This window comes from Dermochelys coriacea, chromosome 4 (assembly GCF_009764565.3).
Source record: "Dermochelys coriacea isolate rDerCor1 chromosome 4, rDerCor1.pri.v4, whole genome shotgun sequence".
Lineage (NCBI taxonomy): Eukaryota > Metazoa > Chordata > Testudines > Dermochelyidae > Dermochelys > Dermochelys coriacea.
Genome location: NC_050071.1, coordinates 26,266,389 through 26,410,567, shown reverse-complemented (window position 1 = coordinate 26,410,567; position 144,179 = coordinate 26,266,389).

Below are 144,179 nucleotides of genomic sequence, written 5' to 3'. Positions count from 1 at the left end.
TGGCAATCAGCTAAACCCTGAGCACATGGGCAAGATTCACCGGCCAGATACCCAGGAAAGAATTTTCTATAGTAAATCAGATCCCATCCATCTAATATCCCATCTCAGGGGATTTGGCCTATTTACCCTGAATATTTAAAGATCAATTACTTACCAAAATCCCATTATCCCATCATACCATCTCCTCCATAAACTTATCGAGTAGAATCTTAAAACCAGATAGATCTTTTGCCCCCACTGCTTCCCTTGGAAGGTTATTCCAAAACTTCACTCCTTTGATGGTTAAAAACCTTCGTCTGATTTCAAGTCTAAACTTCCTGGTGGCCAGTTTATACCCATTTGTTCTTGTGTCTACATTGGTGCTGAGCTTAAATAATTCCTCTCCCTCTCCTATATTTATCCCTCTGATATATTTATAGAGAGCAATCATATCTCCCCTCAACCTTCTTTTAGTTAGGCTAAACAAGCCCAGCTCCTTAAGTCTCCTTTCATAAGACAAGTTTTCCATTCCTCGGATCATCCTAGTAGCCCTTCTCTGTACCTGCTCCAGTTTGAATTCATCCTTTTTAAACATGGGAGACCAGAACTGCACACAGTATTCTAGGTGAGGTCTCACCAGTGCCTTGTATAACGGTACTAAAACCTCCTTATCCCTACTGGAAATGCCTCTCCTCATGCATCCCAAAACCGCATTACCTTTTTTCACAGCCATATCACATTGGCAGCTCATAGTCATCCTATGATCAACCAATACTCCAAGGTCCTTCTCCTCTTCCGTTACTTCTAATTGATGCGTCCCCAACTTATAACTAAAATTCTTGTTATTAATCCCTAAATGCATAACCTTACACTTCTCACTATTAAATTTCATCCTATTACTATTACTCCAGTTTACAAGGTAATCCAGATCCTACTGTATAATATCCCGATCCTTCTCCGAATTGGCAATACCTCCCAGCTTTGTATCATCTGCAAACTTTATTAGCACACTCCCACTTTTTGTGCCAAGGTCAGTAACAAAAAGATTAAATAAGATTGGTCCCAAAACCGATCCCTGAGGAACTCCACTGGTAACCTCCCTCCAACCTGACAGTTCGCCTTTCAGTAGGACCCGTTGCAGTCTCCCCTTTAACCAATTCCTTATCCACCTTCTGATGTTCATATTGATCCCCATCTTCTCCAATTTAACTAATAATTCCCGATGTGGCACGGTATCAAATTCAGTTGCTTTAATTTTGCTTGTTTACACAAGTTATAGGCTTGATCCAAATCCTACTTTCTACTGATTTCAGTGGAGGTATGACTGAGGCTCAAAGTCAATTGTATTTTGGGGGCTTAGAATCAAGCAACTAGGGGTCTGATTCCACTCCCATTGAAGTTAATGGCAAAAGTACCCTTGACTTCCATGTACAGTAAAAGACCCGAAGGCCCAAACCCAGCTGCCAGAACTTGGCTGATTTTGGAGGATGTATGGAGTGAGGGCAGGGGTGAGAAATCCTCCCAGCCCAGATCACGGAGTGACTACAGAACCACTACACAGAGCCTGTTTTAGCCAAATGACTGAATTAGCCTATGTGGGATATTCTCCTGTGGAGGGGAATGGGAGGATCCATGTAGAGAGACCCACCCCTGCTTTATCCATTTTTGCTCCCTGCAACCTATCATATAGAGGTTCACATGGAGCAAAACTCCAGTAGGCAGTGCATACCTTTGGACTAGCTGGCCACAAGATGCCTTCCCTTGAGTTGTACAACTGCATGAGTTCGACTGTCCCAAGTCCTTCTATAGCTACAGAGGTGGAGACTGGATTTGCCACTTAGTGAATTATATTAATATTGTTTCATCTTTACCAAGTGCCATGCATCCATGCATCACAAAGCACTTTTACGTAACTCACACAACAACACTTGGAGAGATGGGTAAACTGAGGCACATAGAGGTTAAACTGACTGTCCCTTGTCACCAAGTTAGTGTGTTGATGTGGGGTGAGTATCTGTACTTGAGACCAGATTTTTTTTATTCCCTATCTCAGGGACAATTTGCTGAAGTCCCTTTCTGTAATACAGAGAAATTAAGCAAGAATCTATGTTGCTATGGGACAGAGGACATTGATTTTATTTGTACTGCAATGTGAGACTGCATTAGATGCAAAGAAAACCAGTATGAGAACACAAAGTAAATGAGAAATACAATTTGGTGTGGCTGAATACTGAATAAAGTAAATATTTGGACTGTTATCTGACCTCATTAGAACCAGTATAAATCACACTACACAGAGTATAGCTCCCTAAATACTCCCTAAAAATGCTTTGCTTTCCACTGTGTACTTTACATTGCAAAGCTCTTGTTTACAAAGGAAATCTGATTTGACCTAGTCCTTCAAATGATTCAGTTAAAATGACTCACATCTTCTGTGGGAATGAAGAGTTGTGTTATCTTTTCATCCAGCTAGTTTTCCAGTCCCCAGCCCCATTACATTTGAGCACTTCACAGATATCGATGCCTTTACTCACAATATGCCATTGATGCACAGTGATGCTATTTGTCAAATTTTCCAACATGCACTTTTGTGCTTTCCCCCAGGTCTCATCTTATATATGGAAAAAGCTCCCTATGACACCTGCAAAGTCAACACCTAGTCCTACTTCAAAACCCTCCTTAAAACTAATCTCTGCCATGATGTCTACTTAAAAAAAAATCAACAACGGATAGGCATCTAGTGTGCAGTGACCACTACTTATCACACTGATGTGAAATGCCTGACTATTACCTTCTGCTCATCCCTTCTGTCTGTTGTATTCACCTGTTTTTCTTTCTCTTATAAATACTGGTAGATTGTTAACTGTTCAGAGAAGGGACTCTCAAAAGACAGTACTGTCACATTAGGCTATGGTATCCATCTATTGTGCAGTTGGAATATAACACATGGCCGGAGGCTCAGCAAGGTTTATGTGGTAATCACTGGGTAACAAGGTTGGGCGAGTATAGCACGTCCACCACAGAAGATGCATTATGCCTGCTCAGAAGAGACAATGGAGAAATCTTGTAGAGAAGGAATGCAAACCAAATAAGGCACTGTTATATCATGTTTTTATCCCAAATGGCTACATTTCAAATACAAGTGCAAGAACATAACAGGAAGATCTGTTGGCAACAATATAGAATTAGAAATGTAGAGTTGGAAGGGACCTCAAGAAGTCATCTAGTCCATACCTTGCCCCCCTATGGTGAGGCAAAACTAAGCATTATCTAGACCATCTCCGATAACCACTATAACCCCCAATTCCTTTTCTGTGGTACAACTTCTTAGCCAGTTATTCCCCATTTGGCATTTGATTTTTCCTTGCCTCTGAGACTATTGATAATTTGGAGTGCAAAGCAGGTCACTTCTTCCCAAACAAGCGTTTGAAAATTCACACATAAATAAGCTATCCCAAGATACACAGGGAGTCTGTGAGAGTTGGGAATTGGACCTAGATATCCTGACTCTCAGTTCAGTGACTTAACCACTAGACAATTAATTTCTTTTGGTCCTTTGCATGCCATACAGTTTGCAGAATGAAAGGCCAGTGCTTATATCATGAGTTAAACAAATAAAATGAAAGCAGAATTTGACCCTAAGTCAGGAATATTGTAGTTCACTTGAATTCAGTGGGGTTACTCCAGTTTTAGATAGGGGAAACCAATTGTATCTTTTAGCCCAACGTGTGAAATGCCCTCTAGTGCAAAGAGCTCAGACACGCTTTTCCAGACCACGTAAACTCTAAGTAAGATACAGGTTTAAGGTGAGGGTTCAGTAGTGCAGATGGCTTGTACAAATACTGTTCATTTGAGTAAATTTTACTCACACAGTACTATATTGAAATATTCTAGTACAAAATATATTGTCTCATTTTTCTATCCATTGGCCAACATTTAGGACAGGAGTATTTGATGTATAATCTTCATATAAATATAGCTACAATACATCAGCCTTCACGCCAAATCCCTGCTACTATACCTGTGACCTGGCCAGATTTCTGATTGGTGAGTGTAAGATCTAGAAGCTGCTTGTTTTTAGGCCTCCCGCATGGCATTCCTATGAACTGCTGCCCTGTTACCAGGTTGCTTCCATGCAGAAAACCATGCTTCCTTGTGATTTAAAAGCTTAAATGGCTCTTATGGTTAAAGCACACAGCAGAATTATCTTTATAAAGCTGTTGGATGCTTCATCCAAATGTCTGAGTCACTGGCAAAATAGCTGGAGGCTAGACAGGTATATTACTCTTTAAAAACAGATGGTGATACACACAAGAGATTTGCGAAACACACAAATCCTCAACCCAGTAACAGATTTCTCAGAAATGAGCTGTCCAATTTATTATCATTTATACAAAATCTCCACTATTACCCTCTATTACCCTGCCATTAAATATACAGTATTTGGGAATAGACGTCAACACAAAGGAGCTTTATTTTCTGGGACTCAATGTCAACACAAAGAGCTCTATATTCTTTCTTGTAGACTATGTAGTTGGGAATAGACCACACATTTAGACAATTAATGTTGAAGATTCGCTTTGGAAAAGGAGGTTTTTGTTACAAGTTCCTGAAACTCTATAGTACTCTGAAGATGCGGTAGCTTGATATTATTTTAGGCATTTATAATTTAAAGAAAAAAATTAAAATGCTACTGTACTGGTTTGGGGTTTGTTTGTACTGTATCTTGTTGTTTAATCATTTCAATTATCCGTCTACACTTTCCTAATGAAAACAACAGAGAAGGTGGCCTGCTAGCAATCCTTCGGTATTTCTCTGCCATTTATCTTATTCAAAAATACACAAAGGATGATAACATTGATGTCACAGCTGTTACAAAGCTAGTATCCATAAGTCTGAATATCAGTCGTATGATGGTAACTCTGCATTGTCCTAGAGTAACTGAATTTAGTATACACAATGACTAGTGTGATTTCAAGTGTGTAATGTAGACAATAAACAGCACCTATATCTCCATTGTTTGCATTTGGATTTACACAGTAGTCCTTTATATCTGGTGCGAATGTTGGAGTAAAGTCTGGAAAATGAATATTGATTTCTTGTGGAAGAGGTTTCAAGGTAGAGAAGTGTAGGACTATGATGAAATCTGACTCCTGATTTAGGTGAGAAAACAAGCATTTAGATTTTAAAACTGGAAAACCCAATAGCATGATACCCACCATCCAAATCCAGCAATGTTCCCACTGCATCCAGTAGTCAACAGTTACCAAATAATAGTAGCTGAGGTACTGCAGTATTTTTCTAAACATAACTGGAAATATTAGTGGTGTCTCTGGTACAGTGACATAGTGAATGCTGACATTTTAATACAGCCTACGGTATTTCTCTGCCTTAAACATTCATTTAATTCACGAGTCTGAGATCAGCTTGGTCAGTGAATTGCTTTCATGAATATATACTGCAGTATTCTAAAGCACTGCAGCTTACAACATTGATACTACTAGAGCTGATCAGGAATAAAAAATAGCAAAAAATTGCAAAGCAAAGCTTTTGTTTTGATTTTTCATGGGAAGGTTTTGGGGTTTTTTGGTCCAAAATTTTCTAACATCTCTAGTTTTACAGTGTTTGGGGCTATTTCTGTAAAATACAGTCATATTTTTATAAGATTTTCTATCATTGTGAATGTAATGTGACTCCTTTTAGACTCATGTCCATTAACTTTCTTCCAGCAAAGGAAAGTCATAGTGAATATGTGACAACATACAACTCATACTTCTCACTGTTAATCAAACATTTGGACAGCTGAAACAAATGGGGAGTGCTCATTAACATGGGTGCTTAGATGGAAGAGAAGACAATATCAAATTTTCCAACACAGCCATATTGGCAGTTTTTAGTGCCACAGTAGCCTCTCAGCCACGTAGGATCTGAAATTCTGAGAGGATGAAACCTTCCACTGCTACTATAATCTTCCTGAAGCTCAATCAGGCTTATTGGGAGAGGGGATAGCTCAGTAGTTTGAGCATTGGCCTGCTAAACCCAGGGTTGAGAGCTCAATCCTTGAGGGAGCCATTTAGGGATCTGGGGCAAAAATTGCAGATTGGCCCTGCTTTGAGCAGGGGGTTGGACTAGATGACCTCGTGAGGTCCCTTCCAACCCTGATATTCTATGATTATTTTTTTCTGGCCTTCACAGACTAGGCAGAGTATTCACATGTTATACTGGAAACTGATCATAAGGCATTTTAAGTACTACAGTTAAGTATATATTTAATCATCTTTTTCCTTCTCAGAGTATGGGTGACATCATCCCCTCAGCTGCACATCATGGCACAAATCCAATCCAAATGTGTCCAGCAAGCACCGACGGGGAGAGAAGCTTGTGTGTCATCATAATCATCTTCCCTTTGAGATGGTGGGACCTCTTTTACATGAACAGAACATAGTTTGGGGCTTAACATAATTTCAGGAAATGTGTCTGTCATTCTAGGTGGCATTGTTCCATGGAAAACTGGTAGATAATCCTCCAGAAAATTGATTGGAAGCTAATCGGAGTAGCATTACCTCTAGCTTCTTGGCTTCGCTCACCTTAGTGTATGTTCATTGTGTGTGTCCACAGTGAGGGAAAGCGTATGCAGTGGGAGCTGGCCCCACTAATGCCAACATGGCTCATGGCTGAACTCTAGAGCAGGAGAAAGGGGCCAGAGAGTAGCACAGAGTGTCCAGAATTTTGTGCTGAAGATCTGAAATTCAGGGAGGTTGCAACCAGGATTCACCACAGTCTGTTAGGCTGCTTAGTTAGGTGGCCATGTAGCCCCTAACCTTTTCTTTGTTGTGAATAGCTTTCTCCCCATCCTGCATTTTTGTGTTGAAGGGGATATTATTCTAAGTTACTATCATTGAAGTATGGCAGAGATATGGGCACAAGTCATACTCCAAACTGTAGCTAGGAGTTTATATTCGTAGTGATGCTGTCCTTGGAGGACATGGTTAGGGAGAGTGGACCAAACCTTGCTATGGCTTACAAGTGTAACCCCAATAAAATCACAGTGGTTACTCGGGGGCTATGTCGGGGCAAGATTTAGCTCACTCTCTCACTGTTCATCATACTGAAATTGTCAGGTAGTCCACTGTTCGACTGATGGACCATTAGATAACACATTGCATTTAGTGGAAACAGGTGCATGAGCAACTACACTTTATAAGATTGTTCATGCATGTGTTTCTGGACCAGTTAGTACAGGTCTGATAAGAAGCCTATGGAAGTTAACGAGAATCCTTTCATTCACTCCAGTGGGCTGTGGATTAGGACTTTAAATTTTAAGCAATGGACAATTCAATGGCAGAATTTGTTTTTTTAAGACTTCCCTTTCATACCCTTTGACTTGTTATGGACCAGCCACACATGCCCATTTCATAGCTAATGAATACGATTTTATAGTTCAGGAATATGGCTAACCCAGGGGTAGAGATGAGGGTACAACAGAGGGAAAAAAGTCAGTAACATTTTAAATTACAGCCAACAAATATTATGCAAGTACTCTCTACTTAAACAGTTGATCATTTAATTTCACCATAATTACCATTTAGCTGAAGGATAATTGTACATATACCAGCTCATCATTATATGATAAATGCATGATTAGTCCCTCTCTTCTAATCCACAGAGCAGATTACATGCTAATTACCTTTATGTTAACTCAGTAATTTCAGAATAGTCTGAAGGAACATGCATATAATTACTACTCTGTGCAAGCCTACAGCCAGCTAAGGCAAAATGTAATGCTATCAAGTGGCAGGAAAAAAGAACTAGGCCTTCTCCAGAGAATGTTGATGAGCCAGGTAGAATTTCCATCAAGCTGGAGGACTGTAAAACATTTAAAAATAAAAGGTTTATGACAAAAAACAGACAATGCCCACCTAGGATTTCTCTGGAATTCATGAAAGACTATCATACTAGTGAGATAAGTTGGTATTCTAGCAGAATCTGAAATAAAAGCACCAGTCTCACTGAAACCACTGCCTGCCTCCTTCTCCAATCCCAAATGCTCTTGTGGGTCTTCAGTCCAATGCATCTGCAATCTTATAGAGCTGTATACTGCCACCTTTATTCATGCTGAGTAATATGCAGTAGTATTAAAAAACAGAATAAATAAAAAAAAACCTACATCAAGATATTCCCTATTAAGAATAGGTTTCCCTGCTCATCTCTTATTGACAACTAAGAACAGCATCTTCCCTTTCCATGGTCCTATAGAACCACGCAACCTGATGTCTTCATTAAAGCTGGTCAAATAAGTAAAGATTTAGGAATGATTTATTTGCCAGTTGACAGAAAAAAATTATAAACAAAACTACTGGGTATTATCTGGCCACCTGCTATATGGAAATCAAAAAATACTGTATGTGTATGTTTGTAATTTTTTGGCAGCTCATTTTCTACAAAACAATAGTTTTTAAAATTATTTGCAGCCAGTTTTTGAGGCAGAATTTACAGGGTATATTTCAGAGCAGATATACACAGAGAGCACTGTGTATACTTGACTATTTTCTTGCACTTCCTTTTCCCTTTAGTCTAAAATAAAAGGAATCCATATTGAAAAGCATATGAATGATTTTTGGATAGGGAAATTATTACAATAATTAGATTCTGCCTCCTAAAATCCCCCCCCTTCCGTTTCAAAAGGAAAAAATATTTTTCATTGCCTGTCCTAAATTGTAGCTGCTCTGCATATTTCACCCCCAAGTTGGCTGTATTTACTTGTGGATGAAATAATTCCAATATATAGTTTGTAAAGTGCTTAGGATCCTCTGTGAAGAATAATGCTTAACAAATCATTATCAGATTAGCATTTTTGCAGTGACGTCAGCACCTTTCTTCCGCCTCTCAAATGAAACTTGTCCAGGAGAGGACACAAAAGGCCTTGGTATATTGTACAGTATCTAGTATTTGACAAATCAGTGTAGAAAGATTGAGACAACTCATTTCATTGACACTGCACTTTCTGACAATGGACAAAGGTGGGAGAGGTAATAATTATTGGACCAGCTTCTGTTGGTGAGAGAGATAAGCTTTCAAGCTACACAGAGCTCTTCAAAAGAGGAAGCGATCGAAAGCTGGGTTCTCTCTCTCACCAACAGAAGTTGGACCAATAAAAGACATTACCTCTCCCGCCTTGTCTCTCTAATATCCTAGGACCAACACGACTACATCTCTACTGCAAATTGTCAGTGGCAGTTAGACTGAATCTGCTTGACGTAAAAAAAATAATGAAAATTGACTGTTCTGCGTGTGTGTGGGGGTGTTAATTAGAAGGTGGGGAGAGAATGAATTGGATGGTAGCTTGTCCTGTGTTGTTTTCCTTTTGGTGCCTTGCCATTGCTCCCTGACCTAGACTCCTGTTCAGCACAGGTGTTTTCAGAATCAGATTTCTCAGTCATTGCTTCCTCCGTCTGTTGCTTTCCAATAAATCCAATGACTCACTCCTTCCGCTCACTTTCCCTTGTTGACTCTGAGCCATTAATTGATTTTTCAACACTTGGCAACTGAAAGGACACTATCAAAGTACTTATGCCACAAAATATACCTTCCTTTAGAAAAAGTAAATTTCATATTTGGAGGAGGAAATACATGACTTAAAAAACAGTCACAAACAAAGCTGGACTTGTGCTCCTGCCCTCTTTGGTGGTAGTCTACATCTGACACCAGCACACATTGGAAAAGGATGCTTTCAAATCACTGGGTTCCCCTGAATCACCAGCAATAGAACCAGGCCATTTCTGATAATGGTTACCACTCAAGAGAACCATGGATATGTGCTGATGTCCCTGTACACACAAGGGCTTAAGTGAATAATGTTTTCCATGTCAAAGTCTTAGGCATAGTTCTTGTCCTCCACATCAGTCACTATTAATATAAAATTAATAATACACACACAAAGATTTGTTTAATATGTTACATTTATCATGCACCTTCAATCACCTCATTTGCACTCTGCTGAGTAATGCAATTCCACTGGGATCACTCAATGATCATATTCCAAATTTCGGAGATCGTCCAATACCTGCAGTTTTAAAATAAAAACTGCCAAAAATATTTCCTTCTCTACTTCATAAATGAGGGCTTTCCCTATAAAATTACATTGGCCTGTGGCTAAGGATAGGCAATAATTGGAACTAGACCAGTGATAGATTTAAGCTCCAATATTTCACAAAATATCTTGGCTAGAAATAGATACTATATACACAAAGATGTACATGATTCCCACCTTTGCAATGGGATACACTGCACTTACTTTTGGACCTGCTAGGTTACCTGACAAATCACAACTGATATATAATGTAAACTTTTTCACATAATATTGGAAGTTTTTAAAATTTATTTTTTTCCGGTCTCCCTTGGAGGCCTGTAAATTTGGACTTGTGACAGCAAGGGAACCTGACTTTACCCGTGGAAATATAAGAAAAAATAGTCCCACTAAACTTCATAATACTCTCCAAAACATTCCTAAAATAGCTGATCTGTAAATGATACAGTGCATACAGAATACAGTACATGATGATATAGTGTGGTACTAGGAATTAATTGCCACTTCTTTAGGATGACCTGCATAGCACAAACACGACCTTGCTACTAGTGAGAAATATGGCCATCCCAAATTCATGCCCATAAAACCTTTATGCTACACCTTAACTACATAAACTTGTTTACTAAAGAGGCAAACCATTATTTTAAGTCTTTAAAATATTATTAAAATATTAACATATGTAAGAGTTCCTACAAGGATGCTACATGAGATTAAGTAACCTTTGTGGAAAGAAGACATCACAGCCTAAACAGATCAATGGCATCTTTTTAAATGGTAACGTGTTTTGGCTGTAATTAGAGCAGTATGCATATATGTTTGCAATTTGCAAACACCTTGATGATAATAAGGTGATAAATAACAGTCAGCATGGATGACTTTGTCAAGAACAAATCATATCAAACCAACCTGATCACTTTCTTTGACAGGGTAACAAGCCTTGTAGATAAGGGGGAAAGCAGTAGATATGGTATATATTGACTTTAGTAAGGCTTTTGATACTGTCTCGTGTGAGGTTCTCATAAACAAACTAGGAAAATACAACCTACATGGAACTACTATAAGGGGGAGGGGGGAAACTGGTTGGAAAATCATTCCCAGAGAGTAGTTAACAGTGGTTCACAGTCATGCCGGAAGATCATAATGAGTGGGGTCCTGCAGGAATCAGTTCTGGGTCCAGTTTTTTCAATATCTTCATCAATTATTTAGATAATGGCATAGAAAGTACACTTGTAAAGTTTGTGGATGATCCCAAGCTGGGAGGGATTGCAAGTGCTTTGCAAGGTAGGATTAAAATTCAAAATTATCTGGACAAACTGGATAAATGGTCTCTGAAGTAAATAGGATGAAATTCAATAAGGACAAATGCAAAGTACTCCACTTAGGAAGGAACAATCCATTGCCCACATACAAAATAGGAAATGACTGCCTAGGAAGGAGTACTGCAAAAAGAGATCTGGGGGTCATAGTGGATCACAAGCTAAATATGAGGCAACAGTGTAACACCCTTTCAAAACAAGCAAACATTTTTCTGGGATGTATTTAAGCACAGACACAAGTAATACTCCACACTGATACAGCCTGTTGCAAAAAAAAAGCAAACATCATTCTGGGATGTATTAGCAGGAGTATTGTAAGCAAGACATGAAAAGTAATTCTTCTGCTCTATTCCATGCTGATTAGGCCTCAACTGGAGTATTGTGTCCAGTTCTGGGTGCTACATTTCAGGAACGGTGTGGACAAATTGGAGAAAGTCAAGACAAGAGCAACAAAAATGATTAAAGGTTTAGAAAACATGACCTATGAGGGAAGATTGAAAAAAATGGGTTTGTTTAGTCTAAAGAAGAGAAGGCTGAGAGGGGACATGATAACAGTTTTCAAGTACATAAAAGATTGTTACAAAGAGGAGGGAGAAAAATTGTTCTTCTTAAGCTCTGAGGATAGGACAAGAAGCAATGGGCTTAGATTGCAGCAGAGGCGGTTTAGGTTGGACATTAGGAAAAACTTCCTAACTGTCAGGGTGGTTAAGCACTGGAATAAATTGCCTAGGAAGGTTGTGGAATCTCCATCACTGGGGATTTTTAAGAGCAGGCTGGACAAACACCTGTCAGGGATGGTCTAGATAATACTTTGTCCTGCCTTGAGTTCAGGGGACTGGACTAGATGACCTCTCGAGGTCCCTTCTAGTTCTATGATTCTATGTGCCATAACTCAGTACTGTCAAGTGGACGATTATTTAACTCTTGGTACAGTAAGTAGGGTTGGTTGGAAATTTGGGAGTGGTTCCCACAGAAAATATTCACATTTTTGAAAAATGTGAATACCAGAATTTTCTGGCTGAAAACCAAAATATTTTATTTTGGAAGTACTGCCATGGTGCTTCACCGGAGTAGTAGTTCAGGTATCTTGTGCTCCCATTCTCTTCTAAAGAGCAGACTCCTTTTTTAAACTGCTTCTCACATGTTGTACCATGCTCTCCCTTCTTGGAGAGGGGAAGCAGTCAACTTGGCCATTATGCATCATGGGAGATGTAGTCCATCACTATAGCCTAGCCCATAGAGGAGAATGGGGACATGAGGCAATTTAACTACAACTCCCAGGAGGCACTACGGCAGGATAGCCAACTAAAAATACTTCAGCTTTCAGGTGTTTGGTTTTTCAATGAAAAAATGAAATTTTCAACAGAAAGTACACACTTCATGACAAAAAAATTGATCAGCAAAAAACCGCAAATGTTCCTTTAATAAAAAAAGAGTTTTGATGGAAAATTTTCAACTGGCACTAACAATTAGCAGTCTTTGTAATTTTTCATCTTATTCTGTGGTGGATGAAAGGAATCAAAGTAAAAAAGCTTGTTGTTCAATAGCAAAGCTATTTTCTCAAGTTATCAGAAGGCAGTAATTCTAGCTATTTCTGCAAGAGATGTTATTTTAATGGAAAGTATGCCATCACCTCTTGACAGTGCCACAAGAGTAATAGAGGAATGGTAGGATAACCTTGTAACTATGGTGTGACTGATGAACCAGAAGACCATGCAGATTGTTTCTGAGAGTGGAATGCACAGGAACAACTTCCTCTTTTGTGTTTTTGCCTTTTTTCATTATGTTTGACATTTCTGGGACTTACGTAGTTTTCTTACTAAGCTATAGCCGATAGCAGTGAGTTGTGGAAGAAGAGATTTCACTGGATTATATTATATAGACAAACAGAAAAAAGAAAATATATGAAAAACTGGACAGACAAGGCACTGGCTTGGAGTCTGAGGTAATGTTCTGTGATACAGTTAAATAAAATATGTGCTCTCTTCACCAATCACAGAAGTTTCAAGCATTAAAATAAAAATCTTATTTCTTCTTTACTCTGAGTTAAAGAGATCTATGACTTTGCCATTGATGCAGATTATCGTGTTGTAGTGAAAATCAGGCTGTAATCTGTGCTAGATATTCCCAACATTAAGAGTAAAAGCAAAGCCAAGAGTGTTAATTCTAGTTAGGGACCTCTGATTACCTCAAGTCAGAGATACACAGCATATAGTGGAACAGTTTCATTGATTGCAAAACAGTGCACAGAACATAAATCAAGGCAAAATGTGGCCTTATATTGGCAAGATCCTGAAAATCATATGTAAAAGTTGTGTAGGTTAAGAAGATGCATGTAAATTAGGCATTCCCCACTTCACTCCCTCACATAAAAAAGTACACAACCCCGTCCCCACAAGGACATTTAGGCTCCTTTCTGACAAGATAGGATGCATACGCATCTCAGATTATGTATTTCACCCATTCATAGAATTTTGGCGCCTAAGGTGCACCAGCCCTGCTGGCTAAGTTCCTCTTCACGAGATTTGGCATTTGGGCCTATGTCTGCTTTGGGTAAATTTCAGCCTCAGTGTAACTATAGGATCTTCAGGACACATGTCTTGGGATACATCAGTATTGACACTTTGCAGCTTGTTTTGTATTCTTGGAGAACTATAGTTTGGAAACTATACTATAACACTATAAACTTGTGTGACGGGGCAAGGCCAGATGGCTATGGAAGAGTAATGAGAGATAAATATATTAGCTCCAGGCTAAACAAATCCCTGGTACCAGGATAAGAGCCCCGGTGGGCCAGCCTATATTCCATCTTAGTCCCAAAGCCCGCCGGGGATGTCAGTTGGCGGCTCCTTCACGGAGCCGTGAGCACGGGCGTGTACTTGGCGCGGTTCACCACAATCCCAGACACCTGCCCCTTTTGCGGCATGAGGAATACCCTGGCACATGTCTACTTGGAGTGTGCCAGGCTGCAGCCCCTATTCCGGCTCCTCACCAATATCTTATTACGTTTTTGGTTGCACTTCTCCCCTCACCTTCTCATTTATGCACTCCCTATCCGTGGCCCCACAAAGTCCCGGGATCTCCTGGTCAACCTCCTCCTGGCCCTAGCTAAAATGGCCATCTACAAAACCAGAGTGAGGAGGTTGGCCGATGGAGTCTCCTGTGACTGTAGGGCCTATTTCCGATCCTCGGTCCGTTCACGTATCCGGGCAGAGTTCCTCTGGGCGGCGTCCTCTGACTCCCTTGACGCCTTTGAGGAGCAGTGGGCTCTGTCCGGGGTTCTCTGCTCGGTGTCCCCGTCCGGTTCCCTTCTTTTGACCCTTTGACCGCACTCCTGTCCCTGTTATTTTATTAGTTGTCCCCCGGAATTTTTTGGGTATCTAGGTCCTGTGGATCCCCCTTTTAGGCTGGGGGGGACCCTTTAGCAGTGGACGGGCTTTGCCCGCCCACTTCCCGGATCCCAATAAGACCAGGATAAGTGAAATGGCAGCTGCTCCAGATCAATTAAGACACCTGGGGCCAATTGAGAAATTTCTAGAAGGCAGGGAGAAGGCTAGGATGATTGGGACACCTGAAACCAATCAGGGGCTGGCTGAAACTAGTTAAAAGCCTCCCAGTCAGTCAGGTGGGAGTGCATGTCAGGAGCTGTGGGAGGAAGTTGTGCTGTTGGAGAGGCTGAGAAGTACACACCATATCAGGCACAAGGAAGGAGGCCCTGAGGTAAGAGTGAAGTGGAGCTTGAGGAAGTGAGGGCTGCTGTGGGGGAAGTAACCCAGGGAATTGTACATGTCATGTTTCTAAAAGGTCAGCTACCATAACTGATACTATTAGGGTCCCTGGGCTGGAGCCCAGAGTAGAGGGTGGGCCCGGGCTCCCCTCCCTACCCATCTTTGCCCCTGATTAATCACTGAGACTGGGAGACAACAGAGACTGTGCAAGGAAGGATAACTTCTCACCTCCCTCGCTGGCTTATGATGAAAATGGCTCAGTAGACTGTGACCCTTGTCTCTAGAGAGAGAAGGGTTACGTGGAGGGTCACAGTGAGCCTCTGAGGCTAGTGAAATCTGCCAGGAAATGCGGGACCCATGGAGGCAAGGACAGAGCTTTGTCACACTTGTTAAAGACTTCAATGAACCTGCCCCTTTTCTGGTTGCACAGAAGCTTTTCCCTCAAGTGTGAAACCTGCCTTCTCCACAAGGAATGCCTCTTACTGGCAAACCCTTTAACCTCTGTTTTTCCTCCTCCTTTTTTTCAGATCCCAGTAGTAAACCCCTTCTTTGGTTAAGTTCACACATTACTTATAGATTTCTCTGTAGGCTAGGGAAAGGAGTCTTATCACATCTCTTCTTTTTTAAAGCCGCCTGGAGTCTGAAATGGTGAAATCCAGTCTGATTGCCTGTCTCATCTCAAGTTGTCCTTCTCTGATTTGAGCTTTCCACAGTTGACTATTGATTTGCTGTTTGCAAAAGCATAAATCCTCCACTTTACATGTATTACATAATACTAAAGAACTTTGTATTGGCCTTATGATTGAGCCTGACATTTCTCATATACACTGTGTCTTTACGGTTTGTTTTTTCAGCAACTGTAGTGCCCAAATTTGTCTGAAACTCAGTTTTGCGCTGTTTATGTCTGTGATTATCATTAAAAGATGGACTAAAGCATTCAGATAAAATAAAAACTAGCCCAACACCTTTGACCTAAATTCAAAATGTTTCTTTCTATCCTTTCTAAATTGTCATTCACTTTAGCTTCCATATTTGTACTTTTAAAATGGGGTTATCCTTGATCTTGTATGTATGAACAAAATTTCAATTCCCAAAATTCAAAAAGACATCAACAGAAGTGTGTGAATCCCATTAGCTTGCCCTTAAAGCTCTCTCTCCATCCCCACATGATTTAACCTGCTAAAAAAGTCAGAAAGAATAAATGGGCTTTGCAACATGATCAGAAGATCAGTAGATTGAGGTTGTGGGGAACCTACCCAGGAAGTGAATTTCACAGGTAGGGACACTTCTTTGAGGCATGTCCTGCCCCAACTCCCTCATGATTTAACTCTAGGTTGTTAGCATGAGAGTCCTGGATTATCTTAATGCTTGCACTATCACACTGGAAGAAACACATTTTCAGCGGTAACCAGGACTGAACCTATTCAAGACTTTATGGGTTAGAACTATCACCTTACAATAGACTTTTGCACTCCCTGGTTTTGACTGGGACCAGAAGACCTGACCAAAATCAGGAAGTACTAGAAATTCTCATGAAAAAGCCTATTATTGTAAGATTACTAATTCTGTACTTAAAACACAGTTTGGGGTAAAAAACATATCCAATCGTTTGGGAGCGTTTCTCAACAAAAGCGTTAAACTTTTTGAGGTTCACCACTACTAAACTATTACATCATACAGAAAGATGCATAGCATAGTGGCCTGACCACAGGATTGGGAAAAGCAAACTCCATCTTGAGTTTTAATCCTGGTTTTGCTAAAGACTTCCTCTTTGATTGTAAGCAAATCATGTAAACTCTCTTCCTCAGTCTCCCCATTGGAGGAGGATGATATCAATAGTGGCTTACACTATGCCCAGAAATTCCACAAATTCTTGCCTCTGAATTCTTCCTTCATAGAAATGGGGGTTGATTTTCCTGTCTACACAGAAATAAAAGGGTCTGGCCCACAAAGACCTCCTGGCTCTCCCAGGCACACAGGGCCATCTGCATAGGAGCTCTGTACCTCCATGTTAGAGGGCTTTCCTTTCACCCTCTCCCGATTCTTGTCACGCAGACAGAAAGCAGAGACCAGAAGTCCGAAGTGCAGGCAATGCAATGTTTATTGGGGTTAGTTTCCAAGCAAGCATATCCATAGCTCTACACAATGGAAGAGTCTGTTTTCCAGTATTCTTTTCCCAGCTCTGACACCACAGAGCATTTACCCCGTGTCTCCCTTCTCAGCTCTGATGCCACAGAGTGTTGCCTGTGTCTCCATTCCCATTTTCCCCTGTTCCCCATTCCCCCTTCCCACCTCCTCCTCCTTAGCAGGCCCAAATATACCTGCAATGCATACCCACAGTACCATCCCTTTCATACACCATGGGAGGGGTGCGGCATGAGGGTGTGCTATGGTCAGGGACAGGCATTCCTTTGGTCTTTTACTGTTTTATACCTTCCTCCCAATCCTCCTCCCTTTACCCCTCCCATCTGGTTGTTTGACCTTGCCTTGAAATAGGGGTTAAGGCAATCTTACCAAGTAACACTTTAACTGCTCTTATCTGTTCCCGTTCTACTAACAAATCCATCTGACTAGGAGAAGCAACATACATAGTCTTTGTCCTTTGTTCACATATATTAGTATAAGATACAAGAGTATCAAAAAGTCAAACCCAAAATTCTATCCCAGGCTAACAAACAGACCTATATACTAACACTCAACATTAGATTTGGACCCCCTGGAGCTCTGCTTTGGTTTCCTATCAGTAGGGGCTTCACTGGATTCACACTGTTGAGGGCTCTCCAGCCTATACCTGCCCTTGGGGACAATTGTTTAAAGGAATTTTAACAGGATCTTTGCTCAGCCTCTAGCTTTATCAACTTCTTTTTGTTTTTTCTGCTAGGTACATGGGGGAAAAGGAGAGGGATATACACATCTTCCACAGCTCCAGCTCACCCCTCCTAACCACTCTCATCACCCTTCTCTCACAAATCCCTGGACTTGCAAAAAGCCCTCCACGGGGCTTAGGAAAACAGAAGGACAGTGCCACAAAGGTGGTTGATGCCATCCCCTTCCAGCTGGGGTCAAAGAAATCTACACACAGATCCTGGGGGCACAGAGAGTGTTCTGATGTTGTGAGTATTAATTAGTTAATGTGAACAAATCACTGTCTAAGTGGCAAGTATGACTACTGTGAGTGTAAACTCCCATTCAGAGCTATTGAACAGCCTTTCAAATCTAAATTTAGTTTCACACAGAACTTGCATTTCCTTTTGTTTTACATATGCTGGACTGAATTCTTAGTGGCCACTGAGCTGAGGACAGTACAGCTGAAGAGGAGTAGGCAAGGATCGTTTTTATATCGCAGCCTTACAGCCCTATGCCCTTGTGGACCCATAAGAAATCATTTCAGTAGATGGGAATTGTTGAGGGACAGCAGTGCTCCAACCACAGCCCCCTTCCCCAGCTCTGTTCCTGAAGTGTCCCCTTCACCCAGGCTTGGAGGTAGGTAGCTTTGAGCTGGTTACAATATCTAAGGATTCTCCTGACTGCTTGTGCTAGCTTGCCACCAGCTTTGACTCACAAAGTAGTCAGAACTGGCACCTGGATCTGTCCTTGTACATAACTAATGCTGCCTACTCTGTTAAGTACAATTTCCTAGGATGGTTTCTTCCATTATTTCTTTCTTCCTTTTCAGTTATGTTTTAAGAGTATCAAAGTTATGGTCTCAATATATTATAAGCCCATCAGATAATGTCTTCAGGATTATGAAGAGTAGTTGAATGACTACCCATCTTAATGACAGGTTTCAGAGTAGCAGCTGTGTTAGCCTGTATTTGCAAAAAGAAAAGGAATACTTGTGGCACCTTAGAGACTAACAAATTTATTTGAGCATAAGCTTTCGTGAGCTACAGCTCACTTCATCGAATGCATTTGGTGGAAAAAACAGAGGGGAGATTGATATACACACACAGAGAACATGAAACAATAGGTTTTATCATACACACTGTAAAGAGAGTGATCACTTAAGATGAGCCATCACCAGCAGCGGGGGAGGGGGAGGAAAACCTTTCATGGTGACAAACAAGGTAGGCTATTTCCAGCAGTTAACAAAAACATCTGAGGAACAGTGGGGGGTGGGATGGGGGGGAGAAATAACATGGGGAAATAGTTTTACTTTGTGTAATGACTCATCCATTCCCGGTCTCTATTCAAGCCTAAGTTAATTCTATCCAGTTTGCAAATTAATTCCAATTCAGCAGTCTCTCGTTGGAGTCTGTTTTTGAAGTTTTTTCGTTGAAGGATAGCCACCCTCAGGTCTGTAATCGAGTGACCGGAGAGATTGAAGTGTTCTCCAACTAGTTTTTGAATGTTATAATTCTTGACGTCTGATTTGTGTCTATTTATTCTTTTACGTAGAGACTGTCCAGTTTGACCAATGTACATGGCAGAGGGGCATTGCTGGCACATGATGGCATATATCACATTGGTAAATGTGCAGGTGAACGAGCCTCTGATAGTGTGGCTGATGTGATTAGGCCCTATGATGGTGTCCCCTGAATAGATATGTGGACAGAGTTGGCAATGGGCTTTGTTGCAAGGATAGGTTCCTGGGTTAGTGGTTCTGTTGTGTGGTTTGTGGTTGCTGGTGAGTATTTGCTTCAGATTGGGGGGCTGTCTGTAAGCAAGGACTGGCCTGTCTCCCAAGATCTGTGAGAGTGATGGGTCGTCCTTCAGGATAGGTTGTAGATACTTGATGATGCGTTGGAGAGGTTTTAGTTGGGGGCTGAAGGTGATGGCTAGTGGCATTCTGTTATTTTCTTTGTTGGGCCTGTCCTGTAGTAGGTGACTTCTGGGTACTCTTCTGGCTCTGTCAATCTGTTTCTTCACTTCAGCAGGTGGGTATTGTAGTTGTAAGAATGCATGATAGAGACCTTGTAGGTGTTTGTCTCTGTCTGAGGGGTTGGAGCAAATGCGGTTATATCGTAGAGCTTGGCTGTAGACAATGGATCGTGTGGTATGATCTGGATGAAAGTTAGAGGCATGTAGGTAGGAATAGCGGTCAGTAGGTTTCCGATATAGGGTGGTGTTTATGTGACCATCGGGTATTAGCACCGTAGTGTCCAGGAAGTGGATCTCTTGTGTGGACTGGTCAAGGCTGAGGTTGATGGTGGGATGGAAATTGTTGAAATCCTGGTGGAATTCCTCAAGGGCTTCTTTTCCATGGGTCCAGATGATGAAGATGTCATCAATGTAGTGCAAGTAGAGTAGGGGCATTAGGAGACGAGAGCTGAGGAAGCGTTTTTCTAAGTCAGCCATAAAAATGTTGGCATACTGTGGGGCCATGCGGGTACCCATCGCAGTGCCGCTGATTTGAAGGTATACATTGTCCCCAAATGTGAAATAGTTATGGGTGAGGACAATGTCACAAAGTTCAGCCACCAGGTTAGCCGTGACATTATCGGGGATACTGTTCCTGACAGCTTGTAGTCCATCTTTGTGTGGAATGTTGGTGTAGAGGTCTTCTACATCCATATTGGCTAGGACGGTGTTTTTAGGAAGATCACCAATGGATTGTAGTTTCCTCAGGAAGTCAGTGGTGTCTCGAAGATAGCTGGGAGTGCCGGTAACGTAGGGCCTGAGGAGGGAGTCTACATAGCCAGACAATCCTGCTGTCAGGGTGCCAATGCTTGAGATGATGGGGCATCCAGGATTTCCAGGTTTATGGATCTTGGGTAGCAGATAGAATACCCCAGGTCGGGGTTCTAGGGGTGTGTCTGTGCGGATTTGTTCTTGTGCTTTTTCAGGGAGTTTCTTGAGCAAATGCTGTAGTTTCTTTTGGTAACTCTCAGTGGGATCAGAGGGTAATGGCTTGTAGAAAGTGGTGTTGGAGAGCTGCCTAGTAGCCTCTTGTTCATACTCCGACCTATTCATGAAACGGTACATACTGGAGTGATGCAGGAAAAAAGAGAAACATAATACAATATTTTATTGGTGATGGGGAGAGAAAATATCAGAGCACTACTCTGTTGCTGTTGATGATCTGGCTCTGTGTGAGTTCACTAGAAAAGAGAACATATAGAAAGGAGACTCACAATTGGTAAATGAGAATAGAAGAGGAGAAGAGATTGTTGGAGATGAAAGAAGCGATCAAAGGAATATGAGGAAAAACTCACTCAGTGAATGAGAGAGAGAAAGAGGAATGACAAACATTGAAAGAGGGTGGAAGTGATGCAGAGTATTGTAGGCTGGGAATGACCTAGGGCATCAAGTGTTCCTATCACAAATAAGTTTATTTTGTAGATGGCTACTTAGACTTAATTAAGAAAATGAAGTTGGGGAAGCACACACACACAAAAAAAACTTTATGAGCTTTAGTTAATACAGTAAAATATAACTGAAATCATAGGAAGAGTCAATAAACAGAATAAGGTAAGTACAGTAAAGAGGTGTCCTGTATTGTTCATATTTACAGTCTTACATTGTGCATAATCACATTATTATGGAGACCATTAAATAAGGATGGGAGGAAAAGTAAGTGGAGATCCTCCAAGAGGAAGGCAGTGGGCCAGGCTTCCTATCTGGTTATCACATACCATTGTCCCAGTGTCCCAACAACAGGTTGAATAACCACATTTTCTATGCACTTTTTCCCATTCCACTCACACACGTTCAGGACCATGTATGATAAGTTGTCGATCCTTGCCCATATGTGGTATGCCAGCTAACCATAATTAAATTTCTGTCTGGCAACACCACACTGGTGTCATTTAATATTCCAATAGTTTTGATATGTTAATTGCAGTTAGCTCCATGGTTACCATATTGCAAAAATACCCTAAGATGCTACCATATGTTGGTTTGGGGTTTACTTATTTATCACACAATGCATTGCTAAAATGTCACAAGATATATATTGCTCAATTTTATAACCTTAGGCCAAGCACATAATACTTATGCTATCTTATGCCAACTGCCAACTTCTGCTTGGCCACACTCTTGGCTATATGTCTTGAGCATTGTTAAGGGCTTAGTCTGTATTTAATACATATATTTTGGTTCTTCCACTTGCTGTTACTACTGCAATAACTTCCATTATTATATGTACAAGCGTGCTTAGCAGATAGATTACATTTTACCCAAAAATATACACCTTCCTAGATCAGGTCAGGATCAACAGTGGTCAACAGCACACAATTGTAGTCTATTGATATAAGGGATAGGTATAAGACAGTAATGCAAGAAACCTACAGGCCCAAAACTTGAAAGACATTAGCTTAGCACTTTGCATAAGGGCATGAGGTCTATAGGCCTTAGCATAAGGCAGTTAACCTGAAGTCACAAGACAGCAGAAGAGGCATTGCTATAATAAACAAGTATGCTTAACCACTGACAAGTAACTGCAAGAAGTCAGTTGATGCTAGTTGTGGGTATTTTAAGATAGGAACATCAGCAGATGTTCAACCTCAAGATTGCTATAGAAATCTATTGACTAACATGTTAATAGGTTTGAGATCATTAATACCCTAACCTGGAGGATAAGGACACCCCAACATTATTAAGATGAGGAAGTTTAGTTATGGACAAAGGAAGCCGGACATTCTTATGAATATTGATGGCAGTCACCAGACCCTATAACAGGGCTAACGATAGTCTAGACTTTTGAGACTTCGACAGTTGGGATCTCTTGGCATGGCAGAGATGGGATAGGACCTTCATGGATCATCACCTGTCTCATCACTCCTAGATCTCCACAAGGATGGTATGAGCATGTGTTTGTTATGACACTGGGTATTAAAACAATTCTGGATTTTTGTTACCAATTTGTTTGGGTTGAAGTGTGTGTGTGTGTGCTTATTAATTGTGTTAATAAAGCTCTTGCAAATTCAAAAGGTTTTTCCTAAGGGCATGTTTACACTACAGAAGGGATCTATGCTCTGAGATCGATCCACCGGCGGTTGATTTAGTGGGTCTGGTAAAGACCTGCAAAATCAACTGCAGATCGCTCTCCAGTCGACCCCTGAACTCTACCCCAGACAGGAAGAGTAAGGTACGTTGACAGGAGCTTTTCTCCCGTTGACCTCCCATGGTGTGGACCACGTGGGAAGTCAACCTAAAGCTATTCACGTAGCTGGAGTTGCATAGCATAGGTCGACTTACCGCGGTAGTGTAGACATAGCCTAAGTATTGCCACAGTGCACAGCAGGGTTCCCAAATTAATAATAATTCTAATAACCCTGGGCCTGATCTTGGGATTACAACCTACAAAACCTCAGTTTCAAAGTGAATTACGCTAAACCAAATTAAGGTCACTTTAATTCTGAATGAAAGTGTCCACAGTGGTGTACCGCGGTTTAACTAATCCACTTTAATAGATTATTCAGATTAATTTTACCTGAGTGTTCCCATGTAGGCAAGCCATAAATCTCACTCTAAACAAAACTAGTCTGACATTAGTAAAGTCCATTCTAAATAGTTTCAACCAGTTCCAGAGTGAGATGCTGCCAGATTGCATGCTAATCATCTCTGTAGAATTATAACAAAGAATGGATCTCATTCAAGGATGTAAATCATACATTTCCCTGGCCAAATACAACACACAGTGCTCCCATCCTCTGCTGGCATGGGGAGTGAGGGAGTTGTACACCTTTGTAATACTGTCCTCGGTTTCATGTTCACTGAAATAAGAGAGACTCAGACTTCAAGACTTTTTATGGCTCTCCATCACTTATGTGACTCTTCATAGCCTTTGACAATCTCATAACACCCAATACATAGCTTGGTGATTTTCCCCTGAGTATTGCAATTAAATAGGCCTACCAGTTTATTAATTCAAAGTGAGCACTTTTTTCCCCACATGGTTCATTTCAGATATATCCCCTCCTGTTTCAGCAATGTAAGCAAATTAACACCACAGAAACTTGAAAACCATGAAAATGCATCTTCTGAGCATCTGTTAAGTGGATTTTTATTATGCCATTTAAATGAGGATCAGACCTAGGTCAGGTCAAGAAGTGTGATACTAAACATATCAAATTGCTGCATTCACTCATCTGTGTGGTATACAATTTTAAGACGGAGAGAATAATAGCTCCTTCTTCTCAACATGCAAAATTATTAATAGAATTAGCTTTTACAATGGCAAAAATAAGAAGCCTTCAGCTCTATTTGATGTTTAATTTTCTTTAGTCTCAGCTGAAATCTATGGAGATTTTAATGGCAAAGAACAGAGGTTCCAAAATTTGGAAAATACTGTAGGAATATTCTGAGCACATCCCATTAAGGGACACAAGCCTGAAAATCTTTCAAAACCCAGAAGGTTCTACTTAAATACATTAGATTTTTACTTTCTAACATCAGCAGGCATGTTAGACTCTATAGCGATAAGATTAGATTGATTGATAGTTTAGATGATAGTATCTATATATGGTAAATATATCTTTAGCCTCTTATGTTAGTTGATAGTCTCTAATTGCGAGGAACCCACTTTAACGTATAGTGGTGAACTGCTTCACATACATTAGACAGACTATGCACTTAACACCACTGGAGAAAACAAAAAGACTGGGTGAGTTTGTGTTACCATTACCAGAGCAAATCCAGATAATTTAGTCAATAGCTTGTGTTACTGCTATATAGATATTGCTTCAGAAGCAAATGGCAAAGGATGGATATGGAGAGTAACTTTCTCTGTAAAGGAAATTTGCAAGGATTTTACAGAAGGTGGGAAGTCACTTTTAATATTCTTAAGCATTAGTCTCATACATAAAATGGAAGCATTGACGTCCCTCAATAAGAGCAATTCAATACAAAAGCTATTACATTTGGACTAAACTGTGTAAAATGGTTTTATGGCATAGACAACTGTCCACTGGGACTTAGACCAAGACAAAAAAAATTCATTTCATCCTCCTGCTACCATCAGATTTAACTTGAAGTCCAAAGATGAGAGGTTATTTTGCATTATGCACTTAACTCCATCTCTGAGTCTTCCATTTTGAAGTGAAATGGCAGCATCATATTCTGTAGCTATAGTATGCAGAAAATTGCATGAAGAAAACCTAAGACATCCACACTATGAAATAGCATCTCCATATGCTTCAGCTCACTATCACTTTGCTTATAGGTCATTAGGGTTCTAATGCAGAACAACTTTATTTTTGTGGAGGTTTGCTCCATTGACAGGTATAAAATTGGAAATTATGCTACAGATAAACAAGCCTGAATTTAAAATACAAAAAGAACTCCACAGTTACCCATGTGCCAGGAAAGGAAATTATTATTGTATTTATTATTAACTTATTGATGCAATTTTGCATTGGGTTCATATTTCTCTCCAAAGTGTTTATAAAAGTTGCAAGAGTGGCAAAATGTAGAGTTTCACATATGCATATAGACTCTCAGATGAACAAGGGAGTTTGAGAGGGGGGAGAAGGAGATCCCCCTGTTGGACGAACAAGGTGTGAATACTAATCTTGGAGTGAGGGAGTTTGTTTGGCTATTTGTTTTTTGGCTGTTTGTGTTTTTCCTCTCTCCTTCAGGTTATTTAAAGTTACAGAGTCAGTTCGGATTGTGTGTTCGGGGACTGTTTGAGCCTTTGTTCCCTGAATCATCTTTGATCAGCCTCAAATCAGCCTTGTGATCACCCTCCCCCATGTGATTAACGAGGGGGTAGGGCTGACATGGAAGAGCAGGCCTTAGGGTATGTCTATACTACACACCTTATAGTGGCATAGCTGTACCTCCTCAGCTGCGCCACTGTAAGGTCCCTCGTGTAACTGCTCTAGCTGATGGGAGAGAGCTCTCCCATCAGCATAATTAAACTATCCCCAACGAGTGGCGGTAGCTATGTTAATGAGAGAGCGTCTCCTGCCGACATAGCGCTGTCCACACCAGCGCTTTTATTGGTGAAACTTATGTCACTGGGGTGTGTTTTTTTCACACTCTGACTGACAAAAGTTTTACTGACCAAAATGCTAATGTAGACGAAGCCTTAAATGCCAGAGGCTAAGTGACCAAGAGGAGCTGACAAACGGAACCACAAACAGGAGAGTTTGGAAGGAAACTATAATATAATCAATATGGTTAGGAATGGCTGCATCACCATGGCCAACACTGCTCCTGTATCCTCCACCTGCATCTGTACCCAGACAGAGAACCCGACCATGGATGCCTCTATCTAGATCCTGGTGTGGCTTTGCAGACTGTTGCCTCCATTTCCCACTTTCAGAAAGCCAGGCTAGGGGGAACATCCATCGTGAAAGGTGCCTGCTAGTGGACTCTCTCAGGAAGCAGGTGGGAGATCTACAGGAGGAAGTGGCTAGGCTGAGGAGCATCCGGGTCCACGTGGAATTCATTGAGAGTATTCATATGGAGACGTCCTAGGCTGAGGAAGCTACCCAGCTAGAGAGGATTGCTGCCACCGGGGGAGGAGGATATGCTCAGTCACAGGGAGGACACTGTCTGCTGGTTATTTCTGGTAGCAGGCAGTGCTCCACCCCTGCTCCCAACCCACCCACCGTACTGATGAAGAACTATTATGCTGTCTGAGAACTAGTGGTGAGGAATCACCCCCAAAGGTGGAGGAGAAGCCATGTACCCCTAAGACTGGGAGGATCACAGCCACCACTCCCAGGAGGAAATGTAGAGTAGAGGTGGTTGGTGATGCTCTTCTGAGGGGAACGGAGATACCCATCTGTTGGCCCGACATGGCATCCCAGGAGGTATGCTGCATGCTAGGGGCCCATATCCAAGACATTATGGAGGGACTTTTGAGGAGCATCTGGCCCTCTGACAACTACCCCATATTACTTGTCCATATGGGCACTAATGATTCCGCAAGATATGTCCCTGAGCAGATCAGAAGTGATAACAGGGCTCTGGGAGTAAGGGTGAAGGAGTTGGGGGCACAGGTGGTGTTCTCTTCAATCCTTCCTATCAAGGGTAGGAGCCAAGGCAGAGACAGATGCATCCTGGAGAAGAATGCCCGACTGTGAGGATGGTGTCACCAGGAGGGCTTCAACTTCCTTAATCATGCGATGCTGTTACAGGAACAAGGACTGTTAAGCAGAGATGGGGTCCACCTATCAAGGAAGGAAAAGAGTATATTTGGATACAGACTGGCTAATCTAGAGAGGAGGGCTTTAAAATAGGTTTGAAAGGGGTAGGTGACAAAAGCCCTCAGGTGAGTCCAAAATATGGAGACCTGGGAGAAGGGTCAGAATTGGGGAACGGGGAGAGACGAGAGAACACAGGGAGAAATAAAATCAGTATCTTGGATGTCTGTATACTAATGCGAGAAGTATGGGGAATAAGCAGGAAGAAATTGAAATGCTAGTTAATAAACACAACTATGATAGTTGGCATCAGAGACTTGGTGTGATAACATTCATAACTAGAATACTCGTATAGAAGGGTACAGCTTGGTCAGGAAGGATAGGCAGAGGAAAAAGGGAGGCCTTATATATTAAAAATGTATACACTTGGATGGAGGTTGAGATTGAAATAGTAAACAGACTTGTCAAAAGTCTCTGGGTCAGGACAAAAGGGGTAAAAACAATGGTGATGTCATGGTAGAGGTCTATTACAGACCACCTAACCAGGAAGGCAGCTTTTTTTAAACAACTAACAAAATCATCCAAAGCACAGCTCCATCACTGGATGGTGATGGAGGACTTCAGCTACCCAGATGTCCATTGGGAAAATAATGCAGCAGGCCACAAGTTCTTGGAATATATTGGAGACATTTTTTTAGTTCAGAAGGTGGAGAAATCTAATAGGGGAGAGACTGTTCTCGATTTCGATTTTGATAAATAGGGAGGCACTGGTTAAGAATTTGAAAGTGGAAGGCAGCTTGGGTGAAAGTGATCATGAAATGGTAGAGGTCATGATTTTAAGAATCATGATTTTAAGAATCCTCCTTTCGGTAGGAGGAAAAACAGCAGAACAAAGATAAAGGATTTCAGGGTGGTGGACTTTAGCAAACTCAGGGAGTTGGTAGGTAAGATCCCATAAGAAGCAAGTCAAGGGGGAAAACGTTTCAAGAGAGTTGGCAGTTTTTCAAAGAGATATTATTATTATTTCAAAGAGATATCCCACTGCATAGGAAAGATAGGAAATATGCCAACAGACTGCCGTGGGTTAATCAGGAGATTTTCAATTATCTAAAACAAAAAAAAAGAATCCTACAAAAAGTGAAAACAAGGTCAAATTTGACAAAGGATGAATATAAACAAACAACACAAGGTAGAGACAAAATTAGAAAAGCCAAGGTACAAAACGAGATTAAACTAGCTACAGACAAAAAGGGTAACATGAAAACATTCTACAAATACATTAGAATCAAGAGGAAGACCAAGGACAGGATAGGCCGGTTACTCAATGCGGGAGGGACAATAACTGAAAATGTGGAAATGGCATAAGTGCTAAATGCCTTTCCCCCTTCCCCCCTCAGTTTTCACCAAAAAGGTTAGTAGTGAATGCCAGCGAAAATGAAATAGGATCAGAGGCTAAAATCGGGAAAGAACAAGTAAAAAATTACTTAGACAAGCTAGATGTCTTCAAATCATCAGGACCTGATGATATACATCCTAGAATATGCAAGGAGTTGACTGAGGCGATAGCTAATGGCTCAGATATTATCTTCGAAAAGTCATGGAAAACATGACATTCCAGAGGACAGGAAAAGGGAAATATAGTGCCAATCTATAAAAAGAGAAATAGCGATAACCTGGGGAATTACAGACCAGTTCACCTAACTTCAGTACCCAGCAAGATAATGGGGCAAATAAATAAGCAATCAATTTGCAAACACCTAGAAGATAAAAAGGTGATAAGTAACAGTCAGCATGGATTTGTCAAGAACAAATCATATCAAACCAACCTAACAGCTTTCTTTGGCAGGGCAACAAGCCTTGTGGATAGGAGGGAAGCAGTAGATGTGGTATATGTTGACTTTAGTAAGGCTTTTGATACTGTTTTGCATGACCCTCTTATAAATAAACTAGGGAAATACAATCTAGATAGAGCTACGAAAAGTGCATAACTGGTTGGAAAACATTACCAGAGAGTAGTTATCAGTGGTTCACAATCAAGCTGAAATGGCATATGGAGTGTAGTTCCACAGGGATCAGTTCTGGGTACAATTCTGCTCAATATCTTCATCAGTGATTTAGATAAAGGCATAGAGTACACTCAAAGTTTGCGGACTATACCAATCTGGGAAGGTTGCAAGTGCTTTGGATGACAGAATTAAAATTCAAAATGACCTGGACAAACTGGAGAAATGATCTGAAGTAAATAGGATGAAATTCAATAAAGGACAAACACAAAGTATTCCACTTAGGAAGAAGCAATTGGTTACACGCTGTGACAGAGCAAGGCCAGATGGCTATGGAAGAGTAGTGGGAGATAGATATATTAGCTCCAGGCTAAACAAATCCCTGGTACCAGGATAAGTGAAATGGCAGCTGCTCCAGGTCAATTAAGATACCTGGGGCCATTAAGAAATTTCCAGAAGGCAGGGAGAAGGCTAGGTTGATTGGGACACCTGAAACCAATCAGGGGCTGGCTGAAACTAGTTAAAAGCCTCCCAGTTAGTCAGGTGGGGGTGCATGTCAGGAGCTGTGGGAAGAAGTTGCGCTGTTGGAGAGACTGAGTAGTACACACCATATCAGGCACAAGGAAGGAGGCCCTGAGGTAAGAGTGAAGTGGAGCTTGAGGAAGTGAGGGCTGCTGTGGGGGAAGTAGCCCAGGGAAATGTACATGTCATGTTTCTAAAAGGTCAGCTACCATAGCTGATACTATTAGGGTGCCTGGGCTGGAGCCCGGAGTAGAGGGTGGGCCCGGGCTCTTCTCCCCGCCCCCACGTTTGCCCCCTGATTAATCACTGAGACTGGGAGACAAGAGAGACTGTGCAAGGAAGGATAACTTCTCCTCACCTCCCTCGCTAGCTTATGATGAAAATGGCTAAGTACACTGTGACCCTTGTCTCTAGAGAGAGAAGGGTTACGTGGAGGGTCACAGTGAGCCTCTGAGGCTAGCGAAATCCACCAGGAAACGCGGGACCCATGGAGGCAAGGACAGAGCTTTGTCACAACTGGTGTGAAAAGTGGGATTTCGTTCACAGCGTGGCGGAAGAAAGAGGGTTTATTTTGTTTTTTTTTTAAAAAGTGCATTGGGGGTTTGGATTTTTTTTGTTTTTGTTTTTGTTCGTTTGCTTTGTACCACAATGGAGAAGGTGGTAAGAGCTCTGGTACAAGCCACGGCAGCCCAGCAGGAGGCCACCTGGGTTCAGGCAATGGCACAACAGGAGTCTATGCAGCTACAGCAGGAAACCAATCAATTATTGATGACCCAAGTGACCCAAGATTGTGCTCTCTTGAGAGAGGTGGTGGACCAGCTGAAGATCCTCACCACCCAGGCCCGGGGTCCGACGGGACGCAAAGTCTGAGGACCACTGGTTGTCTGCCAAAGATGACGTCAAGAGATGACGTAGAGGCATATCTCCTCTCATTCGAAAGGACTGCTTAGCGTGAGGTATGGCTCCAGGAGCAGTGGGCCAGCATCCTCGCACCTTTTTTGTGTGGAGAGGCCCAGAAGGCCTACTTTGACTTGCCTGCCACAGATGCCACTGACTATACCTGTCTGAAGGCAGAGATCCTAGCATGAGCAGGGGTAATGGCAGCGGTAAGGGCCAGAGGTTCCATGAGTGGAAATAACAGGAGAACAAACCCCCGAGGTCCCAGCTATTCAACTTCATACACCTCGCACGGAAGTGGTTACAGCCCAAGATGTGCAGGCCAGAGGAGGTTTTGGAAACTCTGGTCATAGACCATTACATGCGGGAACTGCTGCCAGATCTCCACAAATGGGTAGGCCAGAACGATCCGTCCACGTACGATGAGATAACAACACCGGTAGAAAGATGGATGACAGCCAGGGGACTGACCTGACTACCCAAGGAAGGCCCCTTTCAAAGCAAGCACCCGACCCCAACCCTGGAAGGTTGGGCAGCCAAACCCCTGGGGAGTCCTAGGTGGAAGAAGGGGGGGGCCGAAAACCAGTGGGGATCCCAGATGGAAGGGATTGGCCTGAGTGGGGGGAGCCCCGGGACTAAACCCCCTAGCCCCCGGGATAGGGGAGTGATTAAAAGCAATTATAGATGTTATGCATGTGGGGAGTGGGGACACATAGCAGCACAGTGTCCCAGCACCAAGGAGCCTATGCAATGTAATTTGGGGGATTGGGAGGTCCCATGCTCCCTTATCAACCTCGTGGGGGGTCACATTAGCCCCGCATAATTACACCAGGCCAGTGAGGATAAATGGAGCAGAGACTTGTGGACTCTGGGAGTGCTATCACCACTTGTGGAGAGCTTGTGGACTCTAGGAGTGCTATTACCCTCATATCAGGTAAGCCGGTAAAAAATAATCGGCTGCTACAAGCCAAACGTGTAGCAGTGACGTGCATGCATGGGGCCGTGAACCATTACCCCACCATCCCAGTGGAGATACAGGTTCAGGAAAACCTCATTGAGGTGACCATGGGCATAGTTCCTAAACTCCCATATCCTGTAGTTATTGGGAGGGACTATCCAAGGTTTGATAATTTACTCCCCCTGGAGAGGCTGGAAGGAGGTGGGGTCCCTGAGGACAGCGACTCATCACCGGGGGAATGTCAATCCCCAATGTTCGCTGAGATTTCTCAGAATCTGTTCTCAGCCCCCCAAAAGACCTGGAAGACAAAAAAGGAGAGGAAGGCCGCGAAGGCCTTGGGAACCCGGATCCTGACCCAGGGCCAGAAAACCTCCCTAGTAGGCAGATGGATGTGAGCAGCCAACAGAGAAACTTCCACCACAGAAGGTGAGCCAGAAGCTGCCCCCAGCCATGATGGTGGCGAGCCGTTGGAAGAAGCAGAAGCCGGCCCCTAGGAGCTTGGGCAGGTTAGTCCCAGGAGAGAGACTTTTGGGCGGGACCAGGTGGAGGACCCCAGATACGATAACACCAGGAAAGAGGTGGCCAAGATTGATGGGATACCCATGGATGGGAAGGTCTGGGGTCCCAGACCTTATTTTATAGTGAAGAAAGATCTCCTGTACCGTGTGGTGCAAATGCAGGAGCAAGAGATACAACAACTTCTGGTGCTACAAAAACATCAAAAAGCCATATTGAGTCTTGCCCACAGTCACCTGTATGGAGGACACCTAGGGGTAGACAAAATCCAGGCATGGATCCTGTGGAGGTTCTTCTGGCCAGGAGTACATGAAGATGTCCAGCGATACTGCACCTCTTGTCCGGAGTGTCAGTTACATAGCCCTCGCCCACACTTGCGGGCTCCTTTGATACCTCTTCCAATAATAGAGGTTCCTTTTGAACGGATAACCATGGATCTGGTACAGCCCCTAGAGAAGATAGCTCGGGGCCACCAACATGTGTTTGTTGTACTGGACTATGCAACCCAGTACCAGGAAGCTGTTCCCCTGCACAACACAGCTTCCAAGACAATAGCTAAGGAGCTATGATCTGGGGGTCATAGTGGATCAGAGGCTAAATATGAAATAATAGTGTAACACTGTTACACACAAAAAAAATTCTTAGATATATTAGCAGGAATGTTGTAAGCTTGACATGAGAAATAATTATTCCGCTCTACACCATGCTGATTAGGACTCAGCTGAAGTATTGTATCCAATTCTGGGTGCTCCATTTCAGGAAAGATGGGGACAAATTACAGAAAGTCCAAACAAGAGCAACAAAAATAATTAAAGGTCTAGAAAACATGACCTATGAGTTTTAGTCTGGAGAAGAGAAGACTGTGAAGGGACACGATAACAGTTTTCGAGAACATAAATGGTTGTTATAAGGCTGAGGGAGAAAAATTGTTCTTGTTAAACTCTGAGGCTAAGACAAGAAATAATGGGCTTAAATTGCAGCAGAGGTGGTTTAGACTAGATATTAGGAAAAACTTCCTAACCGTCAGCATGGTTAAGCACTGGAGTAAATTACCTATGCAGGTTGTGGAATCTCTGCCAGTGGAGGTTTTTAAGAGCAGGTTAGACAAACACCTGTCAGAGATAAGGTACTAATACTTAGTCCTACCATGAGTGCAGGCAACTGGACTAGATGACCTCTCGAGGTCCCTTCCAGTCCTACTATTCTATGATTCTATAATAATATATAGTGACGTAAGGAAAATGTGTCAAATCTACAATTAATTGGAGAAGAAGGCAAGAATGAGGGCATCTAGAAAATATATCCAGTGTGATCGGTGCTTTAATTCTCAAATTCTTATTGACTTCAGTGAGTTTTGGACAAGGTCCTACTACTACAATTGCAATTTGCAGCTGGTAAAATCATGATGCCTAAAACACAATTGTTCATTAAGAATGGCCTCATTGCTGAGAGAAGGTTGTTTGTTGTCATTTGTTATTTTAAAGGAAACAGTTATAAATGTAAAGGCGCAATAATTTTAACAATGCATTTCAATTCCATTTTACTCAAATTATAAAACTGCAAGGACCACTTTTCAGCACAGAGCTGAAGTAAGTTCCTACCAAATCACTCAATCAGCATTTTACAAGGCATTATCCTCAATTAACTAAATTGTTGTCTGACAGGAGTTTTGTTCAAGGAAATATACAGTGTGTGAAGGCCTTGCCAGGAGTTTAAGTCCAGTCAAACTAAGAGAGCCTTTAAGAAACAGAAATACTAAACCTATTGAAAGGAATTCATCGGTGTTAATGCTCTCCACTATCAGCAAAAGAAACTGCAATAAAAATGCTATGATTAATATGTCACCAAATCAGCACTTCTTTTATAGCAGCCGTTGAGAGAGACTCAAATAAATCAGATTTGTCTAAATACTATTAGAAATGTCAGCTGAGATTCTGAACTCAGTGTACTACAGCAATGTGTTTGTAAGCCTTGATTGAACTTTGCAAGGAGGTGGTTGTTTTCAGCAAGCAAGAAACCATTTTCTGGTGAGAAATCTTTCAGTGTTCCTACCATCTTTCTTCTGTCCTTTTCATAGCAGGTAAAGATGCTCATTTTCTTCTTCTTCCTTAATGTGCACTTTCTTAACAAATGAACTGTCACACATGTAAAAATTGCTCTCGGAGAAGCTCTTTTAAACAAAGATGGCTTTCCCCTGTTCATTTTCATAATACGTAGCAGACAGCAGTCATGTTGCCCGTACTTATAGAAAGCCTATTTACCTATAGTGTTTTAAAACATTTCTATTCCTTATAAAGTGATTCTCTTCTTCAAAAGCTCTGTATTGTAGAACCGGCCACTTTAACATTCAAGAAGGGAGGGGGGGAAACACACAGGCTTCTAGGTAACTTTTGGGGTTCTTTGAGACAAACTAAATGCTTCACATAAAATAGGCCATTGGCTCGTTAAAGAGCATTCAGTAGAAATAAGTCAAAGTAAGAGTGTAAAAACCTCTTGGGCCTGATTCTGATGTGACACCTCTTTTATGGTTCTGTAACTACACAGGGACTTGTTTGCCAATGTAAAGAACTACACTGGGCTAAGTTGCCCATGTCCTTGGCTCCAGCAAAGCTGTGGTTGGTCCCCAGACATAAATTAGAGGGCTACTCTAAGTTACACTGAGGGCCAGTGGTTTCAAATAGGACACTTGACATTATGATAGTTGACAACACTAAGGCACAAAGAAACATTGAGTGCCCCACCTTTTCTTCCCAGTCATGCCTCCTTTGAACACTACGTGGAGGATGGGTAGTAAATAAGCAGCTATACTGGCTTTATGCAACTAGAAGATCCTCCTATAAATTAGTTTACCTTTCTGTAGCGGCTATACCAGCTTTAGAGTTGCTTTGCACCAGTACTATGGCACAAAGTGGCCTGAATGCAAAGGGGAATCTGGACATTGGGCTAGATCCTTGGCCCAAGTCTGGCCCTTTTGTGTTGCTCTTCTGGTGCAGAGGGGCCACAAAACTGTTTGAAAGAGCAGTGTGGGAATCCGTAAGTGGCATCCAGTTATCACAGCCATGTTTTAATTGCAAACATCACAGGTATTTTTAAAACTCATTTCCAGTGCATTTATCAAAGACTATTCCCAGAAATATTTCTATTGGTTTGGGAAAAGTTTCTATTTATAAAACCTAAGTTTGAGGCTTAATCTGATTTATAAAATAGATTGGCATATCAAATGAAAAAAAAATAAATTCCATTTGGAGCCGACCCTCCCTCCATCCACAAAGAAACACAGACCAGCATTACTGAGATTAAATCAGCTCTCTTTTTCCTCTCCTTTGAAGATCAGAAAATATTTCTTCCCTGAAACATTTATCTACAGCTTATGGATAAGTAGCAAAGTCTAATCGGTACCCACAAGTGTAATCATTTCTGGGTAATATCTACTTTTATAGTAATGTAAATCCAAGAGTTAATTTTAAAACAAAAGGCTTTGTCCTTTATACAGAAACACAGCAAGAAAACAAAGCATCCCTCCTTTGGTCAATCTTGTAATTTTTATAACAATCAGAAAGTCACTCAATGAGAAGAGGTCTTGGTCTCCCCTCAGTAACCAACCATTCTGAGGATAGACTTGCTCCTTATTAATTATTACTCATTTATATTACAATAGTGTCTATGACACACAGTCATGGACTGGGTCCCCATTTTGCTTGACCCAATACAAACACAGAACAAAAAAAAAAGGTACTCACGCCAAACAGCTTAGAATCTAAGTAATTGCTTACAGAGAAAGATGTTAGCACCTTTGGCTGGATCCACAAACAGATGTAGGCATTGTGACACTGAACATCATAGCGCCTAACATCTATGTAGTGAGAAAAATCATAGAACACTGCGATCCACAAAGCCTGAGTTAGGCACCTACCATCCCTATACAATGAATGGGGAGAGATGGGCCTTAAAATGCAATCCACCAAAAGCCAGCATGCCAGGCAGTGAGTTGTCTAAGATAACCAAGAAGAAGGGTGTGTCCTAAGCCCTGCACCTCTGATCAAGTTAGATGCCTAAGTGCTGGCTGCAGGGAGGTGCCTATCTCTGCTAATGTTTCACAACTGGAAACCCCTCTCTTGGAGTTAAATGGCTTAGGCATCTAAGGCTTTATTTGTGAGAATGAATTAGGCACCTGCCTCACTCCACACAACACTATTTGGGGTGTTGAGGAGATATTCTTTCCTCGGTCTTTCCTGTTCAAGCTGTTCCATCATATATAAATATTTTTTTAAAAAAGCCATTTGGCCAGAGATTGAGAGCGAGTGAGTGAAAATGATTCTGTAGCCTGGTTGTTAGGTCACACCCAGGGGAGGTGACCCAGGGCCCAGGCCCCCTGTCCCAAAGACTATTTATACACATTGGGAAAAGTTCAACAGGAAAGACTGAAGGAGCCTCACATCAGATTATCCCATAGCTCAGTGATTTGAGCACCCTCCTGAGAAGTGTGGGAGACCCCTCTTCAAATCCTGTTACCCTCACGCAAATAAGGAAATTGAACCTGGGTCTCCCATATCCCAGGTGAGCATTCTACTCATCAGAATAAAAGTTACAAGGCACCACTACCATCTTTTCCTCCGGCAGCCAGATTTTGAATGGTAATTGATTCAGTAGGCAGTCTCTGAGCTTACCTACTAGATTGCGCCTCAAATGTGAGATACAAGGGAAAATAAGCATTTGCCTGCCCATGTGATTCGCTCTGGGGCTTTGGCGGGATATAGACATCTAGAATCATAGAAGATTAGGGTTGGAAGAGACCTCAGGAGGTCATCTAGTCTAACCCCCTGCTCAAAGCAGGACCAACACCAACTAAATCATCCCAGCCAAGGCTTTGTCAAGCCGGGCCTTAAAAACCCCCAAGGATGGAGATTCCACCACCTCCCTAGGTAACCCATTCCAGTGGTTCACCACCCTCCTAGTGAAATAGTGTTTCCTAATATCTAACCTAGACCTCCCCCACTGCAACCTTGAGACCATTGCTCCTTGTTCTGTCATCTGCCACCACTGAGAACAGCGGAGCTCCATCTTCTGTGGAACCCTCCTTCAGGTAGTTGAAAGCTGCTGTCAAATCCTCCCTCACTCTTTTCTTCTGCAGACTAAATAAGCCCAGTTCCCTCAGCCTCTCCTCATAAGTCATATGCCCCAGCCCCCTGACCATTTTCGTTGCCCTCCACTGGACTGTCTCCAATTTGTCCACATCCTTTCTGTAGTGGGGAACCCAAACCTGGATACAATACTCCAGATGTAGCCTCACCAGTGCCAAATAGAGGGAAATAATCATTTCCCTTGATATGCGGGCAATGCTCCTACTAATGCAGCCCAATATGCCAATAGACTTCCTGGCAACAAGGGCACACTGCTGACTCATATCCAGCTTCTCATCCACTGTAATCCCCAGATCCTTTTCTGCAGAACTGCTGCGTAGCCAGTCGATCCCCAGCCTGTAGCAGTACATGGGATTCTTCCATCCTAAGTGCAGGACTGTGCACTTGTCTTTGTTGAACTTCATCAGATTTATTTTGGCCCAATCCTCCAATTTGTCTAGGTCACTCTGGACCCTATCCCTACCCTCCAGTGTATCTACTGCTCCCCGCAATGTAGTGTCATCTGCAAACTTGCTGAGAGTGCAATCCATCCCATCACCCAGATCATTAATGAAGATGTTGAACAAAACCAACCCCAGGACTGACCACTGGGGCACTCTGGATGTCTAGAGTGAAGCACCAGTGCACATGCCCACAGGCAGAAGCTTCGATACCTAGGAAACTTTAACCCTGAAAAAAATAGGCACCAAGTGAGGTTAGTTGTCTTACAGGGTTTGGCGGGAGTTTTGTGGATTGCAATGAAGCCTAAAACAGGGATTTAAGCACCTGAATGTGGGGGTTAAGTGCCTAAATATCATGATTAGACACCTAAGAACCTTTGTGAATTCCACCCTTGCTACCTCTCCATCCCCATGTCACTTAGAGCAAGATAATCTTAATATTTGTTTTTATATTACTGTAACATCATTGGCTTCAATGAAGTTACTCCCTATTTACATCTGAGTAAGGGCCCGAGCTGGAGCCCTCTAAAGTCTATTGAGTTTTTCCATTGTCTGTAATGGACCTTGGATCAGCCTCTAAATGATGCTGGATTCAGAACCTTTGCCTATAAATAACAGATAAAAAAATCAATTTAGAATAATGTAGTAAAGTCAGTAGAAAAAAATCCAGCTTCTGTTTGTAAAACAAATGCATGTGCATCTACTATTTCACAGTTTAATGTTTTACTTCTGTATTTCTGTTGAGGGCTTGAATTCTTAGGTCTTCATGAAGGATATATTCAGAGAGGTTGTTTTTCACCACGGGATGTCATATTACTCTTCATTTTCATTAAGCGGCATTCTCCCTAATCTATACAAATGACATTTCCATTTGTCCCTGATCTCGAAAAAGATTTCTCAAAAAGGAGTAAGATAGAAATGCTTTCCACTCAAACTCACATCAATTTCTGCAAATGTCCTAACAATAATATTTTGAATTCACATTGGCGGATGTATTGTATTTTCTAAAAAAAACCTCCAAAAAACAAAACAAAAAAAAAGTCAACATTTTTCAGAAAGCATTTAAGTGTCATAACCTTTACTAGATTCACACAGGCAGTGTTACATAGCAACAGGAAAAATTGCTCTCAGTTCTATCTATTCAAAAACAGACAACAGATTTTTTGAATATAACTAGAAACATACGCTACACACTCCTTAAAAGCTTGCATACTGCACTTTGCCGTTTACTACATTATTCTGTCAAATAATTGCAAAGCAAAAAGCAACAATTCATTTCTCTGCAAATGTATATTTCTGTAAATGTATGTCAGTATATCTGTTATGATCTACTATAGGCTTATAACTTTGTAAACTGTAGACACGTGTCTACATCAGGCTGAATAATAAAATATTATATTTATATTTTTTTTAAAGTTGAAGTAAAAATATCAGTCATCCATTTCTGAGAATGAGAGTAGGGGAAAATACATTCTTTTGCCTAAATTAAAAAAATTCTGGTGACTTTTTTGTTGAGAAGTTCTGCTGCCTCTATGCTTTAGAACAGGGACTTGAAATTTGGCAGAGGGGTTACTGTGAGGTTAGGGATGTGCCTTTGGCTATCCGCCCTGAAAACCACCCAGATTTGTCCAAGTTAAGAACCTTTGAAAAACTATTATTTTTTTCAATAGAGACATTTTAGAATTTGCCAGCTAAATTCTCCAAAGATTCCATCTGCACTGAGCATGCTCCATCCCCTCACAGCTGCTAGTGCCAACCAGACTGTGCACATGCTATCTTTAAAGAGCAATTAGGCATGTTCCAGGCCGGAACCTCAGGGGCTGAGCTGGACTTCCCCTGCAACTGCTCTTCCTGTCTGCTACAGGCTGCTGTAGTGATGAGCACAGCAACTGAAAGCAGGAGGATTGTGTTTAATGTGATTGCAACTCCCCCTGCTGGCACTCAGCCACATGGAGGAGGAAGCCACCTGACTCAAATGCAAAGGAGTGAGGATTGGCAGTGGCTTGCAAGAGCCAGAGGGTACGGGGAAGCAGACAACAAGGGGGCTGGAGGGGTTATAAGCAAGGAGAAGGAGGGTGGCAGCAGCCAGGAGCTGCAGAGTAGTGAAAAGGAGCAGAGGGACAGGAGCAAGTTATGGGCAGAGGAGTTAAAGTGAAGTGGAAGGGGAGGAGTGCAGGAGCCAGGGGTGGGGTGTAGATGGGAAAAGAGAGGAATGGGGAAAGGCTGTGGGCACAAGAGCAGAAGGGTCTACAACACTAGAGCACACTCCATTCAAAACTTGGAATTGAACCAAGGAGTCCTGAGTCTCTGCTGTCAGTGAATGCTGTAAAACCTACTGGTAAAGTGTGTTCGCATCCCTTTCCTGTGACTGGTCCAAGTGGTGAAACATGTCCTGCCCCAACGCCAAGCAACAGGACTTGCTGCCGTGTGTGGAGTGTGGGGAGCCCCAGTGGACCAGCTTGTATATCTCCTTGGCCCCATGGCCTGCCAAGAATATTAGTGGCTTCTTCATGGAGCCATAAGCACCTCTGTGCATCTCGCATGGTCCATGGACACCTGACACCCATCCCTTCTGCAGCAAGAGGGAAACCCTGGAGCATGTATCTGTAGAATGTGTTAGGCTGTAGCCCCTCTTCCAGCTCCTCAAAAACCTTGTATTGATGTTCTTGCTGCAATTTTCCCTGCACCTCCTCATTTATGCACACCCCACCCATCGTCCCACAATGTCCCAAGACCTTCTACTGGCTCTGCCCACAATGGCTATCCACCATACCAAGAGGAGGAAGCTGGACAGGGCGTTGCTCTGCCTATTTTTGGTCCCTCATTAAATCACACCTCTGAGCAGAGTTCCTCTAGGTGGTGTCCCCTGTCTTCTTAGACACCTTCCAGGAGCACTGAGTGATGTTGCAGCTTCTCTGCCCCATGCCCCCTTGTGATTGCATGAATTTTACCCTTTAACCCTCACTCCCATTCCTGTGTTGTTTTTTCATTCGTTGTTCCAAGAAGTCATTTGTGGCCTGGGGTCAGTGGTTCCTCCCCCGCATTTGAGGGGGCAGACCTTTAGCTCTGGGTTGGCCTAGGGCCCCCGTCCCAGTACCCGCAATAGGGGCAAATGAATGGGCAGGGATGGGAATTGGGTGGAGTCTGAATCCTGCCTCTACCCCATACACCAACTAGTGTAGCTGACCCAAGTAAAATTGTGCCGGGACTGGAACAGATGAAAGGAAGAGGCTGCAGCAGGAATAGTGGCTAACAGGTGGGTACAAGATGATGTAAAATAAAGCTCCGGGGAGCCTGGTCAAAGCAGAGTTGAGAACAGGAAATGATTTGACGGCAGAGTGAAAGCAGCTGGGAAGTGGCCAGCAGTTGCCCAAATAAGGATGCAGTGCTAGCGAGAAAGCCATAGGCTGTGCTGGGCAGGGATATGGGACTTGGATTCATATATATATAAAACAAGAAAACAGAGTTATGAGCCTATAATTCTCTCTCATCTAGTGGCAATATAAAGCACTCAGTCCTCACTCTTGTGGTTTGTCACCAGAGTCCCACAGTGGAATTACAGATTTATAATTTACACTTGCCTGTTCTTTCCCCAATATGTACTTTGATCAAAAATCTTATAAAAAGTTAATATTGTGACTGGTCCGAGTATCAGGGTATGGAGTCAAAAATTAACTGGTGATTAGTACATCAAGATGAGGTGCAAAATATTAATGGCATCTTTATATGAAAAAAATGGTGCAGGAATCCTGAGTTTTATACAAATTCAATGGTTTCTACCTACCCCCACCCCAAATTTACCAGTATTATTCCCGGGTAAACTCTATTTTGAACAATATACTTGAAATTTTTTATTAATCCTGTCAAATTTAGTTCATATACAGGATTTCTTATGATGGATAATAGAAGATGCATTTTATATTTAAACTATCAGTGAAATAGCTTTAACTGAAAAAATTAAGTCATTTTAATGGCATTTCAATATCTATCCCCATTTTCGGGGTACAATACTGAATTGCAGATTCCCTCCTAACAATGTTTAGTTCATTTTCTGATCCAATTCTGTCATACGATATAAAGCTTCCAGCCATCCATTGTTACATTTGATTTGTATAGAGTAAGGTTAAATGTATGCGAGCGTGGATGCGTGCACGCACACACATACTCACTCACACACACACAAGTCAGCTACCTTCACCCACCATTACATTTCTCCAACTCTTTAATGTAACAGACATTATTTAAAAGGCTGAATCTTTTGCTTCATCTGTCCTGAGCTTCCATTAGTAAAATATATATAACAGGAGATCATTTCCCTCTCCCCATAGTCAATTAATAGGTTAGAACTGCAGTCAAGTGCTGAAAGTGTGGAATGTATTTTTCTTTAACTGGGACAGCAGTTGACACTATTCACAGAGATGCAGAGTGACACCAACATACCTAATTTTCTTCTACTCTCAAACTCAGAGAGAACATTAAAGAGCAAAGGGAGCTAGATGATGCCCTTGGACAGCTAGCCTAGTTCCAGTGGTGTCTGGATGCATATTTAGTATCTTAAGGAGTAATCCAAATACACCTGACAAAAGTAAATAAGATTTTTTTAAGCCCACAATTTAAACACTCTCTTATCCTCTCAACCATCAACTTCTAAGAAAAGCACATTACATGGGCAGATATTCACTCCATACTTTATAATGCTCTGAATTAAGAATTTTAAGATTTAATAGAATGAGCCAGTGTGTATTAAATAAATACCAACTAATTACTACATTTAAAATGATATTAGAGGAAGTTTTCAGACCATATAGTATACAAAAAGTTGGGCAAAGTTAAAAAACATTCAAAACTTGCCTATTTTTCAGCAGTGTAGATTTTCACACAAGTGAAAGTCTCACTGAAGTTCAGCAGAATATTTTGTCCAGTACCAGTATATCTGCGAACTTTCTTAGTTGCCGATATTGTTGTGACTGTATTGATCCCAGGATATTAGAGAGACAAGGTGGGTGAGGTAATATCTTTTATTGAACCAGCTTCTAATGGTGAGAGATCCAAGCTTTCAGGCTATATATAGGAAACCCACTGATCACCATGCTACCTTCAGAGATCTGGTAATCACCCCAAACACATGAAGAAATCTGTTATTCACAGCCAAGCACTCAGATACCACAGAACATGCTCCAAGGAGAAAGTTCAGATATATATTTTAACATACTTAAAACTGCCTTCACTGAACAAAGACACTTCACCAGAGAAGTAAACCATATCATGGAACAAGACACCCAAATACTCAAAGACAATTTGCTTCAATATGGAAATAAAACCCTCTCTGACCACACACTCCTAAATTTCACCTACCTCCCAACACTGAAACCCATACGGAGTATTAGTAAACAACTACAACCCATAGTTAATGGAGACCACATCCTGAAAGAAAAATTTTCCTGAACCCCCTCTTCTGGCCTCCAAGCAACCTCCCAACCTCTCTAAGCTTATCATCAGAAGCAAGGTCCCCAAATACCAGCACATTCCAACTCCAAGTGGCACCAGACCCTGCAAGAAGGCATATCTCCACTTCTACAATGATGGACCCCCAGAGCCACAAACAGATCTTTCAAGCCCAATTGGTCCCACTCGTGCCTATCCACAACCTGTAGCGTACCTTATTCAATGCACTAAATGCCTCAATAGCAACTATGTGGGTGAAATGAAATTATCACCATACCTTCAAAAGAACTCACACAGAAAAATAAAAGACAAAAACACCATATGACCTGAGAGTCAACATTCTTCACAAAGCGATCACTGTATAGTTGACCTCTAGTCCCCACCCTGAAAAGAAATTTACACACCACCTTCAAAAGATATCAGCATAAATTCATAAATTTGCTAGACACTAAAAATCATTGACTGAATAGAGACACTAGATTTATGGTTTATTACAACAATCTATAACCCACAAAGAGCCCCCAATCTTTTTCCTCCCCCTCCTTTCCCACCCATAACTGGGGAGATAACTGGCCACTTCAGCTTGAATAGTCCCTTGAAATGTGTTAACTACTTTTGCTGAACAATCTGTTCCACTTTCTATATAGCTGTAACACTCAGAGTACTTCCCAGGTCTGAAGAAGAGCTCTGTATGGCTCAAAAACTTGCTTCTCTCACTAACAGAAATTGGTCCAATAAACGATATTACCTCAACTGCCTTGTGTCTCTAGCCTTCTTAAATTGTCTTTTTTTCAATTTTGAGTTTGAGCTGTGACTGATTACATGCTTGAAGCCACATGGCTTTTTTTCTGGTTCCCTCGCTAAATGAACTTACCCCGTGTACACTAGAAGCCATTTTGACACATGTTCTGAGCAGATACAGCTCTATTGTGTGTGCCCTCTGAACCAAGCACAAACATTAGTTTCTCTTAATATTAAAGAATTCTTGCTGTTTCCCTAATGAATATTCACCAGGTCTGAGGGGCATGTATTTTCGGAGCGGCACATCCGAGTACTGAAGGATGGTTTTTATTTCTCCATCCAAAACCATCTTGTGTTGAGGGAGTAGCAGTGTCCCTGCCTGGAAGCTACATCCCATCTCTGAAGACAGAGACTGAGTAGCAGGCCTGCCAGCCAATACCACAATGGGTAAAGTGGGGGTAACAGGCTGCTGGTCCTTCACACCAAGGCAACCATTCCAAGTAGTGGTGTGAGAGGTTTTTAAAGGGAAAATCTGTTGAGAAGAAGTTTTCAAGATGAAGAAAGGGTTTTGGGGCCTGGGGCCTGGTTCAGACAGTTGGGATACTTATTCACACTGAACTCCATACGTTGAGGTTCCCACAACATTAGGTTTATATAGTTTTGTTTTGTTGAACTCAGGCTTGTATATGATTTTTTCCTGTATGCTTTCACACATACAGTAGTTTTGCTATGATTACTTTAATCTGCCCATGTGAAAAGAGGAAGATCTGTGTGCACAAGGTCCAATCTGTATGCAGATTCCATGGGCATCTTATAGGTCTCATTAAATGCATATTAGGAAACATAATGAAAATAATTGCCTAATATTGTATGGCAGGTGTATATTACATACTTTAGAAGGAAATCCTTTGAAATTGATATTCTCTTCAATTCTCTGTTCAGATCCACTACAAGAGGATTCGTCCCCAAATCATGACTATTTATATTACATCTTTATCTATGCAGGTTGGGGTTTTTGAAGCCCTTATTCAGGAAAACCTCCTATTGACTTCACTTAATTTGTGTGAATAAGGAATGCATAAGAATTCCAAGATTTGGACCAAAAGCATTAAGGTTATCATCCAAATAGATGCAAGATCTGCTGGGCCTCAGGGAATAAGAAAAGTAAGATCAAACAAATTAAATATTTATATTTGTATAAAAATATTTCTTATTTTTAAAAATAAGTAAAAGTGAATTATTTATTTCTTTATCATGCGTATACATAATTTATCTACTCCATTACTAAATATATAAACTAATCAACTATTCACCCAGTCTTTTCATGATTCTATCCAACTAACTATCTTGTGTATTTTTGTCTCTCCTTGTATGTATATTATGGATTCTCTTTTTGCTTTCGGAATCAAATCCTAGTTCAGTCATATTTGTTCCAATAGATGGATTGTAACAGTCCTCTCTTGAGGAGCATGGCCTAGGGGTTACATTTACAATCTCTGACTGCCAAGGGCTTGTGGGGAGGGGAACCTGGGCCCTCCCACTCCACCCGTCTCCAACCAGGGCCCTTTGGGCTACCAGTAGTCTGGCAACCAAGGCTGCTGAAGACTGTCCTCCCTGGGCCTCTTCCTCTCGTCCACCCCCATAGGGTCAGCCTAGCCCAAGACTTTCCCCTAGTGGGGAAACCCAAACCACAGTAAGTAAAGGGGGTTACCAAACTCCAAGGTTCACAAGATACTTCCCTTTCTGTTGTCTCTAGGGTGGCTCCTCCTCCTCCTTCCCCCGAGAGGGCCCCTTTGAGCAGCTGGGTCAGAGTCTTAGGCTTCCCTCTGCTTTGAAGTGGTGGGCTGCAGGTCTGCTCACCGCCAGCTCTGCCACTCAAATGCGCTAATTCCCAGCAGCTGAAACATTTTCTGCAGGTGTGGTGGGGCAGATCTGGCTGAGCCCAAAATAATCCCCTAACCCCTCGTTGCCCAGTGTGGGGTTTGTACACCCCATCACAGGGATACATTTGAAATTCTTCTTATAAGTCATACTGTAATTATTGTTTTATCAGTTTGGAAATAGTTTGGGATCTTTGACCATATTGGCTGATATTCTCCTATGTATATTCTTCTCAAGTAGATGATACCTTTTCAATAGGGCCCCGATTTGTCAGAACAGTTAAATATGTGCTTAACTAAGTGAGCAGGAAGTCTCATTGAAGTTATTTAGTTTATTCAAGTTATGCATAGATGCTTTGTTGAATTGGGGGCGTAGATGCTCCAACAAATGCTAAAACCAAGTAATCACAGTTTCTCTTGTGAAATTTCTTCTCATCTGATTCATGAAAATTCTTTGTTTAGCAATTAACAAAGATACGACCACAAAAAGATCTTACTTCTGTACATTTTCACATCCATTATAGTCAACATACAGAAGAATTCCAGTGTGGCTGATATTTCAATTCCTGCTATTTCTGGGCCTAGATGTAGCCTGCTTACTGCAGGGATACCGGTCTAAGGAGGTGCAAGGTTTCCCTTTACATCCCACATCATGGGTAGCAGCACAGGAGAGGAAATAGGGTTCAGCTCATACAGTTGGGCAGGAAGGGGCAGAACAGGACAGGGACCCTCAACACACTATGTGTCATAGCTATGCTAGTGCTTTGGGCAGCATATGCTGCCCTGGGTCTAGACCTGGCACAGTATATCCATCTCCAGAGCAGCAATGAAAGCAGAGGGGAAATAGTGACTCTCAGAGGTCGCCCTGTCTGCTCCTTGCACAGCACAGCTATTCACTACCCCTTACTCAGGGCACAGTGGCCTTCATGTGCTTCTTGAGCAAGCCAAAGAGAAAACTCCACTTTCAGAATATGGAAACAACCATTTAATAAAGAAATATTTATTAGAGCTGGTTGAGTAATTCCTTGTTGGTAATATTTGGGCCATTTGTATCATCACACATTTATTCCCCTATAAAAGTTGCTATGATTCGACAAGCCATAAAATTTATGATGTCGCTACCACCACCAAAGAAACATTTTATTACAGTTAAGTAGATACCAGTATATTCTGCCACTTGCAGTTGCATATCTTTCCCAAAGAAATATATAGAAATAATAAATACTTCCAGTGGCAGTATTCTGAACATTTGCCCAGAGGTAACTCAATTAACAACTGAACTGCAGTAATAACATGTCATGTTTAGAAAGGAGTACTGCTAATCCTTCCTTTTCAGTGAGTAAAATTCACGTCAGCCAAAATTCATTGCATATACTTATAGATGAGCTCCTCCCATCAGCCCTCCCTCACCACACACTTAACTCCATGTCCAAATGAATGCAAAGTATTATTTATTATCATTATTGCCCCAATAAGATTAGACTGGTTATTGTTGTGATTCTAACCAAAAAAACATAAATATTTCCTCTCCTTTCCCCTTTATTTTCCCTGTCACTAGTCCAAGGCTGCACTGCTAGAATGGGACTGCACAGCTGGCTGCTCTCTACTCCAAATGCCCAGTGGCAGCGGACATGCTTAGTTGCTAAAGCAGACCGACAGCCTGAGCTACTAGTGCTGCTGCTACTCAACAGTTAGGTCCAGAATTACCCTCAGCCTCACCTGTTCAACCCACTTCTGCCAAATCCAGATAGTTTTTCTTGCCTTTAAAAACAAAACAAAAAATAACCCACACATTCCATTTTGTTGACTAGTCTTTATGTAATGAAATGCTCAAAGGACCTGATCCTCTGGTCCAACGAAACAGTGCTCAGAACTAGAACTGGGCAAACAACAGATTTTTTGGTTTCCTGGTAATTTTGAAGAGTGGGGAAAAGTCATTTTGGGTCAGGCGATGAAAGATTTTTTTAAAAAAATTTTCAGCAAATCAAAGAGTCAAAAACATTTTCATTTCCAGAAGAAATAAAATTGTGTTTCAACAAAAATGAAAATCTTCTGTTGACCATTTTAAAATTAAAAAATGAAGGAGATTTTGAAACGAAACATCATTTCAAACTGAAAAAAAATCTAAGTATTTTGTTTTGAAAGTGTCACAGTGAACTATTATGGGTTTTTCTTCCCAAATTTCTTTTTCAAAACCATTCAGTGAAATCAACATGAATTCACAAAATGTGCCCAAATTTGCATTTTTTACCAAAAAGACTTTTGGCCAAAAAGTTTTGCCCAGCTGTACTCAGAGCAGAACCTGAGGAGGTGGGAGACCTGTCTTGTGCTCTCCTTATCCTTATGTTATTTGTTCCCACATACAATGGCCCCAAATGAATCATTCTGGTGGGAAGGGACTGCAGGAGTACAGCAGATTACACCTCCTAACCTCAGCCACACCCTTTTTCTCTGGGACATCTCTATTCACTTGAGTATTCCCTTGCAGTCTTGGAGTCCACAGTAGCTGTTTAATCCAGCATTACAGTCCCTGTTGTGCCTCCAGAGAAGTACAAAGGTGATGGAGCAGGGCCAAGGATTGGCCCTTAACGTTTAACATTGATACAGCACCTTTTCCTCACAAAATACCTCTCAAGTATAGATGTATGGTATCATTGAAATGCAACCAACTCTGATTGGGGAAGACAGCTGCCAATGAAAGCACAACACGGGGAAGGGGAGGAGCAGCAATTCTGGCCAGCACTAGGAAAAATCCTTCCCCTTTTACAAAAGCTACTGGTGCTTTTTTTTTAAAAAAAAAATATTATTATTAAATTAAAACAGCATGACTTTTACATTTAAATGACAATGCCTAATAAAAGCTCACCACTTCTGCTCGTCAAGCATTCCAGACTATTTGTAAGACAGCTAAAGATGGAAAGAGTTGTTGGAAGTAGGAGATTGGCACTAGCCACGGTGTCTGTGATTGCTGACATACATGGCCCTAGTTCAAAAAGAAATTAAACTTGTGTGTAGTTCACATGAGAAGCAGAAAAAATGCCTAGCAAATAAAAATGTCAATGAAAAAAGTGAAATCTAAACAATTTCTGATGAGCTCATGAACTCAAATGATTTTCTCAGGATCTTTTTTTTCTGGCTAGGATAGCAAAGGCTTTTACAAGTAGTCATCACCTAATCATTTTATTTATCATACAGGCCTCAAAGTTAAATCATGTCCTGCTCTGATGATTGACAGTATGATGTATTGTAAATAAGTAGGATATGAAACAGTAGTCTGCTTGCACAATACATACTGCAAAGCCACATACTTCTCACTTCACTGACCTCTGTATTTACCCTGACTAAGTTTATGGATGTGCATGCAACTTGTCAGAAAAGTTACCAGGCTCACAGGTCAATCAATCCATCCAGACAGCAGTTTGTTCTGAAGTTCAGGGCAGATGATTTTTGTAGAAGAGCTATAGATCCTTGAAATAATTAGAGATGTAAATAAATTCAGTATATCATCTCTGCATGTTGCTATGAATAAAATTTAAGATACATCAGGGTTGTTTGGCATAGAAATTATTAGGCACAAAATTTAAAAACAAACAAAGCCCACACATAACTTACTATGCAACCCCATATACACCTCTGCCAGCTATTGTTTGATGATGGTTGTTTTTTCTTTTAATATGTGCCCTTGAAAAAAATGGCTTTATAAATGAATATATCACTGAAATCAGGAAACAAATATATATTTGTTTTATGTATACAAAATGGGAAAAAATTGCAGGTCATTTTGTGCTTTGGTTTATTAATTTTAAGTAATAAAATTACTTGTTAATTGTTAATTACTTGAGAATTGTTATCTCTTCTCTTAACAAGTATAAAAACATGCCACTGTATGGATACAGACCTCAGATAGAAGGTATATTGGGTATAAACTGATAATATCCTGAAAGTAAAATACCTACCAAGTATCCCCTTTAAAAACATTTCATATTTGCACTGAATAAAAAAAGGTTAAAATTCATCTGAAGTGTGTCATACGTCAGGTCCCAAAGGCTTAATATACTAAAAGATGCATCTTGAATGCACAAGGACACAGAAGACTGTTAAAAAAATTAAAATAAATTTAAAAAAAAGCAAGCTTTCACAAAGTGCATACAATTTTGTATAACAATGAAAGATGTGGCAACTGGATTTCTATTTACATATCCAATACTAAGCAACACCTTTAACGATATCAGAAGAGTAACATTAAGTAGCAGAAAATAGGAACATCATTTCAACTGATGGCCAGTTGAAACGTACCACCGGGAGACAGCTACAGTAATGGTATCTCTATATTTATTTTGACAAATCTATGAAAGGACCATTCTGTTTCCTGATAGACAGACATAACCCATGAAATGTGCTGAGATTTCTTCTGCTGTTTTTTCCCCGCAATGATGTCTTTTCATCACAAACAGAATCCAACCAAATGGAAAACAAATTGTTTTCCTTTTAACATGCATTTTATTTTTTTTTCCAAGTGGGGACTTTCAATCCTGAGTTTGGTTTTGTGTTAATTAGCTTCAATATCAGTACGTGAACATTTCTTTTTTAAACTAATCTCACAAATATTGTTTCTTTTCTCTTGTGTGAGACACCAATTATTATAGAGCAATTAAGAAAATCCATATAGGCTATATTTAATGCATGCACATATTTTACACACAGTGGGTTTCTCTGTGCCTAGATGCTGTTTAAATGTCTACAAGTGTTCAATTTTGCAGAAATTTTTCATGTGAAGGCAAGGATTCAGAGTACACAAAATGAAATATGTACATTATCAATCTCCGTTTATATAAAGCTTGTAGATAATATAAGTTTAACTTAAAAATATTCAAGGTTTTATAAGTTCAGAGAAATGACTCGGATAGCCTTGCAGTGCTATTTCATAATTGAAAATTATTGCACTTCTTCTGCTATCAAGGTTAATAGCCAAGCAAGTTTTGTCCCTACCTACCTAAAATAAAAATCAGCATAAGTAACTCAATATGCAGTGACTGATATCTACTTGTTCTAAAAATGTTTTGCTTCAGTTAATATTCCCAAATGTTGCTGTCAGGCACACCTTCAGAGAGGGACCAGGTAAAGACACTCCTTTATCATATTAGATGATTCTTTTGCTAGAATCCAAATGAATGGCAGTTGTACTGAAGAGACCATGAAAACCACATAGGAAGGGGGAAGGTAGACAGAGAAAAAAGACAGTGAGGTTGTGGGTGGGGAAGATGGTGTGAAATCCCATTTCCAACATGATTTATGATAAATTATACAGCACAGATCACTCCCAAAAGGAGTTACTTTGCCTGGAAAGTTAAGGTGACGCTGGCCTGGAGGATTACATTCAGTAGATAAGAGGAAATATTAAACAAATTAAGTATCAAAACCACAATGTACTCAGGGCAGAAGCAGATATAGGTTGTGAATAAAGTTTTTGGAAATAAGTTTAGGAAGAGATCAAACAAGTTCAAAATTCTATCTTCCCCAAGCATGAAATTCACTTCTGATGCACAGAACCAGCATGGGGCCCTGCACAGGAGGTACGTGAAGGGAGAACAGGGAGAGTGGCTGTGTAGATGTACCAACCTATCCCCAAGGCATCACACACATGTTCTCTGCAGTGGCACTGCATAGAGTGGTGCCATGAGCACAAGCCAAGGGAAAGACCATAGGTGCTTCATTTATATGAATCCAGCAACCCCAGTACCTTGTACAACTGGTGCAGATGGGCCACAATTGCTATTCAGCAGCTGTGGGTGGGCTGCAAGGCAGCTCAGCTCATTGACTCAAGGGTTTGGATTTAATCTCTTCTGCCCTCCACCTGCATGGAACGCTTTTACTCAGACTGTATGCAGGTGGAGTAGAATTGACCTAAAGTGACAATTGAAGCAACTTTGCTTCTTCTGCTAGGTATTAAAATCATTCTAGAATGACTAAATGATGCAAGGAAGAATAGCAATAGAAGATGACAAGGACTTGTATGGTACAGAATCTGTTGTATACTGGTGATGGATGTTTGTTTTGGTTTGGATAAGAAGGCTTAAGTTTGATTCTCCGTTAAGATGATACTCTATTCAACTACTTGGTTGCTCTCTAGAATTACAATTTTGGAAAAGGCCAAACTTTATGTTTAGAAAAAGTGCATATTTTAAAAACATAAATGCAGTGCAGATGACAAGGTGAAAGGGAGATAAACAGGTTTTAGAAACTTGCCTAGACTGACCTCAGCCTTATGTGTTATCAATAAAGCTAAAAGCACATCACTGAGAGGAGGAAGTCCTTACAAGTCAACTCATTTCTGGGGTGGAACTTGCTCTCTCTCTTTAACTTAGCTATAAATGACAGACTTATTTCTTAACCCTAGCGCCTCACGGTGGCAACTAGGATCACACATACCAATGTGCAAGTGACTTCCCTGCTCTTTCACCAAGAGCTAACAACCTTCACTATCCAGCCAATCCACTCTCTGTTTTGGAATTTGTAAGAGCATGATTCTCATTCTCCTAAAAACATCAGGTTTGGGAGACCATAAACTCCACTCTCTTGTGCTATTGAGCACATCACCTGACCTCCTTGCCAGGTCAACCCCATCATAAGATGCCACCAGCAAATTATTTTGCTGGCCACCTTCACCCCCATCATGTGACAAGTAATTCAGTCCAAGAGTTCAAGTGCAAAATGAAAAAGTCTCTGCATTCTGCTGCCATGACTTCACTCCTCCACACCAATGGCACACTGATGGTGGGTGCAGATAAATTAGAAACCCCCCAATATGCTATGTACAGGGTGAACGCAAGACTGTTTATATTTCCTGTTTATTTCCTCCTTGCTGGCCATCCTGTTTAGTGGCTGAAATGTTCACAACTAAATATCACAGTGGGATACAAACAGGAATTCCCCTTTTCCCTTTATTCTCCACACACTGACTCAGACAAACAGAATTTGTTGGGGGGCTGGACTGAATGCCAACACCAGAAGGGGACCAATCATTTAAACTGATTTAAAATCTTGTCTAGATATTTTAAAACATTGCTCATACATCTTACTGTATGCACAAGAAGGTGGGGGTGCAGGGGATGGGAGTTACCCTTAATTAGAAATAAGGAAGAACTCCTATGAATTCTTTTGTGCTTTTGATTACCCAAAACTAGAGACCATGACAGATGCATTATCATTCATTTGAAAAGTAAATAAAACGAAGAAGCACAAACACATACAGACACTTCCTATATCACTGGACAATACATTTATTTTAAAATAGACAGGGATAGACAATGTAAAATTTACAGACTCCCAAAAGAAAAATCAGCAGCTCAATATTTTACACATCAGAAGAGGAGAATGCTGCATGAGATACCAATAAAATAATTTGCATGACAATAAATGCAACCAAATCAGTGCAACCAAATCAGTTCCATGTAATTTTACTCACATGAGTAATCTGACTGTAGGATCAGGGCCTGTTTGGGTTTGCCCATCACAGGTATGGAAGCAATTATTTTCTTTCTATATTATAATAGTGATTGTTTTATACCCAAAGTCCACTGAAAATTTTGCACTGAAGGTGAAAATGAATAACATTTAGTTTGCCAGGACTTTTCCTGGAGTATCATCAGATTTTACAGAAAGCCTTAAACCTTTCCAAGGGAGAATATTTTTCTGACAGCCCATTTATTTAGCACTGCTCTGTGTTGTTTCACCTGCTTTTCTGATCATTCCTGAATCACTGTGAAAATGACACTTCAGAATCAGGCAGGAAGGTTTTCAGGGGCATCAAACTAAAAGAAAGATTACAAAAATGATAGGAGGAGGAGCTGCTATCTGACGTTGTAGGGCGTACAGTCAGGCTCAATTCATTTAGCAATTCCCAGCCTATCATCTTTCATTAGTTACTTCAGTGCAGAGTCTGAATACCTCATGGGCTACTTGTCACAGGGACCAAGGAAGAGATAAGAAATGATGTTAAACTATTTCCCTTGACAGCAGAGACACAGATGGACATTTCGTTCTGACCATATTGTCTGCTTTAGTGCCTCCCTGAAGCCATTAACTATCATAATGATGGGGCTCAAGTTATTTATTTCTTCACAATTTCCTGATGTTTTTGCAGTATTACATAAGTGCATTGAGTTCTGCTGCGAGCCGTGTGTTTGTCCTTGAAGACATACGGCACATGCAAAAATCTCTATCCAAGGACCTTATATAGCAGGTCAAGTACAAATGTGAAATAACATACAGAAGTTGATACACTAAAAGTTATAGACAGAAAGGAAATATGTCACATATAGTCAGTGAATTGTTGTGCTTTCCTGGGCCAGATTTTGAAGATTTATATTTGTTCTGCTTTTCAAAATGTTAATGAACAGATTGTTCTGAAAATTTATATTTTATTATCTGGTCCATTATAATTGTTTTTGTGAAAAATGCCATATTTCTTAGCTTGCAGGAAAATGGAAAATTGAACTCTTTCACACAGTGCTCCCAATAACCATATACAGCATGTTACAGATTTTTATAAACATGAACATTTAATAAAGTAGACCAGTTACAATGAGGAAATCCATGTATGCATAGAAAAATAGAAAAATAAAACACTTTATATTTTCAATTATTCTACAATGCCAAGTGTTGGAGGATGGATAGTGAGAATTTTTTTAATGTAAAAAGGAAAGATCACAGTCAGAGTAAATTCTAGTAAAGAACTATGCAAAGTTTGAGGCATTAAGTGGTAGGAAGGCGGTATTTGGTAGCATCCTCACAAATGTACTATTCTGGTGGTTGTCAGAGTGGACTCTATTACAGTACATGAGAAGATGGGAAACTGAGGAAGGATTCTTTTCAAAAAGTTGTAGGGGGTGGAGAAAATCACACAAATGAATAAATAAAAGCTGATTGTGATGAGATTTAACTGAGAAATAACTGGGATCAGAGCAATTTTCTCCTTTTTGAGGAGGGAGGGAGAGAAGTATCATTTTATCACCCACAGGAGAAGTCTTTTTACTAAAAAGCTCCAGACCCTATATATATTCTTAATTCAAGAACTCGATGACGTGAAGTTTAAAATCTAAGACTAAAACAGGTGAAGAAGTATAGTGCTATATGATATCATTGTGGACCTAATTCTATCACATGGAGTACTATCTTACTCTGCAAGAAATCCCATTGAATTAATGGTGTAAAGTGCTACTCAGATGAGGAAAGAATGAAAGAATTAAGCCCTATGTTTGGCAGGGGATATTCTTGCTGACATCACATTTTCTCCAATCTGCATGTTCTCATCATCTAGATATTTTTTTCAAAAAGGAAACTGCAAAAGGGCTGGCATGCACTACTTCATCACAGGAGCAAAGAGGAAAACAGGGACCACACTGTGACTCTCAGTCATGCCCTGCTGATGGGGCAATACAGTTACCTTTTACTGCAGTAAACAGTGGTAAAACTTCCCCGATTAACTGGGGATGCAAAATAAGTAAACAAAACAGTTAATTTAAAAAGAACAAAGACATATTTCTGTTTCTGAACCTGGGATCTTCCCACCATAGCAGATGCACTGCTAATAGGAAAGCAGGGAAACTGAGATTGAATTGCTAGTTTGATGTGGTTTTGTATTCACGACACTTTCATCCCAGGGTGCAGCTGAGAGTCGTTTTTTACTTCAGGCCAAATTTTATCCTTGGATGCTCACACTTGTAACTGCCATTAGTTCCAATGGGACTTCATGCATACATGCATCCAAAGACAAAAATTGTCCCTTGCAGTTTGAGATATTTTAGCAGGTTCTTCTGTACTTCTAAAAGACTGTAAAAGGGGAAAAATTTAAAGGGCTGTGAGATCCACCCTACTGTTCTTTTGCTTTCATTTATATTGGTAACTACTCTAAATTATTGGTTCTGTGAATTAATTGACTAACTTGTGATCCTCAAAAAATCCCTTTCTACATTGTCCAACATCTCTCATGAGGATAGGTATCCACACCTGTGCTGTTCATAAAACTGCCTTGTCAATATTGTGCAGCAATCCAATTTCATTTAATTGGAACAGTGGCTTTGATGCTCAGAGCTACTGTTCTGCAGAAATTAATAGGGAAATGTGTAGCCTCTCTAATCATAGCAACACATATAATTTGCTGTAAAGTAGTTCAGATAATAGGATCTTAACTATAACAAACTCCACGGTGAATGACTAGCATGCACATGAGCATGTGCAGTTGAAACAGTCACCTGCAGGTGATCAAACAGGTTGCCAGTTTTAGTACCATGCAATTTTGTAGGATAATTTGCCCGTTGTCAGAGGCTAGTTGCCAACAGACATGCAACGTTTAAATTAATCACAAGCCACCAGACCAGGAGGATCAGTTCAACAAGGTACTTAAACATTTGCCTAACTTGAAGCACATCAGTAGTCCCAGTGGGTACTTTGTAGTACCTTGCTCAATTAGAGATCAGGACAGCTAACTCTCTGCCTTCACAAAACGTATATACACATACATTCTCCACCCCACCCCCAACTGTAAATTATCCACTTTGGATTTGAAAAATAACCCTTTGGAACAATCATGTAATACACTAGATCAATAGTCTTGGGGGACTATTTACTCTTTACACGTTTTACTTTTTTCTTTTAGGAAAATTAACAGTTTAGAATTCTTGTTGCTAAGAGTAAAAGGTGAGAAAAATGGGGAACGGGGCCTCACCCCAGGGCTCTGGGAGGAACTAGGATTATCATGGTCAGTGAGAACATAGTTAATCTTTGGTTAGGCTTGGATATATATCCAGCGTATAGTATGGGGTAACGTGGTCTAAAAAAAGGAACTGGTCAAAAAAAGGGGTCTATTTCTATAGCAAATTCTTTTTGCCAAAAAAAAATGAAACGACATTTTTGGTCAAAAACGGAAACATTTTAAGCCAAAACCCCAACATTTTTGCTCTTTGATATTTTGATGAAAATTCAATAACTTTCAGGAAACAAGCACTTTCTGAGAAAATGTTCATTAGTCAAAACTCCAATTTTTGACCACCCCCCAAATATAAAGATGTCACTTTAATTATGAGTCACGAAGCCACGAGTGAGTTATGCAGATCATGCCAAATGAGCACTGATGAATACTTTATAACACAGGATACGATTAGGTACCCTGTATATGCCTCATGTTAGAGAAACTATTTTAGGAACTTTATGGTGAGTTTTTAAAACATTATTGAAACTCTTACCCCGGCATCTGTACGTTTTCATTGCCATAAAACTCGCTGTACATGATTCAACGGGAAATAAAGCTACATCATCTCCAAAATTTACCTTAAAAATCACTTTTCCCTACTTACATATATGATTCACCTGTCTTGGGACCATCCAGTGATAAAAGTGAGTGCGATGTCTCACTGGGAACTGGACATTTCACTTTTAAAATCTCCTGGTTTTGCAACCGCAGCAGCACCAGAAATTTGACTTTAAAACTGTGACATGATGTTTGAAGACATTGCAAGTGGCCTGGGCCTGAGACTGAATTTCACTCATCTTGGGCCTCAGGCAAATGTAATTTTGGTGGAGAAATTCCACATTTGGGAGTGGAAGCAGGAAACCTTTGCCTGACAGATTAAAAAAAAAAGGCAACTGATGATTTTGTGATATTACATCACATGATCACATGATGTAATATCACAGCCACAGGATACATGTTAGAGCTTTGAGATCATTGAATTTAACATGCAGCTTTGATTGTCTCACCTGCATGCTGTCCAGCAGTCTACAACTCCTGAACCTTAGTCTAATATTCTCTTAATCAGCTTCAACATTTGCATAAAAAAGTCCTAGAAAAATTCATTTTCCCTCAAAATGTGGAACTTTCCCCCAAAATTACATCTCCCCAAGGGCCAGGATGAATGGTTTAGTTCTTTACCAGTGATCAGTTTTATACACACACAAAATTGTCACTGTTTTAAGAGTCTGATATCTAGGGTCCCTGTAGGGCAAGAAGCAGGAGACAGGTTCCCAACTTCCCCAAGGTAGATACAGCACTTGCTCTAGGAGAACCTAAGACAACAGACATTAAATTCAGGACAATTTCATGTATAAAAAGTTAAAGTGTCTCTCTTTTAGTACAAAGGACACAATAGCTGCTAGAAAACACTATTGATTACCAACTCAGGGATATAATTCCTTTAATGGATCCTAGTGTTTAAAACTCTAGTGATTTATGTAGGAAAAGTCTATTTTGTATACTCTTTGGGGGATCTATCTACTCGCATCTGACCCCACTGTGGCCTTTCTGTGTGTTTCTGTCTGGCTCTGAGAGAGTACAGGCAGTGTCTCTTGGACAGCCATTAACGAAGAAGGGAGTCATCTCCTCTGCAAGTGACATATCTAAACAAACATTATTCCTGTTGTTACCTAACCCTGGATCTGCTGTACATCTGTCTGTTTCCCTGCTGAAACAAGTATGCTGGCAATGAGATGGCCCAGTCACACAATGCAGAAATACCTGGGCTTTTTCTGTTTTCTCTCTGACTGAAGCAGACTGTGCAATGAATACAATGGCTAGAGAGAATTACTGACTTTTGATTTCCTGTATGTAGAAGGCAACAGTTCAGAGTTCAGACTTCAGAAGAATATAGAAGTATGTGGAAGGCATGTAGCGTTTGGATTATTTTCTTCTTCATCCTTAAAACATGAAACTAAAGGAACAGTCTGTGATAAGAACCACCATGATCTTGTAATAAAGTTTCTGGAAAGTTGGTGTATGTTTGGTCTCTAGCGTCATCCTTCAGCAGCAAAGTGAAACATTTTTTATAAACATTAAAATGTAAGTGGGTATACACCTGTAGGGCCAGGTTCATTATTAACACCTTACAGTTCTGCTCCAGTGGTGTGTAAAGATTCTTCACATTCAAAGCACCAGTCCAATTTAGCTGACAACTGCTATATGCCTTTTCAAAAGTATAGGTTTAAAAGAAAAACCCCAGCTAAATGCAAAGCCTCTATCAGCTCCGCTTCTGTTCAGCTGAATGTCTGCTTTCACTGCAAGTTTTACTTAGAATCTCCTGTCATCCTTACCCAGAATTCCCATGCATTTTTTCTACTCTCTGTGCCCATTGTGCTATATGCAGGATTAAATCACTACTAAAAATAGAAAACTTGTCAATATAGGGCCAGATTTCCAAATTTAGGCAGCAGTATAAAAATCTAAGATAAACAGGTGCTCATCACCAAAGTATCTGAGCCTATTCCACAGAAATTAATAGAAATAGCAGATTTCCTAGTGGACTTCACTGGGTCTCGAGCACTTCTCCCTTTATAGGATCTGAACTCTGCTTGGACTAGGTTTGGGTTTTTTTGTGGAGAGGGGGTTGGGAACGTATTGGGGGAAAGTGGATATTTGAATTATGTCACCTGCACATACGCAATTATGTGCATCTTACATCCACAGCTTTTTTGCATTCTGTGTCAATGCAAAAAAAGCCAATTAAACCTTTAGCTGGTCATGTATATGCTCTCAGTGGTATTTGTACAATAAATCAGGTATGTTCCAAATACATGTAGGCATTTGGATTTCTCTAAATTTGGGAATCTGGTATTACGTGCTGCAGTCATTACCCAGGTTTCAGAGTAGCAGCCGTGTTAGTCACAGAAAAGGAATGCTTGGTGCTGTAATGCTCTAAAATAATTCAGTTAGTAATCCTGGAACCAATAAAATGAAAGCCCAGAAAAGCTTCCAAATTATGCCCCTTTCCAGAATCTTGGGAGAATATGCCCTTAATTTTCCAAATAAGAAACCTGAATTGTGTTTTTATACTTTCTTCCCAACATTGTCATCATCATCACATTGATGTGAACAGTGGCACTGAATTAACAGCATCCCCAATAATATATGGGAATTGCATAAACGTCAGTGATGGAAAACAGTGCAATTCACTGGCATTTACACATTTCTCGGAAGAAACATTTCTGTCTTAAAAAAAAAATCCCCAGTTGAGTTTGAAGGCATGCCTAATAAGCTGATTTTGGAACTAACAACTTTGAAAAAGTAATTGTCTTTTAAATGTTCTAAAATAGTTTTTGCTTTCAAAGACTACCAGTATCTGGGGACTCTTTATCATCTATTTCTGCCTCCAGATGTAACACAACCCAGTTGCTAAAAATGAGCACTGCTAAATGTGAATAAATCAGTGATTCTGCCTTTATGAACTGCAGGTTGGAAATTATCAACTTGACCGAATTAAAAAAATGTGTTTATTTAATTTTTTCTTATGCCTGAGGGGGGATTATGGTCTTTTATAAAAAACCTAAATGTTAGTTGCCACTTTTCACACAGCATATGTGATTAGCGAACACTCCACTTTTCATTACAGAAAAATCTCTTGAAACATTTCATACTATCTTCTTTTTCTCCCCTACACCCTTGCCCGCCCATGGTTGTGCAAGCTCACACAAACACATACAGCGGCAGGGTGGACAATCATCTTTGCACTGAAGACAGCTTTCCATTAAGTTAGCATATGGTGATAGCACGCTGAGTGACAACTGGAAGATTGGTTTCTGGGATGAACTCAAGCTTTCAGCCTTGAGAATAGAAAAGAGGTTTTTATGGAGGTGATGCCCTCTGTCTCTGGGAAGACAGCTGCCCAATGCTCAAGTCTCTCCCAGTAGACTGGTATTGGCAAAAGTTGGTGTTCTATTCCTGACTGAAGGAACAGCTGACCGTAGGGGAGGAGATAAGAGGGGAACAACTAGTCAAAACAATTTCAGTCTTCTTGGGAAACTAGGACTATGCTGCACACATCAACATTCTAATCAGACAATGAGCAACAATGTGGACAACACACAGGATGCCACTTTTTCAGTTGAAAGTGTGGCATTTTTTCTTAAGTTATGTTGACCTAATTAAGCACTTAGAAAACTTTATTAAAAACTTACTAGGCCAAATTCGTCTCTCAGCTAACAAGGTTAATCTGGAGTGATGCCGTTAAAATCAATGGAATGATTCTGGACTTAACCCACAATGCCAGAGTAGAGTTTGGTCCTCTATCCAGTGTATTGTTTCCTTTTTTTAATCTATTATTTTACTTGCCATCTCTATACTTTCTCATTTTTTCCTAAAATCTTTTAGAACGCTATTTATTATACATGGCTACTTTCAGTTTCCTACTGGATTTCCCCCATGACACTGTCAGGGTCAGCCCTAATTTTTTGGTGCCCTATACTGAATAATGCAAGTCAGGTTTTATACAATTCCCACCTCATCCATGAGTGGGTCTTCCCACCACTACCCATGTCGTGATCTCCCCTGCTTGTCAGCGAAACCCTCCTTCTGCAAGTTGCGGCAACGTTGTCTGTCTAGATGTTTATACCACATTCATCACCATGGCACCCAAGCACCGCTTCTTCACTTGTCTGTGAGACTCTGAACACCACTTGCCCACCTGTCTGAGAGGCTCTGCAGCTCCTGTTAAATTCTCCTACCTGTGCAGGGAAGCAGAACTGAAGCACAGTTTTCTAAGTAGCAAGAGGGGAAAGCAGTTAGGGATTCACTCTCTGCTTCAGGCTGCTAGCACCAGAGTGAAGTGGAATCATGAGCAGGAAAGTGAAAATGCTGCTCTGGGAAGCAGATCATGTGGCCGTGTTGGGGAGTGTGTTTGTATAAAGGAGAAGGGCTCATAGGGAGGCATAGGTGGCGTAAGGCCTATGGCTGTCACAGTTCTGTGTTCTCCTTTGGATTTGGCATTTTTATCCTTTTCTTTCCTCACACAGCATCCTATAATTGGGCTTTTCTCCTGCTCCCTCCAATTCTTTGATTTCCCACAGCTTTTCTTATCAGACTAGTCTGTGTCATTCACCTAGGCTATTCCTTTCTGAAACACAATAGCACAGTGAGGGGCAAAATGCTGATTGGAGGAGAGTTTTGTCCTGTTTTACATGTAAGCACTTCCCAAGCTGCTGCTCATCTTCCCACCTTGGCTGAGATGTTAGGCAAAGAGGTGAGCCCTGATCCTAGCTCAGAACTGGAGAGAGATAAGGAATGAGATCAGAAGTGACAAGGAAGAGGAGGAGGAACACGCACAGTCAACCGCTTTCTGCTCAGCCAATTCTGTAAAAGCTCCCTTGCATATCACAAAACCTGCTCTTTCAGAATTTTCACTTTAATCCTTGCAATTTACTTTTTCATTGTAGTTATTTAACCATCTTTCTTCTCTTGGAGTACTTCGTATACACCCATCTTGACTCTTCTTTCCCCTCACCCTAACAGAAAAGCTTGTTGGGGACCTGTAACCTTTCTATCATTCCTTCCCTCCACCAATCCCTATGGCCATTCCATCTCATTTTTCCCCAACATATATCTCTCATAATGCTTCCCTTCCCTCATAGTTCCATCTCTCCCATCAATTCTTTCCCTACAGTCATATTATATACAAGTAGTCTACCCAGCCCCCCCAAATACTGTTTTCCTGTGCGCTTTGCAAGCCAGATTACTTTTCTATCACTCTGACTCTACAGGACTTGTATATTCCATTCAAAATAGCATCATAACCTGTTGGCATCATCTCACAGCAGTAGGTCATTTAGGTGGTTTTATGGGGATAGTGAACAGGAAGAAAGAGAATATGAGAAATTAGGTTTCCTAGGGGAAAATGTGCGAGAAAGGAGATTATATTGGCAGATAAGACAGAGAGGCAGTGGAATAAAGAGAAAAGAGGGGATACAGAACAAAAGGAAGAGAAAAGACAAAGGCAGAAAGGGAAAAGTGTTTCTCGCCTTTGCATTTTCCACTTGTCAGGTGCGCAGGCAGCCCTGACATTTTCTATCCAGCTCTATTTCCTGTCACACTTAAACTACTTTAGGCCAGAACTCTACTGTGTCATGTCTTTTTTCCACATATAAACATGGACTTGGGCTATTTGCAGTGTCTTGACATGCTTGTCCAATGCTCATCTATTTGAAGTGCTGTACAGACTGCGATGGTGAAATTGGCTTTGGCATCTGTTGTTTTCAGTCTATAGTACTACAGAGAATGGGAAATGATCAAGCTAGTTGAGATTTTCTTTCACACCCTACCACTTGTCTAGCCTGCTTGTCCCTTGTTCTTTGACCCTATGTCATCTGTTTTTTGTTTTCCCATCCCTCCCTTCTGTTTTTCTTGTCCCTTTGCCCTCTGTCTTGTTCCCCTTTCTCCTCTCCATCATCTCTCTATTTCGTCTCCTCTTTGCCTGTTCTTTTCTTCCCTCAAGCCTGTAATTTCTTATCTTCTTTCTTCCCATCCACTTTTCCCTGCAACCCACCTAAACAAGCTTCTACTGCAAGTCAATGCCGTGATGTTAACAGGCCATTTTGGAAGGAGCCAAAAAAAATACTATATTCCCTTTCAACTCTAATGTACTTAATTCAATTCCTTTTCACTCTTTTAATGTGTGTGCCTCACATCAAACATAGCAACACAGCATGACCTCAACCTAAAGACTATGTTAAAACAAAAACTAAAACAAAAAAAAATCTAGTTGTAAAAAATGTCAGTGGAAGTTTTCCCTTGAAAAATGCTCTTTTGTCAAAATCAAAATGTTTCCCGTGACCATGTTGACCTTGGTGACATTTTTGATGGAAAGTTTTTGCAACCATTTGAATCCAATTGGTATATTTTGTTTGGATGTTCTTGTTTCATTTAGATGCTCTTGTCATTTTTCTCTGTTCTGACAGTTTCATTTCATTTAGTTTAGGCCTTTGTATTACATTATGATGTTTATATATGTTTTACTTCATAGTATAACATAATGGCTCAACATTATAAAAATGAAACATTTTGACAATGTCAGAATGAAGCATTTCAATAAGATTGTCTGATATTTCCACATAAATCTTGAAATGGTAAATTTTTTTGGTCCCAATTCAGAAGAAAATCAAAATTTTGAAATGTCAGAATTTCTTATCTGACCAAAACCCCATTTTCTGACCATCTCTACTTATGGGCCAGTGCTCAGAAAATATTGGCTACACTGAAAAGTCCATTTTGGTCACTTCTGCTTGCCCCCACACAGCCACAACTCAAATGGACCTGATGTTATTAGCAGCACAGTAGGGTCAGCTCTAAAAAGTAGTTCCATGACTATCTTGCTAGTTTCTCAATGGTAGGGTACTACTATAAGTGGGGCTTGGCAAACCTCAAAAACATTTGGTTCAACTAAGCTATGAATCTAAACATTTAGATTCTCATCTACTGCTAATACATAGCGAGGAAGGATGGTCTAGTGGTTACAGTCCTAGCCTGGGCCATCGGAGACCTTTGATTACAATGGGAGGTGCATAACTTGCTTACATGCTTTGGAAAACCCTACTCAGTACCTATCTGAATACCACTAAAATCTGGCCTTCTGCGTATTGGTGTCTCGTCTCTAAAATGGAGAGAATAGTACTTCCCTACCTCATGATGGTGTTATGAGGTGCTCAAATACTGTGGTGGTAGGGGTCATATAAGTATTTAGGATAGATAATATCTCAAACTCTCTGGTTTGGATACATGGCTGGAATTTTCCAGGTAGGCTAGACAGGCTGTAAAGATGCCCTTTCAGTATATCTGCCTCGAGTCAACAACTAGGAATTACATAATGAATTTTTTTTTAAAGTTCCTTTTCTCTTCCTTCAGACAAACTTTGATTCAAGTTTTAGGCAAAAGTTCAGGTGGATTCTTATTTCATGCAGAACGATTTCCACACCATTATTTTCATATCTACAGGATTTTGCCTCTCAATGTTGTTAATTGTACATTTACCTTAGGTAGAGCTGGTTGAAATTTTTCAAATGTCAATGAAAAATTTCACCGAAATTAGAATTTTGACCAAAAACCCCACATAAAATTATTTCACAATATTTTCATAAGTTTCCTTACCATTTTCAACCAACTATGCAGCTAGTTAATTTTTTTCAAATTTTGGAGGCATTTCAATAAAAAACCAGGACAAATGTTTGTGTGATTTCTCTCTCCATTCCTCCTCTCTCCCATCTTATGACCAGCTGTATGCTACAACGTTTCCCAAACAAATTTTTCTCAGTTAACACACAATCTTCCATCACTATTGAACCATCAGTTTTCCTGTTTACAAAGCCCTGGATCAACACTGTGACTGATAGTGACACTCCATCACCATCAGCCACCAAGTTTTCAGGTGAGCATTTCAGTAACAATATAAAATGCACCACAGCAGTTTGCCCTCAGTTCAGGGATCGCCAAGGGATCTGCCCTGAGAGAAGCCTGGCTAAATCCAGTTGAAGGGACTTACATAATATTTTAGGGAAAAAGGGATATGTGTTTCCCACGAAAACTGAACTCTGAGGGGAAAATGAGTGGGTGAGCTTCGCTAGAAGAAAATAAAATCCATGGCCTTTTGATTGGCCAGAGCTGTATTCTCTGTTATAGGGAGGCATGATTTTTCCTGATTTATCTTAATATAACTTGACTGCACAAAATTTCTCTTGAACCTAATTTAGAACCTACTCAAAGAAGCCTCTTCCTCGCTATCTTCGACTGAACAGTAGAAAGCTTCATATCAGTCATTTTCTTCTTCATAACTACTGGGGTTGAATTCTTTCTTCCCCCCACATCCACCCATGGCTCCCCTGATGTCATGCTGACCTTCCATCTATCTCCTGAACCTTGTGGATTCAGTTTAATGCGTTATTGTTTTATAAATGCAGCTACACACATAAATGGTAAATATCTGAGCCAGGGACAGGAGATGCTGTGGAAAATGCAGTGCATCTTTCATAATTTCTGGGGATAATCACCGTTTATGTTAGAGCAGAGGCCACAATTCCCAGTGCTACTGACTTGTTTTCACTGCAGTCCTACAGCAGAGTTATAGGTCATTGTGCCAAATGAATAAATTCATAAAGAATTGGTCAATAATGCAGATAGTTTTGTTGTTTTACTTTGTGCCTGAATTTAAAAGAAAGCGCTATACTTATCATTCATTGGTTTAACTCATGGGCTAGTATCAGAGCAACTGGTTTAATCATTAGGACAGATGCTTCTGAGCTTGCAACCATGGCTTTAAAACAGTTGGGGATTTACTATTAGCCCTATCATTAGCATAAATTGATTGCTCTGATTGGCTAATCATTTAATTAGCCAACAGACAATACTGAACCATTTTGGAATAGGTCCTATAACTATGGGAGGATTATTTCTCATTCAAATTCTGTATACACTTTAGACTGGATTTGTTGCATGCTGTCTGTGTAGTTGTTTGAGCATTTACTTTATATTACACAGAGTATATTCAAGAGTGTGCTGGACCTCTTACTTTTTGGAACTTACAAATAATAAGGATGGACAAAATTGACTGGAAAAAAGAAAGTTTGCCCATTACTCTACACTGATTTCTTCTAAATTCTCCAAGATTTTCCTATCACAAATTCAGAGCATGCATACACAGTAAAATTAAGGACAGACTGCTAGGAGTCAATGACACTAAAGTCACACAGCCTATAAATCAAATGGAAAAATGTAGTAGTAGGGCAAAGAGAAAGAGCAAAACTATCGAGCAACACAAGGCCTATCACCAGCATTCCTTACAGGGGGATTCCCAGAACATTGATACAAGAGGAGGAGCTGAGCATTCAGTTAAAGATAATGGATGGTACAATATGTTATGCCGGAAAGGTATGAATAAGATATAAGGGAATTGTTTCAAAGGCCAACCCAATAATTCCATGAAAGAATCCGAAGTGCTCTGCCACTTCCACTCTCTGATGAGCCAGATTAGCATCCCTGCTCAGTGACATCATAAAGTAACTAGTTTAAAACAGCACTTCAAGAGCTTTTTAAAAGCAAGAATTAAGTGAGTCTGTCTCATTTAATTTCATTTAATGTAAGCAAGCTTCAGAATTGCATTCCTTTGCTCTAACACTGAGCTTGAAGCCGTGCTGGCTGATTAATGCCGAGCTGTTTGAAGTACACTCTTTTCTTATCTAGTGCTGTGCAGGCCTCACTACAGCCTGGGGAGATCTGCTGGTAAGTCAGAGCTTGGGGAGATTTTTGTCTGCTCTACACACAGAGGAGAATGGAGACCAGATAAGTTTCATGCCATAAAAAAGAAAACAAAATGAAAACCTGTTGCCAATTCTGAAAAACTTATTTGTAAGGGACAAAAAAAAAACAAAAAAAACCACAGACACACTATAAAACTAAGTTCCCTGTCTATGGATTTGCATAGATCTTTCACTGAACTGATACATTAATGCCATCTCAACTGAAAATAATGATATAGCATCACTGCCTAGAAACTTACATTTCCCTAAAGATGTCCTTGTTAGTTCAATTTGAGTGTCTCACACAATATAAATGGGCATGATAATCATTAAAAGAAGTCATTAAAGGGGAAGTTAGCAAGACCTGATTTCCCAGATTATAGGTCAATTAACTCCATGAGGAATTTCACCATATGTCTAATCTATTGGAATCCATGGATAGTCTGGATTCCAACCAACTTCCGCTGAAAAAAGTAAATAAATGTGACAACAGGATCATCCTGAGAATGTACACATTCTACAATGATTGGAAATCAATGAGCGGTATTTCTTTCCATCATCATAGATTCAAGGTACAGAAGGTTTCAGAGTAGCAGCCGTGTTAGTCTGTATTCTCAAAAAGAAAAGGAGTACTTGTGACACCTTAGAGACTAACAAATTTATTTGAGCATAAGCTTTCGTGAGCTACAGGTCACTTCATCGGTTGCATTTGGTGGAAAATACAGAGGGGAGATTGATATGCACACACAGAAAACATGAAACAATGGGTTTTATCATACACATTGTATGGAGAGTGATCACTTAAGATAAGCCACCACCAGCAGCAGTGGGGGGAAAGGAGGAAAACCTTTCATGGTGACACTTCCTCATGGTTGGACTTTACAAAAAATAGATAAGCCATTTACAACACACACTTTGCTTCTCTACAAAAGAAAAAGGACACTAAGCTATCTAAACTACTACATGCCACAAGGGGCCACAACTGTGGTTCCCGTAACCCACCCAGCAATATTGTTAATCTATCCAACTATACTCTTAGCCCAGCAGAAGAATCTGTCCTATCTCGGGGCCTCTCCTCTTGCCCCTCCACCCCCATGAACATGACACAGTTCTGTGGTGACCTAGAATCCTATTTTCGACGTCTCCGACTCAAGGAATATTTCCAATACACCTCTGACCAACATATTAACCCACAGAGACCTTCCTACCAACACTACAAAAAGAAGGATTCTGGGTGGACTCCTCCTGAAGGTCGAAACAGCAGACTGGACTTCTACATAGAGTGCTTCCACCGACGTGCACGAGCTGAAATTGTGGAAAAGCAGCATCACTTGCCCCATAACGTCAGCTGTGCAGAACACAATGCCATCCACAGCCTCAGAAACAACTCTGACATCATAATCAAAAAGGCTGACAAAGGAGGTGCTGTCGTCATCATGAATAGGTCGGAGTATGAACAAGAAGCTACTAGGCCTCTCCAACACCACTTTCTACAAGCCGTTACCCTCTGATCCCACTGAGAGTTACCAAAAGAAACTACAGCATTTGCTCAAGAAACTCCCTGAAAAAGCACAAGAACAAATCCGCACAGACACACCCCTAGAACCCCGACCTGGGGTATTCTATCTGCTACCCAAGATCCATAAACCTGGAAATCCTGGATGCCCCAGCATCTCAGGCATTGGCACCCTGACAGCAGGATTGTCTGGCTATGTAGACTCCCTCCTCAGGCCCTACATTACCAGCACTCCCAGCTATCTTCGAGACACCACTGACTTCCTGAGGAAACTACAATCTATTGGTGATCTTCCTAAAAACATCATCCTAGCCAATATGGATGTAGAAGCCCTCTACACCAACATTCCACACAAAGATGGACTACAAGCCGTCAGGAACAGTATCCCCAATAATGTCACGGCTAACCTGGGGGCTGAACTTTGTGACTTTGTCCTCACCCATAACTATTTCATATTTGGGGACAATGTATACCTTCAAATCAGTGGCACTGCGATGGGTACCCGCATGGCCCCACAGTATGCCAACATTTTTATGGCTGACTTAGAACAATGCTTCCTCAGCTTTCGTCTCCTAGTGCCCCTACTCTATTTGCGCTACACTGATGACATCTTCATCATCTGGACCCATGGAAAAGAAGCCCTTGAGGAATTCCACCATGATTTCAACAATTTCCATCCCACCATCAACCTCAGCCTGGACCAGTCCACACAAGAGATCCACTTCCTGGACACTACGGTGCTAATAAGACATGGTCACATAAACACGACCCTATATCGGAAACCTACTGACCGCTATTCCTACCTACATGCCTCTAGCTTTCATCCAGATCATACCACACGATCCATTGTCTACAGCCAAGCTCTACGATATAACCGCACTTGCTCCAACCCCTCAGACAGAGACAAACACCTACAAGATCTCTATCGTGCATTCCTACAACTACAATACCCACCTGCTGAAGTGAAGAAACAGATTGACAGAGCCAGAAGAGTACCCAGAAGTCACCTACTATAGGACAGGCCCAACAAAGAAAATAACAGAACACCACTAGCCATCACCTTCAGCCCCCAACTAAAACCTCTCCAACGCATCATCAAGGATCTACAACCTATCCTGAAGGACGACCCACCACTCTCACAGACCTTGGGAGACAGGCCAGTCCTTGCTTACAGACAGCCCCCTAACCTGAAGCAAATACTCACCAGCAACCACACACCACACAACAGAACCACTAACCCAGGAACCTATCCTTGCAACAAAGCCCGTTGCCAACTCTGTCCACATATCTATTCAGGGGACACCATCATAGGGCCTAATCACATTAGCCACACTATCAGATGCTCGTTCACCTGCGCATCTACCAATGTGATAGATGCCATCATGTGCCAGCAATGCCCCTCTGCCACATACATTGGTCAAACTGGACAGTCTCTATGTAAAAGAATAAATGGACACAAATCAGACGTCAAGAATTATAACATTCAAAAACCAGTTGGAGAACACTTCAATCTCTCCGGTCACTCGATTACAGACCTGAGAGTGGCTATCCTTCAACAAAAAATCTTCAAAAACAGACTCCAACGAGAGACTGCTGAATTGGAATTAATTTGCAAACTGGATACAATTAACTTAAGCTTGAATAGAGACTGGGAATGGATGAGTCATTACACAAAGTAAAACTATTTCCCCATGTTATTTCTTCCCCCCCACCTCACCCCCCACTGTTCCTCAGATGTTCTTGTTAACTGCTGGAAATAGCCTACCTTGCTTGTCACCATGAAAGGTTTTCCTCCTTTCCCCCCCATGCTGCTGGTGATGGCTTATCTTAAGTGATCACTCTCCTTACAGTTTTCAGAGTAGCAGCCGTGTTAGTCTGTATTCAGAAAAAGAAAAGGAGTACTTGTGGCACCTTAGAGACTAACAAATTTGTTAGTCTCCTTACAGTGTGTATGACAAAACCCATTGTTTCATGTTCTTTGTGTGTGTATATCAATATCCCCTCTGTATTTTCCACCAAATGCATCCGATGAAGTGAGCTGTAGCTCACGAAAGCTTATGCTCAAATAAATTTGTTAGTCTCTAACGTGTCACAAGTACTCCTTTTCTTTTTGAAGATACAGAAGGAAAATTGTTCTGGTTAAAGGCACATTCTGGAGGTACTTTGTAGTTTATCTGATACTAGAAAGTTATGTAAATATCTGACTTCGAACATATTAAATGCCACTTCATTCTAATAAGATGTTCAAATCTGATTGGTGTTGGAGATAAAGTAAATAAAAAGGAAGAATATATAAGCAGGGTTTTTTAAACTCAGTATGACAGTTTTCCCCAGTCACATCATCAAACTGAACAGAAAAGCCCTTCACAGACAGCATCCACAGAGATGAAGCAAGGAAAAATAGTAAACTGGAAGGTGTTTCCTTTCAGTTTGCAGATTAACTTGAAGGAAAGAGTACGAATGGGTTAAGTAGTTCAAAAGCTGTGCTCACTATAATGAGAGCTTGCTGCAAGTGTGTTTGTCTCTCAGCACTGTTATGTTATGCCCATTAACACTTCATGATGTATTCAAATAAAGAGGGGGAAAAGCTCTGAGCTGGAAGATTAAAAACATCTTTGTTTGAACCACACACACTCTGTCAGGAAAGTTTGCACCTTCCAGATATTCACAAAAGGGAACAAAAACAAACCTCATAGTGGTCCTTGTTGGCATATCAACCATTTCTGTAAAACAAAGCATTGTTTCATAGATTTTTAAGGACAAAGGGACCATTAGATCATCTTGTCTGACTTCTTCTCTAACACAGACAAAACCTAAACCTAATTTCCCCCTACTGTTACTCACACCTTCTTGTCAACTGTCTGAAATGGGTCACTCATTACCACTTCAAAAAAGTTATTTTTCCTCCCTTGGTATCCTGCTGTCAATTGAATTGTCTCATTAGACAGGTTTCAGAGCAGCAGTCCTGTTAGTCTGTATTCGCAAAAAGAAAAGGAGTACTTGTGGCCACCAAATGCATCTGATGAAGTGAGCTGTAGCTCACAAAAGCTTATGCTCTAATAAATTTGTTAGTCTCTAAGGTGCCACAAGTACTCCTTTTCTTTTTGTGGCACCTTAGAGACTAGCAAATTTATCTGAGCATAAGCTTTCATCACCTCAAACTTGGTAAGGCAACTCACATCTTTTCATGTATTTATACCTGCTCCTGTATTTTCCACTCCATGCATCCAATGAAGTGGGTTCTAGCCCAAGAAAGCTTATGCCCAAATAAATTTGTTAGTCTCTAAGGTGCCACAAAGCCTTCCTCGTTGTTTTTACAGACCAAAGAGTTTTGCTCAGTTATGTTACCCAGTTATAACTAAGGCTCCAATCCAAAGCCCACTTAAGTCACTGATTTGAAGTTAATTTGGGTCATTGGGACTTTGGATCAGGCAGGCTGTAAATGAACAAAGTGCAATGAATGTTTAGATACCAATGTGATAGGCACCTTAAAATTACTTAAGGTTTAAAAAGAAAACACTCACCACAGCGTGACAGGGCTACATTGGAAGGACCTTGTGGCAGCTCTTTTCCACTATCAAATTGAAGAGAAGGTTGAGATGAATTCCTTGCCTCTGACAAAGGCTCACCCTGTTCTCCAGATATTGCTAAATTATCCAAACCAGAGATCATACTTATTTCCCAGGGGCTCAAACATATTTCTGAAGATTTTTCATTTTGTATTTTACTTTCTGAATGGACCTGATTGTAACAAATAATTACATTTTTAAAAACAAACTTCCAATATGATAATACTGGTCCTCCCTAAAATACACACACACACACACACACCCCCTATTGCATAAGGTCCCTCGATCTGCTGGACATGCTCCTACTTATACAGCCCAAAACGCCGTTAGCCTTCTTGGCAAAAAGGGCACACTGTTGATTCATATCCATCTTTTCGTCCACTGTAACCCCTAGGTCCTTTTTTGCAGAACTGCCGCCTTGCCACTCGGTCCCTAGTCTGTAGAGGTGCATGGGATTCTTCCATCCTAAGTGCAGGACACTTGTTGAACCTCATCAGATTTCTTTTGGCCCTTTCCTCTAATTTGTCTAGGTCCCTCTGTATCCTATCCCTACCCTCCTGTGTATCTACCACTCCTCCCAGTTTAGTGTCATCTGCAAACTTGCTGACGGTGCAATCCATGCAATCCTCCAGATCAATAATGAAGATATTGAACAAAACCAGCCCCAGGACCGATCCTTGGGATACTCAGCTTGATACTGGCTGCCAACTAGACATGGAGCCATTGATCACTACCCGTTGAGCCTGACAATCTAGCCAGCTTTCCCAATCCACCTTATATTCTATTCATCCAGTCCATACTTCTTTAACTTGCTGGCAAGAATACTGTGGGACACCGTGTCAAAAGCTTTGCTAAAGTCACGGAATAACACATCCACTGCTTTCCCCTCATCCACAGAGCCAGTTATTGCATCATAGAAGGCAATTAGGTTAGTCAGGCATGACTTGCCCTTGGTGAATCCATGCTCACTGTTCCTGATCACTTTCCTCTCCTCCAAGTGCTTCAAAATTGATTCCTTGAGTACCTGCTCCATGATTTTTCCAGGGATTGAGGTGAGACTGAATGGCCTGTAGTTCTTCAGATTCTCCTCCTTCCCCTTTTTAAAGATGGGCATTACATTAGCCTTTTTCCAGTCATCCGGGACCTCCCGCAATCGCCATGACTTTTCAAAGATAATGGCCAATGGCTCTGCAATCACATCCACCAACTCCTTTAGAATTCTCGGATGCAGTGCATCCGGCCCCATGGACTTGTGCTCGTCCACTTTTTCTAAATAGTCCCGAACCACTTCTTTCTCCACAGAGGGCTGCTCCACTCCTCCCCATGCTGTGCTGCTCAGTGCAGTAGTCTGGGAGCTGACCTTGTGAAGACAGAGTCTCGTGAAGACAGAGGCAAAAAAAGCATTGAGTACATTTGCTTTTTCCACATCCTCTGTCACTAGGTTGCCTCCCTCATTCAGTAAGGGGCCCACACTTTCCTTGACTTTCTTCTTGTTGCCAACTGTCTGTAGAAACCCTTCTTGTTACTCTTAACATCCCTTGCTAGCTGCAACTCCAATTGTGATTTAGCCTTCCTGATTTCACTCCTGCATAACTGAGCAATATTTTTATACTCCTCCCTGGTCATTTGTCCAATCTTCCACTTCTTGTAAGCTTCTTTTTTTGTGTTTAAGATCAGCAAGGATTTCACTGTTAAGCCAAGCTGGTCGCTTGCCATATTTACTATTTTTTCTACACATCAGGATGGTTTGTTCCTGCAACCTCAATAAGGATTCTTTAAAATACAGCCAGCTCTCCTGGACTTCTTTCCCCCTCATGTTATTCTCCCAGGGGATCCTGCCCATCAGTTCCCTGAGGGAGTCAAAGTCTGCTTTTCTGAAGTCCAGGCTCCGTATTCTGCTACTCTCCTTTCTTCCTTGTGTCAGGATCCTGAACTCGACCATCTCATGGTCACTGCCTCCCAGGTTCCCATCCACTTTTGCTTCCCCTACTAATTGCTTCCCCTACTAATCCAGTTTGTGAGCAGCAGGTTAAGAAGAGCTCTGCCCATAGTTAGCTCCTCCAGCACTTGCACCAGGAAATTGTCCCCTACACTTTCCAAAAACTTCTTGGATTGTCTGTGCACTGCTGTATTGCGCTCCCAGCAGACATTGGGGTGATTTAAGTCCCCGATGAGAACCAGAGCCTGTGACCTAGTAACTTCTGTTAGTTGCCTGAAGAAAGCCTCGTTCGCCTCATCTCCCTGGTCTGGTGGTCTATAGCTGACTCCCAGCACGATATCACCCGTGTTGCTCACACTTCTAAACTTAATCCAGAGACTCTCAGGCTTTTATGCAGTTTCGTACTGGAGCTCTGAGCAGTCATACTGCTCTCTTACATACAATGCAACTCCCCCACCTTTTCTGCCCTGTGTGTCCTTCCTAAACAGTGGCTCTGGCTTGAAACAGAGTAGCAGCCGTGTTAGTCTGTATTCGCAAAAAGAAAAGGAGTACTTGTGGCACCTTAGAGACTAACAAATTTATTAGAGCATAAGCTTTCGTGAGCTACAGCTCACTTCATCGGATGCATTTGGTGGAAAATGGTTTTTTTTCCACCAAATGCATCCGATGAAGTGAGCTGTAGCTCACGAAAGCTTATGCTCTAATAAATTTGTTAGTCTCTAAGGTGCCACAAGTACTCCTTTTCTTTCTGGCTTGAAACTATTCTTAATATACCATTGATGCAAAAATAGATAATAGATTTAGGTACATTTGGGGGAAAAAACAGCTTTCAGGGCTGTTCAGAGGTTTTCCAGTTGTAATTCCAATAGGATAGGTCACAATAGCAATCTGCACATGAAATATGAACCAAATGCTCATTGTCCTTGATTGACCTTCATTTGAGACAGTTTAAGTATCTCTTTCGTTTTGGCTTCTTACAATAAAATGGCTTCCTACTGTTTTTGAATTAATTCGTCTCATTAATTCAGAATTAATCCTCTATATATTAAAAGCACTGCCATGTATTATACCTGCATTATTAATTATGCAGCAAGACATAAGCCGCCATACCATGTGTTTGAAAGGCTATGTTTCATCATGAGGCCCTTATGCCTCATGCCTTATGCCGGTATTTCAATACACACTAAAGCTTCTTTTTCATTATTGCTATTGGAAATCAATAGTTGGATTGGGTTTTTTTAGTGACATCTTCCATATATATTGTATTTTTAAAAAAAATCACCAAGAAGAGGTATTTTTGTTTTGTCTTCACATGAAATTCTGTATAACATGCTCATACTAATTGAAAAATCTCATGCTTTCGAAGCACAGTTCTGTATAATGATTTGACTACTTGTTTGTGTGGTTCAGTACTCAGAGTAAGGAATAGAAAGTACAAATTTCTATTTCTGTTCCCAATTTGCTACTGACTTGGTGTCTGACTGAACAAGTGATGTAAACTCCTCTGACAAGAAGAGAAGGAAACCTTTCACCTCTCTCCAAAATGAAGGTTTAAACTAAAAGACATTTATAAAATATAGCACCCATATTCAGTACATAAACAGGCATTTTTGCAATATGGAGTGTTGAAGATGAAAAAAACTGTTCAATTTTAATCATCATAAATGGAATTATCTCTTATGTAAGCACATACACAAACCACAGAATTGGGCTGTAGGTGAACCTCACATTGAGAGCAAAACTACAAAAATACTGTTCAAAGAACTGCTTTATCTCCCTGTGAGGGAAGAGCTCAGTGGAATATATTTTTTGCAAACAGTCTAGCAATAAAGGCAACTGATTCCTCATACTATGCACTAAACAGTTGCTTCTGAAATCTTTAGCTAAGCCAAGAAATGGTTTCAGAAGCTTGATGTTTTCTTCTCACTTATTGTCACAGTTTTAAGATATAGCTATCTATATAGCTATGCCTATCACTATTCCAGAGATTCTTCTGCAGAAGAAAAAAAATGCAGTTAGGGTTTGATTTTACACAACACAGGTAACTGATCTTGGATTAGTAATGAGAGCACTGCTATATGGCCAGCAAGTTACTTTTGCCCAGCAGCAAGAGAAAGGCCTGAGAGAAGGGGTAGTTAGAAACCTATCAACAGGAGGATTGCATATTAAACCTTGTCTTCAAGTACACTCTATCCCATACTTTTACCCAGCATGTTTGCAAACAAGGGCACAGCTAACTTAACTTAATTTGATCATGCCTAATGCTCAACATTACACTGGGCCTGATCTGAGTCTGCTCACGCTCCAATGAATGGGAAGGCTCCCACTGACTGCAATGGAAACTGAAACAGACCCTTTCAAACCTATCTGCATACCATCCGTGCAAGAGCTTGCAGGATCACCGACTCAGGAAAAAGCATTTGCAGTGCACAGCAGTGTTAACTCTTCTCTGGAGAAGGTTGCTTTTGTGGTTTAAAAATACAAAAGTGAGCACTAAAAAACACCTTGGTTCTATTCCCAATTCTACCACAGACTTCTGGTGTTATTTAGGGCAACTTACTTTATTTGCTGGTGTTTGGGTACCTATCAAAATGGGATAGTCTCTACTTTACAGAAATGTTGTGGGGCTGAATTTATTAATGTGTACAGAGTATTTTGTGATCCTCAGGTGGAAGGTGTTGTTGCCTCAATGCAAAATGTGACTATCCACCTACGTCTGTGTGATGTGGTTTACGCATGTGGAAACCTTTTCTTGATCTTTGGCACATTGTCTTTTCCAGATGTATTTGAGAAAATATGGTTGAAACTGTGCCAGATTAAGACTAAGGTACAAATCTTCTGCTGATATAAGCGTGTGCTACGCTCTCCATTTGTCTGTTAAGTGTGCTTGTGACTTCTATTCAAATTAAAACAAAGGAAAGAAAGCTGTTGTGATTGGACTGCCTCCATAAATAATCTCCAATGCCACTCACTGTGCACCAGTTTTCAGACAAGAGAAAAACAAGGGAGAGAATTGCAGGCTCCTTTTTCACTCACTTATAACACAGTTGATGACGAGTGAGGGTGAAAAAGTGTCTTCATGTTATTCTAGATCGTAACCTAGTTCATAATACTAAGAGTTAGATGTAGAATATTCTGATTTAGAATCTAGACTACAGTTGATTGCTAGTCTTTTGAATATTTCAACAAGCCAAGGTCTGAGCCAATTCATCCACCATGATTGTTCATTCCACTACCATATGCCAGTCATTAGTTCCATTTCCCTTCTGGTCAGGATGGGGCAATGCAAGTTAATATATGTCATCATATGAAGAGTTTCAGAATGACAGCTCTCTGCAATGACAAGCTGATCAAAACCCCAGTCACAATGGGGGGGCAAGAGGGGAACACCTGTCCTAAAGCCAGTCGATCTCTCACAACTTTGGCTAGGTTTCCACTGATGGCAAAGCAGGCCCCAACAAGCACAAGAAACAGCTGACAGCTACAGCAAAACCAGACTTGAGCTCTGCAGGAATCAGTCACTGAAAGCTATGGTGGCTTAAAAGAGCCTCTGGTGGAAATTTTTAGACAAAAGAGCAAAACAGCTTGCAATGTTCTCATTATCTGCAAAACAAAGTGCATTAATAAGTGTGCCAAAACGCTCGCTGTTTCTGAAGTCTGTGTGCTGCAGACCTAGCTTCTTTTCATCATGGAAATTTGGAAATTATCTTTAAAAAGGAGAGAGTTGAGTTTTTTTAATACCCAAAATACATCAGCCAAACTTCTTAATTTTTTAATCATTCCTTTCAGCAATTCTTTCCCCCCTAAAAACAATTTTGGTCTTATAGTTGTATATAGTACACTAAAGGATCATACAAATAATTGTAAGTCACATCCAATAATAGGTACAACTTTTATTTTAAATCTGATCATTTAAGTATGAGCATTGGATAATACCTTACAGAAACTGATTTAATGCTTTACATAGATTTATTTCTAATTATTTCATGATTTTTTTTAAAAAAAATTAAACCAAAACAGACATGCCCTGTTTGTGCATTGCCTCAAAGATTTCAGTATGAGAGGTGGCTAATTATGAAAGTGTTTATGAATAATTAAGATATAAATTATAACTACTTGCAGTATTTATAGACCTAATTCAAAACTTGTTGAAGTCAAGGATAGTTTTCCATGGTCTTCAAGTGCCTTTAGATAAGGCCTTATGTGAATACACCATCTATTCAAAGCTGAGGTTTCAGTCTGGTTTAATTCAAAGGATAGTGTGCAGATATTTTAAATTTTTCAAATGCAATGAGTAAAGGGTATTCATTTCTGTATTTTGTCAAGGTGGGAGCTGTGATCTTTTCTTCCCGAACAGATAAATTAGCAAATCTCTGTTTGGGGTAAATATTTTTCATGTTTAGGAATACAGTACTAAATACGGAATAGAGTGCAATATGTAGAGATGAATATCAGTTAAATACCTGGGTCATAAATACATTTTTTCCTATGAGTTTCTACATTCTAAAACTAGAAAAATTGGAGAGTAATATGATGTGAGAGATAAACCAAATTTTAAAAAAATCATCCCAGGGTATTTAAGAATGACTGATATGACACAACCCACTCGTCAACGATAAAGGGTTAAAGCTGTGCCATTTGTCAATGGAAAGGTAATTTCTCTACCTTTGCAATCATGTCTCAACATCTGACATTTGATTGTGTCTCAATGATTTGGACATTTTTAAGGTACCCATTCCTCCTACAGACTGCTTTTCCTTTCCAAAAGAAAGTGTAATCCCCTCCTAGCTCATTGATGGTACCTTCTCCAGCCAGTCTAGTCTCACTCAGTGCTGCAATATCAATATTGTAGCAAGTGAGTTTTCTGGAGACAAGAGCTGTTCTTCGCGCACCACCTCCATCCATAAGGGTGCAGACATTCCATGCTCCTAGAATGAGTCTTTTGTTCTTTATTGTTTTTTGACGGCTGTAGGATGATCTGCCAGCTGTGTTAGGGCTTGTCTACACTACCGTGCAAGTTCAATCTAAGAAACGCAACTTCAGCTATATGAATAGTGTAGCTGAAGTCAACGTACTTAGATCTACTTACCGCGGTGTCTTCACTGTGGTAAGTCGACAGCTGATGCTCTCCCATCGACTCTGCTTGCACTCCTCTTTCTGTTGGAGTACCCAAGTCGATGGGAGAGTGGTCAGCAGTCAATAGACGCCATAAATCGACCCCCGCTGGACCGATCGATGCCCGCCGATCTGGTGGGTAGTGTAAACAAGCCCTAAGTCTGGCGAGGCGTTATGGGGCAGGCAATGTTTAGGGCATCTTTTCTAGCCCCTTCCCTTAAAAAAATGTGAGCACTGCTACCCTAAAAAGGGCTGCTCAGTCACCTAGGATGCTGTCGAACTTCTCTGCTGCCCCAGGGAAGGAGTTGAATGGCCATTACTCCCAAGGCTGCCTACCTGCAGGATTGGGGCTCTGACTGCCAGTGGTCATCTCCATCTATCACTTCGTCACGCTCCCAACACCACAGGACTTCAGTTAATGATACATGTTAATGATGGTGAGATTTGATAAGATGTTATTCATGAGATGAGAGTTGCGAGAAAACCTGTGTGGGAAATTTTTGAGTGAGAAAGCCGTTGCAAAGTGGCAGTCCCACTCTATCAGCTCTGGAAGAATCATTATGGTTGGGGACTTCGTTAGCTGCAGTGGGTGACCAGGATATCTTCAACGCCTTGTCATGGTCTCCATTCCCCACAGCACGTTGCTGAACTGCCTTCATGGCCATTGAATCACAAATTGATTTCCTCTGCCCAGGCCGCTGGAACAATTTTTGTATGTTAGAGAAAGAAAATTTCCCCATCTCGCCGAGGGCAAAAGACCCATCGGCTACCCTCAGACTAGTGTGGAGAATAACAGCACAGATCTAGATGGGGAAAACAAACACGACTAGAGAGCAGCTTACAAGGAGAAATCTCCAAGGGGTTTCCCCAATTTTCACAGAGGTTCATAGTCCCCAGTAGGGGGAGACATGGTGTCAGTGTTTCCCAACTTGAAAGTTGTCCCCCTATCCTCCTCTCCAAGGGGGACTTAATCCTATGTCAAGGTGTGAGGGACATGGGACAGAAGAGGACAACAATGAGCGTGGGATACACCTTGATTTCCACTTAAAATGTACTCCTGAACTAAAGCAACAGGTGGTGCTTTGAAAGGCATCTGTCAGCCATCTCCTGCTTCTTCAGTGACTGCTGATGCAGTTGGCAACAAAAGCAGCTCGTAAATCAAAGGTTGTAGGTTCTTGTAGTACCTCATCAGCTCACGTTCCTCTGGTCCCAAAGCACTCAGTGCATGAAGCTTGGCTCTGTAGAATTACTACTGGATACCATTCTAGTCCCAAGATCATGTAATATTTTGGTGAGAGGGGAACATGGAAAGAGAATCCTAAACTTGAGAGGAAAAAAAAATGATAGTCAAAAAGAAAGAAAGATATGGCAAAAGAAAAGTAGAGGAAAAATAGGGAGAGAATAGAGAAAGGTATATATAGATAGATAGATAGATAGATAGATAGATAGATATACATATCTATATATATACTGACAAAGCTCCAACCTTGCCTCCATGGGTCCCGTGTTTCCTGGCGGATTTCGCTAGACTCAGAGGCTCACTGTGATCCTCCATGTAACCATTCTCTCTCTAGAGACAAGGGTCACAGTCCGCTGAGCCATTTTCATCATAAGCCAGCGAGGGAGGTGAGGAGAAGTTATCCTTTCTTGCCCAGTCTATGTTGTCTTCCAGTCTCAGTGATTAATCAGGGGACAAATGTGGGGGCGGGGAGAAGAGCCCGGGCCCACCCTCTACTCCAGGCTCCAGCCCAGGGACCCTAATAGTATCAGCTATGGTAGCTGACCTTTTAGAAACATGACATGTACATTTCCCTGGGCTACTTCCCCCACAGCAGCCCTCACTTCCTCAAGCTCCACTTCACTCTTACCTCAGGGCCTCCTTCCTTGTGCCTGGTATGGTGTGTACTACTCAGCCTCTCCAACAGCGCAACTTCTTCCCACAGCTCCTGACATGCACCCCCACCTGACTAACTGGGAGGTTTTTAACTAGTTTCAGCCAGCCCCTGATTGGCTTCAGGTGTCCCAATCAACCTAGCCTTCTCCCTGCCTTCTGGAAAGTTCTTAATTGGCCCTGGTTTCTTAATTGACCTGGAGCAGCTGCCATTTCACTTATCCTGGTACCAGGGATTTTTTTAGCCTGGAACTAATATATCTATCTCCCACTACTTTTCTATAGCCATCTGGCCTTGCCCCGTCACAATCAATCAATCAATAAATAAATATATAAAAAAAAGAAGATGATCTGGCTTGTGCCATGGCCTGATATGCAGAGACTCAGAAATGGAATATCGATTTGAGTTCTGCAGAAGAAAGGGATTCCATAGAAAAAGGCTAGAAGCTACTTCAGCATGCAATTCAATCATTACAAACAAATAAGGTGGCAGTTCACTCCTTTACAGTGTGGTCACCACAGAGATAGTCCTAGCTTCCCTACCTGAACATGATCAGTCCCAGATAGCTTCCTCATAGAAGCTGTGTGTGCGGCTTACTGACCATATGCATATCTCAAAATCTCTCTGGATAATGAAGTATAGGGAAGAATGCAAGTGGTAAGTATTGCGGTGTTGTCTGTATTCTGTCAGTAACTACTGACACACATGCTGACTTCTTAATGGTGCCTATTGTATGCAAGTTATATTCCTATGTATTTAATATCCAAAAGTGGAGAAATAGAAAAAAGCAACATAATTTATTCATTGTAAAAAAGCATCTCATGAGTAATCTTTTTGATTTAATCTGACGCCATTTGGTCAACCACAGAAAACTTGAAAACAACCTAAACCATAACTGTTTGTCCTTCAGGAGAATTCACAAATTTCATTTTATGGCCAATTCTTTCCAGAACATTAGCTCATCCACCCACCTACTTTCTGTTCTGAGCCAACCAGGAAAGACACTATTTCAGTTGCTATCTGGGAAAATAAAACTGATTATGCCAGTTTGTAAACAGAGCTGTTTTGTGGGAGTTATCTAAAGAGTGCTGTGACACTTTCCCTGCAAAAACAAGATTTTAAGAAGTCTCCAAAAAAAAAAGTGGGTTTTATTTGCAATGGCTCCTAGTTTCTTTGATGAGTTGAAAGTTCTCTTAAGCAGCCCTGGCCCAGTATCACCCCCACATCCATGCTCAGCCCCACTGTATATATAGGATTCCCCCCTTAGCAGCTTAAATCAGGAGTTCTCCATTGAAAATAGTGAGTTGAACCCTATTGTACAACAATGTAAGGAGAGAAGTATCAGCCCCAGTAACCTTTATATAGAACTGATACCTTTAGTATGTCTGTGGACATGATTCTCCAGCAAGGGTGGGATTTTCAAAACTGCCTATGTGACGTAGGAAAACAATTGCCTTTTCATGGGACTTTTACTCCTAAAGTGGAGTATGCCATGCATATTCAAGAAGGCAGACTTTAGCAAACTCAGGGAGTGGGTAGGTTAGATCCCACGGGAAGCAAGTCGAAGGAGAAAAACAATTGAAGACAGTTGGCAGTTTTTCAAAGAGACATTTTTAAGGGCACAAGAGCAAAATCTATCCCAGTGCATAGGAAAGATAGGCAGAATGGCACGAGACCACCCTGGCTTAACCAGGAGCTCTTCGATCATCTGAAACTCAAAAAAGAATCCTACTAAAAAGTGGAAACTAAGTCAAATTACAAAGGATTAATATAAACATAACAAGTATGTAGGGACAAAATTTAAAAGACCACAGCACAAAATGAGATTGAACTACCTAGAGGCATAAAGAGTAACAAGAAAACATTCTGCAAATAATTTAGAAGCAAGAGGAAGACCCAGAACAGGGTAGGCCTGTTTCTAAGTGGCGGGAGTGCGGGGGAGGAGGGAATAACAGGACATGTGGAAATGGCAGAAGTGTTAAATGACTTTTTTGTTTCTGTTTTCACCAAAAAGGTGATTAAGCAATTGTACACCAAACACAGTGAATGATCGTGAAAATGAGGTAGGATCAGTGGCTAGAACAGGGAAAGAACAAGTTAAAAATTACTTAGACAAGTTAGACGTCTTCAAGGTTGCCACGGCCTGATGAAATACATCCTTGAATATTCAAGGAACTGACTGAGGAGATATCTAAGCTATTAGTGATTATCTTTGAAAAGACGTAGAAGACGGGAGAGATTCCAGAAGACTGGAAAAGGGCAAATATATTGCCCATCTATAAGAAAGGGAAATAAAGACAATCTGGGGAATTACAGACCAGTCACCTTAACTTCAGTACCCAGAAAGCTAATGGACCAAATAATAAAGCAATCAATTTGCAAACACCTCAAAAACATTAAGGTGATAAGTAACAGCATGGATTTCTCACAAACAAATCGTGTCAAACCAATCTAATAGCTGTCTTTGACAGGGTAACATGCTTTGTTGATGGGGGAAGCTGTAGATGTGATAGATCTTGATTTTAGTAAGGCTTTTGATACTGTCTTGCATTATCGTCTCATAAACAAACTAGGGAAATACAACTTAGATGGAGCTACTATAAAGTGGGTGCATAACTGGTTGGATACTCTCTGAGAATGGTTATCAGTAGTTCAGAGTCAATATGCATGTTCAGCTTGAGTGGGATCCCACAGGGATCCGTTCTGTGACCAGTTCTGTTCAATTCCTTCACCAATTATTTAGATAGTGGCACAGAGAATACACTTAAAAAGTTTGTGAATGATTCAAAGCTGGGAAGGGTTGCAAGTGCTTTGGGAAGATAGGATTAAAATTTGAAATGATCTTGACAAACTGGAGAAGTGGTCTGAAGTAAATAAAATAGCATGAAATTCAATAAGGACAAATGCAAAGTACTCCGCTTAGGAAGGTACAATTAGTTGCACACATACAAAATGGGAAATGACTACATAGGAAGTAGTACTGCAGAAAGGGATCTGATTTGCCGCTCCTGCAGCCCCTGTGATTGGCTGCTTTCCCAACAGCCACTCTAGTCTGCTTTGAGGCCTTCTCTTTTGCTCCTCTCTGGGACAGGGTGCAGCAGCTTGTCTAGTTTAAATGGCTGTGTAAAGTTTATTGTAGCCCAAGCCAGTGGCAAGCAATGCTCATTGACATTTCCTAGCATGATTAGTCTCATTCTTTTCCCATTCCCCTGTCTCCTTATTCTCCCAGAATACCATAAGGAAACAGGACTCACATAACAGCAGATGGTGGTAAAAAAAGTCTTTCTGCTCTTTATACATAGGAATGTAAAGTGACACCAGGTGTTATTCACAACAACTTAATGGTCCACATTAAGCGCTCCATGGACTTCAGTGGAGTAACACCAAGGATCCATTCAGCATAAATTGTTAAACATCATAAGAATACACCCACCATCAAAACTGAAGGCTATTTTAATAAAAAAAGACATGATTTTCAGAAGTGACTAATGGTCCTTGGTACACAACTTGATCTAACGTTGTCAGGCCCAGGTAGTCCATCTCAACAGTTAGAGCCAGGCTGAGGGGGCCATAAAGCAGAGCCAAGGGATGGAACCAGAGTCATGGGTCAGGATCATGGCAGGAGCAGAAGAGGGCAAAAGCAGGACTGGAGCAAGAGAAACCACTGCTACAGGCCAAGCATGGAGCAGCCAGCCACCTGCTGCTGCTGCTGAGCTTAAAAGCAGACTGCTGGCTCCCCTCAACAGGCCAGCCAACGAGGTGGTCATACCACAACACAACTGAGCTTGCTAATTTGCCTGGAGGGTGGGCTGGCTATCCTCAGGCTCAGCAGATGGTGCTCGATCCTGAAAAACCTGAAGGGCTGGATATTATTTTTTTTTAAGAGCATTCAGCACTTTCTAAAAAAAATTAGGCCCCTTTAAGGCATCTTACATTGGACCCCTAAAACAAAAGCACCTAAAAATCGTTACTGGTTTTTGAAACACTTAGCCAGAAAGAATTTTATGATGGTCATTTTAGAAATGCACAAAAACCAACATTTTTATTTTGTAGAACTTGGCATGAAAGTCCGTTTTATTTTGCATAATTCAATTGCCTCTTACACAAGAGTTCACCTTAAACATTTTTGCTATTTTCACATTGAAAACTATTATTTTTATTATGGCAGCACCTAAATGGCTTGATCGGGAAATGGAGCATTGTGGTAGGATTGTACAAACACTTACATAATTCTCACTATTTAAACTGTCCATCTGGAAAGGACCATCTTTTTTGTTCTCTGTCTGTACAGCACTCCTACAAGGGCCACTTTAATGGGGTATCATTTTGGAGGGAGGAGTGGATACTTGAGGCTGATTTGCAGATCCATGTAGATTTTTCACAAGGAACCATTTTGGGGATATTTTAATCAAGGCAGGGTTTGTGCCTAATCAAGGTGGGGGTTGTTTGGATACAAAAAGGGACAGGGGGGATGTAACATTCCTGGATTTTTTCCCCATTTTTGTGGCAGAGATTATTTAGGAAATAGAGTTTGTTAACAAGAGGGTTTGTTTCTGGAGTAACAAAATGGTGGTAAATGTTATCAATTCTCCAGATCTCCCAGGGTAAGAAGGTAGGTAAGGGTATGTGTACTACATAAATTGTTAAACATCATAAGAATACACCCACCATCAAAACTGAAGGCTATTTTAATAAAAAAAGACATGATTTTCAGAAGTGACTAATGGTCCTTGGTACACAACTTGACCTAACGTTGTCAGGCCCAGTAGCTGGCGTTGATAATGACATAGCTGATGCATTCCCTCATTTTCAGATTGAGGGATTTTGGGAGCTGGCCCTAAGCCAGCAAACAACATGAATTGATGCTGATAGCACTTGATGTATGATAGCTTTCAGAATTGCCCAGAGATCAGCAGCTCTGTGAATGTTCAGGAACTACAAGAGGAGTTATGATTTTGTGCAATTTCAGGAAATGGAGGTAAGCCATTTCGAAGCTATTCTGGAGAACCAGGTGCTTCAATACACGGTGTCATTGGCAACCCAAGGTGGACATCATGTGTTCCAGTCCCCTAATCATTTTGTTGCCCTCCGCTGGACATTTTCCAATTTTTTCAGCTCCTTGTAGTGTGGAGCCCAAAACTGGACACAGTACTCCAGATGAGGCCTCACCAATGTTGACTAGATGGGAATGATCACGTCCCTCTATCTGCTGGCAATGCCCCTACTTATACATACCAAAATGCCCTTGGCCTTCTTGGAAACAAGGGCACACTGTTGACTCATATCCAGCTTCTCATCCACTGTAACCCCTAGGTCCTTTTCTGCAGAACTGCTGCCTAGCCATTCGGTACCTAGTCTATAGCGGCACATGGGATTCTTCCATCCCAAGTGCAGGACTCTGCACTTGTCCTTGTTGAACCTCATCAGATTTCTTTTGGCCCAAACCTCTAATTTATCTAGGTCCCTCTGTATCCTTTCCCTACCTTCCTGCGTATCTACCTCTCCTCCCACTTTAGTGTCATCTGCAAACTTGCTGAGGGTGCAATCCACACCATCCTCCAGATCATTAATGAAGATATTGAACAAAACCGGCCCCAGGACTGACCCTTGGGGCACTCCACTTGATACCAGCTGCCAACTAGATATGGAGCCATTGATCACTACCCGTTGAGCCCTACAATCTAGCCAGCTTTCTATCCACCTTATAGTCCATTCATCCAGCCCATACTTCTTTAACTTGCTAGCAAGAATACTGTGGGAGGCCGTGTCAAAAGTTTGCTAAAGCCGTGTCAAAAGTTTGCTAAACAACACGTCCACTGCTTTCCCCTCATCCACAGAGCCAGTTATCTCGTCATAGAAGGCAATGAGATTAGTCAGGCATGACTTGCCCTTGGTGAATCCATGCTGACTGTTCCTGATCACTTTACTCTCCTCTAAGTGCTTCAGAATTGATTCCTTGAGGACCTGCTCCATGATTTTTCCAAGGACTGAGGTGAGGCTGACTGGCCTGTAGTTCCCCAGATCCTCCTTCTTCCCTTTTTTAAAGATGGGCACTAAATTAGCCTTTTTCCAGTCGTCCGGGACCTCCCCCAATCGCCATGACTTTTCAAAGACAATGGCCAATGGCTCTGCAATCACATCCACCAACTCCTTTAGCACTCTCGGGATGCAGTGCATCTGGCCTCATAAACTTGTGCTCATCCAGCTTTTCTAAATAGTCCCGAACCGCTTTTTTCCATAGAGGGGTAGTCACCTCCTCCCCATGCTGTGCTGCCCAGTGCGCAGTCTGGGAGCTGACCTTGTTTGTGAAGACGGAAGCAAAAAAAGCATTGAATACATTTGCTTTTTCCACATCCTAGATTCATAGATTCATAGATACTAAGGTCAGAAGGGACCACTCTGATCATCTAGTCCGACCTCCTGCACAGCGCAGGCCACAGAATGTCACCCACCACTCCTATGAAAAACCTCACCCATGTCTGAGCTATGGAAGTCCTCAAATCATGGTTCAAAACTTCAAGGAGCAGAGAAGCCTCCCTCCAGTCAACCATGCCCCATGCTACAGAGGAAGGCGAAAAACCTCCAGGGCCTCTCCAATCTGCCCTGGAGGAAAATTCCTTCCCGACCCCAAATATGGCAATCAGCTAAACCCTGAGCATATGGGCAAGATTCACCAGCCAGATACCCAGGAAAGAATTTTCTATAGTAACTCAGATCCTATCCATCTAATATCCCATCTCAGGGGATTTGGCCTATTTACCCTGAATATTTAAAGATCAGTTACTTACCAAAATCCCATTATCCCATCATACCATCTCCTCCATAAACTTATCGAGTAGAATCTTAAAACCAGATAGATCTTTTGCCCCCACTGCTTCCCTTGGAAGGCTATTCCAAAACTTCACTCCTCTGATGGTTAAAAACCTTCGTCTGATTCCAAGTCTAAACTTCCTGGTGGCCAGTTTATACCCATTTGTTCTTGTGTCCACATTGGTGCTGAGCTTAAATAATTCCTCTCCCTCTCCTATATTTATCCCTCTGATATATTTATAGAGAGCAATCATATCTCCCCTCAACCTTCTTTTAGTTAGGCTAAACAAGCCAAGCTCCTTAAGTCTCCTTTCATAAGACAAGTTTTCCATTCCTCGGATCATCCTAGTAGCCCTTCTCTGTACCTGCTCCAGTTTGAATTCATCCTTTTTAAACATGGGAGACCAGAACTGCACACAGTATTCTAGGTGAGGTCTCACCAGTGTCTTGTATAACGGTACTAAAACCTCCTTATCCCTACTGGAAATGCCTCTCCTGATGCATCCCAAAACCGCATTAGCTTTTTTCACAGCCATATCACATTGGCAGCTCATAGTCATCCTATGATCAACCAATACTCCAAGGTCCTTCTCCTCTTCCGTTACTTCTAATTGATGCGTCCCCAGCTTATAACTAAAATTCTTGTTATTAATCCCTAAATGCATAACCTTACACTTCTCACTATTAAATTTCATCCTATTACTATTACTCCAGTTTACAAGGTCATCCAGATCCTCCTGTATAATATCCCGATCCTTCTCCGAATTTGCAATACCTCCCAGCTTTGTATCATCTGCAAACTTTATTAGCACACTCCCACTTTTTGTGCCAAGGTCAGTAACAAAAAGATTAAATAAGATTGGTCCCAAAACCGATCCCTGAGGAACTCCACTGGTAACCTCCCTCCAACCTGACAGTTCGCCTTTCAGTAGGACCCGTTGCAGTCTCCCCTTTAACCAATTCCTTATCCACCTTCTGATGTTCATATTGATCCCCATCTTCTCCAATTTAACTAATAATTCCCCATGTGGCACGGTATCAAATGCCTTACTGAAATCTAGGTAAATTAGATCCACTGCATTTCCTTTATCTAAAAAATCTGTTACTTTTTCAAAAAAGGAGATTAGGTTGGTTTGGCACGATTTACCTTTTGTAAAACCATGTTGTTGACATCCTCTGTCACTAGATTGCCTCCCTCATTCAGTAAGGGGCCCACACTTCCCTTGACTTTCTTCTTGTTGCTAACATACCTGAAGAAACCCTTCTTATTACTCTTAACATCTCTTGCTAGCTGGAACTGCAGGTGTGATTTGGCCTTCCTGATTTCACTCCTGCATGCCTGTTTGTTCTCATTCTGTCTATTATACATAGTAACGTGAAAAGAATCCGTTTTGATTTTTTTAAAACAAAAAAGATTTGTGCCAAGAAATTCCTGGAAAACATTACACCACAACAAACATTTTATTGTTTTCTTCTCAGCAAAATGCAGATACTGAATCCATAAAATATCTGCCTCCTTTTTTTAAAAAAAAATAAAAGGAGGTACCATGTTAGTAAACCAGAATCAAGGAGCATCCATAAGAATGGCTGACTTTAACCATTATTGAATGTGCAGCAATGAAACTGAATGAACCTGTTCCTATCTGGAAAGTACACTGTGTGACTAATCACCATGTCTTAGTGTGTGTTTAGAAGTTTTTCAAGAAATTATATTTATTCATTTTTTCTAAGTTTATTTAGAAAGCATCAAAGCTCCTCACTGCTCTGCAACAGCAACCAATCAAAAGTTGCTAGTCCCTTTATTCAGCTATCACCAATGGCTTGGAAAGGACAGGTTTGTGGCAGCTCCTAACCCCCTGTTGGAAATTACTAGCGACTCTGGAGATTTCTCCAGATGATGGAAAGATAATCTTCTGTCTCCACACATCTGCATATCCATCTGCACGCCTCTCAAGATCAGACATTACTGACAAATGCCATAATAATTCTTTTTTGCCTTAACCTCTATCGTGCTTTCATGCCTGATGAATTGTTGTGACTGGTAGGGAGATTATTTCTATATAAGCAACTAAATATGGTGCAGTCAGCACCTAGGCAGAGCTAACTTACTTCATGGTCATTTGTAATTTTTCATCAGAGCCATAAATGGCCCTAAATCTTTGCAATATAGAAAATATGCATTTTGAATATGTCATTAATACATATAGATTATCACTGGAACCAGTGACCCTAGCAACTTTTGGTCAATAATATAAAAAAATTTACTGCTCCCTAAAACACTGATTTATTTCGTGTATTGTCTATAATGACTAGACAAGTGATAATGCACTCTAAGGCAATCTGGCACTACTGTAGACAGGAAAATAGTTATTAAACATACTATTTAGATTATTCTGCATATCCTTTTAAACCTTTTTATGAGGAAATTTACATTCAGTGATTCAAAGCCAATTTTCTATAGATCTGGGCCACCTGGGCCAATATTAAACCAGATTGGTTAAAATTAGGCACCTAAATCTATATTTAGCCTCCTAAATAAATAGCTGATTTCCTGACCTCCTGAACATTCAGAGCTGTCATTTGTGTCATTCACCACCTCTGGGGGGGAAAAAAATCAAGCCTCCAATTTATGTATCTAAATATGGATTTAAAGATGGGATTTTCAAAGTAGCTTTAGGGCATTGAATGGGAGTTGTGTACCCAACTCCTTTTGGCACCTTTGAAAATCCCTTGCTGCATGCCTAACTTTAGTCACCCATTTGAAAACTGACTCTGTTCTCTAACAAAACAGATTTACTGCATCTCTGGAGATGTGATGACTCCACTTTGGTAGAAGTCTGTGTACACCAAATACTAGCTGCTCTGTCCCATTAGCTGTAATTGCATCCTGTATTATATAGAAACAGCCTATGGTAACGTGGTCTTGCACGGAGCACAGAGCCAGTTTCCAGCAGTGAACTGAGATTCTAAAGCACAGGAGACAACTCAGCATATTAGATTGGCCCAAAAACATTTCAAGCTTCATCTTGCTGAAGAATTGCTGCTAATCAAACAAACGGCTAATGCTGAATCTATACTAGAACAGCTAAATGTTAATGTCTGCTGTTTCCCTTGATTCTGGGACTAGTGAGCAAGAGAGAATGGAATATGGAGACAGATTTTCCAAGGTGAAAAACCTGACAGTGAAGAACTGCCGATCCTTCTAGGAAGCACCTGCAGCTTCTTCCATGGCCCATTGCACATCACCTATACATCCCATCCCATTAAATGGTTTGAGTCATATGAATGAAGAACATCTTCAGTATCAGAGTGCTAGGGAGGGAAGAATTATTCCTAGGAAGATAAAATGCCTCCTGGGTGCTGGGCACAGGGAAGCATACTTCAAAATATGTATTTCCACTGCTCTCTGAATGCAACTCTTCCAGGCTTGTGAACCAAGGTCATGAAGAACTGCTTGTGGTAAGCAAACGTTTCAGTTATTTTCCAACCTCAACTTTCATCTAAAGAGAAGGGGAAAAAAAGAAAGAAAGAAAAAAAAAGGACAAAAAAGCATGTCTCTAACTGAAGAATAGCTTCACAATGTGAAGCAAGTTTAGCTAATGCAGAGATGTCCGCCTGCATTTGTAGACAGCCTGAAACAATTGCTCTGAGGAGTGAATAGCCCCATACATTTCAATAAGTGCTATTATTCAGATGCCAACAATGATCATTTTAAAATATCTATATTGTTAACTATTTTACTGCTCAAAGATGCAAGAAAGGATGGGAAATCTATTAGGAGGATTTCTCAAAGTGAGAGCAGTGTGGAGAGGGAGAGAACTAGATAGCCAGCCAATGTGGAAGGTGTATAAGTGAAGCTATCTAGCTAAGGTACTTATTTGGCCCTCATCAGCGTAGATACTAATATCTAAACTGTATTGTTAAATGTATTCACCTAAATTGGGTTATTGCTGATTATGCACTATATGTACCTTATGACTTTTAAAACAAACTTTGTATTTATGGATAATGGAAGCACTATACCCAGATGTACAGACACACTTTTCTCAACCTATGTTTTAAGCAATTCTATAAACATTAGCTTTAATAAAAATTTTAAATCTGAGCACTTCAATCTTCAGTGTATTCATTCTTTTAATACTGCACTGATATAGGAAAGTATTTGCCCAACGGCACATGGAAAGCCTGTCATAGAACAGGGAATTTAACCCAAGTCTGCTACAACCCAGGCAAGAACAGTCACCATTGGACCATTCCTCTTCTATAGCCCTTCATCATCACATGGCAGGGTAGCAATGGGGAAGGGCACAACCAGGTTTTATTTTCCTGAAGCAGGGGTTCAGCTTCAAAATGTGAGTACCACTGTAATAGGTCTGTCCACTCATGTTCTCAGCCTTTGTATTAATTGACTTTCACCTTCCCAGAACCCCTATAAACATGAACACCATATCAAAAATTAAAATGTTTAATTGGATCAAATAAGTTAGAGATGGAACTGTGTGCAGAGCAACTCTGACTCAGAGAATTCTCATCTTTATCTGCTGATGTTTTCCTGTCGGGTCATCTTTGTTACCTGATGTTTTGGGGCCGATTCATACAAATGCATTCTATGCATTCTATGATTTTTCTTTTAGCACTTTTGGAATGATTTGTAACGTGACACGTTTGAACCACAAACAAAAAATATATAAGTAATGGGGAAATGGACAACTCTCCAAAAGTTGATAAGCCACTCTTGATGCCTGCCAGGGGAGAACTGGTCCCTACAAGATGAGGCTTTTTTATTGCTTTGTCCAGCCCCCCCCTTTTTTTAAAAAAAAAAAAGGTGACCAACTTCACTCCTGATCTTCAGAAAACCTGAGCACCCAAAAGTCCTGTTGAAATCAATGGCAGATCCAGATCCTCAGCACTTCTGGAAAAAAATCAGGCCCTAATTAATGTGTTAGTAGCAAAGTACATGCAGTGTTTCATGGTATCATAATATTTGCCCTTTTGGCAATACATACAGTCTCTGTACATTAAATTGCATGGAAAAATATTTCTGAATAATTTGATGTATAATATGCTAATCAAAATATTTCTATCAGAATTTGTATTGGGCAGTAGTTAGTATTAAAAGTAGGTATTAGATCATTGCTAATACAATGCAAAAGGTTTGTGAATATATAAGATGAATTGCAATTTGAGTTGTGCAAAAAGATAGTGTTATATCATAGCTCAGTATTTCCAAAGCCCTTCAAAAAAGAAAAAAAATTATTTAACACACACAGACTTAAAGACCAGAGAGAGAGAGAGAGAGAGAGAGAGATAGTTAGTTACTTGAAATCCTAATTAAATTCAACACAGTATGAACTGTAGCTCTGGCATTTAACAAAATTTCATAGCCCTAGGGACTTTATCTCAACCAGGAGTCTGAAATAGAAATGAATTTGCAATTCCAAACAACATCCCAACTAAGCTCAAGGTCAAAAATATAATTGAGGGTGGACAACTATACAGCTACTGAAATAGGAAATAAAATAAGGGAGAGAGGGACAATGTGTACATTAGTTCAAGTGCTGTGTGGTGCTTAGTGTGTTAGCAAATTCTTTGTATAACCACATGTTAACAGATGACAGTCAGAGAAGTAGCAAGATAATATTAGCATTAAAGATCAGCCCAAGACATATTCAGTTATCAGATTCAAAGTCTAGGGCTCAGGTGTATTGGGATGACAGTGATGTTCCATACTCTTGTGAAGGAGGTAAAAACTAAGAAGATAGATTAGGATACTCCAAGTACCAGTGGTCAATCATATGGCTCTAAATAGAAAATGAAAGTTAAAGTGAATTGGGCATCCAAACCCTTAGGCAACTTTAAAAATTTCAGCCTAGAGAAAGAGATGAATATGGAGAAAAGACAAAGTATCTCCCTGTGTTCTGAAATCAGCCAAAACAATACATTTATCCGACTTTTATAGATTGATAGATTCCCAGGCCAAAAGGGACCATTGTGATCATCTAGTCTGACTTCCTGTATAAACACAAGCCATAGAACTTCCCTAAAATAATTCCTACAGCATATCTTTAGAAAAACGTCCAATCTTGATTTAAAAATAGTCAATGATGCAGAATCCATTACTTTAACATACAACTTATTTCCAGCCTGAGTTTGTCTATCTTCAGTTTCCAACTATTGCATCATGTTATACCTTGCTCTGCTAGATTGAAGAGCCCATTACTAAGTATTTGTTCCCCTTGTAGATACTTACATACTGCAATCAAGTCACCCATTAACCCTCTCTTTGTTAAGATAAATAGATTGAGCTCTTTGAGCTCTCATGTTTATCAACATCATTCTTCAAAATGGTGGGCACAAGAACTGGATGCAGTATTCAAGCAGCAGCCACACTGATGCCAAATAAAATATAAAAATATGTAAAATAAACCTCTCTACTCCTATTCCAGATTCTACTGTTTAAGCATCCCAGGCTCAAATGAGCTCTTTTGGCCACAGCATCACACTAGGAGCTTGTATTCAGCTGATTTTCCACCACAGTCTCCAAATCTTTTTCAGAGAGTCACTGCTTCCCAGGAGAGTGTCCCCATCCTGTACATATGGCCTACATTCTTTGTCCCTATAAGTATGTGTTTACTTTTATCTATATTAAATGCATATTTTTGCATGTGGCCAGTTTACCAAGCAATCCAGATTGCCCTGTATCAGTGACCTGTCCTCTTTCTTATTTACTACTCCCCAAGTTTGAATGTCATCTGCAAACTATCAGTGATTATTTTATGTTTTCCCACTAGGTCATTGATTAAAATGTTAATTAGGGTAGGTCATGAACCAATCCCTACATGACCCCCTGGAAACAAATTGCACAGTGATTCAGACATGACGGTCATAAGGGACCATCATGATCATCTAGTCTGATCTCCTGCATATTTCAGGCCACAGAACCTTATCCATCCACTCTTTCAATAGACCCATAATTTTTGGCTGAGTTACAGAAGTCCTCAAATCATGATGTAAAGATTTCAAGTTACAGAGAATCCACCATTTATACTAGTTTAAGTCTGCAAGAGACCTGGGCCCCATGATGCAGAGGAAGGCAATTCCCAATTCATCATTTCATTTTGAGATCTATCAGTGAGCCAGTTTTTAATCCATTTAATGTGTGCCATGTTCATTTTATACCATTCTAGTTTAATAAAAGTGTTGTGCAGTACCAAGTCATGAAGACTTTTTCTGAAACTCTGACTCACATATGCGGCAGCCCTGCTTAGATGTATATTGGCTAAGAATATAAATGTCATCACTCATTGGATTATGACCTGGAATGCATCTTTGACTAGAATTAAGGCATCTAAAGGCTCTGCTACCTCACCAAAGACATTGAAGAACATTTTGCTCAGGATATCTCCTTTACCCATTTTCATTTTTTAACTATAAACTAGGGCTGTTAAGGGTTCTAGCATTTTATTTATATACCTCCAGGAAATCAGAGTGCCTCCTGGAACCCTTTCTTGGGCTGAAATAATGAGATATTACCTTCGGATAGTAGTTCAGATTGTAGATGGTGTAAAACATTGAGAAGATCTCATTATTTTGGCTTTTCCTGCCTTTACAACCTTTGTCAGAGATATTTCTGCTCTTCTCCCTCTAAGCTCTGGCAGCATAGCCAGTTTTGAGGCCTACTTCTATGCTTTGAAATGAGAAATACAAATCCTACACACTCTGAACAGGAACTTCCCTTACTCTTTATTCTTTCCCCTTGCTTTTCTCTTCTTTCTGAAGGGGAGATCCATTCACTTCTGACACGTCATGTTGTGATATAGGCAGAAGCCAGGATCACAGAGAAATCCATGTTGTTACAAAGGTAAGTGCTTTATTAGAAGTTGCCAAGAATTAACAGTGAACATCAGCTCTTCCTTCTGGGTGTAGCGAGATCTATAGTTTTAACTTTTAAATACATTCCAGCATACTGTAAGGGGACTGTTTCCCCCTTACTAACATTCAGTGCGGGTGTTTTAGTTGCTAGCTCCCAGTACTAAAAAGAGGGAAGGGTCAATGGAGAATCAGGACCCTGAGACTGACAGCCCCCGGGAACAATGGGGAGAGGCCAATGCTCCAGGTCAGCCTGAATGACAGGGCAGGCAGGCTAATCAGGGCAGTCAGGAGGCCAGGGAGGTCCTGTCCTCTGTGTGAGCTGGAATTGCCTGGGTCAGACAGAGTGGGGCTGAGCTGAGGAGAAAGCAGGGGCCCAAGCTGAGCTGGGGGGCAGAGCTGTGCCAGATCCAGAGGGACCAGAAAAGCAGCCCAGAGAGAGCAGACCTGTCCTGGGAGCAGAGCTGCAGCAGCCAGAGGCAGAGGGGCCAAAGAAGCAGCCCAGGGAGCTGGAGGCAGAGCAGCAGCAGCAGCGCTGAGACAGAGTGGTGGAGCTGGGGCTGGAGCAGTCAGGAGCTGGGTGCGATGAGCAGCCGAGGAGACCGAGGGGGACCCTGGGCAGCAGGCCCAGCACAGGGAGACACCTCAGCCAAGGGTCTCTGCAGGCCAGACTTGGATCATAACTCCAACAGGGCAGGGGCAATACTGAGAAGAAAGTTCCTACCACTTAGAGCCTGAGAGAGTGTGGCCACCACCAGAGCAAGTGTCCAACCCACAGCATCCCTGCAGCACAGCCAGGGCCTGAGAAGAAGGCCTGGGACTTGCAAGGAACAGACTGTGAACTGCCCTGACATTGCAGAGACACTGTTTGTGATGTTCCCTGCCACAGAGCGGGCTGATGTGTTTCCTTTAACCTTTCCCATTTTTCCTTATTCTTTTTAAAATTAATTGTTGATTAAATAACTTGCATTTGCTTTAAATTGTATGTAATGGTTAGAGAAGTGCCCAGTGCAGAGAGTACCCCGGAGTGGGGACACCCTAGCCCCTGTCCTAGGTGACCACAGCAGGGTTGGGGGTCGAGCTCCCCAGGAATCCTGGGCCCAGCCTTGTTGGGGTTACGAGGACTCTGTCAGATAGGAGAGTGGAAGGGGAGTCCTCAAGGGCAGGGAGGCCACTGGGTAAAGGAAGTGGGAGTGAGGACTCAGATCCTTTCGCTAGCCCACTTCACCCGGGTAGTGCAGAAGCCAGGAAAGTTCCCCACAAGAGCGGAACTATTCCCCCGCTTACAATACCACAAAGAGATGTGTGCTTTTTAAAGGCCAATGTTGTTGTAGTAATCAAAGATGTTCTTGTACTGGAGCTCAGAATGAGCAGACTACTGAAGCTCTGCTAATAAAAGAGCCCTAAATCTATACCCTGAGTGTGTGTATTGACATCTGGATTTTCTTCCACAAAAGACACCATATTGTACAAACAAAGGAATTAGTTCCTTTACAGGGCTTTAAGGTAAGGCATATCATATCATGCCTCTTAAGATTTCCAACAACATTAGTGCATCTTTGAATGATCCTAAAGAAAAGTTAACTTTGTGTCCCAGTACCATAGTCCAAGTCTCCCACCTCAGAATATATGCAGCTCCCATTGGCTTACTCCAAAAAGTTTTGAGGACCAGCACTCAACATCTACAACTGGGGCCAGATTTTCTAGAGCTTACTGAGTACTGAACTCTTAAAAACCTAGCCCTTGAGCTTTTTTGATTTCTTGAGGAACTTTAAAATTATTTGAAATTTCCCCTGAAAATGGCACTTTGGGGAGAGTGATACTTAGGAGAGAACTAGTAAGAATCTAGTTAAATCCCTGGAATACAGAAAATCAGCAATCACACAGCGGAAAGTGTCCTGCACAGTCATGAAGTATAGTTAGTTAGTTAACCCCCTAAAACAAATTTTCAACAAGACTCAACCGGTCCTCTAAGTTTGTGCCCAGAGAATCACATTCTTAATAAGAATCTAAGCAAAAAAGGGAAGCAAGTGACCTACTGTACCTGGAGGTGGGCTAAACAACTTCTTATGGACATAGAAAGTTTATTTTTAACTCTTTCCAAAGGATGGCATATTGACAGTGACTAGAAAATATAATAAGAGGTTACAGTGTATGGGGAGCTCCCATCTGATTTGGATCCCTTTTCTGAAAATCATTTGTATTGATCTTGGAAGGAACACAGCAGAAAATGTATGTTGTACATTTGTGCTAGAGATCAATACAATTACAGCCCACTTGAATAATAAGATACTTAAGGGAAAAACTCTGATTTCTAATCATTGTTAGCATAATGCCTTCATACACACTTCCTTCATCAAGCTATTTGTGTGCAGATAAAGCAAGCAGAACATGTGCATTTTAATCCCAGGAAAATTTGAATTTAAATACAAATTTGAATTTAATTTAAAAGAAAAAGTCAGTTGACGAAATATCAAAAGGACTAGGGAATTAATTAATAAAACAAACTTGTCTTATATCATAATACCTACTATCATATGAAATAAATATACAAGACGACATTCTCCACTTCACTCTACTGACATGGGGCTTTCACAAGTTCTTTACTCTTTAAAAAAAAATTGGGCTGAAGTTATTCCAATTTCAGTTTAAGTTGCTGGTCTCTCCATTTCTTTTTCTCCATAGAGCTTGGAGATGTTCTTCAAAATTTAACTTCAGGTTAAATGGAAGTTCTTCCATTTGTTTTCACAAGAAAAAGTCCAACTAGTTGCCATGTGCTACATAACCAGAAATCCCAGTTTCATTTCATTTCAAGGGGGCTAAACTTCTGTAAAGCCTAGTTTCAGTTTGCTTAATTCTGTGGTATGAGTTTGTGACTTTAGTTAGTGGTTTAATATCGGGAGGGGTGTGTGTGTGTGTGTGTCCGTGGCCATAGTTTCTGATTTGTATGGAAAGCTTAGTTCTTCAAAATCTCAATTTGTCACCCTATAGCATTTAATCTGTGTTAGACTTTGATCTGGCAATATACCTCTGTAGAAAGAATTCTAATCCCTTCATTGTAAACAGCAAAATGTATGACAGCCCAGAGTATCTTAAATCCCACTTGACTTGGTTTGCAAAGGAACTAGTTAGGTAGAATTTAAATTTAAGAATTGAGGGGGGAAATATTGGGTATGAATGGAAAAATAGAGGGTGTGTCAGCTTTTGAAGATTAATTTAATAGTGGGTCTTTCAAGACTTGCCAGAACTACAGAAGTGATCAGCTTGGTGTTTGTGAGTTTGATGGGGGAAAAAACAAACAAACAAGAAAGAGACAGAATATCTAATGGATAATGGTGTGTCAGTGTTGAGATGTCTCACACCCAGAAATCATTACTCACTTTAAGATTTTCAACTTTAAAGTTCTGTAGTATATGTAGAGAGCAGGGCAATCTAATTCAAGAAAAATCCAAGGATGTATTGGATAGCAACAAGACTTAAAAGACTGTGATAGCTTCTGGAACAGTAGTAGGGGAACACGAACTCATTTAGGGGAGTTTCAAACACTTCAGCCATTTTGTTCAGATGCCTCCATCTCTACAATTAAATTGGTGTTGACTCAGCATGGAATTTGAATCAGCCTCATCTGTTGATACCTCTTGACTTATTTTGTTTTGTAAGTACGAGCTGCATTGTGGTTTCTTTCAAAGCTAAAAAGTTATTTCTAATAACCTGAAAACACCTCACCTGCCCCTGATATAAATTATTTCTTATTTGATTTGTTAGAAATAGCTAAATATGAAAAACAAATACATAAGACTAAACAAATATCACTACGACATCATTTTGTTTCTATTTAGTTAATTCTATGCTGATAAGGAATGTAGAGAATCCTCACTACGCAGTTCTGAGATTATTTTCAGTTTTATTTGGATATTCCGAGACGTACTTAACATGAGATACCAAGATATACACCTGCATAAACCAGTGGTAGCTGTGTCACTTATTACACAGTTCACCGTGACTAGTGTCTTGTCTAATCCTATGTGTTATTTTGGAGACGTTTTAGCTTGTCATCTGTTTTGTTTGCTTTGCTCTAATTATTTTGGAATTAGTTTGAGTTCTACAATTATTACATCTACTAATGGGATATTTGAATATATCCATTCAATATCTTAGCTTGTCTGCCATGTTAATCTTTTCTGAACAAAGTTAATGAATACTAAATGATTAAAAAAGAACCTTGTTTTTAAAAACTCTGAAGTCACCATCTTCAGACTTGGAGTGTTTATTATTCTGAATTAAGAAAAGGAGTACTTGTGGCACCTTAGAGACTAACACAATGTGGATAAGACTTAAATAAAGCCATTTAAAAAAAAATCTCTATTTGTCCTCTCCTTATTTTCATCTGTATTTGGGGAGAAAATGTTGTTCATGCTTTGGAAGTTCTAGATGCCCATGCAATTCAAATTTAATTCCCCTACCTCAGAACTAATTATGATTAAATTTTCTATTTAATTGAGCTAACATCTTGAATGAATCATTCAAACCAAAATACCAGAAAAAATATGTATGATTCAGCTCTTAATTTTGAAGGTCAAAACTGAGTCAAGTCAAAACTGAAATGGATTAGTATTTGAATTTTGACTTGACAAATCATGCTGTGAATCACAGGGAACATTTCATTATTTAAGATTTGCCAAACAGGTGTGTAGGTAGCCTCCTGGACATCAGTAGGGGCTGAGCATAGTGAAGTCCTTGTGCTTTCTTGCATGCAAGACTGCATTGTGCCAGTCTCTCTAAAGATGGGGAGCAAGGACAAGGCAAAGCCCTGTCTCCCATCCCCACACTGGGAAGCAGAGCTGGCCGGGCACAGGGGGAACAAATGCTGCTCACTTGCAAAGGGTGGCACAACAATATCATTCCAGAGAGCTCTCAGAAGCATTGGGCCTCCATGCTGATGCCCAGATGTGCCTTATGTTCCCCTCCTCTGTCCCTCAGTATCCACCTGTTCTCTTATCTTAGATCATAAGCTTTCTGGAGCAGAAACTGTCTTTTTATGCTGTGTTTGTACCATGCCTAGGACACTGGGGTATTGGTCCATGACTGGGACTCCTAGGTGCTCTACAAATAAAGGAGTAATAATCTTGCAGCATAACAGAGGACCTACAAGTCATTCCGAATCCAGAAAAACCTGCTTGAGGGGGGCATCTTCTCGCAGCAACTCAGCTGTAAAAAATGAGACAACATAGACTGTCATTTCTTTTCAGGAAAAAAAAAAGAGAGAATGCTTAACTTTTATGGTATTGTGACGGTATATGCCAATGCAATCAAACAAACTCGGGAACATTGAACTTTCAGCAGAAATCCACAACCATACAACCCACTTCTGGCTATCTATTTATTTTTATGATAGGTGCACAAAGTATTGTTGAAGCTTCTAAACATGCTTTCATGGGGCTGGCACTTCTTGCCTTCCTTCCCCTGACTTAGAAGATACTCCTATTATTAACAGACATCAGAAATCAGTAATCTCATTCCATTTTGCAACTGCTGATATTCTGTCCTGACTTATTAAAATACTAAAAGCAACATTGCTAACTAGCCTGTGAAGAAAATATTCCATTGTGTGAGCCAAATGATGCAGAAACTCATTTTTCTTCCTTTGGAAGCTACCAGGTTCTATAGAGCTTAGATAAAGTTCAGATTTTTGAACACAAAATAAATATTAGGCTTTATTATGTCCTCCTAGCTTTAACAAAACTGACAAACATTGTCTATTAAAAATACAACTGGCTAATTCTAAATTACATAAAATTACTGGTCTCTCTCTCCCTCTCTCTAGAGCTTTTTGCTGTCTTTATAAACAGCAGTAGGAAAAGAAAACTTGCAAGGATAAAAAAGTACTGCTGTAGAAACTATTATTACGAAGCCACAAGGAACATTAAGCTGATTGTGCCATCTGAGTGGAATCTCTCTCTTGTTTACACACAGGCTGTGTTGTTACAAGAAGCATAACAAATCAAAACCAAGACAGACATCTTAGCTCTTTCTAGGGTAGAAGATTTTTGTCTCAAATAAAAAAAAAGAGAGCAGAACGCATGTAAGAGATTTACAAATTACTTTATTAAAGCTTCTATCCTGGAAAAAGAAAACAAAATAAAACCGAGTTAAATGACTTTGGGGCACTCAGTTGATACTTCGCTGTACAATACTCTCCATAAAACTATCAACTGATTAGTTTAAGACAGTATGAAGAAGACCAAGAAAACAAGGACTAACCTAACTGGCTCTATTGTGAAATGCATTCCTGTCCCAACTAGGAATTCCATGTCTTAGTGAAACAATGACACCTACAGAACATGACAAGAGCACAGCTGAATTATCCAATGAAAATGCATATCAGTACTGATGTCTTATTAGCCACAGGGAAAATGGACCTTCTGAGACAACAGCTTTATCTCTGGCAGCTTTGCTACTTCTACACTCCCTTATTAACCTCTATCCTTTTCCACCCTCTCTCCAGTCTCTCCTGACACACTGATAAAGGAGAAAAAGATGGTGAAGAGTGGCTTTAATTCCCTTGAAGGCTGAAGACTGAAGCCTTCAATAGGGGAGACCATAGTGAAGTAACCTAGGAGGAAGAAAATGTTCATTGAAAGACTTGGGGTCTGGGGGGAGAAGAGTAGGTGGTTTGGTATAAACAGAATGAGAAGAGCAAGCACTTTTTGGAGTTTAGTGTGCCAGAGATACTACCAGCCCTGGTCAATCTGAAGTTATTCTTTCCAGCAGTGTCTCAGTTTCCAGATACAGGTATGTTACATGTTCCATTCTACATCTTTTATTTTCTTATGAAAAGGCAGGGTATTAAAATACTGGATAGAAGAATCCTGCTGTCTGAGTACTATAGATAGCAAAGCTCTTCAATGCCAGGTTTTCAATACCCTGCCTTCAAACAAGAACAAAGCAGACTGGCAGCGTGGAGGAATTGTGTAACATGAGTACGGAGATCAGATCTCATACACATTTGCAAAGTAATGCAGTGGCTCTGTGCTCATTTGGCAGGTCACCCAGCAGAGAAGATAGCACGGATATATTTTTTTCTGGATTGAGTGCAAAGAGCAAAACTCCATTTTCAAGGTACTATGAATTGAAAATTTGAGTGTGTTACCTTTGGCAGTGCCCTTTTAAATACTGCATTCCTTTATACAGTATGTCCTGACTTTTCAAAATACAAGATGTGGAGAAAATGCTCCTTCTTGTGATGTTTCAAGGACTCAGTGAAACCCTCCATGGTTTATTCAATGTCCAAGCAAAATGTGAAGGGTCACAATAGAGTTGGCTCTGTCCTGAGCCAGCTCTTTCCAATACCACCTCACTATCCAGCAGGGAATACTACAATGGACAGAATACAATTGCAGCTGGTGCATTGACTTAGTCCCAAGCCTCTCCTGAGAGCAACACGTAAGCAGAACCCTGACTCTCTAGCATGGACTCTGATTGTGAAGCACCAGCAACACAGGTACACCCACCAACCTCGTTTAATTCACAATGCCAGGCTGCATTTCACGTGAGGATGTTCAAAACAAGGATGACAGGAATTGCCTCGTTTTGAATGGCAGCTTCTTAACATTGTCAACAAAACAGGAAGCCACTCTTAACAAAAGATCCTGAAAAGGCAAAACATGAGGGGGTATGAGACTAACAGCCACATTTAAAAAGAAGGTTGTATTAAATAGGAGCAGTTTACTTGAACGGAACTGGTGGATTAGACATATGATCTCACTGAGAGCTAAGTGACAACTTAAACAAAGAAATTACTGCTATGCTTAATTTAAACGGATTTCATAAATGTGTGTTGGTATTATCAAATTGTTTATAATAATAATGTTAATGCATCTGCTCCATCTTTGTGCAGTTACTTAGACTACTTTGCTTGATCCACTGTTCTGTAATAACCTCCATCTGCTCTGCTCTGTCTGTCATTTCTTTTGCTGTAACATATTGTGACAGAGGCTTCATTTACCTAAACTTATCTTGGTGACTTGTACTTCATTAAATCTGAATCCTGCAAGCATCAGTTAAAGCTTTCTTATCTGGCCATGCATAGCCAAGCTTCATAAATCATTCTTTCACTTTCCATTCTGCAGCTTCTGGAAAGGTAACATTATTGAATTCAGATCACTGGAATAGAGTAGTACTAAAATGTTTATTAACCAGCTTTTAGGAACTGAGCTCTGCTTTGAATGCAGACAGTAATATTAGCTAAAGCTTTTGAATTTAAAAGGGATGTCACTACTATGTTTTATACATTGCTATAAATATCAATTGATGGCAGGCCACTTTAGCAAGCTGCTACCAACCTAGCAACAACAAAATATTATGAGCATACAATTCCCTCCTTGTCCTCTTTACTTAACACCTGCAGATTAAGGCTTATACCATACTTTGGACCACATCTTCAGGTACAGCTGAGGAGTGAACTGTGCAATACATGCTAGGACGGGCGGAGGGAAGGGGGAAGATAAAAGTGCCTTAAACTAACCTTTACACTCCCCTGATACTATGCTGACTTTGCACCACGCCAGGCAGCTGATGCAAGTTAGAGCAGCCTGAGAGACCATTGGTCTTCACTGGAGTTGCTCCTGATTTGCACCAGAGTGAGAAGAATCAGGCCCTTGCTGCCTCAGCGTTGACTCTTATATTCATCCCATATTACAGGCAATGAGATTTTCTGACAAAAGTGACCTGTTATGAGAAGAAAATTTATTACGGGCTATATTCTCAGACAGAGCAACACACATTTACATCAACTGTGGGATTGTCCCTATATTTTCTGTCTTGGGTGATGAGACAAATCTTGCAAACAAATGGCAAGGCAGCTGAAAATACAGCATGATCAATCCCCCTAAACTGACATGTGAAGAGGATATAACTGGCCCAACCACCGTAGCACCCCCATCCCAGACCCCTACAGAAAGGGTCTCAGCACCTAGTGGGAACACCTATACTCATTCTCTTTTCTGTGGCCCTCCCTCACTGGGAAACCCAGCTTAATGAGGTCAGCTGCCAGTAGAAGAAAGCCTGCAGTATGGCCTTTATGTGCCACACTGACAGGGGACGGGCCGGAACTGCAGGGGGCACTATTGCCAGTTTGGAAGCACCTGACTTCCATGCAGATGGTCATGTGCTCCCTGTGGATCCCTGAGCTCAGCTGGGCTTGGTGCCTGTGATTCCTGCTTCTTCCATGGGATCCTAATGAAGACTTCCTCATTATAGGCCCCCTTCCATGAGTTTTACTAAGGGAACGTATGCTCTGGGCCAGTAATTACTGTTGCACTCTTTAAAAACAGGAATGATTCCTTTCCAGCCTTAAAAAACTGCTGTCTGCGTTGTTGGAATTTTTTGAAACTGACAAGAAGTTTGTGTCACTTCATTTAAAAAAAAATCTTGGAATTTGGCCAACATTTAAATAATGCAGACTTATTTTCAGCTAAGAAATATTATCAATTCAGATAGCAATTTTCTCTGCTATAAAGCTGCATCTTTTAATGGAATACAATACCAATCATTTCATTTGATCTGCAGTATTTGTTTGCTTTAAAAAGGTCTACTGTGCATCAAATACAATTAAGCCTAATTTACAAGACCAGTAAAAAGAAGCTATTCTTTTTTGGCTACGGAAGCCATTATCTGCTCAGGGTTTTTTGTTTTGTTTTTTTAAAAACTGACTGTATAATTTTGATCCTGTCAGAGACAAGGGGTATCAGCAAAGATGTTGCATAAAAGAAGGGAGACTGAATAAATCCTCTTTTTAGGATAAAAATATACCTTTAAGCATTTTCCAAGGTAGCTAAGAATTTCAGCCAATCAGAAAGTACAGCTCAAATTCAGAACTGGTATAACTCCCATGGATGTCTCTGGGCCAAATTCACTTGTGATGTAAATAGTGGATACAGTGGTGAGAAAATGGCTATAAGTGGTAAAATAGCATAACTTGCATGGATTTGACAGACAGTGGGCATGCATGTGAGTTTAACTTACATGCCAAGTGGATGGAGAGAGTAGTATGGCAGGAAAAGCAACCCCAGTGTATCCAAGTACCTATCTATAGTCTATGACATGGGTATAATATTTATCTAACCTGTCAGTCAGATGGAATTAGAACTGTGAAAAATATTCACACAAGCCCACATACCAACTTGAGCTGAGCATTTGATCCGAGATCTGAAGCATGCATGAACCTCACGCCTCCTTTGCGAAGATTCTGTGAACAAGGGGTAAGGTTCTTCTAATAGCTAGGAAGCTGGTGAACCTCCCTCTCCCACCAATGGCCTTTCTCTCTCCTACTTCCCAACAAATATCCACCCATACCCACACTAAATGTCCTGAAGCTCCCACTGAAGACATAAGGTGAGAAAAGGAGGGATCCAAGGTCTTGTTCTGGTGGAGGGAGTGGAAAGCTGGTGAGTAGGAAAGGGCTAGCACTGATGGTTCCTCATTGTGCATTAAACTGTAAGAATTCAAATATCCAAGTGAACCTCATGGAACTGGTTCACTTCCAGCCCCTGCAAACCCAGTGGAAAGGTTCAGTTCATGAACCTCTCTGTGCAATGGAGGCTTATGTAATATTCGTAAAAAAGACTTTGAACCTCAGGTAAAAGGAGCTTCTCTCTCTCTCTCTCTCTCTCTCTCTCGCTCTGTGTGTGTGTGTGTGTGTGTGTGTGTTTGTTTAAGCAAAATATCTCCCATTAGAAATGAATGATCAAGTTCAGGGCTATAAAATTAATCTTCAGCTTGATTTTTTCTTGTAATTTTAGCTGCCTGAAGAAGTCTTGTAGAAAATATTTTTCCCTAATGGACATGTAAAGATATACTGAAGTTAATACAGACCCTTGTTTTAAAACAATTCACTGAGCAACACTATCACATTTCCTTGCAAACTGTACAGAATTCTCAAGAGTAACTTGAAGATACACATATCCATATAGATTAGATGATAGTTATCCATTTCAAGAGTTTTAAAAGTCCTCGCTCCCATTGTATGCCCACAAGTGTGTGTGTGTGTGTGTGTGTGTATACACACACACACACACACACACACACACACAGGGCTACCAGCCCTGTTTAAAGTTGTCCAACACTTGGCATTAGAAGACACGGTTTTCAGTTGCTTATAATTTTGTAGCCTGAATGGTTCACGTTTGGCAATCTTACTTGCCAAACACTGGAGTTTCGGGAAAAGAATTTTAGCCAAAAAGGTTCAGACAGTTCTAAGAATGAGGCTAGAGAAATATACGTTCTGTCACTGTTAAAAACTCTGGTTACTGTGTCTTTAAGAAGCTCTAGTACTCCTATGCTTTGGAGCAGGGACTAGAAATTTAGCAGGGGGTGGCCTCCATATTGAGGATGTGATGTTTGCTGCCCGCATGAAAATCTGCCCATATCTAGCAAGCGTTAAGCCTTTGAAAAGTAGCAGTTTGTACATGCTCAGTGGAGACTTGCTAGAGTTTTGCAGCTAAAAACCTAAAGATACCATCTACACTTGGTATGTTGTAACATGTGGATGGGCAGAACTTCCTCTTCAACTGCAGCTCAGGTATAGGTGTAGGCCATGCTAGGGGTGGGCACCCAAACAGAGTGGAAAACCTTTATCTCCTGTGCTCTTAATGCCCCCACTCCACCTCCATTGAGTCCAGGCAGTACGGAGAAGGATGCTGCCTGATGTGAGTGCAGAGGGGGCATGAGCCATTCCTGAAGGAAGAAGGGAAGGGAAACTGGGCCTGGATGGGCAAAGAGACTGGGATTGGGAACCAGTGGAGGGTTCGGGGGAGAGTGATAAGTTCAGTGAGTGGGAAGAAATATTGGATGAGGAGCCAGGATGCAGGGGGAGAACAATCACAGGTTGGGCAAAGAGACTGGGAGATAGGGCTTTGGAGGGCTGGCCAGGAGAAACAGATTGAACAGATTGGATGAAGAGTCTGGGATGTAGACTGGGAGCAAGTGGGACAGGAAAGGTGGGCCATAAGGGGTGAAGGAGAGAGAACAGAGAGTCTGTAAGGGGAGAATAGGACTGGCTGGGCAAGAAACTGGAGCAGGAAGTTGGTATGACTGGGCAAAGAAAATGGGACTGGGAGCAAAGGGAGACAAACTAGAAGTCAAGAAAGTGAGACAAGGGTCCCTCCCTTTGAAACAAATACAATGCGTGGTCCAATTTCTTCTATTTTACCCTGCAAAGGCCATGGGCCATATGAATTCAGCCTAGTATAACGTCAATAAAATGTATTTGGATCACTGACCTCAGACTTCATGTTTAGTAGCTGTAATAAGATGTCCAAACCTTACATTTAGATGTTAGCAGCTATGAGGAACTAGAGCTGGTTGGGAATTTTCTGACAAAATGGATTTTCATTGGAAGACGTCAATTGACATCAAAACTTTTTAAAGGAATATACCTGTTCAAATGAAACATTCACCAGGAAAAGTTCCTCAGGTCCAAAATGGAATTTCTGGTCAAAACCAGAGAGCACCACCCTGGAATAGCCAGTGGTTAGGGCACTCACGTTGAGCCTGAGAATTCCACGTTTATTTCCTACCTTGCCCAATTCAAATGCAGAGCTTGAACCTCACTCTCCACCATACCACGCGAGGGCCCTATCCAGTGGGCTATTGGGGGTGGGTCTCAACACAAAATATTTCATAAGGTCTCAGTTTCACCCTGACAAGAGCAGGAAAGTGTTCAAAATCATGAAAGTTTTCACAGGACAGGAAAAACATTTCCCATCTGCCTCTCTTAGGAACATGCTGGGAATGCATGTTCCAATATTCTGCCTGGGTTCCATATAGGGGAAGGCTTCTCTTCTGCCCCCCATAGGCTTGCACAGTATTAGGCACAGTTTAGTCCTTTGGAAATAGACAGATTCCAATGCTCTATGTATATTGGAGTATGGAGGGTTTCATCCACGTCCCTTTCAACTCCTTACTGGCCTGCACTTCCCCATATCCACAATACAAATAACCCCTAGGAACCGAAAGGAGCTAGCAAACAGAGCTCTAAACAGGGGAGTTTGAGTGGGAGTTTGTATTGTGGTGCTTGTTTGGGGTTTGCTTTTGCTGGGGGGGTGGTCTTTTTGGTGTGGCTTGTGTTTCCCAGATTAAGAGGATTTAGGTGGGAAGGCGATGACAGATACAGAGGCAGCTGTGGGAGTGACTCCTATAGTGGAAGACACATTGAGGATGACTGGATGTGGAAGCTGTGGTATGTACATGATCCTGGAGGGGGGAACCGGTAAGAGTTTTTTCTGCATGAAATGCTGTCTGATAGAGCTGATGGAGGAAAAGATCCGAGGTTTGGAGATGCAGGTGGAAAGTCTCGTTGAGTTTAGGAAGGGGTTTGAGCAGATGATGGAGCAAAGATATGAGGTATCTGAAGGGAAAAGCTCAGACTCACTGATGGAAGCAGGGCTGGGGAATTTTGAGGGGAGACTGGGTGAGGAAAGTGGTCAGTGGAAGCATGTGACTAAAAGAACCAGGCAGAGGAAAAGACAGGCTAGTGAAGGAGAAATAGAGCTTAGGAACAGGTTTGCAGAGTTGGAAAATGAAGAAGGGGCTCAGCAGGTACTTGTTGAAGGTGGAAGGGTAAGGAAGAAGAGAAGAGAGGCTAGTCCTATAGGAAAAGGGGAAGAGTCAAGGGAGACTACACCAAATATGAGCCCCAGGAGGATACAGGATGGGTTGAAGAGGATTATAAGGGAAAATAGGAATGGAAAGAACTTGCTGCCAGAGGGAACAGGGGAGAGACTGGAGAATAGCACCGTCACCAGGAAAAGGCAGGTCTATGTGATCGGGGACTCTTTATTGAGAAGAATAGACAGGCTTGTAACTAGAGCTGATCCAGAGAATAGAAGGGTGTGCTGTCTTCCGGGTGCTAAGATATGGGATGTAGACCTGAGGTTGAAAAGGATCCTAAAGGGAGCGGGAAAGAATCCCCTAATTATCCTTCATGTGGGAACAAATAATACGGCTAGATTCAGGAAATTGAGGCTCAGGTGATCTTTAGTGGGATCCTGCCTGTTCCTAGAGAAGGGCAACAAATGTGTGACAAGATTATGACTGTCAACAGATGGCTTTGGCAGTGGTGCTATAAGGAGGGCTTTGGGATGTATGATCACTGGGAGGCATTCACGGACAGAGGACAGTTCTCTCGGGATGGACTTCATCTGAGTAGTGAAGGAAATAGACTTCTAGGATCAAGGCTGGCACAACTGATAAAGAGAGCTTTAAACTAGGAATTAGGGGGAGATGGTTGGGAGATGTCCAGGAAATCTCCACACCAGATTATAGCATTGAGAGGGAAGAAGACGAAGTAAGAAAGGATACAGCCGTGGGTAGGAGAATGTATATAAGGAGCAAGGGCAGTGTGGATACTAGTCTAATAGGTTATACTGGCTGTAGAATGACTGTGCCTAATAGGGTACAAAATGTGAGCGAGGCCAAACAGCAAAAATTAAGATGTTTATACACCAATGCGAGGAGCCTAGGTAACAAAATGGAGGAACTAGAGCTACTGGTGCAGGAAGTGAAACCAGATATTCTAGGGATAACAGAAACATGGTGGAATAGTAGTCATGACTGGACTACAGGTATTGAAGGGTATGTGCTGTTTAGGAAAGACAGAAACAAAGGTAAAGGTGGTGGAGTAGCATTGTATATCAATGATGAGGTAGAATGTAAAGAAATAAGAAGCGATGCAATGGATAAGACGGAGTCCGTCTGGGCAAAAATTACATTGGGGAAGAAAACTAGTAAAGCCTCTCCTACGATAGTGCTTGGGGTATGCTATAGACCTCCGGGATCTAATTTGGATATGGATAGAGCCCTTTTTAATGTCTTTAATAAAGTAAATACTAATGGAAACTGCGTGATCATGGGAGACTTTAACTTCCCAGATATAGACTGGAGGACCAGTGCTAGTAATAATAATAGGGCTCAGATTTTCCTAGATGCGATAGCTGATGGATTCCTTCATCAAGTAGTTGCTGAACCGACTAGAGGGGATGCCATTTTAGATTTAATTTTGGTGAGTAGCGAGGACCTCATAGAAGAAATGGTTGTAGGGGACAATCTTGGCTCAAGTGATCATGAGCTAATTCAGTTCAAACTAAATGGAAGGATTAACAAAAATAAATCTGCAACTAGGGTTTTTGATTTCAAAAGGGCTGACTTTCAAAAATTAAGGAAATTAGTTAGGGAAGTGGATTGGACTGAAGAACTTATGGATCTAAAAGTAGAGGAGGCCTGGGATTACTTTAAATCAAAGCTGCAGAAGCTATCGGAAGCCTGTATCCCAAGAAAGGGGAAAAAATTCATAGGAAGGAGTTGTAGACCAAGCTGGATGAGCAAGCATCTTAGAGAGGTGATTAAGAAGAAGCAGAAAGCATACAGGGAGTGGAGGATGGGAGGGATCAGCAAGGAAAGCTACCTAATTGAGGTCAGAACATGTAGGGATAAAGTGAGACAGGCTAAAAGTCGAGCAGAGTTGGACCTTGCAAAGGGAATTAAAACCAATAGTAAAAGGTTCTATAGCCATATAAATAAGAAGAAAACTAAGAAAGAAGAAGTGGGGCCACTTAACACTGAGGATGGAGTGGAGGTTAAAGATAATCTAGGCATGGCCCAACATCTAAACAAATACTTTGCCTCAGTCTTTAATAAGGCTAAAGAGGATCTTAGGGATAATGGTAGCATGACAAATGGGAATGAGGATATGGAGGTAGATATTACCATATCGGAGGTAGAAGCGAAACTGAAACAGCTTAATGGGACTAAATCGGGGGGCCCAGATAATCTTCATCCAAGAATATTAAAGGAATTGGCACCTGAAATTGCAAGCCTATTAGCAAGAATTTTTAATGAATCTGTAAACTCAGGAGTAGTACCGAATGATTGGAGAATTGCTAATATAGTTCCTATTTTTAAGAAAGGAAAAAAAAGTGATCCGGGTAACTACAGGCCAGTTAGTTTGACATCGGTAGTATGCAAGGTCCTGGAAAAAATTTTGAAGGAGAAATTAGTTAAGGACATTGAAGTCAATGGTAAATGGGACAAAATACAACATGGTTTTACAAAAGGTAGATCGTGCCAAACCAATCTAATCTCCTTTTTTGAAAAAGTAACAGATTTTTTAGATAAAGGAAATGCAGTGGATCTAATTTAACTAGATTTCAGTAAGGCATTTGATACTGTGCCACATGGGGAATTATTAGTTAAATTGGAGAAGATGGGGATCAATATGAACATCAAAAGGTGGATAAGGAATTGGTTAAAGGGGAGACTGCAACGGGTCCTACTGAAAGGAGAACTGTCAGGTTGGAGGGAGGTTACCAGTGGAGTTCCTCAGGGATCGGTTTTGGGACCAATCTTATTTAATCTTTTTATTATTGACCTTGGCACAAAAAGTGGGAGTGTGCTCATAAAGTTTGCAGATGATACAAAGCTGGGATGTATTGCCAATTCGGAGAAGGATCGGGATATTATACAAGAGGATCTGGATGACCTTGTAAACTGGAGTAATAGTAATAGGATGAACTTTAATAGTGAGAAGTGTAAGGTTATGCATTTAGGGATTAATAACAAGAATTTTAGTTATAAGTTGGGGACGCATCAATTAGAAGTAACGGAAGAGGAGAAGGACCTTGGAGTATTGGTTGATCATAGGATGACTATGAGCTGCCAATGTGATATGGCTGTGAAAAAAGCTAATGCGGTTTTGGGATGCATCAGGAGAGGCATTTCCAGTAGGGATAAGGAGGTTTTAGTACCATTATACAAGGCACTGGTGAGACCTCACCTAGAATACTGTGTGCAGTTCTGGTCTCCCATGTTTAAAAAGGATGAATTCAAACTGGAGCAGGTACAGAGAAGGCCTACTAGGATGATCCGAGGAATGGAAAACTTGTCTTATGAAAGGAGACTTAAGGAGCTTGGCTTGTTTAGCCTAACTAAAAGAAGGTTGAGGGGAGATATGATTGCTCTCTATAAATATATCAGAGGGATAAATACAGGAGAGGCAGAGGAATTATTTAAGCTCAGCACCAATGTGGACACAAGAACAAATGAGTATAAACTGGCCACCAGGAAGTTTAGACTTGAAATCAGATGAAGGTTTTTAACCATCAGAGGGGTGAAGTTTTGGAATAGCCTTCCAAGGGAAGCAGTGGGGGCAAAAGATCTATCTGGTTTTAAGATTCTACTCAATAAGTTTATGGAGGAGATGGTATGATGGGATAATGGGATTTTGGTAAGTAATTGATCTTTAAATATTCAGGGTAAATAGGACTAATCCCCTGAGATGGGATATTAGATGGATGGGATCTGAGTTACCCAGGAAGGAATTTTCTGTAGTATCTGGCTGGTGAATCTTGCCCATATGCTCAGGGTTTAGCTGATTGCCATATTTGGGGTCGGGAAGGAATTTTCCTCCAGAGCAGATTGGAGAGGCCCTGGAGGTTTTTCGCCTTCCTCTGTAGCATGGGGCATGGGTGACTTGAGGGAGGCTTCTCTGCTCCTTGAAGTCTTTAAACCATGATTTAAGGACTTCAATAGCTCAGACATAGCTGAGGTTTTTCATAGGAGTGAGTGGGTGAGATTCTGTGGCCTGTGCTGTGCAGGAGGTCGGACTAGATGATCAGAATGGTCCCTTCTGACCTTAGTATCTATGATAGATTGCCGCCCTCATGATATTGAGCAACACACCCCCAGTTATGCATCCTCTGGTGACCCATTCACTCCTGCCCCCTTACACCAGCACTGTGAAAGCAAAAAGTGCAAGTGGCAATAACTTCTCCTCTGAATCTGCCTCATACTTCTGTTATTGCTATACAGCTTCCATGCTTATGTTCTAGCAGATTGTCAATCATATTTAGTGCAAAAGTTGCTGAAGCATTCAAGCTATCCAGCGTACCATACCACAACCAAGCAGAGAGGAAGGAATGGAATTCTCCAATACAGGCTAGTGGCAGATGGATCAGAAAGGATGAAAAGGATGAGGCGCTGCTGGGGAGCATGCAACTGGTGGCTGGAACAGTGCTTTAGTGGGTGCATGGGGCTCTGAGTACACACATGGCTCTGTGACCAAATAGATGCAAGGCAGGCAGTGGAAACGATTTCCAAATCAATTAATACTCTATCGTCTATGTTCTTTGCCCTTCTCCTCATTTATATAATCAAACTCACATTTTAGAAGGACAGTGTTCTTATCCCCATTTTGAACTTAAACAATTACAAATCTGTACATAAGCACCAAATTAGCCTTACATGATGTTTTAAATGAGCACCAGCAAGACGGAAATGCATCATTTTAGTCATGGAGCCAGCCAGCCCTCATCTTCCTGTATGAAAGTAAAAAGAAAAGGAGTACTTGTGGCACCTTAGAGACTAACAAATTTATTAGAGCATAAGCTTTCGTGAGCTACAGCTCACTTCATCGGATGCATTTGGTGGAAAAAACAGAGGAGAGATTTATATACACACACACAGAGAACATGAAACAATGGGTTTATCATACACACTGTAAGGAGAGTGATCACTTAAGATAAGCCATCACCAACAGCAGGGGGGGGAAGGAGGAAAACCTTTCATGGTGACAAGCAGGTAGGCTAATTCCAGCAGTTAACAAGAATATCAGAGGAACAGTGGGGGGTGGGGTGGGAGGGAGAAATACCATGGGGAAATAGTTTTACTTTGTGTAATGACTCATCCATTCCCAGTCTCTATTCAAGCCTAAGTTAATTGTATCCAGTTTGCAAATTAATTCCAATTCAGCAGTCTCTCGTTGGAGTCTGTTTTTGAAGCTTTTTTGTTGAAGTATAGCCACTCTTAGGTCTGTGATCGAGTGACCAGAGAGATTGAAGTGTTCTCCAACTGGTTTTTGAATGTTATAAAATGGTTCTCATAAAGAACCAACCTTCCACACAAACTTCCTCATGGCTGGACTTTACAAAAACTAGACAAGCCATTTACAAAACACACTTTGATTCTCTACAAAAGAAAAAGGACACTAAGCTATCTAAACTACTATATGCCACAAGGGGCCACAACAATGGTTCCCGTAACCCACCCAGCAATATTGTTAATCTATCCAACTATACTCTTAGCCCAGCGGAAGAATCTGTCCTATCTCGGGGCCTCTCCTTTTGCCCCTCCACCCCCACGAACATGATACAGTTCTGTGGTGACCTAGAATCCTATTTTCGACGTCTCAGACTCAAGGAATATTTCCAACACACCTCTGACCAACATATTAACCCACAGAGACCTTCCTGCCAACACTACAAAAAGAAGGATTCTAGGTGGACTCCTCCTGAAGGTCGAAACAGCAGCCTGGATTTCTACATAGACTGCTTCCGCCGACGTGCACGAGCTGAAATTGTGGAAAAGCAGCATCGCTTACCCCATAACCTCAGCCATGCAGAACACAGTGCCATCCACAGCCTCAGAAACAACTCTGACATCATAATCAAAAAGGCTGACAAAGGAGGTGCTGTCGTCATCATGAATAGGTCGGAGTATGAACAAGAGGCTACTAGGCAGCTCTCCAACACCACTTTCTACAAGCCATTACCCTCTGATCCCACTGAGAGTTACCAAAAGAAACTACAGCATTTGCTCAAGAAACTCCCTGAAAAAGCACAAGAACAAATCCGCACAGACACACCCCTGGAGCCAGGACCTGGGGTATTCTATCTGCTACCCAAGATCCATAAACCTGGAAATCCTGGACGCCCCATCATCTCAGGCATTGGCACCCTGACAGCAGGATTGTCTGGCTATGTAGACTCCCTCCTCAGGCCCTTCGTTACCAGCACTCCCAGCTATCTTCGAGACACCACCGATTTCCTGAGGAAACTACAGTCCATTGGTGATCTTCCTAAAAACACCATCCTAGCCACTATGGATGTAGAAGCCCTCTACACCAACATTCCACACAAAGATGGACTACAAGCCGTCAGGAACAGTATCCCCGATACTGTCACGGCTAACCTGGTGGCAGAACTTTGTGACTTTGTCCTGACCCATAACTATTTCACATTTGGTGACAATGTATACCTTCAAATCAGCGGCACTGCGATGGGTACCCGCATGGCCCCACAGTATGCCAACATTTTTATGGCTGACTTAGAACAACGCTTCCTCAGCTCTCGTTCCCTAATGCCCCTACTCTACTTGCGCTACATTGATGACATCTTCATCATCTGGACCCATGGAAAAGAAGCTCTTGAGGAATTCCACCATGATTTCAACAATTTCCATCCCACCATCAACCTCAGCCTGGACCAGTCCACACAAGAGATCCACTTCCTGGACACTACGGTGCTAATAAGCGATGGTCACATAAACACCACCCTATATCGGAAACCTACTGACCGCTATTCCTACCTACATGCCTCTAGCTTTCATCCAGATCATACCACTCGATCCATTGTCTACAGCCAAGCGCTACGATATAACCGCATTTGCTCCAACCCCTCAGACAGAGACAAACACCTACAAGATCTCTATCATGCATTCCTACAACTACAGTACCCACCTGCTGAAGTGAAGAAACAGATTGACAGAGCCAGAAGAGTACCCAGAAGTCACCTACTACAGGACAGGCCCAACAAAGAAAACAACAGAACGCCACTAGCCATCACCTTCAGCCCCCAACTAAAACCCCTCCAACGCATCATCAAGGATCTACAACCTATCCTGAAGGACGAGCCATCGCTCTCTCAGATCTTGGGAGATAGACCAGTCCTTGCTTACAGACAGCCCCCCAATCTGAAGCAAATACTCACCAGCAACCACACACCACACAACAGAACCACTAACCCAGGAACCTATCCTTGCAACAAAGCCCGTTGCCAACTCTGTCCACATATCTATTCAGGGGATACCATCACAGGGCCTAATCACATCAGCCACACTATCAGAGGCTCGTTCACCTGCGCATCTACCAATGTGATATATGCCATCATGTGCCAGCAATGCCCCTCTGCCATGTACATTGGCCAAACTGGACAGTCTCTACGTAAAAGAATGAATGGACACAAATCAGACGTCAAGAATTATAACATTCAAAAACCAGTTGGAGAACACTTCAATCTCTCTGGTCACTCGATCACAGACCTAAGAGTGGCTATACTTCAACAAAAAAGCTTCAAAAACAGACTCCAACGAGAGACTGCTGAATTGGAATTAATTTGCAAACTGGATACAATTAACTTAGGCTTGAATAGAGACTGGGAATGGATGAGTCATTACACAAAGTAAAACTATTTCCCCATGGTATTTCTCCCTCCCACCCCACCCCCCACTGTTCCTCTGATATTCTTGTTAACTGCTGGAATTAGCCTACCTGCTTGTCACCATGAAAGGTTTTCCTCCTTCCCCCCCCTGCTGTTGGTGATGGCTTATCTTAAGTGATCACTCTCCTTACAGTGTGTATGATAAACCCATTGTTTCATGTTCTCTGTGTGTGTGTATATAAATCTCTCCTCTGTTTTTTCCACCAAATGCATCCGATGAAGTGAGCTGTAGCTCACGAAAGCTTATGCTCTAATAAATTTGTTAGTCTCTAAGGTGCCACAAGTACTCCTTTTCTTTTTGCGAATACAGACTAACACGGCTGCTACTCTGAAATGTATGAAAGTAATGCTCCCAATTTGCCAAGACTACAAATTACAGTTTGCTGTAGTTTAGCAAAATCCTTAAAACCTTTGAGAATCAAGGCATATTGAAAAATCCATTTTGCAAGCTACATAAAAAAAACTCTTAAAAGCATCAAGCTCCTTTGTGCCAAGTGGAGAAAATGCAGTGAAAGGTGGAAAGACATTAGTACCGAGCGGAGTATTTGCCTTGAACAGGGTTTCCTCCAGTGTTATTAAATATGTATTTTTCTGACAACAGTGATTTCATTTTGCATGATAAAATCCCTGTATGTCATCATCTAATCTTTTCCCCAAAAAAGATATTGGGTTTTGAGAAAAACTGATTCTCAACAATGCAGGTTTTTTTCCCCCTAATTTGATGGCCACTAGCAGTTACAATCATATTGCTGTTACCACAAAGAATTTAATCAAGATCAGCAGCCTGATGATTGTGCAGAATATGACTGCCCTATAAGAAGGGAAGAAACATTAAAAAAAGAAAAACACCACACACACACACACACACACACACACCCCTTTTCTCCTGAAGCTAATAAGGAAGGATGCCAGCTGCTAAAATTTTATCCAAACTAAGCTGATTCTTATGATGTTGCCAGGGTAAGCAGTGGAAAGGGAACAGTGGGCAGGGCAAAAAGCAAAGAATATTAAATGTTTAATTGGTTATCCCCTAGGTATCATAAAATTTAAACTCTTTGAGCCAGATCCTCAGATGGTATAAATTAGCAAAGATCCACTGAATTCAATTAACTTGTGCCAGCTTACACTTGCTGAGGGTCTGGTTTGCTAAGTGCATGCCATGCAAAGCAGCTTCCTGTTGCCTTGTCTCCTGCTTGCATTTATATTACTCAATGACCACACACACCACTATACAGCATAAGAACATAAGAATGGCCATACTGTGTCCATCTAGCCCAGTATCCATCTAGTCCAGTATCCTGTCTTCCAACAGTGGCCAATGCCAGATGCCCCAGAGGGAATGAACAGAACAGGTAATCATCAAATGATCCATTCTCTGTCGCTCATTCCCAGCTTCTGGGAAATGGAGGCTAGGGACGCTATCCTCCATGAATGTATCTAGTTCTTTTTTTAACCCTATTACAGTCTTGGCCTTCACAACATCCTCTAGCAAAAAGTTCCACAGGTTGACTGTGCATTGTGTGAAGAAATACTTCCCTTTGTTTGTTTTAAACCTGCTGCCTATTAATTTCATTTAGTGACCCCTAGTTCTTGTGGTATGAGAAGGAGTATATAACACTTCCTTGTTTACTTTCTCCACACCAGTCATGATTTTATAGACTTCAATCATATCCCCCCTTAATCGTCTCTTTTTCAAGTTGAAAAGTCCCAGTCTTATCAATCTCTCTTCATATGGAAGCCGTTCCATTCCCCTAATCATTTTTGTCTGCTCATGAATTAAAAAAAAAACTGCATTCAGCAAATACTACTGATAAATCTGTAACTAAATAGACTATAGTTTCCCACCCTCAGCATCCCAGGTAATACATTCCAAAGATGGTGAACAAATGTGTTTTGCACAGTGTCCTAAAGGTAACAAAAAGTACAAAACTCAGATTTCGCAGACTTAATGAGGGGCTATATTTGAAAGCCCTTCCCCCTGACAGTAACCCTCTATCCATTCCCACGAGTTCAACACTGGAGACAGAAAGGACCCTTCTGGTTAATTTTGTCCCATTAGTGCTTTATCACATTAGTATCCTTATTGCATTAGTGCTCTACATGTGCACTATTTAATTTCATCAGTTTACTTTTTAGATTACCATTCCTACCTAATACATGCATGTCCCTTAAAGTCAGGTTACATGTAAAATTAAGACATCAATACTCGAGGGTGAGGGAAAAAGTCAGGGAATGACTTTTTTAAAAAAAAAAAAGATTTCAGGTTGCTGAGGCAGTTAGATCTCTTAATTTCCCCCTAACCCCCCAAACGAGGACACTTATGCCTATTTACAATCACAGCTGGTCAAAAACTTTTCAATTAAATATTTTCTTGTTGAAACTAAAATGTTTAATGGAAACTGACAGAAATTTCATCAAAACCATGTGGAATATCCAGGATGGACTATCCTGCCACTGGCCCAGTGGCTAAGGCATTGGCTTAGGACAATGGACACAGAGGTTCAGGCCTATGTTCTCAGCTTCATTTCACATTGGAACAAACCAAATCCAAAACCTCATCTCTCTTTGTGAAACAGAATACAGTTTTCTGGGCAGCTCTACTTATGATGTGGACCTGCTTGGCTATACGGGCGGATTATGTGATTTGACTGCATATTTATAAAGGAAAAAAGGAGGTTTATATCATGCCCTCCAACTCTACCTATTCTCATGATTCATTACCTGGTTTTCTAGGGCTGGTACCAGGTACTGCACATGAATAAGTTAGTAGATAGGAATCCAGTTTTCTCTTACTCCACTAGAGAGAATTATTTACCACCACCTCCCGCTCTCCCCTTGCCAAACATCCCGGTGCCTGCTTGCTCTTTCATATTGTTTGCTCTTAAGAGCTACCATGACTACTGCTTGGAACATACCATCTTCTCCTTCAGCAGGTTTCACTAACACCTCCTACGGAGATTTTTTTTCATCTCACATGGTTTGCAAAAAAATACCAGTAGGGATTTAAAAAAGGAACCTTTTCCTTCCTGCTCTGTTATGTACAATGCATTGCTAAAATCAATGCAGTACTGTAGGGCAAATAGCAATCATATGAAATGAATATGTTTGTTGAAATTGCTCCTATTAAACTCATTTAGTGAGCTGGACTAATAATGGTCAAGATGCTGAGTCAATCAAGTGATGGTTTGAGAAAGTCAATTCCAATAATTCATTTTTCACCTGCAAATAAATATGGACACATTTTTACACTTACCATCTTACTTCCACAAAAATAGAGGCCTAACTGCAAGTGACATATGGGTCTTAATTTGTTTTGGGGAGGAGTTAAGGTCTAGTAGCTTCAGAGTTTGAGTTAGAAGCAGTATCTGGGGAGAAGCAGCAGACAGAGAAATACTATGGCTAGAAGTTGAATACAGCCATTTTGCTGGACTGCTGAAACAGATGCTACCTCTGAGACTTATAAACAGCCATTTGCTTTTACCACTGAATACCCCCTAAAAGCATGTGTAATCTTGTCAACAAATTAGACTAGAAAGACAATAGCTTGTATCTTTGTCCATATATTTTTCCCCATTAAAGGAATAGCCTGCACCTGGAGCCCAAAGCTTTCCTAGCTATTTGTAGGCTGAAATAATACCCAATGATAGTAAATTAACAAACATTAAAATATGATGAATCATCATCATCTTTGAGGCCCCAGTCCAGAAAAACACTTACACACGAATTTAGCTTTAAATGAATAGTCACACTGAAGTCAAAGGGACAATTCATATGCCTCAAGTTTAAGCACATGCTTGAGTACTTTGCTGGATTGGAGTCTTTAAACTGTTACATAAGTACAAGTTTAGGAACTAGGCAAATCCTAGTTCTTATGCTAGAGCTGAAATTGACTTCCTTTGTGGCATTGGTCAAGTCATTTATTCCACCCATCCTCCATTTTCGATTAATATTATGCCATTTTAAGATTAACAAATGAATATGCTCCCTATGAGCTAGTTTATGATTTTAAAAAGCTTTGAAGATGAAAGACATACATGCATATTGCTAAATACTATTATTAAATATAATGTAATTCCCCTGTTATACTATCTAGCCACATTATTTATTGTCGTTCACTATGATTAAGTTTATAATGAACATTACAGCCATTCATGACATAAGACAGAATTACTTAATAAGACTTCCAGATACTATGATAATGGGGGTGGGCTACATAAGACCTAAGCAGAACAGAAAAGAATAGTATTATTTTAAAAAGAAAAGGAGTACTTGTGGCACCTTAGAGATTAACAAATTTATTTGAGCATAAGCTTTCGTGAGCTACAGCTCACTTCATCGTATGCATGAAGTGAGCTGTAGCTCACGAAAGCTTATGCTCAAATAAATTTGTTAGTCTCTAAGGTGCCACAAGTACTCCTTTTCTTTTTGCGAATACAGACTAACACGGCTGCTACTCTGAAACCTATTATTTTAAAGTGTTGCTACTTCATTCATAGAGTTAATCTCTTCTGGTGGTGGTTTTACTATAAAAAAACAGTAGAAATGCATCTTACACACTAGCAAATGTTAATGTATGAACTCAAACAAAAATACATGCCTTTTGGGAACATGTGTACAGTATATTCTTTTCCCATAGAAATATAACATTTACATTGATTTTGCTTAAATATCACTGTCCCCCAGTAGTCAACAGCTCTGGGACCTATCTTCCTGTGCATTCTCAACTTTGCCCTATTGAACTCATGAAAATACTGAAACCCTAAGCACCAGCAAATATCAGCAACAATATAGTTGACATCAGACAATGTTATAATATGTGAAGAATTAGATCAGATCCACAGCATCAGCAGAATAGATTGTCTTCTCTCAATTTCTAATTGCAGGATAGATAGAGGGACAGGTGGGTATTTCGAGCTCTGTTAAGCACTAAAGTTTTAGTGTCTCTCTGGACATGGATTTGGATTGATGACTGATGTGCCATCAGCTGCTTGGTAATACGGAAACATTCCATAAATAATGTGGACAGATTCCCATAAACCTTCTCCCCTGTACCTCCATCAGCAGTAAGTGAACATAAAGACTTGTTTCTAATTAAACTACAGGGCAGGGGAGAACGCATAAATGGATTTGACCATGGAGTCGAACTGTTGGGTAAATAGATAATCAGCAGTAGGGAGGCAGGAGACAGTAAAGTGAGGATGAGCAATGTCAGGGTGAGCACCATAACTGAGAAGTGGCAACAATTACTCACAAAAAGAGAGAAAAACCCTAGTTTTGCAAAGAAGTCTTCAGGAAATTAGAATCCAACAGTAAAAGGACCACACTGCCATGGACACAGGCTGATTCAAACAAAGCAGATGGCTTCTTTTACCTTGGACTTGCTAAACCCATACCGTTAGTTCAGGTACAGCTTAGAACAAAAAAGACTAACTGAAAGGACTAGCTAACCCAGAGTAATGTGCTGTCATCACTACACTGACCCTGAAATCCAGGACACGGGCTTGTTCTTGAACTACTCTGGGGAAAAAAGCCATAGCAAAATAGAAGATTTATTCCAGCAAATTCCAGACCAAAATACCAGGAGGGAACTTCATAGCTTTACAAAATGTATCTCACCTTTCAAGTCAGGCAGGGAGATTACCAAAATATGGACTATGAGATCACAGTGCATGTGTTTATAAGGAAATATGTACAATGAATGGCTTAGTCTTTTTGCTCATGAAATTTAATAAACTCAAGTCAACATACAAGCTAGGTTTTCCAGAGTGAGAAAAATTAACAGGGCTTGTCTGATGCTATTTAATATTACTGTTTTAAAAAAAAAGCAATTACCTTGCAGAAAGACAATTTAAAGCTATTAATAAGCACATTTTATTTGGGCAAGGTCTAAAGATTCAGCACAAGGTAGGGACTGGCACCCAAGAGTACACTCGAGTGCACCCATCCCCGGCTTGCATGCAGCAGGGTTGCACATGTCACAGTATCTGACTGCATGTGCACAATTTTGCACATGCGCTTCTAAATATATGGGCTGAAAAGATTTTTTTTTTTAAAAAAAAGTCCAATAGCAACACTAGGAACCCCCCCCCCCCGACCCAATCTAGCAAAGTACTTACCATGTTTGACTTTAAGCCCAAGATTAGAGTTAAATTATTTCAGTGGACACAACACAAGTGCTTTTAGTTACATCTATGCCCAAGTGCTCTGTTGGATCAGTCAACTAGATTAAAAAATACCTATTGATATTTGTATATTTTTAAAACAAAAAAAAGTTTCCTTTTTCATTTTTAAATCATTGACTTCTTTTAATACCACAAGGAAATCCTGTGAGTTCAACAATCATTTCTTTTCAAGCAAAGAAGTGGAAAGTCCACCCACATGTGGGTGGAATTAATAGAAAGGGAGAGCATTGATTCTGCTGTATGAATTTCCATCTTCAGGAACTTTCTGCAGGGGGTGGAGGTGGATCAAAGGAGCAGCCATAATTCACCAGGTTATGCACCAATCAGGACTGAGCAGATTACCAAGGAGTTAATGCTGTTCTTATAATCAGCCTCACTCTCCACATCTTCTTACCCTCAGTAGAAGAGTCAATAGCAACCCACCTTTCTTAAAAAGCATAATTGCATGGAGACTGGTCATACTGACCAACCACAACACCCCAAGGAAGTACTGGATTTTCCTCACAGATATTTTGTGATCTAGGAGGTCCCTGTGGACCATGGTAGTATACACTCTGGCTCTTTTGGAAGACTTCCATTTATAAGGGAGCATTCTTGAGAAATACTGAGCTCAACCTTATGAAGTTTTCCAAACCCTTTCATCTGGCCCAGAATTCAGAGGGGGCCAGAGAAGTGAATATGGAGACGGAAGTCAGAAAGTCCTGATTTCTAATCCTAGTTCTGCTGCTGATTTACTGTACGGCACCGATAAAGCCACTCCAACCTTTTGTATTAACTTCCCCATGTTTAAAATATTTACACGGTCACAGGGGTCAGGGTGCAAGCGAGACCAGTGAGGGGTTTAGTTACCGCCTGCTCTATAACCCTGGGTGCCTGAAATACCCTGCTCCTGTAGCTCCCAGCCTGAGATGCTCACAACCAGCCTATGAACATATCTTACATCCTGAGTGTCTCTGTGCTAGACAGCCCTAGCTCAGCATCTCTGAGCCCAATGTCTGTCTACAGCACCAAAGTCCCATTCTAGCTTCCACCAGCCAGGTGGCCCCACCACACTCCCAGACCAAAATTTCCCCCAAAGAGTGCATCCTAAAATGTCTAGTCCATTCCAGGATCACTCAGAGATATACGATTCATTGCTCATTTGAAGACAGCAAAGCACATTACAGCTTGCTAACTTAACTAGGGTAAAAAAAGAAAAGGAGTACTTGTGGCACCTTAGAGACTAACAAATTTATTTGAGCATAAGCTTTCGTGAGCTACAGCTCACTTCATCGGATGTGATTGATATCAGTCTCCCCACTGTATTTTCCACCGAATGCATCCGATGAAGTGAGCTGTAGCTCACGAAAGCTTATGCTCAAATAAATTTGTTAGTCTCTAAGGTGCCACAAGTACTTCTTTTCCTTTTGCAAATACAGACTAACACGGCTGCTACTCTGAAACCTGTTAACTAGGGTCAACACACCCTTCCCCTCAAACAGCACTGAGCTGGTTTATAGTAAAAACTAGACACATTAACCATAGGACAACAGGTTAAGTGATCCCAAATAAAAGGAATGTAGTTAGAAAGGGTTACAAGCAAATAGAAGCAAAAACATGCGTCTAAAATAATCTAGCAAGATATTGGTTTTGTTTGAGATGGTTTCCCTCACCAGTCATTTTTCCCAGGTCCCTAAGTCAGGACATTCCACAAAAAGGACAAGATGTTGGCTTCCCTTGTCTTTCCAGCTGGAAGATCTTTGTCTAAGCAGGTCTCTCTCCAATGTTCAGTTTCCAGAGACTTCAACGCCGCCCTTCTTGGTTGAAGGGCCCATCTTTTTCAGCTTGCAAGAGTTCTGAAACCTTGTGTCTATCTAGTGATGGATGCCAAAGATGGCTTCAGTCTTAGATTACATTTTCCAAAGTTCAATGACCTTGTTTCAAGAGACAGGATGACCTCATGCTGTTCTTCCCTTTGTACGGGGCTTCCATGGTTTAGATTCCAGCAAGCTTAGTTTACATAGGAGACACGTGACAGCTGTGGTATATCCTCCTGTCTGGGACCTGCATATTTCTCCTTTTGTCTGGGCACAGAATGTAAAGCCTAATATCAATGAGTATCCAGAATTTCTTATATAATGTGAATATGTACAAACCCTTTACAATTATATTCATCACTAGCATGTCATATGCTTTCATAAAACCTTTATATAAACACAGTAATACCATATATAATCAGTTGATTCAATTGCTTCTGACTTGAGTTCAAGTCCCTTGTCTTTCTGTGCAGATAAAGTTTCTCTTCCCTGCTGGAAGCAGTCTCCTCCCTGGCTCACTAACTTTGTTTACCTAATATGTAAGTGGACCTTCATTGTCTCTGCCTGACAATCCTGGTGGTCATTCCTTTGTCTAGGGCAGACCTGTTTACCAACTCACCCTGACATGCCTGGGTTTAAATACATTAGTCACTCCTGCATATATCCATAACCCTCAATACACTCTGCATACATACATACATCATGCAAGAATAACAATGATCAGTGAATTAGTTTTCCGGTGCTATACTACATGACACCTTTTACATATAGATTAAAATGTCACTGATTTGGGATTCAGCTGGCCTGACCAATTCAGTGTAACTCATTTCCTATTACCAGTAAGCCTTGTGCCCTCTCGTACTGGGAGGCTCTTAGGGTTACACCAATCTTCTTCATAAGGTGGCTGTGAGGTATAATTAGTTGATGTCTATACAGTGCTTTAAGTGTGATAAAAGTGGTAAGCATTATTATTTCCCATGAAAATATAATTTAGTTCCAATTTCAAAAATGTTCTCACCTACTCCATCTACCTAAAAATAAAATACTTTCCCCCATTCTTTAATTGGAAATTTCATATTTTGCACTGTGAGAATATGGTTTTGCCTCAGCAATAAGAAAGGGAAAAACTGGGACTGCTCGGGGGGGGGGGGGACAGGAATCACAGCAATTAGGGGCACTAATCATATGAAGAATACAGAGAGAGAGAGAGAGAGAGAGAGAGAGAGAGCGTGAAGATAGGAGAAAGCAGCTTGTAAAATGGCCACTTTAAGGCTACAGTTGCTCCTCTCTACCAAATTTGAAGGGCCAGCCCCAGAAAAGTTCATACGGGGCGGGGACAGAAATCTTATGAACAGACAAGCTTGCCCTGGGTGAGATGGGGGGTGAGGTAATTATAAACTGGTGTTTTGGGGCTGACTTGTCTGTATGGTGTGCTCTTAAATCACAAAACTTAGAAGTATTTACACCTAATAGGGTAATGTTAAGCAAGGAAATTCAGAGCTGATTCATGACCTAGATATTAGTGACAGAAAGACTTCTAGAGTAGGAAAGTGTGGAAGAAAGATCTCCATATTGATGCAAAAGTGAAAGTTTTTAAGTCTTTACAAATTTGCACTTTTACTAAATATGAATATGTAGCTAAAAAGGATAATACACACGTATAGCTACTTAGCATTAATATTGTGTAACAATCAAAAAAATTCCAGAAGATTTCCCCTTCCAGCTCCCAAGTAAGAGCAAAAAAGCAGAAACCATGTAAACACTTAGGAGGAAACCTGGTTGTGAAAGGAATGCATGGTTATATTATCAGATCAATAAATCGAGAGGTCAAGTGAGCCTACACCATCTCCCCGCCAAACACAGTTTTATTTCTGAAAAGGAAGTAAGTTTAAACAAACACAAAAAGAATTAGAGAAACTGGTTTTGGTTGTGAACACACTGAAGTCTTCATGCTTTTAACATTTATGGCGGGAAATATTTTACAGACAATACTGGTTACTTCCCAACTCATGTTTCCACTTAAACGTGAAAACCTTTGTTGTTTCTCAAATGCTTAATATGGATATTTGCAAATCTTTTGTCTCTAAATGAAAACCTGATATTGTTATGTACAAATATAGCAAGGTCATTTGATGCTAGACTAATTATCAATGTAAGAAGCCATTCAGATAGTGCATATTTATATTAATGGGCAATTAATTAATTCACTGGCAGCGTGCAAGCAAACTCACCTAATAATGCAGGAAAACAAGAAAATCATTGTTTCAAAAATCATCATGTACAGTCAACAACTTAAGCTAAAGAAAGACTGTCTAAGAGTTTGAAAGGGGACTACATTAACTTGCAGTAGGAAGCTTTTAGTGTGTGCCAGAAGGATCCACAACTCAATGCATAACTCCTGCTGGACATCAGAATTTATACCCCAGCTGTTTGGAATAAGGCACTATGCTGACATGCCCTTAGGGTTTCACCAAAATCTAAAAGCAGTGGCCCACTGACATCTGAGCCACCTAACTCATTACTTCCCTTATCTATTAGACCAAAGTAGTAGCACTTTGAAAGCACACATCTCGTCACTTAATGCTATGCCTTCAAAAATCTCATGCTCTGCCAGGTCTCCCTGTCGCTACTTTTCTCTCTTCCATGGTACTACTACTCTCCCTGAAAAACATTAACTTTTATTGTTGCTCCTGCTGTTCTGATCCTGGGCTAGCAAGAGTGTTCTACTTCTGATTCTCTTCCACTTCTTGGGAAGAACCTCCAAAATTTGTTTCTTTCCCCCAATAATTTTGCATCTTTTCCATAATCTGGATCAATCCATATTCCTTCAGTTTGGGCCAGTTGGCTCTGAAGACTTGCGACGTACTAAACTAAATTGTGAGTGACTGTGTTCAACACTTCTTAAAAAGCAACCTTATAAACAGGCCTCCTATTGCATCTGTATTCGTACAACCCATCTCTTAAGTGTGCTGGAAATAGCTAGCAATTAGTCCAAGTCACCAGAGACCTCACTCATTATAATGCCATCAAATGACAATAAAGGTAAATGCAGATTACTAGTTCAGCACAATTCCTAAAATATAAACGTTTCTTTCAGTGTGAGTATGAGATACCACTAAGCTTTATAGATTGACCTTAGGAGAAAGGATTTTGAAAATAAGGTCATTTATTTAGGTGAATAAACATGGACCAAGGAGTATAGCTTTAAAAATCATGGCGAGATATCTCAGGTATTGATATATCCCATATTACCATAGTATTTTAGCTCCTCACAGTCTTTAATGTTTTTATCATTACAGCATTCCTTGAGGTAGTGACATACTATTATCCCTGTTTTGTAGATGAGAAGCTGAGGTACAGAAAGACTAAGGCCCAGATTCTCAAAGGTGTATGATTTCAATGGGAGTTATTTACCTAAATACCTTTGAGGATCTGGGCATAAGTGACTAGCACATGGATAGTAATGGCAGAGCAGGAATTGGACCTATGTCTCCGACCAACCACACTTGGCCTCTAACCATTTAATCATCCTTCCTCCAGATATCACACACAGAATTGAAAACCAACATTTAAAACACTGGTGCGCATGAAGGTAACTGGTCACAAGCCATGTCTACATTGACCCTGTATTATCTGCACACTATGTGTGTTTATATTGTCAACATATGTTAGCGATATGACTTTTTTCGGGGGGGGGACCATTTAAATAACTTCTCGTAATTACCAAGTTGGCATGCACACAATATTAGACATGAGATATCTTTACAGTCCATGGTGCAAATTAATGTAAAGAATGCATCGTGTTGATTAAAGAGTGGTGTTTTCCAAAGTATGAAGAGAATGGCTCTACTAGGAACATCTCCATATTTATGTAAAGTGAAAAAGACTGACTTCCAGAAAGAGATTCATACCATACAGATTGTTCCCCAGTTGCAATCTGTACAGTATGTCATAGGTTAACAGGCAGCATGCAGCACACATTTTGAAGATCTGTTGTTCTCACTTTAAACAAGGAAATTGCTTTAATTTTTTAAAAGCTTAAATGGTTGAATGGGTACAAGAGCATATTGCAAGGATTTCACTTGCACTTGGCTCAAGCTATTGCACTGTTAGGTATCTTTAAATAAAACTGTAGAAAGGAACAATATAGCAACAAAGGAAATGTCTTTACTGACAGCTGAATATCATCCCTAGAGACACTACACTTGCTAAATAAATCTGGAAACATAGTTAGCTGGAAATACAGTAATTATAGGTGCCAGCTGGAAGCAAGCAATCATTGATGCAGGCCACCAACTCAGAGGATGCCAGTGGTTTTAAGGTACAAAATAAATTCTCACTTTACTCCTACCTTAATTAAAGAATCTAAGATTTTAGTACCCAGCCTTTTCTCAGAGTGCAATGTGCTGCAAAAAATAACAGCCTCCCACTTGATTAACACTCTCTAGGGCAGGGAATTTAATTATTCTTTTATCTGGTCAGACTTGGTCAACCAGATGTGACTTTTGGTAACATAGTATGGATTTGTCTATATTTCATTGCAAATGTAAAGGCATTTCTGTAAATCAGCAGTTAAGGTGTTAAACTGGAGGTTGTAAAATATATCTAACATGTACTATATATATATATATAGCGCAAAGTGGGCTTTTGTAGCAGTTCTCTCTTTATTTCAGTAAAGAGATTGTATTCAGTATGTATTCCTAATCTAGCTAAATTTACAATAAAGAGATGGGCATATTCCAGGCATGGGCCTCTGCCAAATGCCCAAATCCAAACACACTGGAACTATCAAGTGTTGGAAATCCAAATCTGAATCCAGATCCAAAATTTACAGCAAGCTCTTATCTTTATAGTGGGCTAAAACAAAACCCTGGATCCAAACATACACTCTTCCCAATCCCTTGCTGAGGTGACCGAAATCTGGATATGTATCCACATTGTGTGTCTGGAGTCCACCACTAGTAAATTCTTTACCAATGAGGTGTACGCATAATTCCAAAATCAGTAATAGGAGTTGAAAGCTGGAATCTAGGGGAAGGTGTGTTGCCCCACTAAGTGGGTATTATTCAATATTTTGTATATTATTAAAGTTCTATATGGTTATTCATATGGTTTTTCCAATTCCATATAGTCATGCCTGCATCAGTAAACCATTAGAGCCAAATCAATATTCCTAACATACACAATTAGAAACTGTGTGTGCACTAGGGTTCCCCACTGGGGAAAACAATCCTTCTACTAAGTTGTTGAGTGATAGTAGAGCAGGTCTACTGAAGCCACAGGGCAACTGCCACCTCTGCTGTTGCTTCACCCAGTTCATGGGGAAAATGGCCAGTAAATCCTCAGATAGGGCTCAAATCATTATGTCCCCACCCTATCTCCAGTGTCTCCCTCCAGGCTGGGACACAGGTTGTTTCAGCGAAGCTGTGCTTCACGAAATGCTGGTGCTTCCTGAATGCTTCATCCTCCCTTCCACCTATGTGTAGTGGACTCACACCAATTCCCCTCCCTCAGGATCAGTCGTGTCCAGGAAAGGGTGGATAGAATGTACCATATGATTCACAATAGTGAAGCAAGAAGGACAAACAGCAGTGAAAGCCAGCCTTATTAAGCAATCTCCTCTCAAAGAGTCTGCCCTAAAGTGATCCCAATTGTGCTGAATATAGTTCCGTTCTAGCTCTACATGAAGACCACCTCTGTTCATTAAATGGATTTTTCTCAGTCCCTTGGTTACTCTGATAGGACATGTAACATTGGGCTTTTAGGGTGGGCTTTTCAAAAGCACTCAATGTTGGCCTCATTCTAAATTATTTTAACGTTAATGAAAGTTTCACCATTGACTTTCATGGGAGCAGAGTTAAGCCAACGTTGAAAGTTGTTGAAAATTCCAATCCTGAATGCACCACATAAGCCTAAATGAGAAAACACAAGTTTGCTTTTTTACTGCAAAGTTAAAATAGCTGTGTCTAACAATGCTATTTTAATCTGTGTCACCAGATGTTCACACAGCAGCAGAATAATCAAAGGCAATGATGGGTGCATGTGCCTTCACTCCACAATAGGGTTTCCACTTACGCAGCTACCTAAAAACATAGTTGACCTTTTAATTGAACCTGTGGAAGGAGGAAGTTGTATGGCAGTGAACATGAACACCAACGTCCCGTAAGTAATTGATTTCTCTCACACACAACCACAGAGAGAAACGGTGTCTTTGAAGAAGGTGGAGTTTGTTTAGTCACAGGGATTTTTTCCTCTGAAGAAGCTTTGTGTGTGATTAGTGAAGTGTCTAGAAACAAAAGCACCTATAACTATTGGTGCAACCCCCAAAGAGAAGGCAGCTGTACTTATGAAATTATGTCACAAGGCATATTAAAAAAATGACATACTAGAAAACACTTTGCTGCCATTGCCATTTCATTGCTTGATTGGTCAGAATGACATGTGATTTATCATCTTCACTTCAGCTGTTAGGGTTAAACCTTTCTAAAGCACTGCAGGGCTCAGCAGGATGCTACCCCCCCCCCCACCCTTACCCTCTCTTCCCTTCAGTTCAGTCATTGCTAATCCAATTATCTTTGTTAGAAGATTCCCCAAGGCTCCAGATACAACTGAATACAACTATATTGCACCAAACATTTTGAATCTGTTCATTCTTTCTGCATGGCACAAATAAATGGAGATAGACTTTTTATTACCAGATTATTAATGCTGACATCTTGAAGAAGAAACAGATGGAGAAATGATATTCATGTACATGCACATGCACATGAGTAAAATGATCCAAAATAAATTATTCTAAAATAAGTGATACAATTATAGGCATTGGATTGATGGTCCTTCTCCTATTGAAGTCAATAGTAAATCTCCCATTTAGTTCAGTGGTTGATCCTTTAGAGCTTATTGCTTCTGAATATGCTACATCCTGCAGACATGTCTCTTGTGCTGCTCAGTGCAACTGGCTCAATTTGCTGTTCTGTTAACTTTTCTGTGGCCAGCTGATTTGGGGCTCAATCCTGCAAGATGCTGAGAGACTCATGCACTTATTGACTTCAGGGAGCATCATGGACATTCAGCACCTGTAAAAGTTACTAACATTGAGAAAGAATGAGTCAAAGTGGCAGCAAGGCAGTAGGCTATGCAGAAATGAGGTTAATACTACATCTGAGATTGTGTATCCATTTGCTCTCCTTTCCAAAGGACTGTATGGACATAAACCAACTTCTACTGAAGTCAATGGAAAGAGTCCCACTGATTTGAGTGGGATCTGGATTGGGCCTGACAAGATACCTATATGGCACATATTTACAGTGGGGATCATTAAGAATGGAGATCAAACTTCTATATTTCCTAGAGTTCAACATGTTAGCCAATTTTTTTTTTTTGAGAGAGAGAGAGAGAGAGAGAGAGAAACATTGTGGGTTTTTGGTTGAGAATTCCTTTGTATTCCCCTTTGCAAATTAAGATGGAAATCATTATGTAGTGAAATTAGTTTCAAGTTACCTGGATTGGGGAATGGGGGGGGGAGAAAAAAATGAGGAAGGCAAGACACAAATTAATTTCAGATCAATAAAACTCTGCTGCACAAAGCCTCCTACCAACATTATTGATCTTTTTAAATATTTTACCCTGACCTGCTTTAATACAAAGCTAGTCATTTGTTGCAAAGAAAAGGAAAATAAAAGCAATCTAAAATGACTATCAAAACACTAGCTCTGCTGTTGCGCAGCATTACCCCACATGGGATGTCATCAGATGGATTCAGATCTCCACACCTTAGTAGTTTGTTGACAATAGCAGGCTGAGCAATACTGGGACAGACTTTGCTCTTGCTGAGCCAGCTCACTTCCTGGGGTAATTCTGTTTGAGCACTCTTCAAAGAGCCTAGGGAAGCAGCTTCCAGCAGGCTTAGTTTTTTATTTTAACTCCTCTTAACAGAAGAAATCAAAGCTCACACTTTCTTCCCTCAAAGTCTATGCAGGCTAAGCAGTCCCTTCCCAAAGTCTGTCCCTCACAATAATACCTTCAGCAACTCAAAATTCCTGGCACTTACACAATAACCAAAGATTTCCCACAGTCTCTCTTCTCTCCATTTGGTTTCCTTTCTACAGTGGATTCAGTAGCAGTCCTTTGAAAGTACAACCCCTCAACAATCTGAGGTGGGTTACAGTCACCAACCTGGTGTCTTCTTTCATAAGGATCAGTTAATTAAGTTCAACTCTCCTTTCAGGTGCAGCAGGCAGGGCTAATCAGCCAGGCAACCAGCTGCAGGCCTCTGACCACAAAGGAATGGTATCCTTTGTACCTTCATAGTGCTATAAAAATTATAAACTCTTCAGGAAAGGGACTGCCTCTTACTATGTTGTCTGTACAATGCCAAATACAATGGGGCTAAGATTTTGGTTAGGGTATCCAACCATAATAATTTTTACTATAATAATAGTGGACTTGTGCAAGTCAATATGAAAGTGAATAAATCAAACACTTCAATTCTCATCAGTTTAAACATTTTTCCTGCAAGTTAGATGCACACCTGCTAAGCAAAAAGTACCCTGTAATTTTTCCCCTGTATGTATGCTGCAGTTTTTGCTGAATTCACTCCCTCATTTATAATAAAAAAAATTGCTTAAATGGAGCTATTTCCACTCTGTGACAGCAGCTTCCGGAAGTAAAGCAGTATTTGCACACTTCTGGTTCTGTAGAAATGAATTATAACAACATTTTATGACTGCAGTAATTCAGATAGCCTTACTTTGTTGCCAGATTTAACACAGTTACACTAATTCACATCTGACCTGATTACCTGTATGCTCCTCCATGGAATGTCTGGTGATAACAATTCTCAACAAATAGAGGGTCCTATTCATTCTCATCACTGAATAAGTTAGGAATACGTTAGTGGTTAGTTCTTCAAGTCTGCACCTGGCTCTCACCAGGACATCCAGCGCTCTCACATTTTTCATCCCTATCTGGATTTCAACAATCACAATTTCCTTTGCCAAAAATTCCTTTAGTTCCTTTCCTCTTTCCAGATGGAAAATTATTTTGTGCTCATTTTTCTGTTTGTTCATTCAACCCTCAGATCTCAGATATCATTTTCATTGATAATGTTTCAAGTAGAGTGCGTTCCAAGTTTGAATCAAGATCCTAGATCTCGTCACCCCCAAATTTCAGAGGTGTCTACAATCCAGATCTGGATTCAAACATTACATGTGACCCTGACCTATAGAATGGACTGAACCAAAACTCCAGTTCAAAGCACTAATGAACTTGAAAGTGTTCCAAATACAGATCTAGATCAGAATGTTGGGCCTTGCATCCATCTCTAGTTCCAAGGAAAAGAAGAATATTTTTGTGTCATTCTGTTTAGGCCATAGATCCAAAGGAAGTTTTAATACAGTGCAACTATACAATAATACCATACAGTAGATTCGCAAAAAGAAAAGGAGTACTTGTGGCACCTTAGAAACTAACACATTTATTTGAGCATAAGCTTTCATGCATCCGATGAAGTGAGCTATAGCTCACAAAAGCTTATGCTCAAATAAATGTGTTAGTCTCTAAGGTGCCACAAATACTCCTTTTCTTTTTGCGAATACAAACTAACACGGCTGCTACTCTGAAACCATACAATAGATTGTACACTATATTGTAGTAGTAGGGTTGCCATTGTAGGTCAGGCCAGGAATATCAGATTTGGTTCCATGAAGTATTGCAAGTGGCATCTAAGGTCTAGTTATGTCTGTTTTTTCCTTTTCCTTTTTTTTCCTCCAAGTTCTTGACCAAGATTTTTTCAAGTGACTAGTGATTTTGGGTGTCTCCGTTTCTGGGTGCCCAAGCTGTGGCATGTTAAAGAGACATGATTTTCAGAGAGCAGGTGCTCAATTGAGCTGGTTTGGAATTTTCTGATAAACCATTTTCTCTCCAAAAAGTGCCAGTTGTCAACACTGTTCATGAAACAGGGTCAATTTTGACAAATCTCCCAACTAGAAAAAATGTGAGTAAAAACATTTTGAAATTGTTAAAACCCAGTATTTGTACAGTTTAAACTTTTAAGTTTCAGACCTTCTGAGTAGAAATGATTTTTTGTTTGTTTTGAACTAAAGCCACTGAATTTGCATTCGATAGCACCAATTTTAAAATCACTCCTAACCTGGGCTGGATTCAATCTAGTGACCTAATCCCACCAAGCTCTAGTGCTCAGCACTTTCTGAAAATCAGGCCTCTTCCAGGGGTCTTAAGTTGGTTGCGTAAAAACTGACGCACTTAATATCATTAGTCACCTTTGAAATGTCTCATTTCATGACTCAGATCTTCCCAGCTTCAGCTGGGACTAGAAGAACTCGGAATATCACCAGAGAGACTGTTGCAATATTTCCAACCCAGTCAAAACCAAGAATTATTTAAAATCTTGTAGCAGATCCTATTTTTCCCAGATTTATTTATAGACTGAAGAGGTTATGTTAAATATAGTTGAGCTACATGTAATAACCCAAACCTTTGATTTCCTCCTCAAATAGAGCAGCACCCAGAAACATTTTGCTCTTTGCTTGTTACTGCTAGGAATCTGATTCCTCATGGCCCTGCTGCTTTCTATCCCTCTCAAGATATTAGTGTGTTCCAGACTGTACTGAATAAATTTCCATTACCATATGCTTGTGGTACAAACTAAACCCTCTTATGCCCCCAAAATATAACTAGTGTTTACACTTATTTACGGAGTATTAGATTGTGTCACTAGGATACTGCCCGGGGCAGTGTGTTGCTGCACAGGAGCATCTCATGGAAGGAATTATGACTAAAGGGAGACAATTCCATCCCTGCTCCCCTGTTGCTGCTGAGGGATGGCAATTAGCTGGTGGCCTAGTCTGGCAGAAAAACATTAACCCTGTCTGCCCCTGTGTGTTAATCTAGCTGGGCTGGATAGTTCATTTCCAGGGATGGAGACAAGTGTCTGCCCAGTCTGTACTCTTCCCTGCCCACCTCATCTGGTGTGCATTGCCCATGTAGCCCAGCACAGCCAGACCCAAAGTCTGAGAAGTCTACCTGCAAGCAAACGAGGAATTTTGACTTGGTCTAATACTCTTGTGTAGGTGTGCTGTCCAAGCCATAGTCTAGCCCTGAGTTATTGCAAAATACTGTCAAAATTCCAGGCGAGACAGTGGTAATGGCAAACAAGCTTATGGCAGCTCTATTGCATTACCTTGAGACAAAGTCATACACACACACACACACACACACACACACACACACACACACACACAAAGAAATAGTGCTCTCACTTACAGCAGTATAAATGAACTGAAGTCAATGTATGAGCAGAATTTGGACCAGTGTCTTGTGTCACTACAGTATTAGGTTATCTGTGTTATGTATCACCCAACTAAATCAGTTTTAGTTACATACCATACTGAATGAATTCCAGTGAAACAATATGGTCCATTTAAGCTGAGCAGTGCAAAACCATTATAAAATCCTATCTACAAACTTGGAGGCGAAATATTTCTTTCGGTACTGCTGTAACTTGTACTTGAAACATATGTTACAAGGTTAATTTTTTTGAACAGCTATCAGCCTAGCAGCAGTAAGTCATCTATCTGACTGGGGCCAAGCACGCAATGTGAGCCTTTTGCGAATGCATGTAGAGAAGTGATGCCTTACGATTTAAAAGATGGAGTCAATGCGCAGACTGTGCATTAGATCAGACAGCAAATTAGATATTGATAGAACTATTCTGAACAGTCAATAAGCTTTCTGATGATTGATATCTTTAAGCTGGCTGGTAATATCAATGTCAGCATCTGGAAACTAGAGAAAGAAAATGTAATGTAATAGTCTCTTTGTGGAATCCTTAAGTGTAATCCAAGCTCACAAACCTAGCCAGTAATTTAGGCACTGGGGTTTGCATTGAGGTCTTTTTCTCAGTAACAGGAGGGAGAGAAAATTAAAACTTCATCATTTTCCTGTGTGTGCCAGTGCTTCCCATCCAAGCAGCCTTAGGGAGGATGGGTGAATGGAGAAAAGAGTGGTGAAAGAAAATGTCCAGAAAAGCAATTAATCTAAAGAATAAGAAATCAGAGAAAACAGGACACTCAGATGAACATGGTGCATTCAGAAATGACAGACTGACACTGAAACCAATTGTGCCTCCCCAGATCGTGATAAGTGATGCCTTACCCTGCAAGTTGTCCAACTGATTTCAGCGGAAACATTTGCAGAGTAAGATACGGTGGGTTGTGAGGAATGACAGATCATTTGGGGCCAAAATGTTTTCTGTGGTTTAGTCAAGGAAAGTAACAGATTCAAGAAAAAAGGCTTTGCAGTTTTTATAAAATATGTCCAAGATTTTCAAAAGTGACTTGTGATTTTGAGGAGTCAACTTAAGAGGTCTGATTTTCAGAGGGTGAGTGCTCTGATATCTCAAGGTGGGAACCAACAATGACTAGCCACTATTTAAAAATATGCATCATCCTGATAAAGCTTCTTTTTTAGCATTAATTTCTCCCCATCTCCATTCTTTTGTCTCTTTTTAATTCAGTAGTTTCCCCTCCCTAGTCTTTAACTAATGGACATTGTGTTCGTTCACAGCATCTTCATCTTGATGGCTGGGATCCACAAAGACCTATGCACTGAAACTCCTACATTTTAGATGACTAGCCAGCAGGTGGAAACCACAAACCCTGGGTTAGGCACCTATGCTCCCTATACAAAGAATGTGGAGAGATAAGTGCCTAAGAATGGCATTGACAAAGGCAAGCATGCTAGGCAGGGAGCCATCTAAGCTATCCAATAGCAGATGCTGACAAAAGGGGTGCATACTAAGCCATGCCCCTCTCGCTAAATTGGGCACCTAAGTCCAGTCTAGAGGGAGGTGACTAATGTTGCTTGGGATCCACATCCAGGAATCTTCACCTGGAGTCAGGCTCCTTAGGCACTTAATCTGTCTTTTGTAAAAACAACAGTGGTGCATGCCTAAGGCCCAGAGCAGATTCCATTTTGTGCAGCCCTGGGCCAGGACAGGTGGGGGCCCCTCCCCACCCCTTCTGCCTACAGTCCCTCCCCCCCTCCTCCCCATGCACCTGCTGGGGAAATGGAGTCAGGGTGCTGGGGCTTGCCTGATGAGGAGAGGAGATTTGAACAAGAGTTCTCCCCATCCCAGGTGAGTACTCCCCGACCACGCTCTCTCACACACAAAGTCATGTCACACTATTGTGGGACCAATGCCTATCCCATAGTCTAGTGGTTAGGGCACTCCTGTAAGATATGAAAAACCCCTGTTCAATCCCCTTCTCCTCCTCGGCTAGAGGGGGAAATTAAACCACATCCCAGGTGACTACACTATGCTAAAGTTATAAGGGCCGCCTCCTTTTGGTAAAGTTAGGCTTGCTCTGAACATACCTATCAGCTCAGGCCCTGCAAGCGAGATAGGTATTGCCCTGTGTATCTTCACTTGCTTTAAAGATCACACTGGGGCATGGGCATGAGATAGCAGCACGAATGTCCAGAAAAAGAAATTTAGGAGCCTACAGGGTTAGGTGGCAGTACAGCAGAAGTTTTGTGGATTGTAGTAGCATCTAATCCTGGGCCTTAGGCACCCCAGTGGCTCAGGGCCAACATAAAGATCCAAGGTGGTAATGCTTTAAAAAACATGCAGATTCTATTTAAATTACCTCAATGCTATCTGGGCTGACAATGTAATTTCCAATTAGTCATCAAGTAAATTTCACTTCACTTCCTCTAAAGTCTAGACTCTAGAGGATAAATTTTAGGGCCAGTTTGGAAGCCCTTTCCTTCAATTGATGAGCAGTTGCTTGCACTTTTAGTCTCATTGAAGTCAATGAGATTACTCCTGGCTAACTGCTCTATGTTGTGAGTAATGTGTTCACAATCTTGTTCTTAGAAAACAAAAATGGAAAAGACAACATGTCTGACAGATTATATATTCTGTGAATGCAGTCCATAAGGATTAGTAGGTTATTCATCAATAGTTCACATATAAATCTGTGACCTTTATCATGTACCATTGAGTACACTGTATGGGATGAGGGGAGGGAATTTTAACTCAAGTAGCCAATAAAATTGTGGCTGCTTGAGCCCAGAGGCAGATTGACACCGCCCTTCCCCCCGCACACACAAATAACCAGTCAAGGTGCATGGATTCCTTGAAGACTGTCTTTGGCTGCTGGAGTTAATGGACTTAATTTTGATCTCACTTAGCTGGTTTTACACCAGTGTCACTGTGTTGCCTTCAGTGGAACTACTTTTGATTTACAGTGGTGTAAGTGAGATTGGACTCTATCCCTGGATCAGGTACTGTATCCAATTCACTACCTTTTTAGAATCTTGTTGAAACAATTTGCACAGGTGATCTGGCAACTCTCCCTCACCTCCATCACGCCACCCCCAGACAAAGATTTTATTATTTTATTTTATTTCAGTTCTTCATTTGTACGTGTCATTTTCACAGCAATCTATTGGACCAAGCCAGTGGCATCCTTCCTTTTGCATTCTTATGAGAAATATACCTGAGTCACAACGTTTGGATCTGGATCTAAACTGTCCCCAAGTTTTGACATATGTAAAACTCCAAAGGTTGAGCCTTGAGTGCATATTTAATTTGTATTGGTCATACATATGCGGTGCATCACCTGATGTTTTAGTTCATTACAATGCGGCAGTTGCATTGTGTGCACATTGCAAAAAAGTGGTGCCGCAAAATATATTACGTAGCAGTGGGGTAATACAAACCTTTTATAGAGGCATTTTTAATGTAATGGAACAGAGAGGGCAGGATCTATGTTTAATGTTCTGAAACAGCATGTTGTATGTACTGCACACTATCTGTTCATTACTATTACACTGACTACCTCCTGTTCTAATGCAAACTTAATGAACAAACAGGCACTGTGGTATATTAAGGAAAGCTGAAGTACATGTGTGGGAAAGTGAATAAAAAGAAATCATCTGCTGAGAGAGGAAATGAGAATAATAGACATTTTGAGAATCCTTTCCCCACACACATATTCTTAAAAGTTTTTGGACAGATTTTCAGCTGGTGTAACTAAATCAGGGTAGCCCCCCTAATGGAGCTATGCCAATATCCATCAGCTCCAGATTTGGCAATTTATGTTCATAGTAATATCAAAGCAAAAAAACAAACATAGAAGAAAGGGTTAGCCCTTGTATCTGTACTTGCTTCTCCAAGCCCTGCTCTTCCACAGCTCCAGCCCAGATCCTATCCTGCATCCAGACTTGTCCCCATCCTATTCCTGCCTTGCTCCAGCCTCAGACCCAACCCTGTTCCTGCCTTCCCTGACTCCTGATGATTTTACCTCAACCCTTGGCTTTGGCATTTGGACTCTGACCACTAGCCCAGCCTCCTGCCCTGACCACCTTAGACCTGACCCACTGCCACAGTGTAGGTTATACATACTTAAACCTGACATTTTAGAACATCTACCACCTCTAGTGGAACAGGAACTAGACAAGAGACACTATAATGGGGTCCTCCACACCACCAAAACTTGGCATAGGGACTGCTTGAGGGGAAAGAGTGTCTGCCTCAAGAGCAGTGTTAAAAGTTGCTTGTACACCAATATTCACTATGAGGAGGGTCTTTTGCACCAATCTTGTGTAAATTTATGTCAAAGGTCCCTTTGGGGCGATCCACAGATTAGCTGAAGGAGGGGCTATGCATCCATTGTTACATGTTTACATGGACTCAATGGCACCAATACTCCAGCCAATTTGTGCAGAGGAGCTGTGCCCACTATTTGAATCTAGTGGATTGGGGATGGTGTGCTGCCCTTCCAATCTATGGAACAAATTGGTGGCAAGTCCTTTCTGAGTGAGGTCCTATACTCTGGCTCTTAGCCTCCCCTCCCCACCTTGGTACAGCAGGGCCCAAATTTGTTAACCTTCAGGGCACATGGCAATGTGCATCTTTTCTCTTGAGATTTTCAGGCCCTGATGGGGTTGTGGGATTTTGCTTGAGGGGTTATTATGGGTCATTATGAATATGAGTAGAATTGAGGGGCAAACTTCTGGTGACTTGGGTGGTTTTTGCATTATTGTAAGAGCCACTAGTACTGGGGATAGACATTCTTAAAAAAATAATCAAAATACTACTTAGACTAAGTGGCAGAGGGAGAAATAAAATTCACATCTACCTGGCTCCTAAGCCAATGATTCTTCCACTAGACAACATTGCCTTTGGGAGAAATTGTTGCTACCTCTCTTTCTCTTTGCTGCTTTTTCAAAATCCATGTGTGTGAGTTATTGGCTGGAAGCAGATTTTTTCTGTTTTTCAGAGACATTCCAATTCAAAAAGATTTTGCACACAGTTTTGTTGAGTACTTAAGAAAGATCACAAAGTCACTCCAAATCTGAATATTTTGCCATCTAAAAGGGGAATAGTTTGTTTAATCTCGCTCCCAAAAAACAACCAAACAACTTTTGGTTACAAATATGTCACGTTGCTCTATTATATCGCATGAGGGGGGTCAGAGAAAAAGTTAAATTTAATTTGTAGAAATGTAATCTCTGGGAAAGAGTGATCTCTTGTACATCTGAAACCCTCCTGAATAGGTGGAGCTGTTTCATTTCATTTTCTCTGTGGTGTGAGTGCATTACATTTTACAGTTCTTCAAAACTGCTACAAACCTAATGGGTCCTTTTCTGCTTTTTGTCTCTTTTGTTTCTCTGTTGGAATGTAACTAAAAGACTTTGTATTGCCTTTAATTAAAGTCAAGGATATTTACTCTGATTTGTCTGTCTCCTATTCATCTCTCAAGAGGAAACCAAAATGACTACTACCTGAGCTGTGTTGCAAAGGGGGTCAGGGAAAAAGGGAAGGCCTTGTGGTATTAAAAAAATCTCTTCTCTCTTCAGAAGATAATAGACAGCGCAGTCAATGGATCCAAGACAGAGCCTTTCCCAGTCTTCCTTGGCTTCCAAGTCAAAGTACATTGGACAAATCCTCAAGACTCTGAAAAGGAAGTGGAAGACAACCTGCCAACTCACACTGGAAAAGAAATCAAGGTTGCCATGAGACAAAGAGCTACTTTTATGAGGAAATTGTTCAAATGTGAGTGCTCAGTGGTTGGCACCTAAGAAAGTGGATTTTCAAAGCACCCATTGGCTCTTTCAGTACTATGGAAAATCTGGTAACTTATTTAGATGACTGAATATGGATTTAGGTGCCAAACTTTAGACACTAAAATTGTGTCTTATGGCTTTTTAGAAACAAAAGAGCTGGGGGTATAAGAAGAGTAACAAGGATTGTAGAAGGAATCTGGTTAATTTTACACATTATGCCTTGCTCCCATCAGAGTACTGGGTCATGGCAATGGCAAAATTTCCCTAGGGAGATATGGTTTGGAGGCAGCATGGACTTGTCTTCCCCCAGCACACTTGGAGACTAAGCTGCCAAATTATGACTGCCTTTTACAAAGAAACAATGGAAGAGAAAGGAGATCTCCTTTTGTTCACTCGTGCAAGAGCAGCCATAATTCTCTCTCAGGGCCAGATCTTCAGCTGGTATAAATCATCATAGATCCACTGGATCTCAATGGTGTTTCACCAGTTTACACCATCTGAGGAGCTGGCCCATGTGTTTTCAAGTCCAGTCTGCATGTGAATTCTTGCCACCTCCGCCTTCAGATTAGTCCACTAAAAGGGGAAGGAAACAACAACAACAAAACACCCTCAACTGAAAAATTCAGTGAAATCTCACTCAAGAATATTGTCAGTGACAATGATGTCAGCAAAATCACTAACCCTCTCTCCAAGAAGCACACAAAGAAAATTGATGTGATCGACTGGACAAGACATTAGTGCCAAGCTCCAAGAAAAATATCTGCACTACTTATAAAGGTAAATGTTCAAAAGTGATCAGCTAAATAAGCAGACTGGGGGGAAATGTTGGATAAGGCTGATTTTAAGTCCCATTTGATATTATCTGAGGTAGCAAACACACCAAGGAACTTAATGTGGTGTATAGAGCTCTGTAATTGTTAGGGTCTTGTTTTCTGTGTTCTGCCCTGTCGCAGAGGGCACCCCAAGTTGGGGTGTTATTTGACCCACGAAAACCGAGATGAAGTTAGAAAGGACCTCAGAGGGAGAAACTGAGGCAGCAGACATAGTCAGAAGCCAAGTTGTGTAAGTCCCTGCTTTGTGCCATCTCAGGAAGGGGAGTTATGCAGACCATTACAGAGGAGAAAGACAATGTGTGCTCTTCCATAAAGACTGCACATTTGCTCTTGGTTTTGTTCTTTTAATGAAAAATAAAGGCCATTTTAACTTAACAAGTACATGGCGGGGCAGTTCTGCATGAATTCTCAGAATGAATGTCTGGTCACCTGTGCCAGACAGAATTTGATGAGCAGGGCAATACAAAAGGGTCTTTATGATCTTGATCTTATTTGTAATACGAGAAGTTGCTAGAAGCCAGTAACACATTAGGAGAGTACCACATTATCCCTCTAACTTTGCCAAAATTCAACCAACCGACATGCAATGTGATATGCAGGATCTTATACCAGAAAACATTTTATTCTATAAGGTTTGAGCATGGGATTAATTTTAGGGGAGGGAAGGAAAGATATTTTCCCTTCCCTCCCCACCATTTTATAACTTAGTGGAAGGTGAGAAAACATTGTCTCTTCACACCCCAAGGGTTGACTATCTAGAAAGGGGGAAGTGGTAGAGTCGAGGGACTGTAGCTGCTTTCCACAGATAACTTCCCCCTCCTGCTACTGCCTGTCAATCAGTTAATTAGCTGCAAGGTTTCAATAGGCAGAAGGCATCTATTGATGCTCCGGGGAATCTAAAGGCCCTAAGGGGAGGAGCCACTGGACCCAGACATCAAAAAATTCTGAGGGACAACAAATGAAAAAACAGGGACAGGAGTGAGTGACAGGGTCAAAAGCAAGAATCCAGAGGGGGCCACCTTGGCCAACGCCAAGCAGAGGTTGATGACAAAGTGTTGCAACTTTGTGGGGCCACAGATAGGGTGTGTATATATATGAAAAGGTGTGGGGGAAAGTGCAGCCAGAACCTGAGGAGAAGGTTCTGGAGAAGCCATAAAAGGGGCTGAAACCTGGTGCACTCGAGGTAGGGGTGTGCCAGGGTCTCCCTCTCATCACAGAAGGGGCAGGTGATGTGGTGAACCATGTCAGGTACACACCCGCGCTCACAGCTCCATGAAGGAGCTGCCAACTGATATCCTCGGCGGGCCGTGGGACCAGACTGGCCCAGCAGGGCTCCTCCCCTTCCACAGGTGGCAGATGGTCCCACCACTTGGTGAGATACAAGGGTGAAGGAAGCACAGGGCCTGGCACAAAAGTGTGTACAGATGCTTCCTAGGCTCAGTTCACAGGTGTTCCGGCTGCTTGACCTGCAGCCAGCCCAGGTGGTACAAAAGGGGTGGCTGGGGGGG